Source organism: Salvelinus namaycush, chromosome 7 (genome assembly GCF_016432855.1).
Source record: "Salvelinus namaycush isolate Seneca chromosome 7, SaNama_1.0, whole genome shotgun sequence".
NCBI lineage: Eukaryota > Metazoa > Chordata > Actinopteri > Salmoniformes > Salmonidae > Salvelinus > Salvelinus namaycush.
In genome coordinates this window covers 43,683,009-43,825,254 of record NC_052313.1, presented here as the reverse complement: position 1 = coordinate 43,825,254, position 142,246 = coordinate 43,683,009, and the positions used below count along the sequence as shown (strand labels likewise).

Sequence of the window (142,246 nt, the reverse complement as noted above, 5' to 3'; positions counted from 1 at the left end):
CTTGTGACCCAAGTAGGAGGCTGAATATGCAGGCCATGTCAAGGAGAGAAGAACACACATTTTCAACACACAATAGTACACAAATAACCCTCTTTATAGAGGCGGTTTAGTGGTCTGGTGGTCTTTCTGAGTGAACAGTAGCCTACGCACTGAGATGAATAAACGGATTAAAATAAAAATATTTTTATTTCAGCCACAAGGTGTCACCATTTCACTACTCGCAATTCCACCTTCATGCGTTGACAGGTTGAGCAAATGCATTGTGGGAAGCATACATATACGACGTCTTCTCTATTTTCTGAACAGGTTTGGCTGGTGACAACCTAACACAGTATCAAAATGCATTCAATATTGGTGATTATATAGCTAAGAGATATAGATGTCTTTATTTTGAGGAGTCGGGTTGTGTGAACAATGGACGGAGACGGTAAGCATGCATTTCATAGCATGTCTAATAATGCCATAATTAATAAAGGTTGACGCATATCTGGCCAAATCTTAACTTGCATTAACGTTAACATTATCGGTCTCATTACATCCATATCTACTTGCTATAGCTAGCTATGTCTAATAGCTACATGAAGGCATATGTCACTGATCAATGATTTGTAATTCAGTATTCATGCATGGCCCGCAAGTAGCTAGCCTACTCTTGTATTCTTGACTGCTCAGTAACGTTACTGTTTTCACTGCCTCTGCATGACGTAGCTACCCCCAGAGGGAAAAAAACATCACAGAATTATAGCGACCATTTATCCAAGTAAGCTGCTAATGTAGTTATGTGCAATAAAATGCTAATAAGAACATAAAATAGGGCCCACTGTCTGCCCTGGACAAATGTCCAAACTGAAGCTAAAACTTGGACACAGTATCACAAGGTCTGTCTGGTGATCCGAATCCCAAGAATTACAATTTCATACATCTCACGGGCATTATTGGCAGCATAGTGCTTCATACAGTGTTGAGAATCAGAGACCTGACTTGGCTGGGTTCGGGATCACTTCAACCTCTGTCTGTGTGTGTCTTTTAGAGGGGTTGGGATAAAGCAGAAGTTTATCTCCATTGGACATGTGTGAAGTCCTTCATTAGACAATAAAAACGGACATGTGTGAAGTCCTTCATTAGACAACAATAACAAAATCTTATTTTGTCTCTCTGTCCAGGGGCCAGCAGTACTGGGGCCACTCCCTCAGAGGAGATGAATGGTACTGGGAACCTGATGGACTTCCTGGATGAGCCCTTCCCTGACGTCAGCACCTACGAAGACTTCCACACCATTGACTGGCTCCGGGAGAAGTCACGTGACACAGACCGTCATAGGAAGGTGAGGGGAGCACACACACACCCACCCACACCCAGCTCTACACTCTAAGCATTTTCTTCTTCATCCCCAGAGGATATAATTCTTCTTCTTCTTCATCCTCTTCTTCATAATTGTCATCACCATAGAAAAACTCTTGATGTCCACCTGATTATGTTAACCTGATGATCTGTTGAACTTGCCACTGATGGTTGATTGATGGTTGTTCTAGATCACCACCAAGAGTAAGGAGTCTTACTGGGAGCTGATTAAGAGTCTTCTGGATGCCTGGTCAGGATGGGTGGTGATGCTGCTCATAGGAATGCTCACAGGTAGGAACCGCAGAGGTACCCTGCAAAATGTCTGACCTCTTTGGTACCGCGCTAGTCTCTTGTAGTATGGCGCACATGAAATTTGCTTCTGGCTGCCGGGATTCATACTGCACACACATGACATGACACGTGGCTCTCTAACAACCAATCAAAAGTCACACAGCCAGAGTTGTGAAATACCACGTCTGGTCTGAATCCTTTTGATAGGCTTGCCTGTTCCCTTGCTTAGTGTGATCTGTGATCTCGTGCTGTGTGTCCTCCCGTGTAGGTACGCTGGCTGGAGTGATCGACCTGGCTGTGGACTGGATGACCGATCTGAAAGAAGGGGTGTGTCTGTCTGCATTCTACTACAGCCACGAGCAGTGCTGCTGGACCTCCAACGAGACCACCTTCGACGACAGAGACAAGTGTCCGCAGTGGCAGAAGTGGGCCGAGCTGATGACCGGTCACTCTGAGGTCAGCAGATCAATAACCGTTAACCAGACGTCCTCTTGATTTAAAGCCCCAGTACTGCGTTTGCGTTTTAGCCCGACGAACGGCAGCCGTCACATGGCTAGATAAAGGGGTGTGGCTTGGGGAAATGTAACCACTCTCAGTTTCTGAGGTTTATCTTGGTGTTTGTTGTGGTAGCGGGTGGTATGATTGTGTATCAGGTTGTTAAACCAATATATTCCACCTGTTCTTGTTTCTCCAGGGTGCCGGGGCGTATGTGTTGAATTACTTCCTGTATGTGTTGTGGGCACTATTATTCTCTTTCCTGGCTGTGTCTCTAGTAAGAGTCTTTGCCCCCTACGCCTGTGGGTCAGGTATCCCTGAGGTGAGTGTTTTGAAATGGTAGCGTTCACTAATAGAAAATAACCGTGCTACAGTATTTGAAATACTACGTTTTCCTTGGCTGAAAAGAGTGTGCGTTCATTTCCGATGACTGCACAGTTGCAAAGGTTATCCCAATGAGGGGTTGCTGTGTGTCGTCTTGTGTAGATCAAGACCATCCTGAGTGGGTTCATCATCCGGGGGTACCTGGGGAAGTGGACCCTGCTGATCAAGACGGTGACCCTGGTCCTGGCTGTGTCCTCCGGGCTCAGCCTGGGGAAGGAGGGGCCCCTGGTTCACGTGGCCTGCTGCTGTGGTAACCTCTTCTGCTCCCTGTTCTCCAAATACAGCAAGAACGAGGGCAAGCGCAGAGAGGTACAGTAATAGCCCATTACGCTCCCATTTTTGCGGAAATAATACAATTTGGGGAAATTAAACAATTTTTAATTAAGTATTTAGTTTTAGTCTGTATGGAACGCAGCTTGTCTTTTGTGCAGGTGTTATCGGCCGCTGCCGCTGCTGGGGTGTCAGTGGCATTTGGAGCTCCGATTGGAGGAGTTCTCTTCAGCCTGGAGGAGGTGTTGTATACTCAAGCCTATTTATAAATCACCTGCTGTTTCCATTCAATCAAATGTCATCTAATTTCCAGATATGTTACTGTTATTTTTGTTGATCCATTGCCTTTGGAATGCTAAAGTGTTTCAGTTGAACTGCCGTCGCTATGTAATCTCTGTCCTCTTCAGGTGAGTTACTACTTCCCTCTGAAGACTCTGTGGCGCTCCTTCTTCGCTGCGTTGGTGGCGGCCTTCACCCTGCGCGCCATCAACCCGTTCGGCAACAGCAGACTGGTCCTGTTCTATGTGGAGTACCACACCCCCTGGTACATGGCTGAGCTGGTCCCCTTCATCCTGCTGGGGGTGTTCGGGGGCCTCTGGGGAACCCTCTTCATCCGGGGGAACATCGCCTGGTGTAGGAGGAGGAAGACCACTCTGCTGGGGAAGTACCCCGTCCTCGAGGTAACTAACTGTGGCACCCTATTCCCTGGCCTATATAGGGCACTACTTTTGACCAGGGCCCATAGGGTAGTTCTTGCATTGAGTTACTTGTTACGAGCACTGATTTAGCAGAGAGGCCAAATCACAATCTTCTAAATAGATACTATCTTAGTTGAATGCACTTATTGTACAGTTGAAGTCGTAAGTTTACATACACTTAGGTTGGAGTCATTAAAACTAGTTTTTCACCACTCCACAGATTTCTTGTTAACAAACTATAGTTTTGGCAAGTCGGTTAGGACATCTACTTTGTGCATGACACAAGTCATTTTTCCAACAATTGATTACAGACAGATTATTTCACTTATAATTCACTGTATCACAATTCCAGTGGGTCAGAAGTTTACATACACTAAGTTGACTGTGACTTTAAACAGCTTGGAAAATTCCCGAAAAGTATGTCATGGCTTTAGAAGCTTCTGATAGGCTAATTGACATCATTTGAATCAATTGGAGGTGTACTTGAGGATATAGTTCAAAGCCTACCATCAAACTCATGGCCTCTTTGCTTGACATCATGGGAAAATCAAAAGAAATCAGCCAAGACCTCAGAAAAAAATTGTAGACCTCCAGAAGTCTGGTTCATCCTTGGGAGCAATTTCCAAACGCCTGAAGGTACAACGTTCATCTGTACAAACAATAGTACGCAAGTTTAAACACCATGGGACCACGCAGACGTCATACCGCTCAGGAAGGAGACATGTTCTGTCTCCTAGAGATGAACGTACTTTGGTGCGAAAAGTGCAAATCAATCCCAGAACAACAGCAAAGAACCTTGTGAAGATGCTGGAGGAAACAGGTACAAAAGTATCAATATCCACAGTAAAACAAGTCCTATATCGACATAACCTGAAAGGCCGCTCAGCAAGGAAGAAGCCACTGCTCCAAAACCACCATAAAAAAGCCAGACTACGGTTTGCAACTGCACATGTGGACAAAGATTGTACTTTTTGGAGAAATGTCCTTTTGGTCTGATGAAACAAAAATTTAACTGTTTGGCCATAATGACTATTGTTATGTTTGGAGGAAAAAGGGGGAGGCTTGCAAGCCGAAGAACATCACCCCAACTCAACTGTGAAGCACGGGGGTGGCAGCATCATGTTGTGGGGGTGCTTTGCTGCAGGAGGGACTGGTGCACTTCACAAAATAGATGGCATCATGACGAATGAAAATTATGTGGATATATTGAAGCAACATCTCAAGACATCAGTCAGGAAGTTAAAGCTTGGTCACAAATGGGTCTTCCAAATGGACAATGACCCCAAGCATACTTCCAAAGTTGTGGCAAAATGGCTTAAGGACAACAAAATCAAGGTATTGGAGTCGCCATCACAAAGCCCTGACCTCAATCCCATAGAAAATTTGTGGGTAGACCTGAAGAAGTGTATGCAAGCAAGGAGGCCTACAAACCTGACTCAGTTACACCAGCTCTGTCAGGAGGAATAGGCCAAAATTCATCCAACTTATTGTGGGAAGCTTGTGGAAGGCTACCCAAAACATTTGACCCAAGTTAAACAATTTAAAGGCAATGCTACCAAATACTAATTGAGTGTATGTAAACCTCTGACCCACTGGGAATGTGATGAAATAAATAAAAGCTGAAATAAATAATTCTCTCTACTATTATTCTGACATTTCACATTCTTAAAATAAAGTGGTGATCCTAACTGACCTAAGACAGGGAATTGTTACTTGGATTAAATGTCAGGAATTGTGAAACTGAGTTTAAATGTATTTGGCTAAGGTGTATGTTAACCTCCGACTTCAACTGTAGCTAAGTTGCTCTGGATAAGAGCAACTGCTAAATGACTCAAATGAAATGCCAGTTTCTGCTTCTTGCTTGCTTTTTGGGATCTTTGCCGGTTTACTGTAAAGCACTTCGTGAGAACTGCGGATGTTAAAAGGGCTTCATTAATAAATGTGATTGTGATTTGATTGATTAAGGTGATCGTGATAACGGGTATTACCGCGGTCCTGGCGTTCCCTAACCCGTACACGCGGCGCAGCACCAGCGAGCTCATCTCCGAGCTGTTCAACGACTGCGGTGCCCTGGAGTCCTCTCAGCTGTGTGACTACGTTAATAACCCCAACATGAGCCGTCCGGTGGACGACATCCCAGACCGCCCTGCTGGGCCCGGGGTCTACAGCGCTCTGTGGCAGCTGGCCCTGGCTCTAATCTTTAAGATTGTAATAACTATCTTCACCTTTGGCATTAAGGTCAGTATGCTGTACGGCATGGCTAGATGGGGGTTATGATAGCTGACGTAAGCAGCTGTGAAATGTTACTGAACTGCTAATGAATGCATTATGTATGGGTTATGAAATATGAAAGTGTTAGGTCCTTTTCAAATAAAGTGTTACCAAGTTTTGATCCCAGATATTGTGAGTAGGATAACCGTGCTTTTGGGTGATTGTTGTGTTCAGATCACCTCTCAACCATGTTGTTTTATGTCCTCTGTGTTGTGTTCAGATCACCTCTCAACCATGTTGTTTTATGTCCTCTGTGTTGTGTTCAGATCACCTCTCAACCATGTTGTTTTATGTCCTCTGTGTTGTGTTCAGATCACCTCTCAACCATGTTGTTTTATGTCCTCTGTGTTGTGTTCAGATCACCTCTCAACCATGTTGTTTTATGTCCTCTGTGTTGTGTTCAGATCACCTCTCAACCATGTTGTTTTATGTCCTCTGTGTTATGTTCAGATCCCGTCTGGGCTGTTTATTCCTAGTATGGCTGTGGGGGCCATCGCTGGGCGAATCGTGGGCATCGCTGTGGAGCAGATGGCCTACCATCACCACGACTGGATCATCTTTAAGAACTGGTGTCGTCCCGGAGCCGACTGTGTTACCCCAGGTCTCTACGCTATGGTGGGCGCTGCCGCATGTCTGGGTGAGTTATCATCAGGGTTGTGTTCATTAGGCACCAAATGGAAGAAGACAGACTGAAACGGGTAGGGATTACTCTAAAATAAACACTCAGGTCATCAACTTTTGTTTTGTTGTTTATAGGAGGTGTGACCCGGATGACCGTGTCCCTGGTGGTCATTATGTTTGAGCTGACCGGTGGTCTGGAGTACATCGTCCCCCTCATGGCCGCAGCCGTCACCAGTAAGTGGGTAGCGGACGCCTTTGGGAAGGAGGGTATCTACGAGTCCCATATCCAACTCAACGGCTACCCCTACCTGGACGTCAGGGACGAGTTCACGCACAGGTATTACGGGATACATATTAGGAACTTTGTCATTCCTCCTCCTCAGGGGAGGAACCTCACACCTCCCCTAGTCCAAGTCTTAACCCTGCAGTAGTCAAGAGTCACCCCCTAATATGTGTCTGGTTTTACCAGACACATATTAAGCATAGTCCTGAACTAAAAACATATTTCAATGGAGATTCTCCATTGAGCATGCTTTTGCTTCCAGGAGTTGGATTAATCTGTGTCTGAGAAACAGACCATAAGAATTCCCAATATGTGATCCGTACACAGGACCCTGGCCACGGATGTGATGCGTCCCAGGCGCAGTGAGCCCCCCCTGGCCGTGTTGACCCAGGACAGCACCACAGTGGAGGACGTGGAGACGCTCATCAAGGACACCGACTACAACGGCTTCCCTGTGGTCGTGTCCCGAGAGTCAGAGCGCCTCATCGGCTTCGTCCAGCGCAGGGAACTCACTGTGGCCATCAGTAAGACATTAACCCTGGCTCTCTCTCTCTCACACACACATTTTAAATACTTTATTCAAATCCACAAATCACATTACGATCAAGAAGGATTGGATGCATAGACACTTAAGGATACAAAAAGCACATTCTCCATACAGGTGGATGCCCATAACAGCTGAAAGAGAACAGTACCTTGCTAATTGCTTTGCTCAAGTCTTAGGCGGGCCTGCAATCTGAAGGCCGTGAACTGTAAGCCTACAGTATGCAACGTGGCCAAGGCTGCCAAATATCAGTGCTACCGACATGCACTCATATCCAAGGCTGTGCATGCGTGATATGAGGGGCTTGTATTTAAGAAGGTTTTCAGCAAAGGCCCACTCCATCCAACAATCAAATGAGCAACCCACTTCCAAAATGACCTCCTCTCTCTGGCCTCCCTCGACAACATCAATATCTAGCATACTAATAAAGGTTCCATTTAAAAAAATAGTGGGACTGTTACATTAGGTTGTTTTCACTGTGAAATGACAGGCTAAATATACATTTTTTGTTTGGAGAACGTGAATTATAAGTTGTGTTCAATAGCTACTGTCAGTCCCATATAAAGCCATCAGCATGTGTTGAGCAATACCGTATTTAATGTGTCGGGTTCATTATTATCTGTCGTGTCTGAGGAGCCACTGATATTTCACCCTCTCTCACCCTCTCTCTCAGAGACTGCCCGTCAGAAGCAGGACGGGGTGGTGAGCAGCTCTGTGGTCTACTTCACGGAGGACAACCCCCAGGTGGCCGAGGCCTGCGACCCCCAGCCCCTGAAGCTGCGGCGCATCCTGAACCTCAGCCCCTTCACTGTCACGGACCACACCCCCATGGAGACCGTGGTGGACATCTTCAGAAAGCTGGGCCTCCGACAGTGTCTGGTCACCAGAAGCGGGTGAGTGTCATCAGTCAATTAACCAATCGAACATAGTTTTCGTCCACCAGATGAGTTTAGAATGTATTATGTTGTAGTCCTCGGGCAGTTGCCCATGAGCGACATACAGTCCAGGGCCCGGTTTCCCGATAGCGATGGAATTTAGGCTTACGGCTGTTTTAACAACGGATCTTTCCCGCAACGGCGCGAAAAATGTAACGAATACGTTTCCCAAAACACCACCCAGATAGAACGTTCGCTAAATGCGTCGTTGATGCATTAGCGCAATAATAATGGGATCGAAAGAAAGACGGCGCTGCTTTCGGATCAGCGTTCTCCCTTTCAAATCTTACCTTAACATTAGAATTATTCCACAACACTGACAACAGATCAGCTCCTATGAGATATTATCACCTATGGCAACAAATATTAAAGTGTCTAATTCTTACCCTATAACAATGCACTAAATCAAGTGCAACTTTAGTAATGGTGGCTTTGGGAAACAGCTCAGAGATTTAAGTATGCTCCTTTTGAAGGTTCTAACAATAAACTTAGCCTTAAGATGCTTTTGGCTCATTTTAATTTGGTGTTTAGATTTATGAAAACTATAGACTCTGTTGAATCATTTCTGAGGTTTATTGGATGGTGGAATGATTTGTATTTTGTTTTGTCCCCCCCCCCCCCCCTCTCTAGGCGTCTGTTGGGCATCATCACTAAGAAGGATGTCCTCCGTCACATGGCCCAGATGATGAACCAGGACCCAGAATCCATCATGTTTAACTAGTTGCCCAAGAAGAAGAAGAAGCTTTATTATCCCCAGGACCTCTTTGCCCCTCCCCTCCCTTAGACTGTAAATAGTCTAACGCTACTGTAACCTGTAATGAAGAAAAGTCACTTCTCAAATACAGGCCCCCCAGTGTTTAGAATGTAGGGATGGAGCAAGAGGGGTGAAGAAAGAGGGGGATCAGGACTAAGATGGATAAATGCAACAAAGAAAATGGAAGGATGAATAAAGAGGGGTGTAAGGACAAAGGAGGAGGATGAATGAAGAGGGTGTGAGGACCAGGAAAGAGGGATCAAGAGGGAGGGGTGGAGGAATAGGGGTGTGAGGACCAAGATGGAGAGATGAAGGAAGAGAGGTGTCGATCATGGCAAGGAGGGAAGCATCTTATGTCTGGGATGAGTTGTTTTAGTTTGATGTGCTGCTGACCCCATATTTATGTTTTCAGTGACGCTTCAACGCCTACTGGTAACTGACTTCAGTCTACGTTGTCAATGTTAAGTTGGTGGCCCTTAGAACCCATTGTTCCCAGGGTATATTTCACATGTCGATGTTACTTTGACATTTGCGGCTTCTCAAATGTTCCTCAATACTGAACTGTAATAACATAGTTTTAACACTGGTACTGTATGTATTTGCTAGAGGACCGCGTATCATGTCAATTGATTTAGTTTATCCAGGGTATGTTTTTTGTTGGTTTTTTTGCAATGAAGAATGCACTTTGGAGGGAAAAAAAGCTGAGCCAGGAAACGCCACCAAGTACAATGTTTTTCTTGTTACTTTATAGTTCTCACTCCATGCTGTCCCTCACCAGCGTCATAGGTTTTGTTTTAATATGCCGAGGGAATGTATTGTGGAAAATAACTGTGGAAATATTGAACCTGCCTCACTTCCGTTCTGTTTGTTTTATTCTATACTTGTCAGTCCATACAAGAGCCACTGTGGTTGTGTGGATTTAGCCACACTAGGTTCTCTTTGTCATTTCATACCAGAAAGATAATTCCATTTTTATTCATATTTTTTCAAATCCATCCATCCATTGTTACTACTGTATTGAGAAACTATCGATTTGTCATTATCTCAAGCAATTGAACACTACTGTAGTTGTTTATAGTTGTCATTATAATATGAGCTGTTGTTTAACATTACTGTAACTTGGACCTGGTAGAGAAAGGGATATTTGCACTTTTGTTGCTGTTTGTAAATAATGTCCAAGTGATGCACAATATACTATTTGCAATGTACGCAGTTCTGACATGAAATTAAAGGGATGTTGTGTCAACAAGAATTAGATTGTATTTATGTAATTGTATTATATAACAGATACAAAGTTTAAGACAATTCAATTGTGGGAGGCGTATGATACTCATCACATGCTAGTAATATCTTTGTCATATGTGATGTTGAAACACAAGGAACCCCGAGGAAAATGAATAATTGAGGGTTGCTATAATAAACTCAGCAAAAAAAGAAACGTCCCTTTTTTCAGGACCCTGTCTTTCAAAGATAAATCGTAAAAATCCAAGTAACTTCACAGATCTTCATTGTAAAGGGTTTAAACGGGGTTTCCCATGCTTGTTCAATGAACCATAAACAATTAATGAACATGCACCCGTGGAACGGTCGTTAAGACACTAACAGCTTACAGACGGTAGGCAATTGAGGTCACAGGTATGAAAACTTAGGACACTAAAGAGGCCTTTCTACTGACTGTGAAAAACACCAAAAGAAAGATGCCCAGGGCCCTTGCTCATCTGCGTGAATGTGCCTTGGGCATGCTGCAAGGAGGCATGAGGACTGCAGGTGTGGCCAGGGCAATAAATTGCAATGTCCGTACTGTGAGACGCTTATGACAGCGCTACAGGGAGACAGGACGGACAGCTGATCGTCCTCGCAATGGCAGACCACGTGTAACAACACCTGCACAAGATCGGTACATCCAGACATTACACTTGCGGGACAGGTACAGGATAGCAACAACTGCCCAGTTACACCAGGAACACACAATCCCTCCATCAGTAATCAGACCGTCCGCAATAGGCTGAGAGGCTGGACTGAGGGCTTGTAGGCCTGTTGTAAGGCAGGTCCTCACCAGACATCACCGGCGATGTCACCTATGGGCACAAACCCACCGTCGCTGGACCAGACAGGACTGACAAAAAGTGCTCTTCACTGACGAGTTGCGGTTTTGTCTCACCAGGGGTAATGGTCGGATTCGCGTTTATCGTTGAAGGAATGAGCGTTACACCGAGGCCTGTACTCTGGAGTGGGATCGATTTGGAGGTGGAGGGTCCATCATGGTCGGGGGCGGTGTGTCACAGCTTAATCGGACTGAGCTTGTTGTCATTGCAGGCAATATTAATGCTGTGCGTTACAGGAAAGACATCCTCCTCCCTCATGTGGTACCCTTCCTGCAGGCTCATCCTGACATGACCCTCCAGCATGACAATGCCACCAGCCATACTACTCGTTCTGTGCGTGATTTCCTGCAAGACAGGAATGTCAGTGTTCTGCCATGGCCAGCGAAGAGCCTGGATCTCAATCCCATTGAGCACGTCTGGGACCTGTTGGATCGGAGTGCGAGGGCTAGGGCTATTCCAAATGTCCGGGAACTTGTAGGTGCCTTGGTGGAAGAGTGGGGTAACATCACAGCAAGAACTGGCAAATCTGGTGCAGTCCATGAGGAAGAGATGCACTGCAGTACTTAATGCAGCTGGTAGCCACATCAGATACTGACTGTTACTTTTGATTTTGACCCCCCTTTGTTAAGGGAGACATTATTCAATTTCTGTGGAACTTGTGGAACTTATGTCTCAGTTGTTGAATCTTGTTATCTTCATACAAATATTTACACATGTTAAGTTTGCTGAAAATAAACGCAGTTGACAGTGAGAGGATGTTTTTTTTGCTGAGTTTATTATTTAGAGGTTCTACTGACAAACAGGTCATAGTCACATTATTTTAAAAAGGAGGACCAAGTTCTAAGATCAGGTCATCCCATAATAGCCTGCGTTTGACACCTGTGCTGTTTTAAAATTCAAATAGGGTTATTTACACATAGTGTTTAATTATAAAATAAGACTGTGAAACTATTTGAGATACAACACAACACACTGTACAAACTCTTAATTGTCAGTGTTACTGTTTTGCAATAAAATATTTGAACGTGAACGTGAGAGTGAGCTTTCAGTAATAGACAGCAGAGGGCACTGTTGGCGTGCAAACAAGCTACAAATGTATGTCATTCATTTGAAATTATTACTGTAAACAATGTAACCTAATAGCTAATGTAGCTAGCAGAACATTTTTTATTAACTGTTGCTAGCTAGATGATATCATCACACATTGGATCGAGCTAGCTAGCAAGCTACATACCGTTTGCTGTGAGTACTGTACTTGGCTCCACGCATACAGTAGATGCGGGTTCATCGTCTGCTACTAGCTATAATACTAACGTTATTGCTGGAAGTCCAGTGTCCTGGCTCTTGATTTTTTCAGAACGAATCTGAACTGAGACGAGCGGCTGGATGCAGATTACTGGTAGTTGGCTAACTAGCTAGTTAATAATCCCTTGATATATTAGTGACAGGAATTGCTTAATTGTAGTCTAAATGAATTGACCGCTGATATTTGTTAGCATAATTTCAGTGTTTGCTGGTAGCTCCTAGAGACAGTTAGCCAACGGAAGCTAGCTAGCTGGATGAGCCAGAGACAGTGAGGACATGCTAGCTAGTGGCTAGCTAGTTAGCTTCATCTAGCTGGCTAACGTTGGCTACGTTTGCGCTCCTTGATTCAGCGTTGATTTATAACTTTAGCTGCATTTAATCAAATGTAAGCTAGCTAACTATTTAACACTACTGTTTTAACTAGCTAGATAGTTATGTGTCTGTATAGCAAATAATTCGTAATATTTCAAGTTAGCTAGCTAGTTATCCATTTTGTTTAGCACAAAAGCTACCTAGCTAGCTTTCTCATTTACTAAGCTAGCCAGCTAGCATGGCTAAACCAATAACACTAGCTAGCAACTTTCACAACATGTGAAGTAGCTAGCTAACTAGCTCGGTAACTAACGTTAGCTAAGTAAATTCTGTATCAATGCTTCAATAAAAATGGGGCTTTATTGCTGTGTAACGTTAGTGTGTAATTCTCAGTTCAGTAGTCCATCTAAATACTATTGTTAATAACTAGCTACTCATTGTTACACTGACTGTAATTACACTGTGTTGCTTAGTTTGTGTTACAATGAGGCCTATTGTTTGGAGTACTTGTTATAATAATTCTGTATCCCATTTGGATTTTAGGTCTACAGGAAAGCGAAGAATTACTGAAGAATGAAGTACAATCATTTCAGCAATCCTCTTCTTCATCCTCAGTCCTCTTGTCCACAACCGATCATATTTGTAGTTTGATCTGGAACACGAGTGACCTAAAACCTCTGGACAGTTCCTGACTGGACTCTGTTATCTCTGCATTCTTGACTTCCCCGTGATTTCATCTCCACAGCATATTTTTGGGATTAACATTACACACTTTCTGGGATATAGGACAGTGTGTAATATATCTGGGATATAGGCCTACACTACACTTGAGATCTTCTCTTTGAGCAGACTAGGCCTATATATTTTTCCTTGTCTCGTGATATTGTGGTGTTATACCTTTGGTGAGACACTATGGAGTGGAATATGGAATACTGTATGGAGCAGGTTATGCAGAAGGACCTGGGTAGGAGACTACAGGTGGGCCAGGACATCATAGACTCCATCCTGGACAAGGACAAGTCCCAGGACCTGGAGCAGGACCAGACCATGCTGGACAGAATGGTGGATGGTGTCGCTACCAACTGGGTCAACTCCAGCAATTTCAAGGTATGGGATACCATGGGATGGCACTGTCACAGGCAGCCAAAAACTTGCCGCTATAACCATAAGGTGAAAGTGACTGGTGTAACACAAGTGTAGGAAAGAATCTGTCATTCACTGGGACATAATTCAGCAAGGGTGTGTGATATGTCACCAGGGGGGAGAATATAACCTACAGGCCCAGTGGCTTCAAACTTCACACAAAGGCTTGTTGTGCACAATATTAGGTGAATTGCTTTATAGGCCTACTTCATGTCTAGGTCTACTTCATGTCAGTGATGAGCTGACCAGTGGGTTAGTTCCTGATGAACGTTGATGGCCGCTCAGTACTATGGGGCTTTTAATAGCTGGTTGTCATAAAGAACAGTGCAGAATGAGGTGGATGGACTCTAAACCACTTGGTGTCTGTGATCCCTGTGTATCCTAGTACTCTGCTAATTTGAAGGTCTTCTTGACCCCCAGATCCCACCAGAGTAGATCTCACCTTGTCAGTCCTAGATAAGATGTGATTGGGTTTCATCAGATGTAGCCTAAGCCTAGCTAGCCTACATGTCCAGCAAACCAAAACATTACATCACCCACCCATTCTTTCACTGTTAGGTCTTCAGCCACAGCATAGGCACAAACAAGATGAAGGCTGAGCGGTAAGGAATTAATTCTTCACCAGGGGGACGGTTTATCTGTTTGGTGACCTGGAATCCTTTGTGTTTGATCTGTATCCACTAGAGACGGTATCCCCCTAGGGACATTTGTCCCGTAAACTCTAGCTAACTACACAATCACTGCACTGCTGAAAGGCTATAGTATAATATGGGACCCTAATGTTATCAGCAGGGCAGACAGTTCGGCCCAGCTATTCAAACTCCACAAATGTCCAGCCAGACTGTCAGGGGTCAGAGTCTCGAACTGCTTCTTCCATGTAAACATTGAGGTGGCGGAGCGGGACACTATCAACAGTAACGCAACTTGTTTTTGTCAAGCTCTGATGTTGAGCAATCTATCGACTGAGCTCAAGCAAGGGGTTTGCTGCTTTGATTTGTCTGTGCTTTCAGGCTGGAGCTGACCTCTGAACTCTGTGTGTGATGAAGGGAGAAGCCATGTCAACAACTCTGCTGCCACACACTCACACGCATAGAAAACAGCTTACCTCTCTCGTAGCGAATCAGAACGCTGCACCCTGTGCTGCTCTAGAAACGGTGTCCCATCCAATCAGAGTGATTACTTCGAGAGAACAGTACAGTAATGGGGACATGGACTCCCACGGCGATAGTGGTGAGCTTATTTTACAAACTATCATTAGGCTACCCCAGATGAGACCCAGTTTGTCTGGTGTCTATCTACCTGGGCTGGCCCCCACAAGTAGAGGGGAGGAGAATGCCACATATGAATGGCTAAGAATCAATGAATGGGCTAAACCCCTACGTGAAGAATGATCAGGGTTTAGTTGATTTTTCTCTTTTTGCTTACTTCTGTCATTGCCCTACTAGTAAAGACCAGTTAGTTTTTACTATCAGCGCCGGAAGTGCTGTGTTTTTGTTTCAGCATCAGATGGGAGTAGGTTGAAAGCTGTTGATGAAGAAGGAAAGGAAGGCAGGCCTAGTCAAACACTGCAGGACTTTCAGAGGGAGGGGGCACTGCAGCAGGCTCACAGCTCTACACAGCTGTTGACGGACAACCTGTTCTGAAATGGTGTGTTTTTGTCTTCTGTCACTTCTGAATAGTTTTCAGCACCTTTTTTAAAATGTCAATTACAGCTATTTACAACAGGCAATAATGTTGTATGTGCAATGTGAACTTATCCACTAGGGGACATTAGACAGCAGGAAACTGTTGTGAAATGGTTCTCTTTCTACAAATGTAAAACCCTGAGGTTCCAAAAATTGCACCATAGCCCAAGCAAGAAGCTCAGGTGATGCGAAGGTGTTGATAATGGCGTTAGCAGGGATACTCTCACTACACGTTCATTGAGTGTCCCATACCACCCCAAGACAAGGAAGGATACCTTTCTTAGTGCCAGCCAAGACCTAATCAAATCTCAAAGTGGTTTCCGACATGGTTAATATTTTATTTTCTACTGTAGTCCTACAGCAGCATCAGTAGGTTGTTACAATATATATTATTTGTGTTTTGAGGGCTTCCTTTGCTTTTAAACATTTAATAAAGGGAACAAAAGCAAGATTTTTCACATTACCCACAATCCTTTGCAACAGATCTTGTATTTCAAAGGATTCTTTTTTTATGTTATGTTATTCTTTCTCAAAATGTCTAACATTTATGCTTTTGTTGAATAGCCTATGTTATTTAGATAAAAAATGTTAGTATTTACATTTTTTATTTTGATCTTCATTCTTAGGTGGCTTTGTTGGGAATGGACATACTCTCAGCTTTAGTAACAAGATTACAGGAACGGTTTAGGACACAGATTGGAACTGGTAAGCTATCCCTGGCAATTGTATGCATTACAACACATTTTTATGATTCATGGTTTTCTTGAGTCAAAATCAAATAAAATTTTATTGGTCACATACACATGGTTAGCAGATGTTAATGCAAGTGTAGCGAAATGCTTGTGTCCTTGTCACCTTGAGTTGTTGTCACATAATTCATGTCTTTGTCCTTGCCTTCTTCCTCCCGTTAGTTTTGCCGAGTTTGATAGATCGACTAGGCGACTCAAAGGACCAAGTCAGAGACCAGGACCAAGCTCTTCTACTAAAGATCATGGACCAAGCTGCTAACCCACAGGTCATGTCAGCACGCACTGTAGACTCACCTACGTGTTAGTATAGAAAATAAACGTTTAATTCTTTAAAAAACGGACTACAATAAATGTTTTTTTTTGTATTTATTTGCAGTATGTATGGGACCGAATGTTAGGAGGATTCAAACACAAGAACAACAGGACCAGGGAGAGTGTCTGCATTTGCCTTATCGCCACGTTAAATGTGTAAGTTCATAATAGCCAGGAATGGTTTAAACTTACTATTTCATCTGTTTTGTCTTACACATTCTTTGTGTGCTTTATAAACATTAAAAAAATTCTTCTCCTTACAGATATGGAGCTCAAGGCTTGACCCTCAGCAAAATTGTCCCCCACATATGTAATCTTTTAGGAGACCCTACAAGCCAGGTATAGTTACATTATTTTAGACTATTAAATTACACTGAACAAAAATATAAACAGAACGATTTTAACGATTTTACTGAGTTACAGTTCATATAAGGAAATCAGTCAATTGAAATAAACGAATTAGGCCCTCATCTATTGATTTCACATGACTGGGCAGGGGTTCAGCCATGGGTGAGCCTGGGAGGCAGTAGGCTCACCCACTTGGGAGCCAGGCCCAGCCAATCAGAATGAGTTTTTCCCCACAAAAGGACTTTATTACTGAGAGAAATACTCCTCAGACGATCCCGCAGGTGAAGAAGCCGGATATGGAGTTCCTGGGCTGGTGTGGTTACACGTGGTTTGCGGTTGTGAGGCCGGTTGGACGTACTGCCAAATTCTCTAAAATGATGTTTGAGGTGGCTTATGGTAGAGAAATTAACATTTTAATTCTCTGGCAACAGCTCTGGTGGACATTCCTGCAGTCAGCATGCCAATTGCACGCCTCCCTAAAAACTTGAAGCATCTGTTGCATTGTGTTGTGTGATAAAAGTGCATATTTTAGCGTGTCTTTTTATTAACAGGGATGTAAATCAATTTGTGCACACAATTTGAGAGAAATTTGCTTTTTGTGCATTTGGAAAAATTCAGCGATATTTTATTTCAGCTCATGAAACATGGGACCAACACTGTACATGTTGCGTTTATATTTTTGTTTTGTATACATTGTGGTGTTAAACTGGATTTTAGCTTTGACAACAGCATTATTGGTGTTTTAGAACTCTCTGGTGGTTGACCAACAGTGTTACAGATTCCATGTGAACTTATCAGACTTCAGTATTCTCCTGATATCTCTTGTCTGTTTATTCCTTGCAATTAGCCTGTTTTGTAGACTTTTTCAAAAGGCTTTGCTCTATCTCCGGTCATCACGCACTTCAACAGCATTTCCCACTTCCTGTCGGGAACAGGAAGCTGTGTCCATCGACCTCTCTTCCTGTACTGATATAGTGCCAGCCATCTTTTATCATTGTCCGTTTCATATGCGCAACTATATTGACTATTACAGTCAACAAGAGAGGATTTCTGTCTTTTTTACATCTCATTTTATGTTCAATACAGACAAATGATTATGTTCGCAGAGTCAAGCTGTTAGTGGGCAGACAGATGAGTGAAGCCGTGTGAAATGTCTCCTGTTTTATTTCCTGACACACAGGTGCGAGACGGGGCCATGAACTGTCTTGTTGAAATCTACAGACACGTCGGGGAGAGGGTGCGGATGGACCTGGGGAAAAAGGGACTACCACAGTCACGGTAGCATCATCCTCTGTTGTGTTTCTGATACCAAGGCTTTCTGTTGGGAGTGCAATCCCCATGACCCAGTTCTCTGGTATCACTAGGGAGCCTGACTGTCTGCTTTTAGGCTTGCGCCTCGTCATAAATGTATGATGATGCCTTTAAAACAATATACTGTCTTCTGTCTTTCCAGGTTGAATGTCATTTTCAGTAAATTTGATGAAGTTCAAAGAACGGGGAACATGATCCTGTCCCCTGTCTCAGGTAAGCACAGTACTTCCTTTGCTCCCACTGTTGTACTTTCTCTCTGTCCAACAACACATGGAAACATTCATCCCTTTCCATTGAGCTTTGTTATATTGAAACGTTCGGGTGTAGTGCAAGTAATGCACCGGGATTATGACTATGCTTATGGAGTTGATGGGGATCTCCTATCCAATCTGGGCCCGTATCAATAAAGCATCTCAGAGTATGATTGCTGATCTAGGATCAGTTTTGGCTTTTAGATCACAGTGCATCAAATTATACACAAGCTGCTATCTTCATTTGATCACTGCTGTTGCAGAGAACTGTCCTGCCCAGCATGAAATGCAACTTGTCGTGTATTTGAGGTTTAAAAAGGCTTCTAAAGTTGGTCATCAACCCCTACAAACATGTCTATTAATGATAATGCACATAGTAATTCACATTTCCTGTTGCTGCGGGATTATTTTCCTGCTGTGAGAAACTGGTCAAATTAAGATGAGATGTATGTACAGGTGGGGACCTGATCCTAGATCAGCACTCCTACTCTGAGACGCTTTGTGGATACAGAACCTGGGCTCAGATCACTCAGAGCTGGACAGAAAACCAACAACAGAGAAACCAGTTCCGTGTGCAGGCTCTTTCAGAAGAGAACAGTTAGTATGCATTGAGCCGTCTCTCTGCAGAAATGCAGTGTTGCAGGCAGGGGGTCAGATTCTCCTTTCAGCTGCTCTCTATTGGACATGTTCTTGGTATTCTGCGCACAGGGTAGGGCCTTGCCCTGAAGCAGCAGTATTGTGGCAGGACCGACTGATATCGGAGCTGTGACTCTTTGTTGCTTCGGCCGTATCATTTTCGTCTCCTCAGGCCTGTTAAGTCTGGGACATAAAGGGTCTAATTGCTGTCGTCACGAGGCTTCACTTTCATCACCAGAGTTCACCCTGTAGAGATTAGACTAGAGCTTCTGTAATCTCTGCTTTCATTTAGCAGGCTGAACGACTTCATATCAAACCTGAGCAAATTGGCCAAAGCAAGGTGTCATGCTGGTTCTTTTATGGTAATGCCTCATTGACGTCATCGACCGACATCTCATTGGCGTTTTCTAGTCACCTAGTGGTCCAAAGAAAGGGGAAAACCCTTTGCTGTCAACACAGTTTTTTCCCCCCCTGTGCGGCTCGAAGGTTAACCAGGCATAAAGGCAATGCCTTGGCCTTGCCTCTTTACCACACCAGATACTTCAAAGGGCTGCCTCTCCTGTGCAGCTGACAGCTCATGAATGTCAACTGTCCAGGCAAGTGGAAAGAACCTCTCTCTCTGCCCAGGAATCCTGTGTCCTATTCATTTGGTACCAACCCGATTGAAAACTGGGAGGTATTACATCTGAATTTGTCCAATGAGAAACACTCATTTTCATTTTTTTTATTTTTTTTATGGCGTGCACTAATTAATACTGGATTTGAATCTGGGCTGGCGAAGGGACAGGGAGAGACCGAGCCTAGGAAGAGGTAGCAACATCAGGGACTCTGCTGAAGGCTCTTATTTTGGAGAAGAGAGTGGTATCGTTTTGTCGTCCGTGCGGTCACAAGACCTAGCTAAAGGGGAGGGGAAGGAGTAGCCTGGAGTACGGTAGGTAGACACAATAGAGCAGAGACAGACGGCAGTGTTTGTCCTTGTTGCCCACTGTTACTTAGCTCTGTTTAGTGTGTGGAATCAACAGCCCTGCTATGACCACAGGAGAAGGTATGGATCTCTTTTCTCTCTACAAAGGCCTTTTATAGCTACTGCGTGGGTAGATTAGCTGTAGTCGTGTTTGCCTTGGGATTATTAGCCTATGTTATGTTATGACTATGCATATGGTGTTTACCGGTGGCCTCCGTAGGTAAATGAATGGAAGCGATGTTGGTGAGAACCGCAGGAGATTTCATACAGGATGTTTCTCTTTCTTTCATTTCTTCTAAAGGAAATGGTTTGGGCTATTTATGTTACTGTGTTTGACATTGTTGAAACATTATACTAAGATGATGTTAGATACAAGGAAAATTAGGCCTGGTTCATTTAGCTCATAATCCGTCCCCCTTGGACACGTGTCTTGGTCAGAAGAAAGAGAGGAGGACTGAATGTTACTTCTGTCTCCTTCCTCATCACTTCCTTGTTGCCAGTAGCCAGTCAATTAAGGTGCCCACTGTGCTCTGTGAATAGCCCTCTGCCCAGTGCACTTGTGACACACAAATTATGAATTGGGGGCACTGAATGACTGACAGAGGTGCCTTCTGTCTGTAGGGTAGAGTTACAGCTAGCTAGTGCTTTCATAGTATTTAGTATTTTTTTTATTTTATTAGGCTCCCCAATTAGCTACAGGCAAACCTGCAGCTACTCTTCCTTGGGACCACACAAAACGTAAAACATGACATATTACATAACATTAATAGACAATTACACTAAACTACAGAACTACATGAAACAACATATTACATAACATTAATAGACAATTACACTGAACTACAGAACTACATGAAACAACATATTACATAACATGAATAGACGGGTACAGAACTAAATCAATTCAAATACATTAAAACATTACAATACATAGCATTAATAAACATGAAGTACATACATTTATATTAAGAATACACACTTTCATATTGTTAGGCCTTAGCAATGCATGCAATAATAAGGGCTACACTACATTCATTCATTTTGTTACAGTTTCTTACTGTTACAATTGCAGGTCCTGATCCTCATCTCTCAGAACCAGTTGTTCTGCAAACACTAGCGACAATCTCACAACATTAGGAACCACCCGTGTCCTTGGTTCTCCCATTTTGAAGTCAATGCTATTCATAATAGTAACGTGATTCATAGATTCTACTGAATGCAATTGCAATGGAAACGCTACAATTCCTCCAGCTAAGGCTTCAACCACCGTTTTTACCTCAGCAACTGTGCAGTTCAGCTCTTAAATGAGCTACAGATGGAGTTTCCTCCCCGTTAAAGGCTTCAATTGAATCCTTCGCCTCAGCAACCGTGTTGGAGTGTTCTCCAGCTAAATTGTCAATTGAATCCTTGAAATTAGCTACATATGTGGACTTTTTAAGAGCTCCATCCCTTCACTCTGTTCAATAAATTGAACAGAGTTGTCATTGCCATCAGACGGGCTTCATCTACCTCATTCGCCTTGTCTAGTGCATTGAAATGAACTAAACCAAACATTTGCCCTGTTCGTCTACCGCCCGTAAAGGCTTAGCTAAGGTTTAGTGCGTGGCCTTTGGACTTATTCGTCAAATTAACAAAGTCCCCTGATTTTGGGAGTTTCCTCCGGTTCTTTTATGGAGTTTCCTCCTGTTCTCATAAACTTGTTTTGCATGTCCATTTTCATTTCGGCGCCACACTCACACCCAGTAGCATCCACCAGCCACACCCAAAATAATAATACACTTTCATAAAACTTTGCTCCACTGCCTAACATCAGTAAGCTGACCAGACTATCATGTCGTTTGGAGCAGTGCATTCTTACTCTACCGAGGCCTTGCTTCCAAATGCTTTCTCTGAGCGTGCACTCTTATCTTGACACTAAGGGCACATCCTAGCTTTAACTTTAATCCAAACACCAAAAGTGCTTGCGAGGGAGATGCTACAGCTATTTAGGTCAGAGGCGCTGTGGACTGCTGTTTTATTTGTTATAAAAAAGCGACTTTTTCTGCTTGCTTCAGTGATTTGAGATGGCATGGAGTTCCATGCTACAGTCTCATGGCTCCTATATATTAGGGTGCATTGCCTTGAATTCGTTTTGGGCTTTAGGGACTACGAAGATACTTTTAGTCGCTTGCCTTGTGGAGTATGAATGTCTGTCAGAGCTGTGTGTTAGTTGATTGATTAGACAGTTTGGAGTTGCAAAAACGTTAAGTGATGCAGAAAATTTTCTTCTCTACTTTGAGCCAGGAACGGTCAACATGCTGTTGACATTAGCGCTCGTGGAACATTGCGGGACAAGACGTGTTGCTTTGTTCTGGGGCCAGCTGTAGCTTTATCATGTCTTTCTTTGCAGCACCTGCCCATATTACCGGGCAGAAGTCAAGATACCATCGAATCGAGCCTGTAGGACTTGTTTGATCATTTGTTGTAACCTAGTCCTGACAGTTTACAGTCTAAGGTGACACCAAGAAGTTAGATTTCCTCAACTTGTTCTATAGCCACATTTTTCATAACCAGATCCAGCTTAGGTCTACAGCAGGGGTCTGACAGGATGATCTCCAGGCCACCGATGAGTAGCTTGCCAAGCAATTCTGAAAGTACATGTAATTTTCATGTGTTCCACTGCAACCTGTCATTTAACAAATCTCGCAAGTATCAGACAGCGCAAGCTCCTAGCTACTATCTAATCAACGCAACATTGACATTTATCCCACCCCTGGTTAGCCGCTATTGGCTTAAAAATGGAAACTTAACACAATATCGGCCAATTAAGGTCCAGCAATATTGCCCATCTGTCTGTGTGGTGCATTTGTCTATCACTCCGTGTGTAGCCAGTTGGTGTGATGACCGTCTTGTGGGTTGACAGAAATGGTTTTCCCCAAAACCATCTCAATTAAATGTTATATGCAAAGTAGGCTTACCTGCCAGAAGTATATCACGAGGAAGTATATCATTTGTATCTATTATTTGTTATTTTCAAACTTTTACATGAAATGAAAAGCAGCAGTGCAGAACCGTCACATGTCACTCGCTAGATGTGCAATTAAAGGGGAAATATTTGTTTGTTTTCCTCCCGACCTAAATTTTTTTGCCTTCTGATGTGATTAAACCAATGACATTGACTCAGAACATCCAATTCCATTGTTTCTCTATGAACACTTGTATTTTTGAGAGTGAAAAAAAGAATAATTCTAAAACCAGGAAGAACACAAATAAAAATCCCATTTTATAGAGCCCCCCCATTTAGAGTGGTTTATTAACCATTATTTTACCAGGTATATTGTCAGAAAACAGTCCGCTACTTTCCCTTGTAGAGTAAGGAACGGGGAAGAGTTGCAGGGGAGAGGAAAATGTTTTTGTAGCTCGTGACGTTTCATATTTTTCAAGTGGCTCTCATGTTAGAAAAGGTGTGGAGACCCCTGATCTAGAGCTTAAGGAATGATTTGTACTGAAATACTATGCTCTTAGATATATTCAGAACTAGTTTATTGTTGGCCACCCATTCTGAAACTAACTTCAACTCTTTGTTTAGAGTTGCAGTGATTTCACTAGCTTGTTTAAGGCTAGTGGTAAATCATTAGTAAACATAGAAAACAGTAACAGGCCAAGACAGCTCCCTTGCGGAATTCCACAGTTTACATGTATTAGATTAGAGAGGCTTCCATTCAAAAAAACCTCTGTGTTCTATTAGATTGCCATATCCTTGATCAAAAGCAGAGAGTGTAAAGCCATAACACATACGTTTTAACCGCTAACAGATTATGGTCAATAATGAAATTGGTTTGCTGTTAGAACCAGGAAAGAGTGGTTTACCATTCTTGGGAAGAAGAATGACTTTAGCTTCCCTCCGGGTCTGAGGGAAAAAATGTTTCTCCAAGCTCAGATTGAAGATATGAGAAATAGGAGCTGCAACATATTCCCGCTACCATCCTCAGTAGTTTTCCATCTTGGTATTGTCTCTGTCAATACCAAGTGGTTTCTCATTATTAATGGCCAGCAACAATTTGTTCACCTCTTCCACTATAACTTTATAATTTAAAAAAAAATTAACATTTGAATTTACATTGCTTTTCTTTCATAATAATGGAGATCTAACCAGAGTGAAGAGAGTGCCCGTATGTATGGGATTGGTTATGTGCACATGTAGGCCTATTCAACATTCATTCATTCAGGCCACACCGGATGGATTGTCTTGATGCTGGCTTCGTTTCACTCCTATTTGTCTCGATGATTGTGAGAACTGACTACTGAAATGTATGGATTTTCTTGCATAAATTGCGTTCATGTTTGAAACGAATGGGGCTGTTGAATTGTGCTGCTCTTGTGTTGTCCGGTACTTGAGTAGCTCTTTCCCCGGTGAGAAAGTTTCTCTGTGAGAGAATGGCTGGTTTGTGTTCAAGGTATCGGATGGTGAAGAGGAAGAGCTAGCTGTGTGTTGTTAGTCGGTGTCCTCAGGTACTGTGGAGAATAATGGAGCCTTTTCCTCAGAGGTACTGTAGGTTGAATTCCACAGTATCACTTTCAGGTTGAAGCTTTTGTTGCTCTCTTCTCAGACAACAACTGGTGCGTTTATCAGGGGGCACTGCCATCTAGTGGAGGAATTAGGGAACGTCTGGTTTGCGTGACATTCCTGCATTATACAGCAGGTCTCATGTGCTTATGATTCATTGCTGATTTTGTTGTATTCTTTTAGGATGCACTCATGCATATTGACCTGGAATCATAGGTTATGTGTCTAAAATTGTTGTCTATGTTCTTCGTAGCTTTAACGAGACAGGGTGTTTTGCATTCAGACCAGTTGTACTGCCCTTGCTCACACAGAGTCCAGGGTTTATCTGCATAGAAAAGTATTGGGCGGATTTTTTCGGATTTAAAAACGTTTTCAGTGTAAACTTAAAGGAATAAAAACTAACAATCACCAAAATGAAAGCTAGACAGTCAAGGAAAATATAAAATTCTCAAAAAGATGCATTCAGGAGTATTTTTTTGTCATGGCATGTGCCCCCATTGATTTTGTTATAACGTTTGAGTCACTCAGATAGCATAAGCCATGGCAAAAAAATGTCAATTTGCTTTAAAACAGCTTCTGAAGCTGTTGGACTGTGACCGAACCATTGGCCACTCCCATGGCCACTCCCATGGCCACACCCACCAACTAAGGCCCTTTTTTTTATTATCCAGAAAAAAACGCAGTCTTTATTTACAATGCAAATCCTGAACCTAAACTATACTCTAGCATTTGCATTCAGCCCATCCTTCAGCCATGAATTTCCCTCCATTTTGCTCAGCTGTCTGCTGACAAATTGCACATCTGTTAAGGAAAAGGATCTTGAAGGACAGAGAATAGCCACCTGTAGATGGAGTGTGATATTCCCTCATGTCTCTCTCATCACTCTCCAGTGATGGCGCTAGGCTCACTGACCTGTTAAGATTGAATTCATGGCTCATCAGTTTCTGTCTGGCTCCTCCCACTCCCAGGCTGGGTGTCATATCATGGTGATAGAGAGGGTGTGTCCTTGCCTCCTCTCCCCCTCCCCGTGGGAGGTGGAGCTGCCCATCTGCTTTCTCTGTCATCACTGCTCTACGGGCTGGCTCACTGCTCAGTAGGGGGGGACACCTAGAATCACAGCACAGCAAGCGCTTGTGTGTTAGTGGGAGAGAGTGTGAACTGTGCAGCAGGAGGGCAGCCAAAACCTGAGCCACGGGTGCTCACGCACCAGAGAGGTGAGAGTGTAGCTGTCACTGCTAGCTGCCTGCAGCGAGGGAGCTAGCTGGGAAACCTGTGGAGACGGGAGACTATGAGGAGGGGGTCTGGACTGGACTGTCTGTCGACATGCTGAGGAAACTCGTCTGCAGGAAGATCTGTGCCTGTAAGCTCTGCTTCTCTTTCTTCTTGACACGTGATGGGGGGTGGAGGTAGAGGAGAGACCCATTGTATTAATATTAATGAGCGCCGTGGAGGAATGTGGGTCAGGTCAAGAGTGTGGGAGGGAGTCACCTGTCACTAAGATGAAGATTGAGAGATTGGGGACAGACAGTTGAAGAGTAACAGACAGGAGAGGACAGCTGGGTACAAAGTACGCACAATGAAGTCTGATGGCTCAGACATTCTGAAGGCTATCAGTAACAATGTCTGGATTGTATGAGCTACCCTTATCACAACTGGTATTGATGACAGCGGTATGCTCAGAGCGGGGTTTTATACGAGGCTGGTTTATTAGACGTTCTCCTCGTTGTGATATGGACAGTGTACCTCATTTTAATATTGCAATGGGGAGAGGAACAATGTGAGGTAGACGACACATAACTGACGGGATGTGTTGGTGTGCGTTGTGTGGACCTCTGAATAATGCACGGGGTTGTGTTTCATCGATCGCTGCTCTGGCAGATTACACTGCTCCCTCCGGGCCGACTGACCGGGACTGACATGTTCAGTTCACCACCGTTGGGGGGGGGGGGGTAGTAGTCACTTCACTTCCACAGCAAGAGGGCGCAACCACCGGTTACCGGAATCAGACCTAGACAATTGTCTACAGAATGTACTCTGATGACCCCTCCCCCCAATGTGTGTGTTTGTGTAAAGGTCATGCCAAAAGGTCATGCAGGCTGCCGCTGAAATGCGTTATTGTTGTAGGAGGGGGTGGGATGGAGCACATGGCGCTGATATAAAACATTCTTTGTTTGTTTCGTACGGTCAGCATTCAAATTGTGCCAGAGTGGAAATAACTTGAATTCTCTATTTTGCCTTCCCTCCCAGATAAGAACTTTGAAGATGATGATTCGGTGGACGGGGGGCGGTCCTCCTCTTCTAAGGGCCCGTCGTCAGGGAAGAAGACAGTGAGCATGGGGTCGTTCCGTAGGCCCAGCTCTGCTTCCAGCACCAAATCAACAGGTGAGACGCCCCTTCCTGTTCGCACCAGCAGAGAGTGTGTTAGTGATGGAACGACGAGCCATGTGTATTTTTAACACTGTCAAATTGTCATTTGTTCTTTCTCCGACCACAGTATTCCGTTCATTTGCTTCCTCAAGAATCCTTGTATGTTTCTGTGTGCGTCTGTCTGTGTGCGTGCATTTCTTATGCCTTTTAGACATCATGATGACCGGATTATCTAGAAAAGCCTTTATTTGGCAATGGTTAATAACAGGGCTCAGCAGTTTACTCACATATTCACATGGAATTTTAATTTAGGAGCACCGGTGCACCTAGAAAAATGAACGAATCTAGCTTTAATATCTCAAGTACTTTTCATTGTGCTCCTACATTTCTTTGTGTGCGCCTACATTTTTCATCTTAGGCGCGCACGTGCTCCTTGTAAAAAAGGTCAGCGCAGAGCCCTGAACAATGACCTCTGTCCAGGATTTGTATGGAAGATAAGTCACTGTGGAGCTGTCTAGTGTCTATAACAGAGATAGTGTCTCTATAACCCAGTCACTGTGGAGCTGTCTAGTGTCTATAACAGAGATAGTGTCTCTATAACCCAGTCACTGTGGAGCTGTCTAGTGTCTATAACAGAGATAGTGTCTCTATAACCCAGTCACTGTGGAGCTGTCTAGTGCCTATAACAGAGATAGTGTCTATAACCCAGTCACTGTGGAGCTGTCTAGTGTCTATAACAGAGATAGTGTCTCTGTAACCCAGTCACTGTGGAACTGTCTAGTGTCTATAACAGAGATAGTGTCTCTATAACCCAGTCACTGTGGAGCTGTCTCGTGTCTATCTGTACCCTTGGGGCAGTGCAGATGGTGAGGATTATGTGATGATGTAATGGAACCAGAACACAGAGAGAAATGGAATACAGATTGATAGAAACATGGGATAATGAGAATTGAGCGAGATATGCCCCACGTGAACCCCATCAGGCTGCAGCCAATCCAAGATTCATATTTGTGTGAATAATAGCCCACTAGAATAGCTGGTAAAGTTAACAATTCGACCTTGTGCTCCTCTGCTTATATCAGGGAGAGATGGTCCTAGTGCGGCTGCTGCAGGGGCTGTGGATGAGGAGGACTTTATCCGTGCCTTCGAGGAAGTTCCCGCTATGCAAGTACGTGTTCGCTCTCATAACAAAATCAAAACTCATTCCGCGCTATCCTCGCTTGGGCACGTGAAACAGGCCCTATGTTACAAGTCGTATATTAAACCCTTTAGGAATGTGCTTCCTCTTAAGTGGTTCTTCTTCTCTCCTCCTCCTCTCAGCTTTTCTCTAACAGGGAAATGGAGGACGCCATGACCAAGATCAGAGAGGTGCTGGCCGACGACAAACGAGACTGGGAGCACAGAGTCACTGCGGTAACCTCCTGATGACTTCATCACACTGGCTACCTTCCAGTATCCACACTAGCGTACCACTTGACGCAATGTATTGGCCATGCATTCTGAGTGTGGATTTTGGATTGTAGCCACTGACCATTAAGTGGCTGTTTCTATTAAGCGGCCACGTCTATCATTTGATTGGAAGTGTGACGTTGATTGATGGTCTTCTTCTTCTCTAGTTGAAGAAGATGCGTTCTCTGCTCCTGGCGGGAGCGGTGGACTTTGACGGTTTCTCCCAGCAGCTGCGTCTCACGGAGGCAGCCTTCAAGATGTCCTCTAAAGACCTGCGCTCTCAGGTGGTCAGAGAGGCCTGTATCACTCTGGGGTAAGGAGACCTCTGGTCCTATTCTCTTACTCACGGTTTCAATTCAAATCGAACACGCTTTATTTAACGTTACCGAAGCCATACTGTTATTACGTTATACAAACTGAAATGACAAAGAATGTTTCCCCCCCCCACACTTTATTGTACAGCCCCATCAGTACAAAATAAGATAGTATTCATAATAACTTGTCTCCGTGTCCATATGGTCCCTCTATCCCGCAGCCACCTGTCCTACATCCTGGGGAACAAGTTTGATCATTGTGCTGAGTCCATCATGCCCACTCTCCTAACCCTGGTCTCTAACTCGGCCAAGGTCATGGCCACATCCGGAATCACCGTCATACGACTCATCATCAGAGTGAGTGAAGTTATTTACATTTGAAATAAGTAGATTATAATTATATATATCTTTTTTAGGTGGTAGATCAGCTGTTATATTGCAGATAGATTGTAGCTTCCATCAATGTAATTGTCTGCATCATTTCCAATCCCCATATATTTGTTGGATAAGTATATATATTTTTATATTATACATACATACCCATATATATATATATATATATATATATATATATATATATATATATATATATATATACACATACATATACACAGACATATACATACAAATACACCTACATTTATATATACATATCTTTTAAAAATATATTGTCCTTTATTATTTCCCACAAACCCTATTACCCCTCCCCTAATTGGAGTAAACTAATAAACAATAACACATATGCTTCTACTTCCAGCTTATACATACTATATACATTTTACAGACACAATCTATTTTACAATAGTTATATTTTGTTTGTTTTTAGTCCTGGCCTTCCCTCTAACCTACACCTCTCCCGTCTATTTCTGATGTCCATCCAGTTTGATTTCTATTTGCCATATATTTTGAACTCTGCTATTTCACCAAAGTTCTGAACCTATATACATTTTACATACACAGTTTATTTTACATTTGTTATCTTGTTGTTATTAGTCCCACTTTCGAATTGAATTTAGTTGAATTGAGCTGGGTAGTTGAGTTGAGCGTCAGTCAGACAAAATGGTCGAGTGGCTAGCCTTTCTTTGTTTGGAACACGAACTCACATTTTTCCTACCCGAGGGCTGCAAATGACATTCCACTGCATTCCGATGTGGGCGTTCATTGTTGGTCGTTGCTTGCGATTGTTCTCCAAAGATGCCTTGTGTGTTCCTCACTCAATCTCTACTAGAACAGCTAGTAACTGAACGAGTGTAAACTGGACCAGTGACACGAGGATGACTATGTTTCTGTCCTCTCTCTGTCATCCAGCATACACACTACCCTCGTCTCATTCCTATCGTGACCAGCAGCTGCCAGTCGAAATCTGTGGCCGTGAGAAGGTAAACAAACAAATTGCCTCAAAGGCTTATCCCTAATCGCACTCTAGCTGAGCGTCTGTTTGTTTTCCCTAACAGTCTTCTTGTTCTATTTCCAGGCGCTGTTTTGAGTTCTTGGACCTCTTGCTGCAGGAGTGGCAGACCAGCTCTCTAGAGAGGTGCGCTTTAATGGCGGCTACTAGACAGGCCTATGAACTCATACTTAGAGTTGTCCCCCCTCCTCAACAACTCAATATTATATTGCCGTGTTGTACATAGCTACTGTACTGTAAACCTTTTTTCTAGCCGCTGTCCAGTGAGTTTGTGATGAGCCCGTCCAGGTAACATGAAACTACGTTGTTGTCAGTGAGTGGCTCCTCATCTCAGCAGTTTCCATGGCAATGCCAGGGAGGGATATCTATCCCATAAAAGCACACTGTGCTTCACCATTGTGGTGATACCAAATCTCTGACTGGGATGTCAGGGGAGCTCTCTTGTCGCCTTCTCATTGATTTACCCTGCGTCCCAAATGGCACCCTATTCCCTGTATAGTGCACTGCTTTCGACTAGGCCCCATGGGCACTACTTTTGACCAGAGCCCTATGGGCCCTGGTCGAAGGCAGTGCACTATATAGGGAATAGGGTGCCATAGGGCTCTGGTCAAAAGCAGTGCGCTATATAGGGAAAAGCGTTGGCATTTGGGACGTAACCGTAGCTTTTTATGCTGTGGTGGTTTTGGTGGAGAGGAGGGTATTGGGATGCTGCATGCAGAGAGAGTGAAGCTTTGTGTTCCTACTCTTCTTGATCCCTCACAGGAGTGTAGCTGTTCTGACAGAGACCATCAAGAAAGGAGTCCATGATGCAGACTCCGAGGCCAGATCAGTGGCCAGGAAGTAAGTCACTCTCACACTATGTCGGACGTGCATGAACCATGTTTCTATTTGAAAATATGAGTTCGCCAACATCGCATGTCGTCACGGTAACAACTTTTCCTCCACGTTTGATATTTTATCTGCCAACCTGAAACATTGCCCCGTTGACGACAGGCTGTCTCACTGTTTATGGGCCTTTGCCCTCTCTGTGTTGTGCAGGTGCTACTGGACGTTCCACGGCCACTTCAGCCGGGAGGCGGAGCAGCTGTTCCAGGCTCTAGAGTCGTCCTATCAGAAGGCTCTCCAGTCCCACATGAAGAGTTCTGACAGCATCCTGTCCCTCCCTGCCTCAGACCGCTCCTCCTCCTCCTCACAGGAGAGCCTCAAGTGAGACACTCCATCCTTTCTATCCTTCTCCTCCTCTGTCTCCCTGTCTCCTTCTTTCTCTCCTTGTCTCTCTTACTTGGCACTCTCTCTGTCTTCCTCTATCATTTTCTGTCTCTTGCGCTCTCTGTCTCTCGAGTAGTGCTCTGTCTCTCGAGTAGTGCTTTGTCTCTCGAGTAGTGCTCTGTCTCAGTTTCTCTCTCCCTCTCTGTCTGTGATATGAGAAGTAGTAGTATTGAAGGAGTATTGATCTTAGTCAGTCAGGTTAATCACTATCTATCTCTCTGTCTGTCTCCACAGCCGCCCTCAGTCCGCCAAGAGCTCCATGGGAAACAACGTGACCAGGAGTAAGGACTGACATTACATCACAGACATTACTACCACTGACATTACTACCGCATACGTTACTACCACTGACGTTACTACCACTGACATTACAACCACTGACATTACTATCACTGACATTACTATCACTGACATTACAACCACTGACATTACTATCACTGACTGGAGAAAATATCTCAGATCTCTTCTATCGGTTAAATGATCCACAGCTCTGGATATAATCAGAGACCAGAAGATATATTTTTCCTAAAGATGTCGATCATGATTTTTCAAGCACAGCAACAATGTCCGTGACATCTACTGTATGAAATCTGTCCAGTGTCCCAGCACATTGTAAATATAGTATTGGAACTGACCCTGTGTGTAGCGTCTTACTTTCTGGGGTTCTTCTTATAGTTCTTCTATTTCCTGTGTGTTTTGGTTCTACCTTGTGTTATTTGTAGTACTACATTGAAGTTGATCACGGCATTGTTGGGTTTAGAGTTTGCAAGAAAGGCATTTCACTGTACTTGTGCACGTGACATTACGACTTGAAACGTGAGTTTGGTTCATAGCTGTTAACTTTCCCTCTTTTCTCGCCCTCTCTTTCCTCTCTCTGGCTTATAACCATTGTTCCTCTCTCCTCCCTCTCCGTTTCCTCTCCTCCCTCCCTCTCTTCCCTTCACTCCTCTCCCCGAAGCGAAAGCGGCTTCCTCCAGAGGTCCCTCCACCCCGGGCTCTCTCCAGCGTTCCCGTAGCGACGTGGACGTGAACGCTGCCGCCACCGCTAGTGCCAAGACCAGGATGACTCCCGTGCCCGCCTCGCCCGCCCCCTTCAGCGCTGCCTCCGCTCTGCCACCCGGCTCCTACGCCTCTCTAGGTGAGCCAAAAACATATGTTCTGTCTCTCTGTTTGTGTGTGTGTGTGTTCTAATTAAGCAGTAAGGTCCGAGGGGGTGTGGTATATGGCCAGTATACCACGGCTAAGGGCTGTTCTTAGGCACGAGTGCCCGGAAACAGCCGTTAGCCGCGGTATAGTGATCATATACCACAAAATCCTTGGGGCGCCTTATTGCTCTTATAAACTGGTTACCGGCGTAATTAGAGCAGTGGAGAAAAAAAAAAAGTTTTGTCATTCCCATCGTATACGGTCTGATGTACCACGGCGGTCAGCCAATCAGCATTCAGTGCTTCAACCACCCCGTTTTATAATTCTATTTCTGTGAGCCTCATACCTTCACAGACGCTTTGGCTGACTACGAGGGATATAGGACCATAGCATGGAGATTTAACAACAATTTCAATTTTATTTTTCAAAATATGATGATTAAAATACATCTTAAGGCCTTTCCAAAATCTTGTAACCCCCCCAGTCTTCCATATGGGGATTATCCTGCTAATTCTGCTAACCTCTCTCCTGGACTTTCCTGCTCTTGTTTTTGCCCTTAGACAACACACCTGGTAACATTAGGCCAGAGGGTAAGATGAGATGGCTAACTGTGTGTTTGGTCTTGATGTGTGGGAGCTGGAAGACTTGACCCAGATTTCTCTGTCCCCTTTTGGTCTGTGTAATACACTGCGCCATGTTTACAGTGGTCGTCTTTGTAGTGTGCTACGTCATTGACTATATACGGTGCTCCTCTGTGGAACTCTGCATGGACTGTCTGCATGGTGGAACTACGTTGAACTGGGTCATCATAGCCAGAGAGAGGAGACCGAGACATTGACTGTGTCCACAAATAGACCTGTCCAACTCACGTGACTGTAAAGGCAGGCAGCCTCAGTGTCTGTCGGGTTATTGACCTTTATCGTTGCCTGTTTAACGGTAATGTCATGAACTCATGCTGTGCTGTACTCTCCTTTTCCCCTGAATGAACCATTGTCCTACCTAGAACAGAATACTTGAATATACTTGTTGTGAATCATGTTTCTGTATTTGTGTCTATTGTTGTGAATGAATATGTTGAGATGGATTTTTTGTTTTTTATAGAGGATGAGACATTTGTGACTTGAGATGTCTTGCTTGGACCAGCTTAATAGAGATTTGAGTGCATGTGTCTGTTGAAATGGCTGGCAGCAACCTGCAAGTATAGACTAGCGAGTCTCTGTTTATGTATGAGATCTCTGGCTGTAGGTGATGATGGCTGGTGTCGCCAAGCCGCGTGTGTCTGCATTTGAATGGATCTGTGTTCCACGTGAAGTTAAGTCTGTTTTCTCCCTCCCCGACCTCTCTCTCTCTCTCTCTCTCTCTCTCCGTCTGTCTCTCTCTCTCTATCACTGTCTCTCTCCGTCTGTCTCTCTCTCTCTCTCTCTCTCTCTCTCTCTCTCTCTCTCTCTCTCTCCGTCTGTCTCTCTCTCTCTCTCTCTCTCTCTATCACTGTCTCTCTCCGTCTGTCTCTCTCTCTCTCTCTCTCTCTCTCCGTCTCTCTCTCTCTCTCTCCCTTCCAGGCCGTGTGCGTACCAGGAGAACGAGTTCGGGGAGCGGCGTGGGGGCGAGTCCCTCTGTCACAGACAGTAGGGGGAGAAGTCGAGCCAAAATGGTGTCAGTGTCTCAACGTGAGTGTCTTCCCCCGCTATATGGGCAACACTCCGTAATGAAAAAAGACACGTTGTTTCTCTAGATCAGTGTTTCTTGATTCTGGTCCTGGGGACCCAAAAGGGTGCACATATTTGTTTTTTGCCCTGCACTACACACCTGATTCCACTAATCAAGTCATCAAACTTTTAATCAGGTGTGTAGTGCCAAAGCAAAAACAAATATGTGCACCTTTGGGACCCCAGGATCAAGAATCACTGATCTAGAGCAATTGTTTGACATTTTTTACCACCTTTTCGACATTTGTGTGGGTATGTATTTTTCTCCCTTTATAAATACACCATACTATGTCGTGTTGCAGCTGGCAGTCGTTCTGGCTCCCCTGGTCGTCTCCTGAGCCATACATACGGCAGGATCCCCAGGGCAACTGGAGCGGCAACGCCAGCAGACAGGAGGCCTAAAGTCCCCCGCAGCCATGGCTGCAGCCGAGACACCAGTCCAGACAGATCAGGCCTGGGTAAGGACCAGGAAGGACAACACACAGATACACTGAAGACAGAAAACAGCCCCTCTACAGCTGTACTCCTCCTCTCCAACCTCTCTGCTCTCTGAACCACCTCATTTCCTGTCTGTCACTGAATGCAACCTCTTTTCCTCTGTCCTGACTAATTCAACTCCTCCTCTACTCCGCTGGGCTCTCTCTCTCTCTGAGTGTGTTGGGCTGTCTGTCTGGCTGTGTGTTATAAAGCTCTTTCATCCTCCTCCTGCTGCTGCTCTCTCTCTCTGTGTCCCCCCCCCCCCCCCCCCCCCACCACCACTATGCTAGCGAGGAGTCGTATCCCCCGGCCCAGCATGAGTCAGGGCTGCAGCAGGGACACCTCTAGGGAGAGCAGCCGGGACACCAGCCCCGCTCGGGGATTCTCTCCTCTGGGTGAGTACGGTATAGTAACATGCCCAGCCCAGAGACCATAGCCACCATGCCCCTCAAATGCTTGGTTGCCGGGGGCCTGAACCCTGACTAGCCCTCTCTAGAGTAGAACACAAAGGCCATCATCAGGCCACAAGAAAACCAACCGAAACGAACCTCTTCTGCTTCCGTCTTCTGCATGCCTTTTACTTGTGTCTTTCAAATTTTTCCTTTTCACTCCTGAGTGACAACAACCATTTTCCTCAACAACCATTTTTTACTAATCATGCCAGAGTCATTGATGACATGGCACGGGATGAGTTGATGCTGAACTTGTGTCCGCGGTCAGCTTATAGACTTGCGATCAGAGCCTTTGTGTCCAACGCCGGGACGCCTCTCAGCGTTTTTCCCGCTAATGTTTGCATGAAGCCAGTTAGCGTTGCCACATGGTAGAATTCCTCCTGCTCGGGTTGACAGGTCATGTACTGTGTGAGTTGAAGAAGATGCTATTTTTAAAGCCGTGTCTAACTTCACGTGTGGGATATCCTCTCCCGGTTTTCCATCTGTAGCTCTACATATGGTCATACTATCAACAAACTATCGGATGATATGCCACTGGTTTCTAAGGTTACGGTTAGTTTTAGAATAAGCGTTAGGCTAAGGGTGACGTTTTGGGTTAGGATAAGTGTAAGGTTAGGATAAGGGTTAGTAGATGGGACTATCCAAGTAAAGTATCACCCCACTCCCTCCCGTGTTCCTCCTCTAGCGTCCAGACGTGTCTCCCGCTCCACCAGTGCTCTCCACTCGGCTGAGTCTGTGGGCCGCTCAGGTGACCTGTCCTGCATGTCTCTATTAGACCAGACAATGGCATGTCAGTGTTCCATCGTGCAGTTCGCCTCAATCGCCCACAGAGGGCGATGGAGAGCTGAGCATTCTCCTTATTTCAGTTTGGATGCGTCTTATTTTTCAAGTCAATCTGTGTTATTTTGTGTCATTCTGTTTTGTTAGTACACTTTTTTTATTGGCTCTTATACTGTGCTGTAAAATAAAACTTCAATTCATCATATTATTATTTTGTGTTATCTTCTCTTGAGTTTCTCATGACCTGCTGATGAAATTTGCTTCGTTTGTTTTTTCCCCCTTGACTTTTACACCCCATTTTAATAGGTTGACTGCTTTTCCTTTGTAATACTGTGTTACTGTGCTCCTATAATACTACAATACTATTCGAAAAGTATTATAATATCCCTGTGTTTCCTCCAGAGCGTCTAGGTCTGGCCCACCAGGCCCGTATCTCAGCCTCTGTCAACGCCATGAGGATCCTCAACACTGGGACCGAGGTGGAGGCAGCTGTAGCCGATGCCCTGTTACTAGGAGACGCCAGGAACAACAAGGTGTGACTTAGATTCTCCATCCTCTTTACCATCTGAGTCATAGCATGCTGATCATAATAGCTTTGATGGCTTTTTCTCATTCTCATTTTCTTGGATTAGCATCTATTTGGACTCTTATTTGCCTCTCGAATGTAGTCTTATGGCAGCTTGTTGAACAGTAAGTGTCGTTGGTTTCTCCTCACTCGGGGGCATGACTTAGTGAGCATGCTGTAAATGTACCTGTAGGACCATTTGACCTCTTAACCCTTGACCCCTCAGCGGCGGCCAGTCAGACGGCGGTACGAGTCCCCGGGCATCTACTCAGACGACGACGCTAACAGCGACGCCAGCAGTGCCTGCTCTGAGCGCTCGTATGGCTCGCGGAACGGCGGCCCGCCCCACTACATGAGACAGACGGAGGACGTGGCCGAGGTGCTGAACCACTGTGCCAGTTCCAACTGGTCTGAGAGGAAGGAGGGGCTGCTGGGACTACAGAGCCTGCTCGTTAGCCAGAGAATTCTCAGGTGGGATAGAGACGATCTATTTTTGTTTTGAACTTTTGTAATGTCGCGTATTTGAGGCCGTCACTGAGACAACTGTGCTCTAGATACAAATCTGTTCTCTCTGCTACTGCACGGCAAGTGGTACCGGAGTGCCAAGTCTAAGTCCAAGAGGCTTCTAAACAGCTTCTACCCCCAAGCCATTAGACTGCTGAACAATTCATAAAAATCGCCAACGGACAATTTACATTGACCCCCCCCCCCCCCCCCCCCCCTTGTACACTGCTGCTACTCGCTGTTTGTTTGTTACCTATGCATAGTCACTTCTCCCCCACCTACATGTCCAGATTACCTCAACTAGCCTATACCCCTGCACACTGACTCGGTACCGGTGCCCCCTGTATATAGCCTCGTTATTGTTACTTGTTATTTTAGCCTACTTGGTAAATATTTTCTTCTTCTTTTACTGCACTGTTGGTTAAGGGCTTGTAAGTAAGCATTTCACGGTAAAGTCTACACTTGTTGTATTCGGCGCATGTGGCAAATAAAGTTTGATTTGATTTGAAATCTGGCCGAAACCAAAAGGTGCTGTGCGATTGATTGCCTTACTTTTCTTCCGCTCGTGTGCCGCAGTCGCGTGGAGCTGAAGAGATTGTGTGAGATCTTCACAAGGATGTTTGCCGACCCACACAGCAAGGTGAGCCCCCCCCGTGTCTGATATAACCTGTGTTCTGACGTGAAGCTAATGTAGTTACTGTACTAACTAACTGTCTGTTTTTGTGTCGCATGGTGGTCTTTGCGGTGGATTTATAACATCAGCGAGTAAGTGTTTTTGTTTTTGTCTGTCACTTTTTAATAGTAATGCAATCGAATCCAACTATTCAGATAGTTGATTGGTTAATTATTGATGTTCTGTACGTTGGCCTACTGTAATACTCCTTAACGGTAAAGTAAATATGTATAGCCTGTTATTGACTGGCTGGGTGGTCACTGTGTCTGGTGTCAGGTGTTCAGTATGTTTCTGGAGACCCTGGTAGACTTCATCACCCTGCACAGAGAGGACCTGCAGGACTGGCTGTTTGTCCTGCTCACCCAGCTGCTGAAGAAGATGGGAGCTGACCTCCTGGGTTCCGTACAGGCCAAGGTCCAGAAGGCTCTGGACGTCACCAGGTCAGAACTAAAGCCCCATCTCTATTACTGTTTTCACACAGGTATTTATTTCTCCACTTTTTGCTTTTCAGCACAATTCCACCCACTATGGTGGATGTGTAACCAGGCCAGCTCAGTACAGCTTGTTTTGGCTCTGCTTGGTAGTGTGAAAAGCCCTTAGATGTTGCTTTTGTCTGTTTGTAGAGTTTCTAGTGCAGGGTTCCCCAACTGGCGACCCGCGGGATCGAATTTGTCCCACGAGTGGTTTTATTTGTCCCCCCATGTTGTCTGAGAATTTTTATTTTTTTGCATTTTCATTGTTGGACATACGTTTTTTTTATCAGGTCCAGGTGATTTTATTTTGGGAAATCTGTTCCCAAGTATTTCCACACATAAAAGAAAGACATGTGATAATATACAAATGAGGTTTGAAATTATTATGTTTTAGTCAAATATTATATCGCTTTGGGCTTCTTGCAGTCAATTTGCCATCTACAAATTATTTGTAATTAGGTACCGGCCCCACGACAATCCACGCAAGAAAAAAAATGTCCCTTGCCTGAATCTAGTTGATGATCCCTGTTCTAGTGGATCAATCCCTCTCATCTCATGCCCTTTTTCTATTTCTTTTCCTCTCTCTTTCCCAGGGACTCGTTCCCGTTGGACCAGCAGTTTAACATCCTGATGCGTTTCATCGTGGACCAGACCCAGACCCCCAACCTGAAGGTCAAGGTGGCCATCCTGAGGTACATTGAGTGCCTGGCCCGTCAAATGGACCCCGCAGACTTTGTCAACTCCAGCGAGACACGCCTGGCCGTCTCCCGCATCATCACCTGGACCACGGAACCAAAGAGCTCCGACGTCCGGAAGGTGGGTCGAGTTGGGTTTGTTTGTTTCCATAGCAACAGCGTCAGACACTTTAAAAAAAATGTGACTTTGTGTTTCACAGGGACAATGCACATGAATCAGTATTTCTGTAAATGTCCCAGATTTAACCAGCCGGCCAATTTTCAACTGATCAGCCGAAGCTCTAAAATAACTATTGTTTGCTGGCTTTATCCCTTTTTTGGTTGTTTTTATTTTTGTATTTTAAACGGATCATTTCCCCACCCTACCCGTCGGTCGACCCCAACCCCAGAGCTTCCACCATAGCTGGGCAGGTGAGGAGTTGTCAGGCAGGCCCAGCACCACCGTAGCCTCTCTACCTGGAGAGGGGAACGTGGAGGAGAGGTGCAAGCAGGTAGTAGAGCCCCCCGGCCCATCAGTCAGCTGCACGGTCTGCAGTCTGCCTAACATAACTTCCTCAAGCCTGGGCTCTCTGTCTCTAATCCAACTTCGCCTTGCTGGCAGACACAGAGTTGTTTCTGCTTTATAACTATGAATGTAAAGGACAATGCAGGGGTGGGAATGGGGACTGAAATGGCTCTGAATGAGCCAGAACAGTTGTTTCTGCTTTCAAAGTGTTCTTCATAATGAGTGAATGTTAAAGCGGCAATCAGCAGTTGAAAAGATAACAAGGTGTTGACCCAACCACTGTTTTGCTAAAAAGCTGGGAGATTGGGCTGGAGAAATGCAACCACTCTCAAATTCATAGACCGAGCTAGGGATGCAAGGACTAACCATCCATGATATCAAAATGATAGTTTTAACTATGTTTTGAGGCTGTACCGTGTTTGTTTTACATTTACTTTGTTTACAAACAATGGAGTTAAACAAGCTAATATTTGGGTACATATAATTCATTTATAAGTCAAACCGTTTATGTCGCAACTGCAGATTTCCCCTTTAAGCGACGGGGTGGGAATGGGCAACACAATGGCTCTGAATGTGCGGTAATATTTCGTTTTTCTAATAGCCTGTGCTGCTGTTACTTGTTACTCATAGTTCTTGTTTATCTGCAGTGACCAGGTTTGGTTGACCAACATGCATGGAATTTCACCCGAGAGCATTGCGATGCTGGTTTTTGAACTGGTTTACGAGAACTGACATTGGTTCTAACGCGCCTGACTAACTGAATGCTAGCTGAACCTCAACGAATGTGTGCTTCTGTATTTCCGTGCGGTGCACAAGGATCATGTATTTTATACATTGATTGATTACTCATTGTTCCGTAAGAGCAGAATGGGCTTGTCGAATGTTCCCTCTCTTCTCTAAGAGCCAAACATTACCTTGAAATGCACTTCACTGTTGCGTGATATCGCATATCAATGTTAGTGGGGGGAAAAGTGAACGCCCTCTTTGTCGACCTCTAACCATTGACCTCGCTGTGACCCTTTAATCCCCAGGCGGCCCAGGTGGTTCTGATCGCCTTGTTCGAGCTGAACACCCCAGAGTTCACCATGCTGCTGGGGGCCCTGCCCAAGACCTTCCAGGACGGAGCCACTAAACTGCTGCATAGCCACCTGCGGAACTCCAGCAACACCGGCGTGGTAAGACCTGACTCTGACGTTCACGTCTAGTCAACGTCTTCGAGAGGATGAGACTGAGCAGGGCTAAAATGGCTGGATCCCAAATATCTACTCACCATGAGAAGAAGAGTAGGGAATTTGCTCAGGAAGGTCCTCTTCTCACTGGCACCATTAGCCATCAACCTAAACCTTGCTTGCTGTAATATGGACAATTGTAATCTAAACATACTGGGATAGCATCATATGATTAAGCAATAAAGACGAGGAGGTGTGTTATATGGCCAATATCACAAACCCTGAGTTGCCTTATTGCTATTTATAAACTGGTTACCAACGTAATTAGAGCAGTAAAAATAACTGTTTTGTCATACCCGTGGTATACGGTCTGATATACTACGGCTGTCAGCCAATCAGCATTCAGGGCTCGAACCACCCAGTTTATAATGTACTGTACCTGCTCCGATTCTGTGTGATCCGCAGGCTTCTCCCAGTAGCACCATGGGACGGACGCCTCCCCTACCTCGCCACCCCAGCAGTCGCAGCAGCCCCCTCACCTCTCCCACCAACTGCTCCCATGGGGGCGGGCTCTCTCCCAGGTAGGTCTGACGTAACATTTTAATACCTGGTCCCCAACACACCGTAGAAGTTAGTTACATCACTAGTAACTTAACTAACAACGACAACAAGTAGTTCCCCCCTGCTCGGCTCTGTTCCCTCCTCACGTCTCTCTTTTTCTCCCTCGCGCCTCTATTCCCCCCTTTTCTTTCCCTCCCTCCCACCCTCCCACCCTCCTTCCCTCCCTCCCTTGCCGTGCTCTGGGCACATTACAGTCGGCTATGGGGTTGGAGTGCTGATGGCCTGTCAAAGTACCCCCCTCCCTTCCCTTCTCTCTCCTCCACCCCTGCTGCCCCCTCCCTGAAGACCCTACGAAGTGCTTACTCTCCCAGGTACATTGTCACATAGCTGTGTCACCCTTGATTTGTCCCTACCCCACGGTCTATTTTGTTTTTCCTTTCCTTTCCTTTCACTTCATTTTTATTTTCCATTCCGCAGCAGCAATCTGTGCTCTCATGTGGCCACATTTCGGGGGATTCACCACATTAACCTTTAACGAGTCACCAACCCGGATCCGGGATCACCCCCCACTCCCCCCCCACTGAGTAGCATAGCTAGCATAGCGTCACAAGTAAATTGTAGCATCTAAATATCATTAAATCACAAGTCCAAGACACCAGATGAAAGATACAGATCTTGTGAATAAAGCCACCATTTCAGATTTTTAAAATGTTTTACAGGGAAGACACAATATGTAAATCTATTAGCTAACCACGTTAGCATAAGACACAATTTTTTTACTCCAACAGTTTTTTCCTGCGTCAGTAGCTATCACTAATTCGACTAAATAAAAATATATATAGCCACTAACCAAGAAACAACTTCATAAGATGACAGTCTGATAACATATTTATGGTATAGCATAGTTTTTTTTTGAAAAATGTGCATTTTTCAGGTATAAATCACAGTTCTACATTGTAGCTGCAATCTGAAATAGTGCTGACGCAGCCAGAACAATTACAGAGACCAACGTCATATAACTAATTACTTATCTTAAAACATTTCAGAAAAATACACAGCGTACAGATATTGAAAGCCCAACATCTGGTGAATCCAAACAATATTTCAGATTTATTAAATGTTTTATAGCGAAAACAAAATGTAGCGCTAAATTAGCATAGCCACGCCAGCCAGAACCAGCTGGGCGCCCCCGACCAGTTCACATGCACGACAGATATATGAAATAACATCGTAAATTGGGTCTTACTATTGCTGATCTTTCATCAGAATGTTGATCAATGTGTCCTTAGTCCTGATGAGTCGTTCAATCCATTCATAATGGCAACTTTCCCTCTTCATTTAGCATATGTACTGGTCGACTGGCCAAAGTAAAAAAAAGTCACAGAACGGAACACGGCAAAACTCCCGAAAAAATTCAAATAATCTGATTAAACTATATTGAAAAAACATACATTAAGATGATATGGTCACATGTATCAAACAAACTTCGAGACGGAGATAGTTTTCATCCGTAACGGCAGCAAAACAGTAGACAATCGCACCTCCAAATAGCGCGAATCAGAGAACCGGAAGTTGTCGGTCACGCCAAAGAAATAGGTCTTATTTCACGTCAGTACAAGGTAAACAAAAAATTTCTCCTCTGACGTCCTCTTGACACCCAGAGGAAGACGAATGAAGTGTGTTTCGGGTCATAGGTGGCGTGACCATATATAGGCAGAGCGTTGAAGCGAGCATACACATCTTGCATTCTTCTTCTTGGTCAGGGAAAGTGCTGTCAAATGACTTCTGTTTAACTCAGAGACAAAATTGAAACGGTTTTAGAAACTATAGATTGTTTTCTATCCAATGGTATTAATTATATGCATATAGTAAGAGCAATAATTGAATAAGAGGCAGTTTAATCTGTAGAGGAAATTATGCTAATGCGAAAACAGCACCCCCTATAGTGGCAAGATTAACAACTTGACTCCCCAGTCTGTTCCACTCTGTCTCTGTCAACACCTACTGTTATGCACGGTTGATCTTTTACATGAGAAACTGCTTGAAATGACATCTTTACGTACTAGGTAAATAAAATGGCGTCGTTTCAACCAGTTTTTCCCCCCCGCTTTTGCCCACTGGGCAGATGTCTTCTTCCTGTGGTGGTGATGTATGTTAGTGTCGTACTTGAATAATAACCCTCCCCTCGCGGTGTGACCTGAAGCATGTTGGAGTACGACACAGAGAACCTGAACACCGATCAGATCTATAGCTCCCTGCGAGGCGTCACTGAGGCCATCCAGAACTTCAGCTTCCGCAGTCAGGAGGACCTCATGGAGCCGGGCAGAGGCAAGAGAGAGGACACGGTGAGGGGCTTTGGCAATTGCCCTACTATTCTCCACTCACTCACTCACTCACTCACTCACTCACTCACTCACTCACTCACTCACTCATTCACTCACTCACTCACTCACTCACTCCCCCTCATTGATTTAAAATATTTGGATTGGTGTTAGAATAGACTAGAGGGAGTGTCTTCCCACAGCCCATTCCTTTTAAATCCAGAGGGGGGAGTGAACAAGTGCACTTGTTTGGCAAATGTTCTCTTTGGTGAATATTTTTTATCTTCTCTAGAATGGACATGCATACGTTTAGTTATTTTTTATAAAACTGTACATTTGTTATGTTACGTTTTTATCAATAGTCTTGTTTCTCCTCAGCCGGGTGTTGGAACAGCATCACACCCTGGTGTTGACGTGGTGGAGGGGCCCGGGGGTCGCACGGCCCTGGACAACAAGACCTCCCTACTCAACACCCCCTCCCCGCGTTCCTTCTCCGGGCCCCGGGGCCGCGACTACAACCCCTACAACTACACAGACACCATCAGCGCCTACGACAAGGCTGCCCTGAGAGAGACGGTGTACGAGGACGACGTGGAGCAGCTTCGAGATGGTGAGGCTGTCTCAAGAGTCTGAAATGGCACCCTGTTCCCTATGTAGTGCACTACTTTTGACCACCCTATTCCTTACATAGCTCTGGTCAAAAGTAGTGAGCTATATAGGGATAGGGTGCCATTTTGGATGGTCATAAAACATTTTAAGCAATAAGGCCTAGGTGTCGTATATAACATAAACCACTGAGGTGCCTTATTGCTGTTATAAACTGGTCACCAACGTAATTAGAGCAGTAAAAATACATGTTTTGTCATACCCGTGCTATACGGTTGTCAGCCAATCAGCATTTAGGGCTTGGACCACCCTGTTTATAATAGGCTATGTATTAGCTGTAAGGTAAGACTCCCCCACCCCCCTCTCAACCCTCTTCCTCGCAGGCCGCCAAGAGTGTGGTGGAGAAAACAAGATGCTGCACACCAAGAACAGTTCCCCTGCGGAGCAGCTGGAACTGGTGATTGGTTGAATTCATTTAACAACCATTTTTTTCAGTGTTTTACTATAGCTACATAATAACACTATAAAGTCACGGACATGGAGATCCTATCAAATTCCATTTAGTGATCTATATGTAATTCAGCGGTCACTGACTAATACCTATTGTGGTCGTCGAAAGGCGGGCGAGCTGCTGAAGGAGCTGTCTAACCCCAGTGAGAGGCCAGAGGAGAGGAGGGGAGCCCTGGTGGAGCTGCTGAAGATAGCCCGGGAGGACAGCTTGGCCGTGTGGGAGGAACACTTCAAAACCATGCTGCTCCTGCTGCTGGAGACCCTGTCGGATCAAGATGTAAGGACTCTGGAAGAAAAGATAAATGGATGTATGGATGGATGGAGAGATAAAGTAAACTCCTGTCCTGGGAGCAATGCCACAATCTGATGTTTTAATCCATTGTTTTTCCTTCCACTGTCTCTGAATGGTTGGTTCTGAGCATGTCGTGTCCTTTCCCCCCAACCTGCAGCACACCATCCGGGCCCTGGCACTACGAGTGCTGAAGGAGATCTTACGTAACCAGCCGGCACGCTTCAAGAACTATGCAGAACTCACCATCATGAAGACTCTGGAGGCACACAAAGACTCCCACAAAGAGGTAGCTCTCACTGGCTGTCTCTGTTTATGAGGCTCTGCTTTAGAGGACATGCTAAGTCTACACATCTTGAGTTAATAGCTTTCATCTCTGTGATGATGTGTTTGTTTTTTAATGGAGTTGATAGCTCATGAAATAAAATTATGAAAAGACTGTCGGGATGAAGTATAGTCTCGCCTGTACCAGTCAAAAGTCTTAGAACACCTACTCATTCAAGGGTTTTTCTTTATTTCTGCTATTTTCTACATTGTGGAATAATAGTGAAGACATCAAAACTATGAAATAACACATATGGAATCATGTATTAACCAAAAAAGTGTTAAACAAATCAAAATATATTTTATATTTGAGATTCTTCAAAGTAGCCACCCTTTGCCTTGATGACAGCTTTGCACACTCTTGGCATTCTCTCAACCAGCTTAATGAGGAATGCTTTTCCAACAGTCTTGAGGGAGTTCCCACATATGCTGAGCTGCTTTTCCTTCACTCTGCGGTCCAATTTATTCCAAACCATCTCAATTGGGTTGAGGTCGGGTGATTGTGGAGGCCAGGTCATCTGATGCAGCACTCCATCCCTCTCCTTACACAGTCTGGAGGTGTGTTTTGGGTCATTGTCCTGTTGAAAAACAAATGAATAAGTCCGAATAAGCGCAGACCAGATGGGATGGGGTATCGCTGCAGAATGCTGTTTTAGCCATGCTGGTTAAGTGTGCCTTGAATTCTAAATAAATCACCAGCAAAGCATCCCCACACCATCACACCTCCTCCTCCATGCTTCACGGTGGGAACTACACATGTGGAGATCATCCGTTCACCTACTCTGCGTCTCACGAAGAGACGGTGGTTGGAACCAAAAATCTCACATTTGGACTCATCAGACCAATGGACAGATTTCCACTTGTCTAATGTCCATTGCTTGTGTTTCTTGGCCCAAGCAAGTCTTTTCTTCTTATTGGTGTCCTTTAGTAGTGGTTTCTTTGCAGAAGTTCGACCATGAAGGCCTGATTCACACAGTCTCCTCTAAACAGTTGATGTTGAGATGTGTTTGTTACTCTGTGTTACTCTGTGAAGTATTTATTTGGGCTGCAATTTCTGAGGCTGGTAACTCTAATGAACTTATCCTCTGCAGCAGAGGTAACTCTGGGTCTTCCTTTCCTGTGGCGGTCCTCATGAGAGCCAGTTTCATCGTAGCGCTTGATAGTTTTTGCAACTGCACTTGAAGAAACTTTCAAAGTTCTTGAAATTGTACGTATTAACTGACCTTTATGTCTTAAAGTAATGATGGACTGTCATTTCTCCTTGCTTATTTGAGCTGTTCTTGCCATAATATGGACTTGGTATTTTACCAAATAGGGCTATCTTCTGTATACCACCCCTACCTTGACACAACACAACTGATTGGCTCAAGAAATTCCACAAATTAGCTTTTAACAAGGCACACCTGTTAATTGAAATGCATTCCAAGTGACTACCTCATGAAGCTTGTTGAGAGAAGGCCAAGAGTGTGCAAAGCTGTCATCAAGGCAAAGGATGGCTACTTTGAAGAATCTCAAATATAAAATATAGTTTGATTTGTTTAACACTTTTTTGGTTACTACATGTGTTATTTCATAGTTTTGCTGTCTTCACTAATATTCTACAATGTTGAAAATAGTCAAAAATAAAGAAAAACCCTTGAATGAGTAGGTGTCCAAACTTTTGACTGGTACTGTACATGTACCCTTCTCTGCCAATAAACCAAAATGAACCCATTCCATGATCAACCATTTCACCCTCCTCACTCTACCCTTCCCTCTCTACCCAGGTTGTGCGGGCAGCAGAGGAGTCAGCCTCCACCCTGGCTGGCTCCATCCACCCAGAACAGTGTATCAAGGTGCTGTGTCCCATCGTCCAGACAGCTGACTACCCCATCAACCTGGCTTCCATCAAGATGCAGACCAAGGTGATAGAACGCATCACCAAGGAGTCCCTCCACCAGCTGCTGCCTGACATCATACCAGGACTACTGCAGGTAAAAATGGCTTTATAGGTCAAGTTGAGTGATTGGTTAGTCCATTGGTTGATTTATTGATGTACTTACTGATTAGTTGACGCGGAAGCACTTGAAATGTATCTACTTTAAATAGAAGCACTTGGTATGTATCTACTTCAAATAGAAGCACTTGAAATGTATCTACTTTAAATAGAAGCACTTGAAATGTATCTAGTTTAAATAGAAGCACTTGATATGTATCTAGTTTAAATAGAAGCACTTGAAATGGATCTACTTTAAATAGAAGCACTTGAAATGGATCTACTTTAAATAGAAGCACTTGAAATGGATCTACTTTAAATAGAAGCACTTGAAATGGATCTACTTTAAATAGAAGCACTTGAAATGGATCTACTTTAAATAGAAGCGCTTGAAATGGATCTACTTTAAATAGAAGCGCTTGAAATGGATCTACTTTAAATAGAAGCACTTGATATGTATCTACTTTAAATAGAAGCACTTGGTATGTATCTACTTCCAATAAAGTGTTGATGCTTGGGGTTTAGTTACATAAGATAAGGACTTTCTGTCCTTGGGATTATGCCACACTGTCTAGACACTGAGTATATACAAAACAAACAAGGACACCTGCTCTTTCCATGATATAGACTGACCAGGTGAATGCTATGATCCCTTATTGATGTCACCTGTTGAATCCACTTCAATCAGTGTAGAAGAAGGGGAGGAGACAGGTTATAGAAGGAATGTTAAGCCTTGAGACATGGATTGTGTATGTGTGCCATTCAGAGGGTGAATGGGCAAGTCAAAATATTGAAGTGCCTTTGAACAGGGTACGGTGCACCGGTTTGTGTCAAGAATTGCAACGCTGCTGGGTTTTTCACACTCGACAGTTTGGTGTTCCTAATGTTTGCTGTACTCGGTGTATGTCTAATATTGTTCTGATGTCTCTCTGTGTACAGGGGTATGACAACACAGAGAGCAGTGTGAGGAAGGCCAGTGTGTTCTGTCTGGTGGCTGTCTACTCTGTCATCGGTGAAGAGTTGAAGCCCTACCTGGCCCAGCTCACAGGAAGCAAGGTACACTACCGTCTCATCTCAGCACCCTGTCTGGGTCGGTCTCAAATGGCACCCTATTCCCTACGTAGTGCACTAGGAAATAGGGTGCCATTTCCTACGTAGTGCACTAGGAAATAGGGTGCCATTTGGGACGCAGACAATGTCTTTAATTCCCTTCTTTTTTTTTTCAAGATCTATTGGTTGCAGAATGTTTTTCAATGTCTTGAAACGATGTGTTGGTTTCATTCAGCGTCTTTACTATCCCACCAGATGAAGCTGCTGAACTTGTACATAAAGAGAGCCCAGACGTCCACCAGCAACAGCAGCAGCTCTTCAGACATCTCCTCATACTAATGAACATGGCCCTCCGGCTTCATCCATGTGTGTGCAGGTACATACAGTACAGGGTTATGTTCATAAGGCACCAAACGGTGCAAAACGTAATGAAACAGGAAGGGACTACCTGGACTACTGGTCCAATAAGAAACACTAATTTTCTTTTCTTTTCACCGTTTTTAAATATTTTCCATAGCGTGCCCTAATGAACGTGACCCAGATAGGGAAACAGTTGTGCCTCAATCTTTCTTTCCAGACCTCCTTGTGGTTTTAATGTATTCTAATAAAGGCTGTAGGCTGTTCCTTGTTGGGAAACCCTATGCCTGTTGCAATCAGTATTTTATTTCCTTCCGTTTTGTCGTCTTGTAAATACTTTTATTCCACGTTTTAAGATACGAATACGACACTACTTCAGACCCAGTCGAATGAATGTATAGAGCTTTGAATGAAACCTGAGTCCTTTACAAACCGTCTGAAAGGTTTTAATGTTGATGGAAGCAGAGTGTCGCTCTGCACACGATTGCCTCTGTTCCTTCTCGCAATGGACAGATAGGCTTATTTGGAACCGTGCTGTTTGTAAAGGGGCAGTTTAAAAATGGCGATTTCGATAGTAATTGTTCTGTAGTATTTGCCATCTGAAGAATTTGTTCTTAGTGACGATGCTATGTTTTTAAGCCTGTATTTAAAGAATAATCCTTGTGAAGCGGTGGAATTTCTTATTTAGTGAGAATCTAAAAAAAAAAAAAAAAAAAAACGTTCATTTCCATTAGTGGGAGAAGATCATTTGGCTGGCCAATGATTAGTACATGTAGTGAAAAGCTGTGTTGAATAAGCCTCTGTAAACTGCCTATGTGTGTAACACCTGTGTTTCGACTGTGTGGTTTGGACCCAACAACTGATGAAGGAATGTTTTCCCTTTTCACAAGGCTTACAATCTCACCTTTCATACATTATTATGGAAGGGGAGTTATTGGTTGAGTTGGTGGAGTTTGAGTCTGCTGTTTTTTGTGCTTTAACATTCGGGCACGTTGTAATGAGTCAAAAATACTGGGATCTGAAGTATTCTTGCAAATGTAAGAGTCCTAGAATTTTCAAATGTGAAATATTTTGTCTAATATCTAAATATGGGCAGTACCTGTTCGTCACATAGTAGAAAGACCTTGACAATCTGACGTATTAGTCGATAATCTAAGGACATTTTAAGTGCCAGTGCAATTATTATAATTTTTTTACAATTTAAAGACAGGAAAAAAAGATGTCTTTTGAATTGAATCCAGCAATAATTAATTAGTTACAAAAAATCCAACTACTTGGATAAACTTTTTTGTCAAAGCACTGTAAATGACCATTGTAAGTTAACCATCCTTGTTTGAAATGTATAGATGTCATTTTTATGCGCACCTATGAAATGTTACTGCTGCTTTAGAAATACTAATCATGGCGTTAAACCTAATGTATTTTACTCTCCTTTTTATGAATGTTAAAGGTACACTTGTTTCGGTTAGAACAAGAATTCAGAGTTTGGGTCAATTCCATTTCAATTCAGAAATTCCAATTCACAAATTTCCTCAATGCTTGTCTATGGGGATAAAAATGAAATTGGAATTTCAGTTTACTTCCTGATTTGATTGAAAGGAATTGAGCCCAACCCTGTTAAAAGTTCCAGATAAAGGTGGCGTGTTACTGAGAACACTATCGGGCCTTACTGTTTCTGTAGTACAGTTTCACTACATTGACTGTTAAATGTACTGTAACAGTGCACAATGTTTCTGTTTCCTCAAATGTGAGAACTCATAGCAATTTAATCAGCTATAGCTATGACCAAGTCCAAAATGTTGTCAAATACAAACACAGTATTTCTTTTGTTAGACCTGCCTGTTGCAATTGAATCAAAAATGAAACTCAAAATGAGTGTTTTATACAGTACTTTTAATCATTGATTCACAGACTTGTTATAAAAAGAGAGTCAGAGAGAGACCTCATTTGCATGTGAGGGAACATGCAATATTATACCCAGCAACCTCAATGATTAACTAACATTCCCAACTCTGACTTTATGTTGAAGAAACATTGCTTCTAATCTATGAATGTCTGGTCAGCTTGTATTATATAACACACACACACACACTATTGATATCCATCACAGCTACCAAGCTAGGGCTGATTTAACAGACCAAACATTGTATACTATACTGTAATTGTATGCTGTGTGCACACGTTGGCCTGTATCAAAAACCAAACCCTATTATCCTCAAGCCATGTATCTTGAGCGTGTATTTGCTTGTGCCTTGTTTATTTATTTTTTACAGTATACCTGCAATATTAATCCATACTAATAGCTTTTGAATTGTTATTTTTGCCCCTATTTCGAAATACTGTATTATATGTCATGAATTAGACAGGAAATGTGTTGCGTCGAAGACCAAGGTTATGTCCAAAGTGGCACCCTATTCCCTACCCAGTGCACTACTTTTGACCAGAGCCTTGTGGGACCAGGTCAAAGTAGTGCCCTATATAGGGCATAAGGTTCCATTTGGGATGCATCCCAAGGCTGCTGTAAATAAAGCCAATAGTTTAATGGCAGTATTTTCCACAGATGTAATATTGGCTTGGCTGTTCTATTCCTTGTGAACCATTTACAATGCACGCTTCTTTTGTTTAGCTTCAGTCATTGTTTTATCCCTCCCGTACCTATATTTATATACCGTCTGTTATATTTTCTGTGTATTATGACTGTACATATTTCATGTTTTGTTCACTTCTTTCACCCTTGATAGAATTTGTTGAAATTTAAACTTGAAATAAACCAACTTCAGTCCCTGTCCGAAGCATGTAATCACATATGTTGTATATTTGAAGTATAAATTGAGAGCAGATATACAGTATCTTCCCGAGAATGTGGGAGAAAAAAATCTCCTGCAGGACATGGGAATAGCAGCAGATGGCTCTCTTTGCATTTTCTTGAGAGTAAAAGCATCCTCTGTGTATTTTTTTTATTTTTTTATATATATATATAATTTTGGCTGCGAAAGTAGGCTACCACCGTCCTCCGCCCTCTCTGCTTCTAACCGCTTTCCTTCCATTGAAAATTAATGGGAAGCGGTGTTTCACTGCGCGGCACCGCGTGCTAGTGTACACGACATTAGAGGAGGCAAACTGAAAGTTGAATTGAACAGTTATTCGTTGTCCTGCTGCTCTTATGGGCTCACAGGTGCACCGTAGCCTTCCCCAATCAGGGGTAGGATAGAGGGCACAGGCCATTACACTTAAGATGTGGTGAATCAGCAATGAGACCGCAGACTCTCATTTGTCACTGCAGCATCCTTGGGTTGTGTGCGTTCTCCAGTCATCTGAAGACTCCAATAAAGAGTGGAAAAACACTATCGCCACCTGCATCATTAGTGATAAAAAAAAGAAAGTGTTAGTAGTCTGGCCAGCTTTGAAGTGGATTCCCTGTATTGTTTGTTACAATCAGCAGCATATGATTAAATTAACATTGGGGCAAATGTGTGACCACTGAGACATCCAGGTTTTACAAGCTTTAACTAGGCATTAATCTTTGAACTCTTCTGGATCACCCAAGACTCCAAAAGGTCCTTTTCAATTCGAGATCAAAAGCTGAAGGAGAAATGGTGCAGTAGCTACAGTGCGTGGCCTGTCAGGCAGCTACCTAGTCTCCACCGTCCTTAATACCCTAAAACAGTCTCATTAAGGCCGGTATCTCTCTGCGGTGGCCGCGTCTCATCTCCGACACGCCACCACCAAGGTCTGCTCTACTCGGCTCTATTAGTATTCACACGCTGTTGAAAATTAATTTTATTAAAGCCCCCTCCATTTCCACTGCCCTGGCCAACCCCCCTTCTGTTTAAAGATCTTTATGGTGTATGATTAGCACACATTTCCCCAAGCATGCAGGGGAGTGGCGGCTGGGTCGGGAGGTCGCCATAATGAAAGAAAACAACTTCATTGTGAGATGACTAGGCCATAAATCATCGGCCATTTTCTATAAATCACGGCAGATGGCAGGGAGCGGTGTGGGGACTCATGGGAGCTCGTATGCCCCTGTGCATGATGGGAATGGTGGTAGCATTACCGTGGCAGCAGACGCTGGCAGACTAAGAGGTCAGTGAGGAGAGGAAGACAGTGAGGCAGTGGGGGAGAGAGGAGAGATTTCCTTCCTGTTGTGTGTGTGTGTGTGTGTGTGTGACTGCACTACCGTACCTGCCTGATGAGCAGCAGGACCCCGGAGGTCTCGGTAACAGCACCTCTCCAGGCTGCCCTCCGTTTAAGGTGTCTAATCTGCCTGTTTAATATGGAAGGGCCCTCATCAGGCCCCTGGCTTAGTTCCCCAGCTGTAGAGAGCAGATCACCACCAGTGTCAAACTGACACTAGATGTCTGCTGATCTGGGAATCCAGGAGGTGAATTTCTCTGTTTTATTATTCAGGATGATAAGAAACTGGAACAAAGTAGGATTCAGGGATTGATGTGATATTCAGTGTTTTAAGCAGTCTGAACACACCACATTTCATGTCATTTCAAGCCAGCAGAGAGCCACTTCTAGTTGAAAGGATATTCCGCAGAAAATAATTCAATCTGATGATTTAAAAAAAACTAGAACACCTTACAAACACTTTAATTCAACGCCTGTTATGATTGTATCCCTTCTGAAGATGTCTGATGTGAAATATACAGTACCAGTCAAAAGTTTGGACACCTACTCATTCAAGGGTTTTTCTTTATTTGGACTATTTTCTACATTGTAGAATAACAGTGAAGACGTCAAAACTATGAAATAACACATACGGAATCATGTAGTAACCAAAAAAATGTAAAACAAATCAAAATATATTTTATAGTTGAGATTCTTCAAAGTAGCCACCCTTAGCCTTGATGACAGCTTTGCACACTCTTGTTAAAAAACATTTTTTTAACTCTTCAATGAGTAGGTGTGTCCAAACTTTTGACTGGTACTGTATATGTTTTAAAGTACTGATTTAATTACACTGTAATTACACTATAATCAATCTACTCACTGTATGTACAGTACGGTAAATGTCTTAAAAGGCCTTCTGTCAAATTTGTTCGTGACTTAAAGCTGTTCCACGTGTGTCCACTAGAGAGAGCTTAAGGGCTGCTAAATTGAACTAGACTGCTCCAAGTTGACAACACTTCCACCTGTTGAACATGCATTCTACTATGGATCAACACCATTTCATACATAGGCTATAGAATATGTTTTTGTTATTCTGTCTGTATAATGTTCTCTCAACTTAGTGAGCACTTCGAAGTAGATATAAAGTCAGCAAAAAAAGAAACGTCCTCTCACTGTCAACTGCGTTTATTTTCAGCAAATTTAACAGGTGTAAATATTTGTATGAACATAACAAGATTCAACAACTGAGACATAAACTGAACAAGTTCCACAGACATGTGACTAACAGAAATTGAATAATGTGTCCCTGGACAAAGGGGGGTCAAAATCAAAAGTAACAGTCAGTATCTGGTGTGGCCACCAGCTGCATTAAGTACTGCAGTGCATCTCTTCCTCATGGACTGCACCAGATTTGCCAGTTCTTGCTGTGAGATGTTACCCCACTCTTCCACCAAGGCACCTGCAAGTTCCCAGACATTTCTGGGGGAATGGCCCTAGCCCTCACCCTCCGATCCAACAGGTCCCAGACGTGCTCAATGGGATTGAGATCTGGGCTCTTCGCTGGCCATGGCAGAACACTGACATTCCTGTCTTGCAGGAAATCACGCACAGAACGAGCAGTATGGCTGGTGGCATTGTCATGCTGGAGGGTCATGTCAGGATGAGTCTGCAGGAAGGGTACCACATGAGGGAGGAGGATGTCTTTCCTGTAACGCACAGCGTGGAGATTGCCTGCAATGACAACAAGCTCAGTCCGATGATGCTGTGACACACCGCCCCAGACCATGACGGATCCTCCACCTCCAAATCAATCCCACTCCAAAGTACAGGCCTCGGTGTAACGCTCATTCCTTCAACGATAAACGCGAACCCGACCATCACCCCTGGTGAGACTAAACCGCGACTCGTCAGTGAAGAGCACTTTTTGCCAGTCCTGTCTGTTCCAGCTACGGTGCGTTTGTGCCCATAGGTGACGTTATTGCCAGTGATGTCTGGTGAGGACCTGCTTTACAACAGGCCTACAGGCCCTCAGTCCGGCCTCTCTCAGCCTATTGCGGACAGTCTGAGCACTGATGGAGGGATTGTGCGTTCCTGGTGTAACTCGGGCAGTTGTTGTTGCCATCCTGTAACTGTCCCGCAGGTGCGATGTTCAGATGTACCGATCCTGTGCAGGTGTTGTTACACATGGTCTGCCATTGCGAGGACGATCAGTTGTCCGTCCTGTCTCCCTGTAGCGCTGTCTTAGGTGTCTCACAGTACGGACATTGCAATTTATTGTCCTGGCCACATCTGCAGTCCTCATGCCTCCTTGCAGCATGCCTAAGGCATGTTCACGCAGATGAGAAGGGACCCTGGGCATCTTTCTTTTGGTGTTTTTCAGAGTAAGTAGAAAGGCTTCTTTAGTGTCCTAAGTTTTCATAACTGTGACCTTAATTGCCTACCGTCTGTAAGCTGTTAGTGTCTTCACGACCGTTCCAATGGTGCATGTTCATTAATTGTTTATGGTTCATTGAACAAGCATGGGAAACAGTGTTTAAACCCTTTACAATGAAGATCTGTGAAGTTATTTGGATTTTTACTAATTATCTTTGAAAGACAGGGTCCTGAAAAAGGGACATTTCTTTTTTTGCTGAGTTTGTTATCATTTAGGATCTATATATTCATATAAAAATTTGTTTAGTATTTTTCATGCAGAAAACAAGTGATTTTATTTATTCATTATTTATTAAAAAAAGATTGGTAAAGCTGCCAAAATGTATTTTTGCGAAGCAACAGAACAATCTCTCTCTCTCTCTCTCTCTCTCTCTCTCTCTCTCTCTCTCTCTCTCTCTCTCTCTCTCTCTCTCTGTGTATATCTCTCTCTCTCTGTCTCTCAGAGCAGCACATTATTTTCCTCCTCAGCTCACAGGCTAATTGATCTCTCTCCGTATTGTAGCTTCCTCTCTGCGCCATGGGTCGGGGCCAGCAGCACAATGCAAGGCTGTGATTATAGTTTGATTTAACAGCATAATACAAGATGGCTTCCTCTGAGAGAGGGGATTTATGGGCCTGTCTTGGCAATGGGCCCGCCGTTTCTCAGATCTGCTTTTTACTCTGGTGACCCCTCTGACCTAGGGGTCATTAGAACCCCCAGAGCTTCTCCGATTGGCTGGACGGAGGATTCTGGAACGCTTGTTCACCATCAAACACTGTAGTTACCGTAGCCGCAGCCCGGCAAATCCTACAGACATCTGGTTGAAATTGCCACTTGTGATAATTGTGTTTGTTTTCTGTATGTTTTCCCCCTCAGTGCTCAGAGGCTACTGAATATTCATGAAGGTGATATGAGTGGAAGGAGGATCACATGTTGTTTCAACAGTCCTCTAAATGAATGCAAACACATAAATCCTCCCTATGACATCGACATCTGTGGTAAAAATAGAAAGGACAAAAAGGACCATTTTGTTTCATTTAATTTGTAGAATTTCTTATCTCTCCAAGGAAATGTGTACGAATTGATGCTAGTTAAAGTATAAATCCACCTCATGTATTATGCATAGAGTACAACACATGCTATTCTTATCTTCAAGAGAAAATCTAAAAAGAAGCACATCGATACACCACAAAACAATTTTTATTTTTTATTTTGTCTCAATACAGTATCTCTGTTAGTTGATGGATGTCAACACTGTATTCATTTCAGGATATTGTTTCAACTTCAGCCTCAGTCCTATTTAAATACAGGTTTGAAAGTTCCTTAGCCAAAAGACTGAAAAGGGGTAAAAAACACAGTGTTCCTCCTCAATGTCAATTGGTGCATGTGGGGAATTCTCCACATTCATCTATTCCTCTGGTACTTCACACTTAAAAGGAGTGGAGCCCCATTAGCCTCTTCCCTACTTTTTCTAGAACTTTTTTTGGAGGCTTCTTCTTTTTAGTCCAGCTGGCCCTCCACCAGAGGCTCCGTTTCCCTTGGAGACCCCTCGGTTCAAACACTTAGTAAAAAACAGGACAACTGAACTGACTGAGGCAAATGTTTCCAAGTCCTTGGCTGCTTGGTCGTCTAATGAACATTGCTCTGCTCAAGGGGTTCAAGGACTTGTTCCAGTGGAACGTCTGTGGTTCAGGTCACTCTAGTCTGTGGCATTGGACAGATGGAGGGTCAGGTGAATGGTCAGTGTCTAGCTTTGGTATGATGATACTACTGTATATATTTATCGAAAGAAACGACCGTAGAAAAGGAAGTGCTTACTGACAATTTTGCATATTGGAAATACCTACTAAATCGGTGTAAAACGAGAACAGCAGTGGAGGCTGCTGAGGGGAGGACGGCTTATAATAATGCCTGGAATGGAGTCAATGGACTCATCAACTAACCAATGGAGTACGGATATGAGCAATTCAGTAATTCCAGATATCAAGACACTTTATGCCGTTGAGAATACTATGTTGAATACGTCCCACTGTGCACATGGTTGAATCAACGTTGTTTCCACGTCATTTGAATGAAAAAAACGTTGAACCAACATGGAATATACGCTGAATTGACATCTGTGCCCAGTGAGATTGACGCAAAGTCCAGGCTATCTTTCGCAAGGTTAGTAATGAGTCCTAATGATAGTGACCGTCATCATATGGGATGTAAGACAATCGCTCTCTGGAGGCCAAGGGCAACGGGTGCGCTTGAAGGTGGACTCGTCCTAACAAGCCAGAGCAGCGCGGGGGCCCTAGCTACCTGTCAAGGCCCCCAACACCCCAACCAGACATTAATGCAAATTATTGCCTGATTATTTAACTTTAGAGGGTTGATCTGTCCTTTTTATTACAATTATCATCAGTCGGGGGGCTGCGTTCCATCATCACAAAATAAACATCATCTATCATCGTTGTGGTGATTAGCCGGTGACAGGCATCGGGCTCTGGCTGCTTTGCATAACTGGGTTCTAATGCCGGGCAGTCCGGACGAGGAACGAGGGGCGAGGGGTGAAGGGTGGAGAGAGCGAATGTTGTCTGTCTGCAGAGGCTTTATGTGAGGTTATTACTGTGCTGGTAATCAGACAGAAGAAAAAGGGAGTGGGTTTTCTTTGGCGAGAGAGGCGGTGTGATGAGAGGATAGGAGAGCAGAGAAGAGGAAAGGGTAAGGGGTTTTAAGAGAAGAACGGAGAGGAGAGGGGGAGAGGAGACCAGCTCGCTCTCTGTAGCAGCATTGCATCACCATGTCCTCTTGCCCAACTCCAGTCCTGCTTTCCCAGCCAACGCATGCGCTGCTCAGCCGCTGTAGCCCTGTTAAGTCCTTCCAGCAAGGCTAGAAGGAGCCATACAACATGCCTGGTGCCTCAGCCAAGTTACTTTACATCAGGCTGGCTAATTGCTGTGGAAAATGATGTTGCATTTTCCTGCTTATTGAAAAGGCGTGTTAATAGCCACAGTGACTTATAAACTGAGAATGACTGCAGGTTTTCTTCTTCAAAGAAAGAGGAAAATAATAATGATTTGGAGCCTTTTTACTTGATAGATTTTGGCAGGCGTGAATAATTTTCTCACTAGGAAAACCATTAGCATGTGTTACTGTGGAGTTATTGCATCAGTCTGTAAATCTATGATATCAGTAGCTTAGTCACTGTTAAATCCTTTTCAGAAACAAGATCATTTTCATGGAGACAAACTGTATCTATTTCCAATGGCTACAATAGTTTTAACTCTACTTTAAACAGTATAGTCTTTGCCACTGGAAGAACACAATCCCATCACAGACAGAGACGTACTTTCACCCTATGTAGCCAACACAGGGCTCCTTTGTTATTTTGGGCCTTAGCTACAGTACATTTTTGGTTTGAAATTCTGGGTTGAGATGAACTTCCCTTCAAACCAGCTTTTCTTTGTGAAGATGTAGAAATATATTATTTATGTTTGAACCAAGCCACCGTTACATTGTTGACCTTGTGTGCCATGCAGATCAAAGAGAGATGGTTCTTGTGTGGGTCTTTGCTCTCTGAGTGAACGCTTCAGTGTTTTGGGGAGGTTTGCTCCGTTGCTCCGTTATGGGGTAAGTGGGTATGTTCTGGGAGAGTTTGTCTTGACAGCTTCATGGTTAAGATATTCTGTGTCTCAACTATATTCCCAGTCAAACCTTCTCAAGCCAGCACTAGATGTAGAAACCAATGTACTGCTACAGACTTATACTGTATGGCAGATGTAGGTTATATGGAAGTTATTCTATTGAGGCCTTTTGAAACATCCCTTTTTCAGTATAGATTTGTTCATGAAAAAGTAAGAAACATTCAAACAAGTACATGCAAAAGGTGCCCAAGTACACAGAAGTTAAATCCTCTGTCTTGATTGCAAGTATCTCAAATTAAATTAAAGTTCAACTGATTTTGTATCAGTTCTTCTCATTGAATTAGTTCCATCGCCGGGCCTTGTTACTACTGTGTCCTTGCTCATCACAGCCCAGGGACAATCACACCATCAAGGGCATTAGCCCTGGTCTCACCTGCTAGTGATACAGCACTACCACCATCCTGGCCCTATAAACATCACCATCCACCGTTAGTCTGTCGATGAGAGAGTGGCAAAAACACTGGATACCCTTTTAGTTGAATGGTGAACCTGACAGTAACAGCAAAACCTCTGCTTTTGGCACTTTTTTATTTGACCTTTATTTAACTAGGCAAGTCAGTTAAGAACAAATTCTTATTTTCAATGACGGCCTAGGAACAGTGGGTTAACTGCCTTGTTCAAGGGCAGAATGACAGATCTTGTACCTTGTCGGCTCGGGGATTTGATCTTGCAACCTTTTCGGTTACTAGTCCAACGCTCTAACCACTAGGCTACGCTGCCACCCCGAACTTGAAAGGTGTTCATAATTTTAGGTGGGAAAACATCTCCGGCATGAGGCATGACTTGACATCCTGGGTAGTGCAGGGCGAGAGAGGGAGGGAGAGTAGGACCACTGTCAAAGCACCTCTAGCATCTCTATCCCAGTCCCACTGCAGTGATGCTCAGTAGTGATCAGCTGTTGGACTCTAATATCCAGGCCCTTAGTAGCATTTCAGGAAAGTTCAAGGCAGACAGCGAGGGAGAGATGGAAGGGAGGGATGGATGGAGTGTGTTAAAACTCTGCAGATAGCGGGGTCTGAGAGAGTCAGGAAGCCAGGGTAGTGGCAGCAGCAGAGGGAGGTCAGGAATGCCACCTTGCTGTTCACAGGACCTCCAGGTCTCCCCTCTCTGGGGCTTCAGGAAGCACTCATTAAAAAAAAACGTAGCCTGGTTTCAGGTTCACCACACTGCCCCCTCATCCTCTCCTCGCCTCTCCTTTTTGAACGAATACTAAAGGGGACATTCCGTCATCCACATCAACAAATTACTACGCATCAAAATACAACTAATACCTATTTTTGTGTATAAACTTTCAAGGTAATAAGCATCACAATTGTTTTCCAAACGCCTTATTGTGTGGTATTTCTTTAATAAACAGTTAATATTACAAAGTCCCTTAAACAGATGGTAGGCTATTGAAAGACAGATGCTATTTAGCATAGCAACACATCATGAATATGTATGTTATATTAGTTAATGACACTGATGGCCTCGCAACCGATTGGATAAGCCTTCTCAAGTGTTTTTGAAATACTAGGATACATATCCGGGATTATAGTGATATACACTATTTTCAATTGTGCTGTAATGTTTGTAAAAATGTGCTCTAATGTTTTTTCTTCATCAAAATTAAACCCAACACTGCTTTTGTTGGAAAAGTGTATTATCATTTTCTATCACATTTGATTTATAAGAAAAACATGTTCAGAACTGAAGAACGTATTTCCTTTCCATTATGTGTTCTCATTTCCATCAAGTGGACGAACAACAACTTCACTTGACGCCCCCTGCAGCCTTTAACACTTTCTACCCACCCCTATTGTCTAGGATTTATGATGAATAAGTTCCCCAAAACCGCTGCATTTAAGCTGCAGAGCAGAGAGACTCCTTCTTGACAGACTGGTGTGTAAATAGGTCGGTCCCAGGTGAACGAGCCTTTTTTTGGGCAGTTGATTGTGGGACCATAATGGGCACTGATGGGCCTCTGCTTAGCGCAAAAGCCAATCTTGCCCTCTGATAACCTGTCCTTTCTTGCATTCGTGAACAACTCACCACAATTTTAAAAGCCTATTTCTTCCACCAGTCATTTTCTCTCAAATCCATGAAGTGAGGTTAACAAGTACACGCTGCAGGATAAATTAACTTTTATTGGGGCGCAGGGCTGGTGTTTTCTGTTGAGGAGGAGGTGGGCTTTCTGTATGAGGGTGCCTACTGCTTAGCCTCTGCTTGGATAGGGGCTGTCTGCCACCAGAGTTCTGCTGAGCTGCTCAGAGCATCACAACTGGGACTTGGTGTTTTTGAGCCTGCATCTGGAATCCATTTTCAGTAAATCTTTAAACTTTAAACCACACCATCTGATTTGACATTCCCCACAAAGCTTTACCGCATGACTGCGTGACAGAGGTGCTCGCAGTACACGTAAGTTCAAACTCACACACACGAACACACACACACGGCCGTACAGTATTGGTAGGCACACACATTCAAACACATATAACATAAACTTTGCAAAAAAATGAAATGTCCCTTTTTCAGGACCCTGTCTTTCAAAGATGATTCGTAAAAATCCAAATAACTTCACAGATCTTCATTGTAAAGGGCTTAAACACTGTTTCCCATGCTTGTTCAATTAACCATAAACAATTAATGAACATGCACCTGTGGAACGGTCGTTAAGACACTAACAGCTTACAGACGGTAGGCAATTAAGTTCACAGTTAGGAAAACTTAGGACACTAAAGAGGCCTTTCTACTGACTCTGTAAAACACCAAAAGAAAGATGCCCAGGGTCCTTGCTCATCTGCGTGAACGTGCCTTAGGCATGCTGCAAGGAGGCATGAGGACTGCAGATGTGGCCAGGGCAATAAATTGCAATGTCCGCACTGTGAGACATTGAAGACAGCACTACAGGGAGACAGGACGGACAGCTGATCGTCCTCGCAATGGCAGACCACGTGTAACAACACCTGCACAGGATCGGTACATCTGAACATCACACCTGTGGGACAGGTACAAGATGGTAACAACAACTGCCCGAGTTACACCAGGAACGCACAATCACTCCATCAGTGCTCAGACTGTAGGCCTGTTGTAAGGCAGGTCCTCACCAGACTTCACCGGCAACAACGTCGCCTATGGGCACAAACCCACCATCGCTGGACCAGACAGGACTGGCAAAAAGTGCCCTTCACTGACGAGTCGCGAAGGAATGAGCGTTACACCGAGGCTGAGCTTGTTGTCATTGCAGGCAATCTCAACGCTGTGCGTTACAGGGACAACATCCTCCTCCTTCATGTGGTACCCTTCCTGCAGGCTCATCTTGACATCACCCTCCAGCATGACAATGCCACCAGCCATACTGCTTGTTCTGTGTGTGATTTCCTGCAAGACAGGAATGTCAGTGTTCTGCCATGGCCAGCGAAGAGTCCGGATCTCAATCCCATTAAGCACGTCTGGGACCTGTTGGATCGGAGGGTGAGGGCCATTCCCCCCCAGAAATGTCCGGGAACTTGCAGGTGCCTTGGTGGAAGAGTGGGGTAACATCTCACAGCAAGAACTGGCAAATCTGGTGCAGTCCATGAGGAGGAGATGCACTGCAGTGCTTAATGCAGCTGGTGGCCACACCAGATACTGACTGTTACTTTTGATTTTGACCCCCCCTTTGTTCAGGGACACATTATTACATTTCTGTTAGTCACATGTCTGTGGAACTTGTTCAGTTTATGGCTCAGTTGTTGAATCTTGTTATGTTCATACAATTATTTATACATGTTAAGTTTGCTGAAAATAAACGCAGTTGACAGTGAGAGGACGTTTCTTTTTTTGCTGAGTTTACAAGTTTGCAGCTATTTAAATCCGTTAACTTTGGCCATTTTATAACACTTTATAATGAGTAAGACACCAGCTTTTGAAGTGAGTGACTCCCTCTCCCTCACTAACTCAGCCAGTGGGTGACTTTCTTTCCCACTCCACTCTGTAACCTTTCAGCAGAGGTAGATTATGCAGGAAGCATTGTTAATATTCACCAGGTATAGAGACATGGCCCTTGACATCCTGCTCTTCCTAGCCCTTCTCCTCCTATTGGCTGTGGTGGTCCTATTGTAATGAGCGGATCAGAAGTCAGGAAGTCAGTAGGACATCACCATGAGTTATTAATATATTATTAATACTCCTTATAAACCACCTCAGAAGGGTTTCTGACTCCCAGGTTGCTGCACCGCTCACCTCAGTGCTGCAGGAGAATACTATTCAATGAGATCTTTCTCTCTCTTTGGACTGTCTAAAACATGGATCATCAACTAGATTCAGCCATGGGACAATTATTTTCTTGAGGGGAGGGTCAGGGGGCCAGAACTCAATTTTGAATAATTTGTGGACTGCAAATTGACCATAAGAAGCCCAAACATTTTAGTCCTATTTGACTAAAACATAATAATTTAAAACCTTGCTTACATTTGTTTACGAGCACATACATATATATCTCTATTATGCTTGGGGATACTTTGGAACATATTTCCAAAATTGAAATCACTTGGAGTGGATTTGCTGGTGTTTTTACAGTCTTATGTCCAACAATAAAAAATATAAACTTTTTTTTTATTGCTCAGAGAACATGGGGGCCGGTTGGTGAACCCTGCTCTAAAACACTTGCATCTTGTGTTTGACTCCAAGACAGTGCTCACTTTACATTGATACACCATAGCTTTCTATTTAATTTCTTATTTCTCATGTTATATTTATTATATATATATTTTTTATTAGTTATACATTTGTTATATTGATTACTGCGCTGTTCGGTAGAACATGCAAGTTAAGTGTTTCACGTTAACTGTGCAGTTGACAATAACAATTATCACTAAATATACAGTTGAAGTCGGAAGTTTACATACACTTAGGTTGGAGTCATTAAAACTCGTTTTTCAACCACTCCACAAATTTCTTGTTACTTGTTAACAAATTATGGTTTTGGCAAGTCGGTTAGGACATCTACTTTGTGCATGACACAAGTCATTTTTCCAACAATTGTTTACAGACAGATAATTTCACTTATAATTCACTGTATCACAATTCCAGTGGGTCAAAAGTTTACATACACTAAGTTGACTGTGTCTTTAAACAGCTTGGAAAACTCCTGAAAATGATGTCATGGCTTTAGAAGCTTCTGATAGGCTAATTGACATAATTTGATTCAATTGGAGGTGTACCTGTGGATGTATTTCAAGGCCTACCTTCAAACTCAGTGCCTCTTTGCTTGACATCATGGGAAAATCAAAAGAAATCAGCCAAGACCTCAGAAAAAAATTGTAGACCTCCACAAGTCTGGTTCATCCTTGGGAGCAATTTCCAAACGCCTGTACACAAGTATAAACACCATGGGACCACGCAGCCGTCATACCGCTCAGGAAGGAGACGTGTTCTGTCTCCTAGAGATGAACGTACTTTAGTGCGAAAAGTGCAAATCAATCCCAGAACAACAGCAAAGGACCTTGTGAAGATGCTGGAGGAAACAGGTACAAAAGTATCTTTATCCACAGTAAAATGAGTCTTTTATCGACATAACCTGAAAGGCCGCTCAGCAAGGAAGAAGCCACTGCTCCAAAACCGCCATAAAAAAAGACAAACTACGGTTTGCAACTGCACATGGGGACAAAGATCGTACTTTTTGGAGGACTGTCCTCTGGTCTGATGAAACAAAAATAGAACTGTTTGGCCATAATGACCATCGTTACGTTTGGAGGCAAAAGGGGGAGGCTTGCAAGCCGAAGAACACCATCCCAACCGTGAAGCACGGGGGTGGCAGCATCATGTTGTGGGGGTGCTATGCTACAGGAGGGACTGGTGCACTTCACAAATTAGATGGCTTCATGAGGTAGGACAATTATGTAGATATATTGAAGCAACATCTCAAGACATCAGTCAGGAAGTTAAAGCTTGGTCGCAAATGGGTCTTCCAAATGGATAATGACCCCAAGCATACTTCCAAAGTTGTAGCAAAATGGCTTAAGGACAAAGTCAAAGTATTGGAGTGGCCATCACAAAGCCCTGAACTCAATCATATAGAACATTTGTGGGCAGAACTGAAAAAGCAAGGAGGCCTACAAACCTGACTCAGTTACACCAGCTCTGTCAGGAGGAATGGGCCAAAATTCACCCAACTTATTGTGGGAAGCTTGTGGAAGGCTACCCAAAACGTTTGACCCAAGTTAAACAATTTAAAGCAATGCTACCAAATACTAATTGAGTGTATGTAAACTTCTGACTCACTGGGAATGTGATGAAAGAAATAAAACCTGAAATAAATAATTCTCTCTACTATTATTCTGACATTTCACATTCTTAAAAGTGGTGATCCTAAATGACATAAGACAGGGAATTTTTACTAGGATTAAATGTCAGGAATTGTGAAAAACAGAGTTTAAATGTATTTGGCTAAGGTGTATGTGAACTTCCGACTTCAACTGTATATTCATGTGCTGTTTTGACTATTCCTGTAATGTGGTTGTTTAACCATCATTGAGATCATATAATGACCAGGGATATCAAGGAGACGTGGTGTCACTTAAAGCCAATGCTAGTTGTTGGGTTGAATGGTGTCTCTGACCGATGGAAAATTCTGATTAAGTGAATGATTGAAATGTTGCTGGTCCAATGAGCATCGGATCCACCCTGTCAGTCAAAGATAATCTACTTTGTCACAAAGGAGATGGTGAAGGAGACTGCATGTCCTCTAACCCCCCCCCCCCCCCCCCCCTTACACTCCCTTGTGCTGCTTATCAAGCACTACATTACACCATTAAAGCCCCAGCCGTGCATTATCACACATATTATTACATATTACATGCTAACAAGGCCGAATCTTCCCCACAAATAGCCCCGCAGCCCTAGTTCCTGCTTGTGATGCCATCCTTGATGGATCATGCACAAAAATCCCTGATAGGTCATTCATTTTTATTAAAATAATATCATGCACATTTCTCTGAATTCTAGCCGGGCCTCTTTGCCACTGAAAGACAACGTTCATTTATTAATCAATTTGAGTCCCCATGCGGCCAGTCAAACAGTGAGCAACACTGTCGTCGGGTAGACTGGCTGCCCATGTCTAAAATGTGCTGTTCCAACTGAGCAGGCATGGGACAATCCCATTTCAAACAATAATCATTTCCCCAATAAGGACCAGCCCAGGCACTGCTACATCCTATATGCAGGGTAAACCATCATCTCCTCCCTTCCCCCTCTCCTCCTCATTGGGAATGCGTGGGCTGACAACTTTGTGGCTGCTCGCGTGCTAGCGCTCTCTCTCTCTCTCTCTCTCTCTCTCTCTCTCTCTCTCTCTCTCTCTCTCTCTCTCTCTCTCTCTCTCTCTCTCTCTCTCTCTCTCTCTGTCTCTCTGTCTCTCTGTCTCTCTGTCTCTCTGTCTCTCTCTGTCTCTCTGTCTCTGTCTGTGTGTGACAGAAGCCCCTGACACTACTTTGGGAGAGGAGAGCTTTGGTATTGTGCTATATCTAATTAACAACATCCAGGAGATGTAGGGGAGGCACTTCAAGTGTGTCTCATGCAGCAAATGCTATTCACTCTGGAAGTTAAATGAGAGCCAGCACAAGTGGAGGGGGGGGGGGGCTGCCCCTCTTGGAAGCTCTCACGGGGGCCTGGTGAGAACGGAGAGACCCTCAGATCTCCGGCAGATCACTAACAGACATGTGTAGGCCCCTCCGCAGGGGGAAGAGTGTGTGTGCGCGTGTGTGTTGAGGCTGATCTGATGCACCACCGTGGATGGTGATGTTCTGACTAGGGGACACAGGATGAAAGCCTTCTTTGATGAAGGTCTGGGGTGCTGCAGAAGACAAACTAGGTGTTCAGAATTTCTATCAGGCAGGGATGGTTTAGGAAACTGTCACAACACAATTTTACTGAGGTTAAATTGACAAATCATTACATACATAATCTTTTGCAATATTTCATTTGTTGAATAATCAAATGCAATTGTTGTTCTATTCAATGACCCAAAGGTGGTTGTTTTAGACCCCATGCTGAGCGATGTAAGGACTTAACCCTGTGTGGTAATTAGGGGAGCCTGCCTGCCTGCTCCCTGTAAACCAGCCAGCCTGGATCTGCCTGCTTGGCCAATTGATTGATTTTACAGCATGGCACTTGCAGCTCTTTGCCCTGCTCTCATTGCTCATCCAATCAGTGAAGGGCCTGTTCCAGAGGACAGCAGCGTTATATTAGAACATCATTAGTACTGTGGTCCTCTTATGGGCCTGTGGCTCAGTCCGCTGCTCTAGCACTAGTCCCATGTCCCACAGGTTTGACTGGATGGAGATGGTGTATCTCGGGTTAGTCTTTCATCAGCCTGTGGATGTTGCCAATGTATCATTTGAGTTGTTCCTGGTCCAGTGGTTAGCAGCGGTGGAGACCAGTCCAGACCAGTGCCAGTGTTAGTCGGCATGCCCCTCCGCTGTGCCGTGTGCCAGACTGTCTGTGACTGATCTGTGGGCAGCTGTGTGGAGAGTCGTGTGTGTGTGTCCTGAATACCTTGTCACTCATAAAGAGACCCTGTAAATCACATTCCTCTCCCCTTGGGGATTGAAGAATGCAGGACATGCTGTAAAATGCATACCTCGAAAGCCCTTTTAATTCACAACAGACATGTCTGCTTTACTGCAGGGTTTAGAGGGGCATGCTTTCCTTTGAGGGCCCTGTGATGAGAAAGGGTTGAAAATGACCTCCGCTAAAAATATCACATGTAAGCTGTGGACTTACTGCACACTGTTACTGGTTACTGTTTCTGTGACTGAGAACAGAACTGGTACTTGTGGACATGGAGCTAGTGTTAGGGTTAGGGTTGTGATGGTTATTGAGGCAAGGGTAAGGGTTGAACCAGGACGTGGACATGAAGCTAGGGTTAAGGTAAGGGTTAGGGTTGTGATGGTTATTGAGGCAAGGGTAAGGGTTGAACCAGGACGTGGACATGAAGCTAGGGTTAAGGTAAGGGTTAGGGTTGTGATTGTTATTGAGGCAAGGGTAAGGGTTGAACCAGGATGTGGACATGAAGCTAGGGTTAAGGTAAGGGTTAGGGTTGTGATGGTTATTGAGGCAAGGGTAAGGGTTGAACCAGGACGTGGACATGAAGCTAGGGTTAAGGTAAGGGTTAGGGTTGTGATTGTTATTGAGGCAAGGGTAAGGGTTGAACCAGGATGTGGACATGAATTGAATTGAACTTATTTGGGTAAGAGACATATACAACAATATGTACAATGTGGTCCCAGAGTATAGCACTTCAAAGTATTAATTAAAACCCTTGTTTCCAAAGTGGTCCTCATGAAGCTAGGGTTAGGGTTGTGATTGAGGCAAGGCTTAGGGTTGAACCAGGATGTGGACATGAAGCTAGGGTTAGGGTTGTGGTTGAGGCTAGGGTTAGGTTTGAACCGGGATGTGGACATGAAGCTAGGGTTAGGGTTGTGATTGAGGCAAGGCTTAGGGTTGAACCGGGATGTGGACATGAAGCTAGGGTTAGGGTTGTGATTGAGGCAAGGCTTAGGGTTGAACCAGGATGTGGACATGAAGCTAGGGTTAGGGTTGTGGTTGAGGCTAGGGTTAGGTTTGAACCGGGATGTGGACATGAAGCTAGGGTTAGGGTTGTGGTTGAGGCTAGGGTTAGGTTTGAACCGGGATGCGGACATGAAGCTAGGGTTAGGGTTGTGGTTGAGGCTAGGGTTAGGTTTGAACCGGGATGTGGACATGAAGCTAGGGTTAGGGTTGTGGTTGAGGCTAGGGTTAGGTTTGAACCGGGATGTGGACATGAAGCTAGGGTTAGGGTTGTGGTTGAGGCTAGGGTTAGGTTTGAACCGGGATGTGGACATGAAGCTAGGGTTAGGGTTGTGGTTGAGGCTAGGGTTAGGTTTGAACCGGGATGTGGACATGAAGCTAGGGTTAGGGTTGTGGTTGAGGCTAGGGTTAGGTTTGAACCGGGATGTGGACATGAAGCTAGGGTTAGGGTTGATAAGGTTGAGGTTAAGGCTGGTGCCTCCTGTAATAAACCTGGGTTCTTTTAAAACATCTCCAGATTTTTAAGAACCAGCGTTTCTTCCCCCTCAATGTCTGCCTAATGTGTTTGTAGTCTATACATGCTGCACAAGTCAGTACATCTGCCTATTATCATCCTATTGGATCTACAGTACCAATACATTGAGGTGTTGCTAATTTATGACTTGAGTCTCACTAACCCCTTTACTGATACGATTTCATATCCTCAGGCTATTTTCTCTCTTTTTATTCTCTGAGAGAATAAGGAATTCCAGTGGCAAAAGCTCTCAAAAACCTCAGATCAAACGTATTCTCGGCTGAATTCCCTGTCAGAATAAAATCATTTGTTCCTCAGCGCTAACACTCTGCTTGACGCTTTGTCCCTCCCTGGACCTCTCTCTCTCTCGCGCTCTCTCTCTCTCGCTCTCTCTCTCTCTCTCTCTCTATAACTGGTGTGTGTGTGTTTTATGTGGTTTCAACAGCCATTTCCTTTGGGCCAATCTGTCACTGGTAATGTTGGACTACACACAGGTCAACTTTAGCAACTGCTCTGTATGCACTTTGCGGTTTTACAAGTGTGCCCTTTCTCATCTGTTTCTGGAGTGAAACTAGCATTGTGTCCAGGCCAACATTACAAGCAGGGGCAAGACGGGGTCAGAAGAACCTATTTCAAAGCCTCCATAATTACCTTGAAAGATAGCCAGTGTCTTATAAATGTCTGATATGATAGGGTTCAATGTGGGAGGAAAAATGCTTTGTTGGCAGCAAGGAGAGCGAGAACTTGTGTGGCTTCTAAGAAGAAAGTTTTTCTCCTGAATTATTTAAGCAATCAACACTCATATACTTCTAAGATTAAAGGAGAGGTTTTCAAAGAACAGTTCAACTCTCTGATGTACTGGCTACTGTCTATTGTGTCTACTGTCTCTATGTTCAGTTTTGAACCAAGGAGTGGGAAATATAACAACGTACCATTTATATTGTGGGGGGATTTCTGTACATGGGACTTTTCTTTTCTAGTAAAGTGTAATATGAATTTATAGGCCAATTGAATTCAATCGGCCTGGTATTGTATAGTGGAGACCTAAAACAACGCAACCTAATTTCAAACATATTATATTCCGTGAGAAAAAACACCCATGGTTTGAAATAACTCACCAGACAGCAATTAAGTAAAAAAACAACAATATTGTATTTCATAAAAATGTACAAAAGATATATACATATCCGACACAACAGAGTTGCATGGTAGTGTACAAAAAAACCAAACATTGATTCCTAATACACTATGATATCTTAGATTCCTCGTCATCATCAAGGGCTGCATTGGAGAAAAAGTCATTTGACACCGAAAAGGAGGATTCTCTTTCCCTTTTAGATTTTTCCTAATTCATCACCAAGAGTTAATAGCAACGTTATCACCCCCAGAATATGTATCATATCAAGTATTTGCATATTCTTTAGAAATTGTCGCTTAATTCCAGTCACAACTTGTCCCCGACACTGAGACGTCACTGTTCATCTCAATAGTCCAACTCAACGCGACAGACAAATAAGACAATGGCTCATATCGAAGACACTGTATGGAAATAGACCTGACATGACTAAATAGATTAGAAAAAGATTTCTTCTGACTCTAATGAATGATTTAATCATTTTTCTCCCAGATTTTTTTGTTGCTGCAACTTCACTGACAGAAAAAAAATCTAATCTGCACAGATGAATGAGTTTCAGATAAGATCTGAGAGAAAGAATCAAATTGTTTTAGATCAAGTCATTTACACAATTTACATATATGTGTGTCTTTAAATAACTAAATGATAGAAAAATCCAAAATCGGTATCATACAGAAGGACCTGGTTGCACTTCAACGTGATCTGTGTCATATGCTTGTCTTGCATATTCTGCGGCATAGCCAGGCACTTGGTAAACTTGTTTTACTGCAGAACTGTACACTATCTCATGTACAACATTAACAGAATTGTGCTGTGGATTACATTATACTTACTTACTCATCTAAGGCAAAATATGGCTTCTCAATAGATATGAAATCGCCATATTAGCTCCATAATGATACTGTACAGGATAATACAATAAGTAGCACAAACATAGTGGTGATTTAGCATGAAGTCTTCAGAATCTCATAGGTTCCTTAGTCTCTGGTGGCCGTCAAAGTTCTCCAATGAGGTGCTTAGTGTTCAATCACATGGTCAGGAGGACCTCTGCAACAATGTTAACTAGTAGGTTCCCCTCTTGTCATTCACACAGTCAGTTTAAACTCTTGGTGGTAGATAAACTATCATTCTTAGAGCTTGTGTTACAATAGGTCATTTCTTTTAACACACGTCCTGGGCCAAATACACCAAGGTAGGTAACGTGTGTTTTACCTGTGTCTGCCTTCAGTGTATTTGGGATCATCCTTATGACATCATGCTGAGGAACTTGTTCTCTTCTGCAAGCGCGGTGAGCAGGGAGCTCATATCGCCGATGGCCATGTTGCTGCCCCCTACAGGGAGGGGCAGGGAGGGCAGGGTGACAGAGTTCCGGGGGGTGGTGAGTCTGGAGGAGGTCTGGGACAGACTCTGGAGGATGCTGGGGCTGATGGTGCCTGACATCAGGCTGGAGTGGTCCCCGTCATCCAGCATGGTGTCAAAGTCAATCTGGGGCTCCTCTGCCCCTGTCCCATTGGACGAGTCCACCGTACTGGAGACCTGGTTGTTTACTCCCGGTGAGGTCATGGAGGTCTCAGTGCTGTCTGAGGGACATTGAAGAACGTCTACTACTGATGATGTCATCATCTGCATGTTGATGTTCCCGTTTGGCTCAAACACGTGTATCTGTCCTGTGTAGAACATAACATTGTTGTCTGTGTTGTTGCCATTGCTGCAGTGATTGCCAATTGAGTTTTGTCGCTGGATTGTCATTGACCCTGAATGCTGTCTGCTTAGAGACTTATGTTCTGTGGGCGGTCTTGGCTGGATGAGTATTTGACCTCCATTTTGTATAGGATGCTGAACCTGGGACGCTATGTTATAGTTCTGTTGATGTGAGATCATCCGCGAAGAGTTCACACCGCTATCCTTAAATGTGACTTGAGACGATTGACTCCCCGCTGGCTGCGTCCTCAGTCGGCTGTTCTGCGTGTCTACAGTGTGCACTGTGCCACCAACTGCCATACTACTACAGGAGGACCGCTGGTTAGCGTTAGCATCACTAGGACCGAGACCCTGGTTAAACCCATACTCGAGGCTCACTGGTTCATTGAGGTTAGCATTAGCGGGCTGCTGTTGCTGTAGGCTCTGTTGCTGGACACAGCTCAGCCTGGTGTCAGCCTTCTGCTGCTGTATGTATCTCCCCTGCTGGGCTGCGTGAGCCAGGTTGTGGTTAATCTGTGCAATGTGTTGGTTGGAGTTAAGATTCTGCTTCTGGAACGAGACAAAGTTCTGTTTCTGTTGGACCATGGCGAGGTTTGAGTTGCTTCGACCGAACGGCAGATGTTGGGTTGGGTTGTGAAGAGCTTCCACAGTCCCTGAGCTGACCTCGTTCCACTGCACCGGCATGGTGCTCGTCTTACTGGGTGAGGAGGGGAAAGACTGCTGCGGACGGCCTGGGCTTAGGGCACAGGAGAGGCGCATGGTTTGTGGTGCAGACGAAGGGTTCATACTCATATTGGTGTCCACCACAGCCATCCTTCGCTGGTGGTAAAACTGCTGTTGTTGCTGGGGGTTAAGGTTTATTGCATTTCCATGGAAACCACATTGTGCTTGTCGGTTGTACCCGTTGGCACAGTCTGACTTTCCAGCTCCGCCCTGAGCAGTGATGTAGTGAACGACGTCATCAGGAAGTACCATCATCTCCTCCTCACTGCTGTTGCGCCTACCGCTCATATCGCCGGCCATGGTCTCCATGGCCACGTTCTCAGAGATGCTGGGCGGCCGGGGGCAGTAGGGGTATCGCTGCAGGCTGTCGTCGGAGCGCGGCTGGTGGCTCTGGAGCGCCGGGTGGCGCCGCTCAGGTGCAGACAGGGCCTGGTTCGGCTGGGAGGCGTGTGGGTGGAGGTTCTGCATGTTGCCCGTGCTGTTGTAGCGCTGCACCTGAGGATGATGGGACAGTGGGTTCAGGGATGGCCGCCGGGGGACGGGGTCGCTAGCCCGACGGGGAATGTTGGACGGAGCTTCGTGGGGCATCATGCTGCGGCCGTTATAACTTCCCATATCGCCGCTGCAGTGCCTGGGAACCCCACTGGGGACAATGGTGTTGAAGGAGGAGTAACCAGACGACGAGTCTCCCTGGGAAGCGTCCCTGTAGAGGGCCAAGCAGGTCTTGAGACTCATCCTCTCCATGTTGGGTAAAGGTGTGGGTGGGGCTCCGCCTGTAGCCGCCGCATATTTCGCCTTGAGGTGGTAGTGCTGGGCGGGGGTGAGGCTGAGGTTACTGGGCAGCCGCCCCCCTCCTCCACCACCTCCACACTGGCTGGCGTCGCTGGACCTCCGGGACAGGTCTGCAGAGATGGGGTCGTAGGAGCCGGTGGAGCTGATGTTGTGGTGGCGGTGACCACTGAACGTGGAGGCGTCGCTGGAGCGGCGGCTGGAGTAGCAGGGGGAGATGCCAGAGGAGCGGCGGCTGATGTAGGCAGAGGAGACGGTGCTGGTGGCGCTGTCCCTGCGCTCCATCAGATGGTCCAGCTGGTTCAGGACAGTCACCTTACTGGAACACAGCTCACTGAGGCTGAACGATCCAGGCCCACCACACATATTTCCACTCTCCAGAAGGGACCCTGAAGCGAAGAAGAATTGATTTCACACAGGAGGAATGTAGCCTGAATAGATTTCTGAATGTACTGAATACTCAAAAAGGATAATTATGAAAACACTGGTTACTTCTTTCTTTTTATGTTTACTCACCGCTTGCTGGTATGGGCGGTAGCTTGGTGTTCTGGACTGGAGGAGCTGAATGATGATTGGCCCACTGGCAGGAGTCCCTCGCCGTCTTCAGTTTCTCCTTCTTCAGGTGTTCTAGTCTGTGGATGTGGCTGAGGCCTAGGTGTTGACGTAGGTGGAGGCCCACCCCGACCCCTGCTGTCCCAGACGAGAGGCCAGAGAAGAGGGAGTCCATGAGGGGCCCCGAGGGGTCGTCCAGCCCAGTCAGGTCCCCCATGCTGCCCCCGCCGCTATGGAGAGCCATCTCTACTCCACTGTCATGGTTGGTGGAACCGCCAAGTGGCGACGGCTCACTGCTACATGACGACTGACCACCAGGGCTGGACTGATACATCTAGAGAGAGAGAGAGCGAGAGAGAGAGAGAGAGGCGGAGAGAAACAACATGTTTATATCTAAAAAGGAAAGGGATCAGCATCTAACGAAGAGAAAGTAGAACAGTGATAACATAACAACATAAGGAGATGTACAGTGAATCATGAAAGTTCTTTTCTCCACAACTTTAATTGTAAATAACGAGTTTTAGTTGGTGTGGCTACAGATTATAGTTCTCTTTAGACTGTCTGTGAATTAGAAATGGGAGAGATGAAAGGATGCTTGAGTACATGCTAGGCCGGCACACGGGGCTATGAATCTGTGGCTCTCTGGGTTGTTGGGCTCCCCAGTCCCTCTTTATGGTGTACAGTATGAGGACTTAAAATTCCGTAATAACTATTATACACATGTTTGGACTGTGTTCCTTACTGGCTGTGGCTTATCATACAGCAGTAGTACATGATTATGACATGACGGGAGATATTATGAAAGATATTCTGTATTAAACTGAAGCTCAAACTGAAGCTGTGCTCACCTTAGTAATGTCTGTCCTTAAGGAAAGTTTCAAAGAGAAGAGAAATGGAAAGGAAACGTGCAGAGAATGTTAGATAGGAAGGATAAAAGTTTGTTAGGTAAGATTTGCATGCCATTGTTAGTAGGGGCTCAGACTGAGAAAATAGAAGGACATTATCTGTATTTAACCAGGCAAGTCAGTTAAGAACAAATTCTTATTTACAATGACAGCGCAGGAACAGTGAGTTAACTGCCTTGTTCAGGGACAGAACGACAGATTTTTACCTTGTCAGCTCAGGGAGTCAATCTAGCAACCTTTGGGTTACTGGCCCAACGCTCTAACCACTAGGCCACCTGCCGCCCCTTATCTGATTGCACAAATCTATAAAGTGGCTAAACCATAGATTGGGAGGGCACACATAACTGTACGGTAAACTAAAAACTGTCTGTGTTTGCTGAATTATATTTCCACTTCTACTCCAAATGATCTCTCTTTGGATGACAGGCTGCAACACCAGATCGTCTCTTACCACAGACTTCTCCGTCTTGATAGACTTGACCTGCAGGTAGTCCTCCATGCCTCTCGAGGTGCTGTCCATCTTCTCCATGCCCCGGCCTGTCTCGTTCTCTCCATTCTCTTTGGGTGGCACGGGTCTGCTGAGCGGCAGGTCACTGCGCTGTTTCTTGGTGACGTGGGCCTCTGGTCCGTGGACTGTCTTCACGTGCTTTCTGAGAGAGCTGGGGTCCGTGTAGCGCTTCGTACACCCGGGGACTTTACACACGTAGGGTTTCTGTGGATACAAGTGTATTTATTTCATCATTATATAGAAAGGTTATACTCCGAGAGATAAAATACATTTTACATTAGAGACATGTCATGTGTGTATATGTATATATATATATATATATACACACACACACTACCGTTCAAAAATTTGGGGTCACTTAGAAATGTCCTTGTTTTTGAAAGAAAAGCACTTTTTTTTTGTCCATTTAAAACAACATCAAATTGATCAGAAATACAGTATAGACATTGTTAATGTTGTAAATGACTATTGTTGCTGGAAATGGCAGATTTTTTTATGGAATATCTGCATAGGCGTACAGAGGCCCATTATCAGCAACCATCACTCCTGTGTTCCAGTGGCACGTTGTGTTAGCTAATCCAAGTTTATAATTTTAAAAGGCTAATTGATCACCCTTTTGCAATTATGTTAGCACAGCTGAAAACTGTTGTCCTGATTAAAGAAACAATAAAACCGGCCTTCTTTAGACTAGTTGAGTATCTGGAGCATCAGCATTTGTGGGTTCAATTACAGGCCAGAAACAAAAAACGTTCTTCTGAAACTCGTCAGTCTATTCTTGTTCTGAGAAATGAAGGCTATTCCATGCGAAATTGCCAAGAAACTGAAGATCTGATACAACGCTGTGTACTACTCCCTTCACAGAACAGCGCAAACTGTCTCTAACCAGAATAGAAAGAGGAGTGGGAGGCCCCGGTGCACAACTGAGAAAGAGGACAAGTACATTAGAGTGTCTAGTTTGAGAAACAGACGCCTCACAAGTCCTCAACTGGCAGCTTCATTAAATAGTACCTGCAAAACACCAGTCTCTACGTCAACAGTGAAGAGGCGACTCCGGGATGCTGGCCTATGCAGAGTTGCAAAGAAAAAGCCATATCTCAGACTGGCCAATAAAAAGAAAAGATTAAAATGGGAAAAAGAACAGACAATGGATAGAGGAATTCTGCCTAGAAGGCCAGCCTCATGCTGATGCTCCAGATACTCAACTAGTCTAAAGAAGGCCGGTTTCACTGCTTGTTTAATCAGAACAACAGTTTTCAGCTGTGCTAACATAATTGCAAAAGGGTTTTCTAATGATCAATTAGCCTTTTGAAATAATAAACTTGGATTAGCTAACACAACGTGCCATTGGAACACAGGAGTGATGGTTGCTGATAATGGCCATCTGTATGCCTATGTAGATATTCCATAAAATATCTGCCGTTTCCAGCTACAATAGTCATTTACAACATTAACAATGTCTACACTGTATTTATGATCAATTTGGTGTTATTTTAATGGCCAAAAAATGTGCTTTTCTTTCAAAAACAAGGACATTTCTAAATGAACCCAAACTTTTGAACTGTAGTGTATATTTAATCCGAAGCGATTTACAGTACAGTGAGTGTATACATTTAAATGTGGCCCCAGCGGGAAGCAAACCGACAACCCTGGTGTTGTTACCACCACACTCTTACCAAGTGAGCCACACAGGATCCAGAGTGAGATTAATATCATCCAGTTCATATTCTGTTTAATAACATTCAAATACATGCCTGGGAATTAGAATATCCATCCCCTCCTACTTACTCAGATTAGCTGTGACTAGCTGTTGTTGTAAACAGGCAATTAGAGTGTATAAATTATGTATGTAAGACCAGTGACTTGTTGGTTCTGCTTACAGCCACAGAATATCACTAAGATTTATGCGGCTTCCAGTAATAAAGTTACAGTTATACTGGTGGGATGGATCCAGTCTTGTGTTTCATCCCGAGGGGTTGTGTGTGTGTGTGTGTGTGTGTGTGTGTGTGTGTGTGTGTGTGTGTGTGTGTGTGTGTGTGTGTGTGTGTGTGTGTGTGTGTGTGTGTGTGTGTGTGTGTGTGTGTGTGGATCCATGGGATGCTTTTCCCCTACACTTCTCTCCTCTATCTCCTGATGGATAGGCGAGTAGGAGGCTTGGAACGGTTCCAGGGTTCATTTTGTATTGGTGATCTGCAGGTGGTCTGGATCTCCATAAGGGATGCCTACGCTTGATTCACACTAATGCACTGTGGGGCTGCCATGCTCATTAGTTCCGTACATCATTATTTACTCACACACACGCCTGCATACACACACACACACACACTTAGGAACACATGCACACACACACAAACGAACACAACACACACACACACGGCCGTGGTTTAATGCGGCAAGTATAGACGTCCAAGAACAATCCCCGTGCGTGATGAGAAAAAGTCCACACATCTCATTTCAGCCTGAATATGTAAAAGGCTAGCAGACAACAGATTGAAGATACATATGTCAGTTTGTATTTTCTTGATGCCACAATCTTTTGACCCAGGACCTTACAGTAAGTCACAAAAGGTAGAAGAGTATTGATCCTACGGATGTCTGTCTAAGAGAATATCTAATGGACTTCATAAGTGAGTCTGTCTGAAGTCTTGGCAGGGCAGAATGGAGCTGCAGTGCTGTGCAGTGTGGGAGCTTGACAGCATCCAAAATGGTGCCCGATTGCCTGCATAGTACGCTATTTTTTGACCAGGGCCCTGAAAGTACTGCGCTATGAAGGGGATAGGGTGGTGTTTGGGAGGCAGCCCCAGTAGGACCTCATTGAAGTGTGTGTGCGCGTGGGCGCACCTCGTTGGAGTGTGTGCGATTCTGGTGCTTGGCTCTGTCCGAGGCGTTGGAGAAGGCTTTGTTGCATCCCTCGTGGTCACACACATATGGTTTTTCCCCGGTGTGAGATCGCAGGTGGGTCTTCAGATTCTCCAGGCGAGAATAGGCCTTACAGCAGCCCTCAAACTGCAAGAGAGAGAAAGGAAAACACCAAAGCAGTCAAACACAGGATCTTTGTACAGTGTATTTCACGTCTATCCTTGTTTTCCATTCCTGTTTAATTTCTATAAAGATGTCCTTTGCAATTATTGTGTAATGAATGATACTCTTGTGTGGAGGCAAATACAGTGCATTCCGAAAGTATTCAGACCCCTTCACCTTTTCCACATTTTGTTACGTTACAGCCTTATTCTAAAATTGATTACATTTTTAAAAAATCTCAATCTACACACAATACCCCATAATGACAAAACAAAAACTGGTTTTGGGATTTTTTTTGCAAATGTTTCAAAAATAAAAAACAGAAATACCTTATTATTAAGTATTCAGAACCTTTGCTATGAGACTCGAAATTGAGCTCAGGTGCATCCTGTTTCCATTGATCATCCTTGAGATGTTTCTACAACTTGATTGGAGTCCACCTGTGGTAAATTCAATTGATTGGACATGATTTGGAAATGCACACACCTGTCTATATAAGTTCCCAATCTTGACAGTGCATGTCAGAGCAAAAACCAAGCCACGAGGTCGAAGGAATTGTCTGTAGAGCTTCGAGGCACAGATCTGGGGAAGGTTACCAAAAAAATGTCTGCCGCATTGAAGGTCCCCAAGAACACAGTGGCCTCCATCATTCTTAAATGGAAGAAGTTTGGAACCACCAAGACTCTTCCTAGAGCTGGCTGCCCGGCCAAACTGAGAAATCGGGGAAGAAAGGCCTTGGTCAGGGAGGTGACCAAGAACCCGATAGTCACTCTGACAGCGCTCCAGAGTTCCTCTGTGGAGATGGGAGAACCTTCCAGAAGATCAACCATCTCTGCAGCACTCCACCAATCAGGCCTTTATGGTAGAGTGGCCAGACAGAAGCCACTCCTCAGTAAAAGGAACATGACAGCCCGCTTGGAGTTTGGCTGCAATCGCTGCCAAAGGTGCTTCAACAACATTTCTGAGACTCACTTAGATAATTCATTTGATAATACAGCAGCAGCAATACAAGGATATACCATCTGTAGAAGAGAGACAATGCTTATGGAGGAGGTGTTGCTGTATATATTCAGAGCCATATCCCTGTAATGCTTAGAGATCTTTTGTCAAGTGTTATTGAAGTGTTGTGGTTGCAGGTTCTCTTGGCACATCTAAAGCATTTTCTTATGGGGTGTTGCTATAGGCAACCAAGTGCTAACAGTCAGTATCTAAATAATATGTGTGAAATGCTTGATAGTGTATGTGATGTCAACAGAGAGGTCTACTTTCTTGGGGACCTGAATATTGACTGGTTTCATCAAGCCGTCCGCTCAAGAGGAAGCTTCTTACTGTAACCAGTGCCTGTAATCTGGTTCAGGTTATTAATCAACCTACCAGGGTGTTTACAAACACTACAGGAACAAGATCATCCACATGTATTGGTCACATTTTTACTAATACTGTAGAACTTTGTTCTAAAGTTGTTTCCGTACCCATTGGATGCAGTGATCACAATATAGTGGCTATATCCAGGAAAGCCAAAATTCCAACAGCTGGACCTAAAATAGTGTATAAGAGATCATACAAAAATGTTGCTGTGACTCTTATTCGGACGATATTTGTTGGTCTGATGTGATTAATGAGGAGCATCCAGACGCTGCACTTGATGCATTTATGAAATTGCTTCTTCCAACTATTGATAAACATGCACCTGTTAAGAAACTCACTGTTAGAACTGTGAAGGATCCATGGATTGATGAGGAAATGATAAACTGTATGGTTGAAAGAGATGGAGCAAAAGGAGCGGCTAATAAGTCTGGCTGCACATCTGACTTACTTACTGCAAATTGAGAAATGATGTGACTAAACTCAACAAAAAAGAAGAAGAAACCGTATTATGAAGCCAATATCAATGATATAAAGAATGATGGGAAAAAAACTTTGGAGTACTTTAAATGAAATTATGGACAGAAAGACAAATTCAACTCCATCTTTCATCGAATCAGATGGCTTATTCATCACGAAACCATTTGATGTTGCCAATTATTTTTATGATTATTTCATTGGCAAAGTGGGCAAACGTAGGCAGGAAATGCCAACAACGAACAATAAGCAATTGTATTCATGCATAAAAAAAACAAATAATGAAAGAAACGCATTGCAAGTTTGAATTTTGTAAAGTTATGTGGGAAAGGTGGAAAAATGATTGTTATCGATCAATAATGACAAACCTCCAGGCATTGACAACTTAGATGGAAAGCTACTGAGGATGGTAGCTGACTCTATAGCCACTCCTATCTGCCATATTTTTAATCTGAGCCTAGAGGAAAGTCTTTGTCAGGGCTGGAAGGAAGCCAAAGTAATTCTGCTATCCAAGAGTGGTAAAGCGGCCTTTACTGGTTCTAACAGCAGACCTATAAGCTTGCTGCCAGCTCTTAGCAAACTGTTGTAAAATATTGTGTTTGACCAAATACAATGCTATTTCTCTGTAAACAGATTAACAACAGACTTTCAGCATGCTTATAGAGAAGGGCACTCAACATGTACTGCACTGACATAAATGACTGATGATTGGTTGAAAGAAATTGTAATAAGAAGATTGTGGGAGCTGTACTGTTAGATTTCAGTGCAGCCTTTGATATTATTGACCATAACCTGTTGTTGAAAAAACGTTTGTGTTATGGCTTTTCAACCTCTGCCATGTCGTGGATTCAGAGCTATCTATCTAATAGAACTCAAAGATGGAAGCTTCTCTAATGTCAAACATGTAAAGTGTGGTGTACCGCAGGGCAGCTCTCTAGGCCCTCTACTCTTTTCTATTTTTTACCAATGACCTGCCACTGACATTAAACAAAGCATGTGTGTCCATGTATGCTTATGATTCAACCATATACGCATCAGCAACCACAGCTAACGAAGTCACTGAAACCCTTAACAAAGAGTTGCAGTCTGTTTTGGAATGGGTGACCAGTAATAAACTGGTCCTGAACATCTCTAAAACTAAGAGCATTGTATTTGGTACAAATCCTTCCTTAAGTTTTAGACCTCAGCTGAATCTGGTAATGAATGGTGTGGCTGTTGAACAAGTTGAGGAGACTAAATTACTTGCCATTACTTTAGATTGTAAACTGTCTTGGTCAAAACATTTAGATTCAATGGTTGTAAAGATGGGGAGAGTTCTGGCCATAATAAAGAGATGCTCTGCTTTTTTGACACCATACTCCAAAAAGCAAGTTCTGCAGGCTCTAGTTTTGTCTAATCTTGATTATTGTCCAGTCGTGTGGTCCGGTGCTGCAAGGAAAGACCTAGTTAAGCTGCAGCTGGCCCAGAACAGAGCGGCACGTTTTGATCTTAATTGTAATCAGAGGGCTGATATAAATACTATGCATGCCGGTCTCTCTTGGCTGAGAGTTGAGGAGAGACTGACTGCATCACTTCTTTTTTATAAGAAACATGAATGTGTTGAAAATCCCAAATTGTTTGCATAGTCAATTTACACACAGCTCTGACACACACACATATCCCACCAGACATGCCACCAGGTGTCTTTTCACAGTCCCCAAATCCAGAACAAATTCAAAAAAGCGTACAGTATTATATAGAGCCCTAATTGCATGGAACTTCCTTCCATCTCATTTTGCTCAAATAAACAGCAAACCTGGTTTCAAAAAACAGATAAAGCAACACCTCACGGCACAATGCCTCTCCCCTATTTGACCTAGATAGTTTGTGTGTATGCATTGATATGTAGGCTACATGTGCCATTTTAATGTATGTATGTAGTTCTGTCCTTGAGCTGTTCTTGTCTATTGATGCTGTATTATGTCATTCTGTATTATGTTTCATGTTTTGTGTGGACCACAGGAAGAGTAGCTGCTGCAAATACCAAAAGTACTGAGTAAAGGGTCTGAATAATTATGTAAATGTGTTATTTGAGTTTTACATTTTTTATACATTTGCAAAAATGTCAAAATCAGTTGTTGCTTTGTCATTATGGGGTATTGTATGTCGATTGGTGAGGGGGGAAAAACGATGTAATCCATTTTAGAATAAGGCTGTAACGTAACAAAATGTGGAAATTGTGAAAGGGTCTGAATACTTTCCAAATGCACTGTTTAGAGTCACCAATCCTAACTTCAGAAACAAATCTCCCCTTGACATCAGTGCATGATTTATGTGAAAAGTTAAGGATTTGGCCTGAAGAGAGAAAAGTCTTAGATGTTGTACATGAGGGACTTACAATACAGTACCGTAGAGGATATATCTAGGTCTTACTGTAAGAAGGATCCATTGCCCTTACTGACACTACTAACATACACCCTACTAACCAGCTTAGGGACATCCTCTATGTGAATGTGTAATGTAATCACACTGTAAGCATATTTGTATTCCTTTTCAAGAATTATCACGTGAAATATGGAGAAAAGCCCAAACGGCATTTCTAGATTTGTATGTGTGCACTTGTAGAGTGTACTGTCACACACACTCACACTCACACTCACAGAGAATCACACACACATCTGTGTATGAGTATGAGTATGAGTATGAGTATGAGTATGAGTATGAGTGTGAGTGTGAGTGTGAGTGTGAGTGTGAGTGTGTGTGGGTACACTCTACAAATGTTTAGAGAGGCAAATGCTCAGCGAAGGCCGAGCCTGACGACGACCAGTTACTCACGGTACACTTGTGTGGCTTCTCCCCCGTGTGTCTCCTCATGTGAACCACCAGCATGTACTGAGCCTTAAAGGGCTTCTGCTCCCTGGAACACTCATCCCAGCGGCACACAAACTCCTTCTTCTCCCCGTGGATGTGGTCGTTATTGATGTGCTGTAGGGAGACACGCCCGGATGAGACGTGTTAATACCTTTCTGGATCTCTACAGCCTCTGAGACTTACGGACACGTCCAGTAACAACCCCCGGCCCCTACTCCCTAAACACTTGTGTCGATCTAAGGGATTGGATAGGTGTAAAGCAACAGTCATTCAATTGTAGTAATTCTTTTAAATCTACATAAGTGCCTAAGGCACAGGTGTCAAACTCATTCCACGGGGGGCCGAGTGTCTGCGGGTTTTCGCTCCTCCCTTGTACTTGATTGATGAATTAACATCACTAATTAGTTAGGAACTCCCCACACCTGGTTGTCTAGGGCTTTATTGAAAGGAAAAACCAAAAACCTGCAGACACTAGGCCCTCCGTGGAATGAGTTTGACACCCCTGGCCTAAGGGGAAGGGGCTAGGTTTTCTTTCTGTGCATGGCCTGTAACTTCTCCTGATGTTAATAATGTTTACATATTTTGCATTACTCATCTCAAATGTATATACTGTATTCTATTCTACTGTATTTTAGTCTATGCCGCTCCGACATTGCTCGTCCAATTATGATATATTCTTAATTCCATTCCTTTACTTTAGATTTGTGTGTATTGTTTGTATTGTTGTGAAATTTGTCAGATATTACTTGTGAGATATTACTGCACTGTTTGAGCTAGAAACACAAGCATTTCGCTACACCCGCAATAACATCTGCTAAACACGTGTATGTGACCAATACAATTTGATTTGATGTTTCTCTCCCCACAGAAGTCCCTCTGAGGTTGTCTTTTTTATTCGGTCTCTAGCTGTGTTCTGTTCTGTCTGTCGTTGAGTGTATTTGTACTACTTAGAGAACACACTATCAACAGGAGACAGAGGTTTTCTCTGTGATAGAGGTCTATTAGAACAAGTCCATTTCAGGTTGTGACAGAGGCAGAGCAGCCATTTGCCTATCAAAGAGATTAGGAGTAACGCCATCAATCAAAGTTTGCCGTTAACTTTCCGTTTGTCAGACAGTGAAGAAAAAAGACGCGATTGTGTTGTCGGGACGCACAATTTGCAGTGTGGTTCTGTTAGATGAGTTCCACTAGTCTACTTTTTCCACAAGAGGGATTCTACGGTTAGGGAAATTAAAATCAATCGTCAAACAGGCAAATGCTCCTTTGCTCCGCTCTGTTTGTATGTGTCTGAAGGGGCAGCCTCTCAACACTTTAATTCAATGGAATTGCCCCGTGACGGATTTCCAACTCTCTTATCCAAGATTGATGTGGCATCCCGCTGGCTGGCGTGCATAGCCTAGGACGAATGGGTCTGGACAGGTATTGTGCACCTCCCTCATTAGGGCTGTAGTGTTTGAGTGCAGGGGCCCAGTGAGTGTGGAGGGATTACAACTCAAACACAGCTGTTTCCTGGGATCCCTTGATGAACACATCTGCAGAAAAGGACTTAATACCCTGAGTACATCAGGAATGACTAACAACAAGGTAACCAATAGGATGCTTGGGTTTCAACCATGCAGCAACTAAAGTAACTTTTTTCCTTGCAAGAGTATAGCGCTAACAAGCATATATGCATTCACACGCTCACACGCTCACACGCACACACGCACACACACACACACACACACACACACACACACACACACACACACACACACACACACACACACACACACACACACACACACACACACACACACACTTCGGTGACAAGGACCATCATTGTAGTAGCTAAATGCCAACATATTCCTTAGGCTACTCTCTCTACATGTTGGTTTAATGTCTGGCCCATGATAATTAAGCCAAAGACACATGGCGGTTGAGCGTGCGTTGACTGCTCTCTCAGACAAGCAGCTCTTTGTCCGTAACTGCCTAACCTAAACCATCCTGGCCTATCATTAGGAAGTATCTCGGAGGTTTCACGTTCAGCTGGAGTGTAACTGTCGGTGACTGAGTGAAACAATGAGGACAGATAATGGAGGCCATAGTCGAAGCTCCTCTGTTACAGTGCCCCCCCCCTTCTCTCTCTCTCCCTCTTCCTCTCGCTCACTCTTCCTCTCTCTCTCGCTTCCGCTCTCTCTCTTCCGCTCTCTCTATCTCTCTAACCTGCTCTCTCTCTCTTCCTCTCTCTCTCTCTTCCTCTCTCTCTCTCTTCCACTCTCTCTCACTCACTCTCTCTCTCTCTTCTATCTCTCTCTCTCGCTCTCTTTCTCTCCCCCTCGCTCTCTCACTCTACCCCCCCCCCCTTCTCGCTCTCTCTTTCTTTCTCTCTCTGTCTGTCTGTCCCCCTCTCTTTCTGCTTCAGTGACGGCCTGGAATGCCCCTGCTCGACCAAGACTCTACATGCCGAAAAGTCCAATAGAGTAAAACAATCCCAGTCTCATGGAAGCTAAACGCTAAGCTTACTTATGTGAACAACCAATGAATCATCTGACTCTCGGTATCTATCTTGGAGGAAAGCATAATAAAACAGGACCCCAGTTGAAGTCCATTGACAAGCCTCAGTCTTAGGCAGCACTAAAATATGGACTCTTAGTTTGTTAGAGGTTACTGTGGAGACTAAATCAGGGAGGGGTTAAGGGTTTAGTGTTCCTGGCAGGATGGCTTTATGTTGGGCTTCAGAGGTCAGAGGTCAGAGGTTAGGGAGCTCATATAGACCTAGAGGTCCGTGGGATTTATGTGGGATTTATTCTGGACTTATTTCAGCTGCACTGACAGGCAGACCTCCTCTCTCTCACCACACACTCATTAGATAGCGATCTTCCTCTGCTCTTGGCCCAGGGCCCGGTTTCTTTGTTCGAACCACAGGTAACATACTTAGCCTTAAGATGCTTTAAGGAAACCGTCTCCGGGTTGGTTGTTTTAAAACACACAGGAACATTTTCTGAGCTAGTTAAAGAAAAAGGAAATGCTTCTCTGATCCCTGTCTCCTGTCCCCTCCTGTTCCCGTCCCCTCCTTACATGGACCAGTTGTTCCTGCGTGTCATACTCCTTGGAGCATCCTTCCCAGTGGCAGTTGGTCTCATACACCATCTCTGGCTCATGCTTGCATTCATCTTTATCCAAGTCCTCCTTCAGGTCCAGCATCCCACCTAGATGCTCCTGTTAAGAGTTAGAACACGAGAAAAGAGAAGAAGACTTTATAATCCATTCTCTCTTACAGTCTAAGGAATGTGTCTTGTTTCTTTTAACCCAACACAAGCCATTAACACTCATTCCGAAATTCTACTCAACAACACTTCAACCAACGATCACTACTGGCTGTAAGCGACCGAGTGATGCGCGTTTGGAGCAATACTGTCTGTATCCAAGGCTCAGCCTATCGTTCACATAACAACAGAATGCAGCGCAGCAGGCGACTGAAGAGAGACGTGCTTGTTACAGCATCAGCGGAGAGTGGAAAGGCAGCTTGCCAGTTACAGCAGCGCGTCCCCTGAATGATAATGAAGAGGTAACGTTAGAGAAGCCTGACCACGGAGATGGGGGTGAGAAGATGATAAAGCATACTTCATGCGTACTTCATGAGCTGTAACCGAAAAACAACTGGCATTTGGAAAGTTTGAGGTGAGGGAGAAAGTGTGGTGGAACAAGTATTGTTAGCATTGTTAAGTATCTTGCTAGCTGGATCGAATTATTCGTTAGCTAGCCAGATAAATGTTGAGCAACATTAGCCAACTTATCTGATCAAATAATTTTGTTTATGGTGTGAAAATGAGCTTGCTAATAAAGTCAGACAGCTAACGTTAGATAGCTAACGTTTCAACATCAGATGAGCTAACGTTAGTAACCTAACCAATTCGCTTTAGTATTAACTGGTATACGACTCCTTGCCGTTCCTCAAGTTATAACGCGTTAGTTGCTTACTGGACCCTGGCAATCTGTGCGAAATGTTAACTAGTTAACTAGCTAACGAACTAACTACTATCTGTGAACGAATGTTTCACCCTCTACAGTTTGTGGTTCATTTTCAGAATGAGAGAATTAGGTGAAAATGAGGCGTTGCTTTTAAACAAGTGGATTCAGGGATCATGTGTAGCTGGAGCTGGGCCTGGCTTAAGTTGGATGCCGCTATAGAGGTGAAAGGAACACTACACACTTTCCCTCTATCTCGCTTCTTCAATACAGTGGCTAAAAATGGGTATGCCAGGTGTACTCTGCCTGAAAGAGATCAATTATGCCAACAAAGGTTATCATGCTCTGATGGCACATTGTAGAACAGATGTCCACAGGCAGAACGTGTACAATGTTATAATGTGCAGTGTAGCCCAAAGATATTACTTTTGTTGTGTTGAATTTGACAGTAACACTTGTGTGTGTGAGTGAGGGGGGATTATTAAATGTTTTACTCAGTGAACGTTATTTTTGCACACTTAGCCTTGTGCACTTGATGATGTCTACTATAGTGGCCACTATAATAGAACAAAAATAGAATACCTGTTTGTTTCATTCTATTTCTACTTTAAGAAGTTTTTTCCCCAAGTGCAATATTTAGATGTGTGTGTGTTCACAAGCGTTCTATTGTAAAGGCTGTCATGGCTAACTGAAATATTAGTGTATTGTTTATTCTCAAGACTTAAGTGTCATTTGCAGTAAAGTCTAGGCAACAAATACATTGGATTTCTTTCTTTACATTTTTTAGCTGTGAGTTAGGATCACATTAACCACTTTTTATTTTACACACAGGGACTGATCATGTAGCTCATATGCTTTGTTTAATTAGTTCAAACCTGCATTTCCCCCTAGCAGGGATTTTTTTTGCATGTTTCAGTACAACAAAAAAAGTGTCACCTTTTTGGGCCCTCACCAGTTTGCATCCCTGTTCAACTATTAACTGTTACTGATGTGGGGAGGGGACACCCTGACATTATCCGAGATAGCCCAGATTGACTTAACTGGAGGAACAGTGACTAATGTACATGTACCTATCTGTCCAGGTAGGGATTCGTTGACACGTCTAAGACAGTTCCCAGGCCTGCAGGCTGTGTGTGTGTGTGTGTGTGTGTGTGTATGTCCGTGTGACGTGCAGCCCATCCCCTGGTCTCCTCTTTCTCTCTACACAGCTCCAGCCTCCCACCCTTCCCTGCTCCAATGTGCTGACTGCAGCATGTTTATCTCTGCCCCGCGCCACTATCTTCATCAATTCTACTGGCCCCAAGACGACTGTGTACACCGCCATCCCCATGCATCAGGCACAAACCCAAACTTGCCTCTGAGTCGGAGAGGAGGGCTCCGCAAATTTGTCAAAAGAGAGAGAGAGAGAGAGAGAGAGAGAGAGAGAGAGAGAGAAATGCACCTCAGATGACAATAACGTCTGGCCAATATTTCATTGAAATGAAGTGCTGTGGCACAGTTTACAGCAGCCAGGGAGAAAAGAAGAGCGGGAGGAACAAACGAATGGGTGCAAAGCTCTTATCACACAGAGTTTTTCTTCTTTCAGCCGTAGCAGAGAAAGAAAGGGGGTCAGGGGACTGGCTGGTTCCCAGGGGTCTGTGTCAGTTCAGGACAGAGGAGTATTTGGGGGGAAATGGCAGAGGAAAGGAAGCAATGGAAACTGTTTTTTCTTTTCTTTCCATCATCAGTTGCAGAGGTTTGATCATTTTTTAACTGCCCTCAACACATCATTCTCTTTAGATCCTATCAACCCGTACGTCTCACTTACTGTACAGGGCAACAAGGTTCATCATGACAACTGATTTATAAAGTAGTATATCCTACGCCAATTCTTACCGGAGAGCATGGGGACAGCGGCCTCGGACACTCCACCTCTGTCTTCACCTTTGACCTCTTGGTGATCATGGGATTGACTGTACTGCTCACTGCCGAGTCCCCACATGTGTTCTGGAGTGGAGGAGCGGAGAGAATAGGAGAGGAGGGGAGAGAATCAAAGAGAAGAAAAGATAGGGGTTAATACAGGGCTCGAGTCAAATAGACATTCATACATCAGAGGTGAGCCACCACAGAGACTAAACAATTTCGAGTGTTTTGTGATGAGAGGGTGCAGCACGAAAACATCCCATCCATCTACAGAGCGAGCCCACTGCCTGGGGCTTCAGTGTAAACCTCAGGTGACTCCTGGAGAAACTTTGGAGACGAGAGTAGGCACACCCCACCACCTACACAGTTAATGCTTCACAATAAGCTGACACAGGCCGTATCTGCCAGTTGGCTTTACGAGTCATGCTAGACTGTGATTCTGGAAACCACAGCAAAGTGTTCCTAATCAGAGGAAGACTTTGTTTCTCCTCAGTATCCCTCTGTGTTTACTGTGGTCTGTAACAGAACAGTGGGGTTGGAGTTTACCTTACGAAGGGGCGTTTCAGTGAATGGTATGATGAGAACCACAGAGAGAACCACAAACCACAGTGGACGTATACAATGGATTAGAAAGGAGACAGCAGTACTTATGTTTTAAATCATCTTAAAACAAGTTTACTGACTATGCAAACAAACAGAAGAAAATTGTACGGCTATAGACGTCATGCTGGTTTGATTTGAGCATCCCACACAATACCAGAACTTCCAGAAGGCCACAGGGCAAGGCTCACATTTGGCGGTTATGGACAATGAGAAGATCTACCTCGTACCAGACAATTTAGGCACAGTTCAGGAAGAAGATGAACAAACTCAAGCAAAAAGTCTTCGCACATCAAGCTGGTTTGCATACCGCCGTTAGCAAAGAAGAAGAGCAGTCTCACCTTTGACTGTGAGCCATTGTGGTGGTTGTGTGAGGAGTGGGGCAGAGAGGAGAGACCCAGGGCAGACTGGCGACTGGAGAAGATGGGTGGGGGCTGGATGAGAGGAGGGGTGTGGCCAAACACACTCAGGCCTCTCTGCTGGGACAGGAGCTGCTGGTAGGCCATGGGGTTGATGTGGTGTGGGAAGGTAAAGGACGGACTGGAACACAAGACATTAACGCACATGAGAGATATGTCTCTTATCTCCAACTGTGACACAAAATTCCACTTTCAACCCAGGTAGCCTAGAGGTTAAGTGTGTTGGGCCAGTAACTGAAAGGTCACTGGTTCAAATCCCTGAGCTGACTAGGTGAAAAATATATCGATGTGCCCTTGAGTAAGGCACATAAGCCTAATTGCTCCTGTGAGTCAAGAGTCTGCTAAATGACTCAAATGTAAGTCACAACTTTTCAGCTGAACTCAATGTTAGTCATGTATAAGGCTGTGGGGGTCATGAAGTTCTGTCAGCCAGTGATTTTCAAGCAAATAACTGTCGGTCTCACGGTAACTGAACATGAATTAACTTAAACACATTTAGCATCTCCTGGCTTCCACGCAGCCTACAAGCCACTGATGCAGACCTTTGGAACATCTACATTTGAAAAAGTCCGTTAAATCCATGAAATGTAGCTTACACTATCACAATAAATCCATTATTTATTTTAGACAGGTCTAAAGAAACTTGATATGAAGAAAAAGTAGAATAGAATAGTATAATCTGAGTTGTCTTTATGTTTGGCCCTGATCTGGCTAGGCCATATGGCTGTGGGCTACACTAGTTCATTTAGCAGACAAGATTTGCTTGGCATTATTTTATATTATTTTATAGTATGAAGAATACAATTGAACAAAGCTGAATAAAACAGAAAGGATATTTTCTCCAAATGATTTGAGGGAGTGCGCACATGTGTCTATTCTGTGTTGAGTGGTTAACATTTACATTTACATTTAAGTCATTTAGCAGACGCTCTTATCCAGAGCGACTTACAAGTACATACATTCATACTTTTTTTTTTTGTACTGGCCCCCCGTGGGAATCGAACCCACAACCCTGGCGTTGCAAGCGCCATGCTCTACCAACTGAGCCAAAACATGTACTCCTATATGCTTAATTTAGAGTTATTAATGTAACTTTAGTTGTGATACAAATGTGTTTGTTTCGATTTTTAATACATTCTAAGGCTACATGATGCAACTCTTTTATTTATTTATTTAACCTTTATTTAACCAGGTAGGCTAGTTGAGAACAAGTTCTCATTTGCAACTGCGACCTGGGCAAGATAAAGCAAAGCAGTTCGACACATACAACAACACAGAGTTACACATGGAATAAACAAACATACACTCAATAATACAATAGAAAAATCTATATACAGCATGTGCAAATGAGGTAGGATAAGAGCGGTAAGGCAATAAATGGTGGCAAAGTAATTACAATATAGCAATTAAACAACTCTATTGATGATTTGAAAAAAGTTGCATGAAAGGCATGAGCTCTGCTTTGTTTTGTTTTTTTACACAGGATATACACACTTCATCAGTCTCTCATTCACAATTTGACAAGAACTTGATAATTCCTTACATTTCCCGGCTGCATACCCTTTGTGTGGCCATAATGCCCCCTAACAAATCCATTCCTTTTGCGCCCAAATTGGCCGTTGTGCCGTTGGGCTGAATATAATAATTATAATTCCCTTCTTCCGGCTGCGTGCTGAAGCACCTCTCACTCACATGGCTCTCTGTCAAGTGATCAGGTCTTTCTCACAGGCTACAAGTGAAGACAGACACATCGGGGACACAACTGCGCACGTCCTTATCCAATTCCGAGGCGCATATTGAAGATATTGGAAGAACTGTCCACATTTACTTTTCGTCAGCCTAACGAGTAATAAGTAGGCAGCAAAAGCACTAGCCTATGTCAATCTACTATCCCCCATAGTACAAAAGTTGACATATTCTATTCTGTGCAAGAAATAAATATTCCATAGTCTTGGACACTAGCATAAAAAAAACTGAAAACGTTTAGCTTAAAAAAGGCAATTTCTTCACATTATAAGTGCAGCAATGTGCAGACTGCAGTAGGCTATAAGCATGAATGTTCCATTAGCAGGAAAACACTATTCTCAAAAGTGACCACAAATGCGATTATGCATGTAATGCTTTTATCAGAAAAGTGCATTTTTATGGTGTAAATGATCTTCCCCAAACTTGAAACTATGCCAGTTAGGCTCCACGCCCCTTGTAAAGCGGATTCATGTGCTTCATTTTATGAAGTTATTTGACCACTTTAGTTGTGATACAAACTTGATAAAAATATATAGGCCTATGGACTAGGCCTTATGGGTCTCCCGGTCGCGACACAGCCTGAGATCGAACCCAGGTCTGTAGTGACGCCTCTAGCACTGCAATGCAGTGCCTTAGACCACTGCGCCAATCCGGAGGCATGTATTACTTTATTTGACTTAAATGGAGTTTATATTCATGTGACCAGTATATCAGTTAACCCTATCCAAGCATCTTAAATCAATAGTTTTTAACAATCATTTATTACTAAATATTGACTAGTTACTGGCTAGGGTACCTGATGCCTCCAACAGAGAGGTGTCCATAGGAGCTGCTAGCTGCAGAGCTGGAGCGTGAGTTGTTGATGTAGGCCACCAGAGAGTTGGGCGAGGTACGGATCATGGTCTGCAGGTCGATGCTGGCGTCTGAGAGAGGCGAGATGGACAGGGCTCGCTTTCTGTTCAGCCTGGGGGTCAGTCTGGGACTGGGGAACCGTGACACTGTGGGAAAGAAAAACACACAGACACATACAGACTGTTAGTCTGACAACCTCTGAACTTCTCTCAGCTTCTCCTCCTGGCATAGTTGCATCTGATTCAAGTATTTTTTTTTATTTCACCTTTATTTAACCAGGTAGGCTAGTTGAGAACAAGTTCAGAGAACAAGTATGCAGAGACTTATTGTCATAGTTTGCATATACTGTATACATACAGCACATGTGTGACGCACACATGATCACATTTGTGTTTATGTATTGTTTCTTTGTATTGGGGAAGAATGCTTTTACTGAATTGTCAGTCCTCCAAGGTTTCGCCATTGCGATGCATTGATACTACTGTTGGCCACCAGTAGGGGGCAGTGAGACGTGTTTACTTCGCAATGGTTTATATGCGATCCTGCACCTGTGTGTTCTCATAATTGAGAGAACCTATGAAAGAGAAGCTACGTTCTCCTGTTTCATCATTTATCCTGTGTTACAGGTCAGTAAAGTCCCAAAAAACACTGAATACCACAATATAGTTTTGTAACTTGCTTGTTGAAGTGAATGTAATGGTTTTGAACAACATAGTAATTGTATAACTGTGTACTAGATAGAAAATGCATGTCAAGTGTAAAGTGAAATGATGGCGGTGAATTCCTTTGATCTAGAAAAAACGAATTGTTAACTCCTGAACATTTTTTGTTGTTGAAAAAAACACTCATGACAATATCCTAAGGATTTAGAGAATTTAATGTTGTAACTGTGACGTTTAATAACTTTGTTGTATTGTAAATGTTAGAAAAGCCGCTAGCTTAGAGCTAGCTCCGGTTAGCTGTTTGCTAGCTCCGGTCAGTTGGTTGCTAGCTTCGGTTAGCGCAATGCTAGCTTGTTCAGTAATTTTTCAGAAATTAGCATTAATGTCAGTTGCAATAGTCTTGTCTTTCTATTAGTCCTTCTTACACTGAGTGAATGTGTTTTGAGCATGGGTATAAAGTAACTTCTAATGAGTTACACCTGTCACACCCTGATCTGTTTCACCTGTCTTTGTGATTGTCTCCACCCACCTCCAGGTGTCGCCCATTATCCCCTGTGTATTTATACCTGTGTTCTCTGTTTGTCCGTTGCCAGTTCGTCTTGTTTATCAAGTCAACCAGCGTTTTTGTTCTCAGCTCCTGCTTTTCCCAGTCTCTCGTTTTCTCGCCCTCCTGGTTTTGACCCTTGCCTGTCCCGTCTCTGAGCCCACCTGCCTGACCACTCTGCCTGACCCTGAGCCTGCCTGCCGACCTGCACCTTTGCCCCACTTCTGGATTGTTGACCTCTGCTTACCCTGAGCCTGCCTGCCGCCCGGTACCGTTGCCCCACCTCTGGTTTACTGACCCCCGCCTGCCTTGACCTGTCTATTGCCTGCCCCTGTTGGAATATTAAACCATTGTCAATTCTACATGTCTGCATCTGGGTCTTACCTTGATTCCTGATAATACCAGTCTCTAAAGGCTTTCGTGTTTTAGCATCTCCTATGGGGCTATAGTGGGCAACAGTCAACTACATAATTATAACCTAAACAGGTGAATTACAGTTAAGAGTAAATGTGTTTGGGGTATAAACGTAAGGAATTTTACGATTTGGATTGGAATTGAATATTTTTGATGTGTGAATTGATGTATTTTTGACATGTTTATGAAATATGTCAGGGATTTATGAGACCAATGATTAAATACACTTTAAAGAAAACAAAACAAAAAATGTAAATACAATGAAAAGACAGAAAAATACGATTTGCACTTGAGAGAATGTTGAATAAGATAATTGAGAGAACCTTTGAAAGAGAAGCCACGTTCTCCTGTTTCATCATTTATCCGGTGTTACAGGAACTATTATCTGCTGCACCAGTCCCAAAACTGGGACCTATAACACATGCATTAGATACAGTATTATTCTTTTTTATTTAACCTTTATTTAACTAGGCAAGTCAGTTAAGAACAAATTCTTATTTATGACAGCCTAGGAACAGTGGGTTAACTGCCTTGTTCAGCAGCAGAACAACAGATTTTTACCTTGTCAGCTCAGGGATTTGATCTAGCAACCTTTCGGTTACTGGTCCAATGCTCTAACCACTAACCACATGCCGTACCAGTCAAAAGTTTGGACACATCAACTCATTCAAGGGTTTTTCTTTATTTGTACTATTTTCTACATTGTAGAATAATAGTGAAGACATCAAAACTATGAAATAACACATGGAATCATGTAGTAACCAAAATACAAATCAAATGACATTTTATTGAAACTATGCCAGTTAGGCTCTACACCTGTTGTAAAGCAGATTCACGTGCTTCATTTAATGAAGTTATTTGGCCACTTTAGTTGTGATACAAACTTGATCAAAATATATAGGCTTATGGGTCTCCCGGTCGCGACACAGCCTGAGATCGAACCCAGGTGTAACGGCAGCCTTCCAAGGTGTAACGGCAGCCTTGGCTCAAGTCTCCTACTTGACCCAGCTACACTCCCCTTTATCCCCCCCTAAGAAATTTTTGGGGTTTCTTCTCGGGCTTCCTACCGCGCTTCCGTACTGCCTCCTCATACCACCGCTCCTCGGCTTTAGCTGCCTCCAGCTCTTCACGAGAGCGGCGATATTCTCCAACCTTAGCCCAGGGTCCTTTACCGTTCAGAATTTCCTCCCATGTCCAGGAGTCCTGTGTAATAGGCCGCTGCTGCTGCTGTCGCTGCTGCCTGTTACGACGCTGCTTGGTCCGAGTTTGGTGGGTGGTTCTGTAACGGCAGCCTTCCTCCTCTTCGTCTGAAGAGGAGGTGTAGCAGGGATCGGACCAAGACGCAGCGTAGTTGGTGCTCAACATATTTAATAATACGAACTGTGAACACTACAACAATAGAAAAATAAAAAAATGTGGCAAACCGATACAGTCCTAGCTGGTGCAGAGAAAACACAGAGACAGGAAACAACCACCCACAAACCCCAACACAAAACAAGCCACCTATATATGATTCCCAATCAGAGACAACACAAAACACCTGCCTCTGATTGAGAACCATATTAGGCCAAACATAGAAACAGACAAACTAGACACACAACATAGAATGCCCACCCAGCTCACTTCCTGACCAACACTAAAACAAGCAAAACACACAAGAACTATGGTCAGAACGTGACAGTACCCCCCTCCTGAGGTGCGGACTCCGAACGCACCCCCTAAAACTCTAGGGGAGGGTCTGGGTGGGTATCTGTCCGCGGTGGCGGCTCCGGCGCTGGACGAGGACACCACTCCACCCTTGTCTTTGTCCCCCTCCTTAGCGTCCTTTGAGTGGCGACCCTCGCCGCCGACCTTGGCCTAGGAACCCTCACAAAGGGCCCCATCAGACTGAGGAGACAGCTCCGAACCGAGAGGTAGCTTAGGACAGAGAGGTAGCTTAGGACAGAGAGGTAGCTCAGGACAGAGAGGTAGCTCAGGACAGAGAGGTAGCTCAGGACAGAGAGGTAGCTCCGGACTGAGTGGCAGCTCCGGACTGAGTGGCAGCTCCGGACTGAGTGGCAGCTCCGGACTGAGTGGCAGCTCCGGACTGAATGGCAGCCCATGACTGGAGGGCAGCTCATGACTGGAGGGCAGCTCATGACTGGAGGGCAGCTCATGACTGGAGGGCAGCTCATGACTGGCGGGTGGCTCTGGCTGCTCCTGACTGACTGGCGGGTGGCTCTGGCAGCTCCTGACTGGCTGGCGGCTCTGGCAGCTCCTGACTGGCTGGCGGCTCTGGCAGCTCCTGACTGGCTGGCGGCTCTGGCAGCTCCTGACTGGCTGGCGGCTCTGGCAGCTCCTGACTGACGGACGGCTCTAATGGCTCGGGACAGATGGGCGGCTCTGACGGCTCGGGACAGACGGGCGGCTCAGATGGCGCTGGGCAGACGGATGGCTCAGATGGCGCTGGCCAGACGGATGGCTCAGATGGCGCTGGGCAGACGGATGGCTCAGATGGCGCTGGGCAGGCAGGCAGCTCAGATGGCGCTGGGCAGGCAGGCAGCTCAGACGGCGCTGGGTAGGCAGGCAGCTCAGACGGCGCTGGGCAGGCAGGCAGCTCAGACCTGCTGAGGCGCACAGTAGGCCTGGTGCGTGTTGCCGGAACTGGTGGTACCGGTTTGTAGACACGCACCTCAAGGCTAGTGCGGGAAGCAGGAACAGGGCACACTGGACTCTCGAGGCGCACTATACACCTGGTGCGTGGTACCGGCACTGGTGGTACCGGGCTGAGGGCACGCACCTCAGGGTGAGTGCGGGGAGAAGGAACAGTGCGTACAGGGCTCTGGATACGCACAGTAAGCTTGGTGCGTGGTGCCGGAACTGGTGGTACCGGGCTGGAGACACGCACCACAGGGAGAGTGCGTGGAGGAGGAACAGAGTTCTAGAGTTCTGGAGACGCACAGGAAGCCTGGTGCGTGGTGTAGGCACTGGTGGTACTGGGCTGAGGGCACGCACCTCAAGGCGAGTGCGGGGTGCTGGAACTGGAGGCCTGGTATGTGGCGCCGGCACCGGAGAGCTGGTGCATGGGGCTGCCACAGGAGAGCTGGTGCGCTGAGCTGGCACAGGACGTGCAGGGCTAGGGAGGCGCACAGGAGGCCTGGTGCGTGAGGCTGGCACAGTCTTCACCAGACGGCTAGCCCGCACCTCAGGACGAGTATGGAGAGCTGACTCAGGTGACATCAAATCCCCGACACGCTCCGTCGGGCGGATGTCGTGCCTCATGCACCAAACCAGCAAATCCCTCATTTCTCTCTCCTCCAATTTCCCCATTAGATCCTTCACAGTCTCTACTACGCTCACCTCCAATACCGCCCTCACCGGCTCTGGTTCCATCCTTGGCTCCTTACGGTAAGCAGGAGGAGTTGGCTCAAGTCTCCTACTTGACCCAGCTACACTCCCCTTTATCCCCCCCTAAGAAATTTTTGGGGTTTCTTCTCGGGCTTCCTACCGCGCTTCCGTACTGCCTCCTCATACCACCGCTCCTCGGCTTTAGCTGCCTCCAGCTCTTCACGAGAGCGGCGATATTCTCCAACCTTAGCCCAGGGTCCTTTACCGTTCAGAATTTCCTCCCATGTCCAGGAGTCCTGTGTAATAGGCCGCTGCTGCTGCTGTCGCTGCTGCCTGTTACGACGCTGCTTGGTCCGAGTTTGGTGGGTGGTTCTGTAACGGCAGCCTTCCTCCTCTTCGTCTGAAGAGGAGGTGTAGCAGGGATCGGACCAAGACGCAGCGTAGTTGGTGCTCAACATATTTAATAATACGAACTGTGAACACTACAACAATAGAAAAATAAAAAAATGTGGCAAACCGATACAGTCCTAGCTGGTGCAGAGAAAACACAGAGACAGGAAACAACCACCCACAAACCCCAACACAAAACAAGCCACCTATATATGATTCCCAATCAGAGACAACACAAAACACCTGCCTCTGATTGAGAACCATATTAGGCCAAACATAGAAACAGACAAACTAGACACACAACATAGAATGCCCACCCAGCTCACGTCCTGACCAACACTAAAACAAGCAAAACACACAAGAACTATGGTCAGAACGTGACACCAGGTTTGTACTGATGCCTCTAGCACTGCAATCTTCAGAGTAGTCACCCTTTGCCTTGATGACAGCTTTGCACACTCTTGGCATTATCTCAACCAGCTTCACCTGGAATGCTTTTCCAACAGTCTTGAAGGAGTTTCCACATATGCTGAGCACCCGTTGGCTGCTTTTCCTTCACTTTACGGTCCAACTCACCCCAAACCATCTCAATTGGGTAAGGTCGGATGATTGTGGAGGCCAGGTCATCTGATGCAGCACTCCATCACTCTCCTTCTTGGTCAAATATCCCTTACACAGCCTGGAGGTGTGTTGGGTCATTGTCCTGTTGAAAAACAAATGATAATCCCACTAAGCGCAAACCAGATGGGATGGCATATCGCTGCAGAATGCTGTGGTAACCATGCTGCTTAAGTGTGCCTTGAATTCTAAATAAATCACAACAGTGTCACCAGCAAAGCACCCCCACACCATCACACCACCTCCTCCATGCTTCACGGTGGGAACCACACATGCGGAGATCATCTGTTCACCTACTCTGCATCTCACAAAGACACAGCGGTTATAACCAAAAATCTCACATTTGGAATCATCAGACCAAAGGACAGATTTTCACCGGTCTAATGTCCATTGTTCGTGTTTCTTGGCTCAAGCAAGTCTCTTCTTATTGGTGTCCTTTAGAAGTGGTTTCTTTGCAGCAATTCGACCATGAAGGCCTGATTCACACAGTTTCCACTGAACAGTTGATGTTGAGATGTGTTTGTTACTTGAACTCTGTGAAGCATTTATTTGGGCTGCAATTTCTGAGGCTGGTAACTCTAATGAACTTATCGTCTGCAGCAGAGGTAACTCTGGTTCTTCCTTTCCTGTGGCGGTCCTCATGAGAGCCAGTTTCATCATAGCGCTTTATGGTTTTTGCGACTGCACTTGAAGAAACTTTCAAAGTTCTTGAAATGTCTTAAAGTTATGATGGCCTGTCATTTCTCTTTGCTTATTTGAGCTGTTCTTGCCATAATATGGACTTGGTCTTTTACCAAATAGGGCTATCTTCTGTATACCACCCCTACCTTGTCACAACACAACTGATTGGCTTAAACACATTAAGAAGGAAAGAAATTCCACAAATTAACTTTTAACAAGGCACATCTGTTAATTGAAATGCATTCCAGGTGACTACCTCATGAAGCTGGTTGAGAGAATGCCAAGAGTGTGCAAACTGTCATCAAGGCAAAGGGTGGCTACTTTGAAGAATCTCAAATATAAAATATATTTCAATTTATTTAACACTTTTTTGGTTACTACATGATTTCTTATGTGTTATTTCATAGTTTTGATGTCTTCACTATAAATCCACAATGTAGAAAATAGTAAAAATAAAGAAAAACCCTTGAATGAGTAGGTGTGTCCAAACTTTTGACTGGTACTGCACATATATACATATATACACACACATTTATATATTATATATATATATATATATATATATATATATATATATATATATATATATATCCCACACCATGCATGATCTATAATGGCTATCAGTTTAACTTTTTATGCCATGTATGTAACCCGCTTTCTGCCCCTACTCCTAGCCCCACTATCACTTACTCCAAGCCAAAACCCAGTGTCTCTCTCTCTCTCCTTAAGCGAGGGCACCCACTTTACCACTGTGAGATATTAAGAATGTTTTCAAATATTTGTATTTATTTCATACAGGCAAAAATAATTATATCGAGTCAATCTTTCTTTCTCACTATCATTGTGTCATTTCCCCATCCCATCATACCCTGCCCAACTCTGTGCTATTTCTGGAGCTGCAGAGCGAGAGACAGACCTAGAGGAACGCTCCAGCGCAGCCTAGCCTCTAGCCCAGCCTGGGACTGGGTGATGGATGCTAACGCAGCCTCCCTCCGACACCCAAACCCCCTGGAAATAGAGCAGCACTATCAATAAGTGCTCAAGATTGATTCCCAGCTAATACAGTAAACAATTTGTCTGAGGTGATGGAAACCGAGCCTGGCAGAAGATATTGTTGCAGTAAAATAAACTCATCTCTTATCCGGTGCTAGAATTATAACAGGGGAAGGAAGTAAAGCAGAGGATGGATACGGGATGGAGATGAAAGATGAAAATAAAAAAAAATAAAACAATCCTCAAACAACTTTCTTTAATGTGCCCTAGTGACACACATTTTCAATGTACACGGTCTAAAATTAAAATAAAACAAAATGCGCAAAACAAACGGCTTCTATTCCGTTTGAAAAGATCTTGGCTCTGTTGTCTTTCAAAATTGATGCATCCTAAATGGCAACCTATTTCCTACATAGTGCACCACTTTTGACCAGAGACTTATGTAGGGAATAGGGTGCTATTTGGGATGCACCCATAGGCCTTGGTGACCTCATTAAGATTCAGTGTAAAGGATAATAAATCTAAGCCTAAATAATGTACTTTAATTAAACAGATAAAAATCTCACTGCGATCGAAAACATTCTGTACTTCACTTTGGTAAATGAGGCCAATTTAGAGAATTGATTTCAACTGAAATGTATGCAAAGTGTTTTTGATCGCTCTTATGTCCATGGTTTATAATGTACATTTTGTCACTGTTTTTTTTTTTGAAAGTCCCTAAGCTACCTGGTTTTACTTTGAAAAAATGTAGGATGATAATTACGTAATAACTATCCAATAATTACTTCATGAAAAAGTGCCACTATGTATAATCTACTACCAGCCATGTACAGCATTTACTGTAACCAGCTGTTTAAACATATTTTAAGAATAGAAGCCTTAAACTGTATGGGTAATGGCATTTTGTAAAAAAATTTAAAACACCAAATCACAGATGAAATTCATAAAGCTGGTTATCCTCTAATTTCCTATGATATTGAACCGGTGTGTTTCTGGAGTCTGTTGCTCTAGGGGGCCAGTGATGTCAGCAGGAGAGCCAGTCAGCCAGTTGTTCAGGGCTCAACAGGTGCTAGACATTAGCAGTGGTGTTAGTGGAGCCAGTCCAGAGCAACAGTGCCATTAGGACCTGTGGGGTAATAACCAAAGGCACTGCAACCGGACGTCCATAATGGCTCAATAACATGTGGTGCCAACACCAGGCACTGCACCAGCAGCTCTACACAAACAGTGCCTCGGCTGATTAAACCTAGGCTACCACCACAGAGAATAACATTCTTGCTTCCTGAGCCATTATTCTTAGCAGAAGCTAATGGCTCACTGTCATTTCAAAATGTTCTCTCCAATACAGTCCCATAAGTAACACACATGTGCTCAGTTTTAGTGCTTTGGGACTTTCCCGAAATATCCCGGGACATATTGACCAAGGCTGGGGTCAATTCGAATTGAAGGCATTCAATTCAGGACGTAAACTTAAATAACAACAATCATTGAAATAAGCATCTATTTTCAATGACTTCTCAATAAACTGATGAGTAGAAGCTATTTATTTAAAAAGTATTCCATTTCGATAAAAAAAAAAAAAAACTTTTAAATTCAAATTGACCCCAGCCCTGAAAGGGACTCCACCACTGTCTCTCAGGGGATATTTCTGCTGTGAGACTTAATATAAATATGTTTCTCACATGAGCTGTTAAAGACATTGAGCACATGATCGGGGGAGGGGATTCGCGTTGGAGAATACGTGCTGTAACTTAGCGGTAGTTAACTAGTTACTAACTCGGGTTCATCCTAAAAGAAAAGCTAAGGTGAATTTAGCCCTTAGTATTTACATTGCATTAATGGCTCTGTGGTTTCAGTGACTGGGACAAGCCATTCAGAAATGGCAGCCTTATTTATCTGTGTTAGCGGCTCACCTCAGGGGAGATGTGTTTATTAATGTGCCACTTCCCCTGATAAATGAGGGAATGGAAAGCCGGGGCTGGCGCTCACCTCACCTCTCCTCGTCCCCCCTCCTCTCGCAGCGCCTCGCCTCCTTTTCCCCCGGTGATTTATGTCAGCAAGCCATGCACCAGGCAGCAACCGACCGACTGCTAGGCTGTGTGTGTGGACGACCAACTGCTAGGTTGTGTGTGTGGAAGGGACCCCTCCTCCTCCTCCTCCGGAGGCTGGGCTGGCCTTGAGTCCTGAGTGGCCATGTCACTAGGTAAGGCTGGCTATCACATTCATAGCCTGCTCTGGCCAGGCTTCCTGGGCTGAGTTCACTATGAGAGACAGAGGGATGTGTCTATCTGCTTTAACTTCACTATGAGAGACAGAGAGATGTACTGTATCTATCTGTGCTGGGTTTAACTTCACTATGAGAGACAGAGGGATGTATCTATCTGGTTTAACTTCACTATGAGAGACAGAGGGATGTGTCTATCTGCTTTAACTTCACTATGAGAGACAGAGGGATGTATCTATCTGGTTTAACTTCACTATGAGAGACAGAGGGATGTATCTATCTGGTTTAACTTCACTATGAGAGACAGAGGGATGTGTCTATCTGGTTTAACGTCACTATGAGAGACAGAGGGATGTATCTATCTGGTTTAACTTCACTATGAGAAACAGGGGGATGTATCTATCTGGTTTAACTTCACTATGAGAGACAGGGGGATGTATCTATCTGGTTTAACTTCACTATGAGAGACAGAGGGATGTATCTATCTGGTTTAACTTCACTATGAGAAACAGGGGGATGTATCTATCTGGTTTAACTTCACTATGAGAGACAGAGGGATGTATCTATCGGGTTTAACTTCACTATGAGAAACAGGGGGATGTATCTATCTGGTTTAACTTCACTATGAGAGACAGAGGGATGTATCTATCTGGTTTAACTTCACTATGAGAAACAGGGGGATGTATCTATCTGGTTTAACTTCACTATGAGAGACAGAGGGATGTATCTATCGGGTTTAACTTCACTATGAGAGACAGAGGGATGTATCTATCTGGTTTAACTTCACTATGAGAGACAGAGGGATGTATCTATCTGGTTTAACTTCACTATGAGAGACAGAGGGATGTATCTATCTGGTTTAACTTCACTATGAGAGACAGATGGATGTATCTATCTGGTTTAACTTCACTATGAGAGACAGAGGGATGTATCTATCTGGTTTAACTTCACTATGAGAGACAGAGGGATATGTCTATCTGTGCTGGGTTTAACTTCACTATGAGAGACAGAGGGATATGTCTATCTGTGCTGGGTTTAACTTCACTATGAGAGACAGAGGGATATGTCTATCTGTGCTGGGTTTAACGTCACTATGAGAGACAGGGATATGTCTATCTGTGCTGGGTTTAACTTCACTATGAGGAGGACTATGATTTCAGTGGTGGAGAAGCTGTATGAGCCAAAGTGGCTGTGGTCTTGCTTCAACTTTTTTCTCCTGGTAGTTAAGGTCCATTGTTTCTCTGTGTAGCATAAATATTACACTACTAACAAGCCAACTGCATCATACAGTACAGTACCTTTGTCTTGGGAGCTGAGATACAGAGAGGCCTGCACAGTGTATTTCACTGTTTGGGAGTTGTTATGACAGTTTATATACGCACAGCAGGCTGAGGCCTTTGGCTGCCTGCCCCTGGCTAGCCTGAGCAAGCAGAAGCTTGGCCCAGACACAATGCAACACAACAGCTCATTCAGAATCCCGGCCTGCTGGATGCTGTATGTAACGGTTGTTCTCCTCCTTTTCATCCGAAAAGGAGGAGTAGTGATGGAACCAAGGCGCAGCGGGTTGTGAACACATAATTTATTTAAAGACAAGACGAAAAAACACGAACTTCACTATAACTAACAAAACAACAAACGGAGTAGACAGACCTGGACGACGAACTTACATAAACACGAAGAACGCACGAACAGGGAAAATAGACTACACAAAATGACGATGTACAAAAACAAACCGAACAGTCCCGTATGGTGCGACAAACACTGACACAGGAGACAACCACCCACAACGAACACTGTGAAACAACCTACCTAAATATGACTCTCAATTAGAGGAACGCCAAACACCTGCCTCTAATTAAGAGCCATACCAGGCAACCCTTAAACCAACATAGAAACAGAAAACATAGAATGCCCACCCAAACTCACGTCCTGACCAACTAACACATACAACAAACTAACAGAAATAGGTCAGGAACGTGACATAACCCCCCCCTTAAGGTGCGAACTCCGGGCGCACCAGCACAAAGTCTAGGGGAGGGTCTGGGTGGGCATCTGACCACGGTGGTGGCTCAGGCTCAGGGCGAGGTCCCCACCCCACCATAGTCAATCCCAGCTTACATCTCCCCCTACAAATGACCACCCTCATATTACACCCACTTAACATCGAGACAAGGGGCAGCACCGGGATAGAGGGATAGCTCAGGACAGAGGGATAGCTCAGGATAGAGAGGTAGCTCAGGATAGAGAGGTAGCTCAGGATAGAGGGGCAACTCCGGACTGAAAGGCAGCTCCGGCCAGAGAGACAGCTCTGGACTGAGGGGCAGTTCTGGACAAATAGCCGCTCTGGGCTGAGGGACAGCTCATGACTGGCTGACGGCTCTGGACGCTCATGGCTGGCTGACGGCTCTGGACGCTCATGGCTGGCTGACGGCTCTGGACGCTCATGGCTGGCTGACGGCTCTGGACGCTCATGGCTGGCTGACGGCTCTGGACGCTCATGGCTGGCTGACGGTTCTGGACGCTCATGGCTGACTGACGGCTCTGGACGCTCATGGCTCACTGACGGCTCTGGCAGATCCTGTCTGGTTGGCGGCTCTGGCAGATCCTGTCTGGTTGGCGGCTCTGGCAGATCCTGTCTGGTTGGCGGCCCTGGCAGATCCTGTCTGGTTGGCGGCTCTGGCAGATCCTGTCTGGTTGGCGGCTCTGGCAGATCCTGACTGACGAATGGCTCTAGCGGCTCCTGACTGACTAACGGCTCTGACGGCTCGGGACAGACGGGCGGCTCTAATGGCTCGGGACAGACGGATGGCTCAGACGGCGCTGGGGAGACGGATGGCTCAGATGGCGCTGGGGAGACGGATGGCTCAGATGGCGCTGCGGAGACGGATGGCTCAGATGGCGCTGCGGAGACGGATGGCTCAGATGGCGCTGCGGAGACGGATGGCTCAGACTGATCCTGTCTGGCGGAAGGCTCTGTAGGCTCATGGCAGACGGGCAGTTCATGCGGCGCTTGGCAGACGGACAGTTCAGGCGCCGTTGGGCAGACGGCAGACTCTGGCCGGCTGAGACGCACTGTAGGCCTGGTGCGTGGTGCCGGAACTGGAGGCACCGGACTGGAGACACGCACTTCAAGCCTAGTGCGGGGAGCAGGGACAGGGCACACTGGACTCTCAAAACGTACTATATGCCTGGTGCGTGGTACCGGCACTGGTGGCACCGGGCTGAGTGCACGCACCTCAGGACGAGTACGGGGAGAAGGAACAGTGTGTACAGGGCTCTGGAGACGCACAGGTGGCTTAGTGCGTGGTGCCGGAACTGGAGGCACCGGGCTGGAGACACGCACCATAGATAGAGTGCGTGGAGGAGGAACAGGGCTCTGGAAACGCACTGGAAGCCTGGTGCGTGGTGTAGGCACTGGTGGTACTGGGCTGGGGCGGGGAGGTAGCGCCGGAAATACCGGACCGTGCAGGCGTATTGGCTCCCTTGAGCACTGAGCCTGCCCAACCTTACCTGGCTGAATGCTCCCCGTCGCCCGACCAGTGCGGGGAGGTGGAATAACCCGCACCGGGCTATGTAGGCGAACCGGGGACACCATGCGTAAGGCTGGTGCCATGTAAGCCGGCCCAAGGAGACGTACTGGTGGCCAGATATGTAGAGCCGGCTTCATGGTGCTTGGCTCAATGCTCCATCTAGCCCTACCAGTGCGGGGAGGTGGAATAACCCGCACTGGGCTATGCACACGTACAGGAGACACCGTGCGCTCTACTGCGTAACACGGTGTCTGCCCGTACTCCCGCTCTCCACGGTTAGCCTGGGAAGTGGGCGCAGGTCTCCTACCTGCCCTTGGCCCACTACCTCTTAGCCTCCCCCCAAGAAATTTTTGGGTAGTACTCACGGGCTTTTCGGGCTTCCGTGCAAGACGCGTCCCCTCATAACGCCGGTTCCCTTCTCCGATTGCCTCTGCTCTCCTCAGTGCCTCCAGCTGTCCCCATGGGAGGCGATCCCTTCCAGCCAGGATCTCCTCCCATGTGTAGCAACCTTTACCGTCTAATACATCCTCCCAAGTCCATTCCTCCTTCTTGCGCTGTCCCTTCCTCTGATTACACCGCTGCTTGATTCTGGATTGGTGGGTGGTTCTGTAACGGTTGTTCTCCTCCTTTTCATCCGAAAAGGAGGAGTAGTGATGGAACCAAGGCGCAGCGGGTTGTGAACACATAATTTATTTAAAGACAAGACGAAAAAACACGAACTTCACTATAACTAACAAAACAACAAACGGAGTAGACAGACCTGGACGACAAACTTACATAAACACGAAGAACGCACGAACAGGGAAAATAGACTACACAAAATGACGATGTACAAAAACAAACCGAACAGTCCCGTATGGTGCGACAAACACTGACACAGGAGACAACCACCCACAACGAACACTGTGAAACAACCTACCTAAATATGACTCTCAATTAGAGGAACGCCAAACACCTGCCTCTAATTAAGAGCCATACCAGGCAACCCTTAAACCAACATAGAAACAGAAAACATAGAATGCCCACCCAAACTCACGTCCTGACCAACTAACACATACAACAAACTAACAGAAATAGGTCAGGAACGTGACACTGTACAACTAAGAAACTGGAGGACAACGTTTACACTCTCACTGTACACTCAGGTAGACCGACTAGCGTCAGCGCAATAACTGAACTTGTACAGGACGGGTAGCAAAACTCACTGTCTGTGTGTCAAATCAAACCCTACCCATCACCTGGGGCAGAGGGGCCCGATCTCTCTTTCTCGCAGTGTTTGGAGCGTAGTGTGAGCTGCTTGAGGCGACATCGGTGGGGTGAGGTGTGTGTTTTTTTCGGCAGAGGAAGCAGTAGTGGTAGCAGCCACTGTAGGAACACTGGTAGCCGTGAGCCTCATACGGTGACGGATAAGGGTCGACTGTATCTCCCATTGCCTTAACGTCTGTCGGGATTCCTGTAAATGTCACGCAGCAATACAGTGAAAGGCCAGTGAATATCGGTGGCTGTCCTAATCTGAATCCATCTGTTATGATGAACACAGTCAACTCGTTTGATACCCAAGCTTCTGTGTAGGGTGGTTTTGATGTCGTGTTCCCTCACACCACACTATAGCCTAATGGGTAACGCTACTGCACGGTAACACTATCCCCGTGTATGATAATCCGTCTCCCCCTAGACACCACTACCCTTTTAAGGTGACAGAGGTAGTTGAGGATGAAAGTAGGCGTTCATTACATTAAACAGACTTCTGGCCCAGGCGCCCTCTGTCTCACCCGTCCTCCCCCTGTCCCCCTCCTCCCCTCTGAATGAGCAACCTCCTCCAGTAAATGTCATCTCGGTACAATCAGGTCTGTTGTTTATGGAATGTCCTGGCACAGACTTGAGAGAGGGAAAATACTTACTGAACCTATACTGTGGTTACAGTACCTGAGGGCTTCTGGCCCGCCCTTTGAAGTTGTTTGAAATGAAAAATGTATAAAAAGTCTTTTTTTTAATGTTCTGCTGTCTACAGGTCCATTGATCTGGGTTTCATCATTCTCCTACGGTGAGGTTGTTGCAATCTCAGTGTTGCTTTTAAAAGCGACATAGTTTCTAATAAAAATGGCACCATATTATAGTCTTAGAGTACACACTGATACCAACAGAGGAAGGGGCAGGGGACACAAATAAAATCGTTCCCCTAAAATGAATGTTACAATTCATACCCACACACTTCCAAGGGTGGAAGTCTGGGAACTGGTGAAGTCTGAGAACTCACCACTGTAAATCACCAGGAATTTAGCTCAAAAATACTCATAATTTTTTTTCCACTTTTGGGACTGTGTTCCCATGCATTCCACCCCTTCCCACACAGACAGTATCAACCTGTTGTGTAGATACAACAGATTTACGTTAAAGAGGGGTGGGCCTCTGTGGTCCAAGTCTAACTCACCTTCCATGGGGGTGATGTAGTCTGGCAGGTGTGCAGCTGCCGCCCCACCCCCCTGCATCAGCAGCTCTCCGTAGGGGTTACGATGGCTGGTCATCAGGTGGTAGAACTCAGCAGGGCTGGCTCCAGGAGGGGGAGGGGGCAACCCAAACAGACCCCGCTCTTTCAAGTGTTCATGTGCCACTGCATGGGGGAGAGGAAGGAGGAGAATGAGTGAGGGAAGACAAGAACATTGCAGGGAGAGGAAGGAAGGTTTAGGGGGAATGAGGGATGAATGAGATGGAGAGAGAGAGAGAATGAGTGAGGGGGAAAAAGACATTCCAGATTCCAGCCCCGGTTGGTCTACTTGGTCTCACCACATGCTGCCGGAGCCGTTTGAAAAGGGTTAGGACTGCCGACGCGATGGCACTGTCCTAGGGAGACATTATCTGCATCCCAAATGGCACTCTATTCCCTACATAGTGCACTACTTTTGACCAGGGCTCTATATAGAGAATATAGTGCCATTTGGGATGCAGTCATTGATGCAGGACAAGAGGAATGGGAGGGAATGAGAGGGCCAGGCTGGCTGGGCAGTGAGGTTAGTGATGTGCAGTGAGGCGTGTCAGTAGTCCTGCAGATTAAGGAGACAGACAGACAGATTGAGAGAGAGAGACAGAGAGAGAGAGAGAGAGAAACAAAGTAGTGTTTGGATTTCTCTCTTTGATAACATGCACACACGCACGCATGCACGCACACACACACACACCCTGAAGGAGCACCCTGAATCCTACGGTGTTAGTCTGTTAACAACTACACCCCAGTAAATCCCTTTTAAAAGTGTCAGGGGCAATAAGAGTGGGATATGGCCTTTAGCTGCTGTTGAATAGCAGCACTCTGTCCCAGAGGCTTCCAAAGTCCATCTGTTTCTCCAGGAATTTAGGAGGAAATATCTGCTCTGTTTATGGTTTGGGTCAGGGTCCAGAGGAGGAAGAGACCAGGACTCCCCTCTTTCTCCCCTCTCTCGTTCTCTCTCTCTCTCTCTCCCCCTTATGTGTCACCTCTCCCACTGGAAGTGATCTTTCAGACACAATTAGGCCCCGCTGCGCTTGAAGAGAACAGACGTGTGCTTGTACTGACTTCATATAGCAGAACCAGACCTTTATTTTCTCCTCTCTCTCTCCTGGATCACATAACCACTTAAATGGAGGGAGTCACTTTGGATCAGCACAATGAGGAACATGTCTTTTGAAGCAGTCCGATGAAGGCCAAAGCAGAACTGAGCCGTCCCGGCCGTACAACTCTTCTTTTTTTTTCTCAATCAAATGAACAGAAAGTCCATAGAAAGAGAATGTGAATGACGAATAGAACACAGCGGACTGGGCCCAAAGGAATCCTGAGGCCTGTCAATGCTAATGTCATGCTAATGTGATGTAGCGCAGAAATGACAATAAGAAAAGAACAGCAGAACCTCTGCCTGTTTATACCTCTGTTATATGTGTTGGCCAGCGACAAAGAAGAGAATTTCCTGAAACCATTTAATTTCCATTAGTAGAATTCCATATTAAATCAGTTTTAATAGAAAACTTGGAATTCAGAACAAAATCCATCCCGAAACAAGGTAGTCCTATTAAAAGTCCTAGAAGATATAACAGTTGTTTTTCAAAAGGGTCACGTGGGAACATCAAACGTCAAACTAAACGTCTGCCGTCTCTCAATGAAATCCAAGGCCGTCTCTCCTCTCTCTCCGAGCCACCTATTTGAAATTCCCTCAACCGAAAATAGCCACCTTCATTTTCTCCCTCTTTCCCATAGCTTTATCACTGCGAGATCTCCAACCCTGCACTGCTTATTTAACTTTAAAAGCAGGACCACATTACTGTTGACAGACTGTAAAAGGTGATTTATTTCCTATTCTGGCTCCTCGCCTCCACCCGTTATTGTAATTCAGCTCTGAAAAAGAGTTGTCATCACGTCGCTCTGAGGTAAAGGGGGAAAGTTCGGGGAGTTCCATGGGGACTGTTTAGTTTGATCAATTTCCATGGCTTTCCAATAACCCCCTTGGTATATTGAACACGTGGTGAGAAGAGGGAGGTCAGAGCTTCACAAAAAGCAATATGTAGCATGTAAGACTAATTCATGCAGCGATGTAGCACCGGCTCTACGTGTCTAACCTAATCTGTATGTCCACTCAAACATGCTGTTTACTGACGATCACAACCGCAAATCCCGTCTCCACACTGAAAACAATTGCATAATCCTCAGAAGTTAGAATCTTTCAATTCTCCACCAAGCTTTCAGTAATCAATCAATGACACGATTCCTTCTGTTGGGATCCACTTTGTAAGGTGATGCTCATTGCAGTGAATGACCTTGGATGTGCACAATCTAGACATGCAGTTGAACTCACAGTCTGCAGGGCTGAGTCCGCGGGCTGCAGAGATCATGGACAGGGTTGGGCTGCTGTGAATGGAGCGGAGGTAGTGCTCCATGTGAGGGTGGAAGTAGGGGTGAGCGGGGCTGAAGGGGGACTCCCCTGTCCCGGCTGCGTGGGGGGACAGACGGATCAGAGAGATGTCTGACATGACCGGGCTGCCACCTAGTCCAGGACTGGAGGAGGGAGAGAGAGAGAGAGAGGGAAAGAGAGAGAGAGGGAGAGAGCGAGAAAGAGAAAGAGAGAGAGAGAGTGTGTTATCATCTTAGTTCATGTACACTGTGGTTCATGGCGTATTTTGTCTCTTGTGACAGACGGAAACCTTTGAACGGTTTCTTGTATCCATAAATCTCAAGTTCCTGTGATTTTCTTTAAGTTACAAGGGAAAGAAAAACAGTTACAAATGAAAGTAAAACAATGGGACCCTTTGCTGTATCTCACCTGACCTAAGTCCTTACATGACATTGCCTAACCATTTCCCATCTGATACTACAGAGCGGTGCCGACCGTGCTGCACGATGCAGTCAGAGCACTCGTTCACACACACACACACCTGAGACATTTGTATAAACTCTGCAGGCAGGCCAAGTGTGTCAGCCAGCCAGCCAGGTCTAAGCCTGAATAATGAATCTAAGGTGAATCTGATACGCTCTGTCTCCTTGCTCTGTGTATATAGACTGGAATGAGAATGAGATCACGTCTAATATCATGGTCTGCGTCCCAGAGGGCACCCTATCCCCTAGTGAACTATAGGCCCTGGTCAAAACCAGTGCACTACATAGTGAATAGGGTGCCATTTGGGACGCAGATCATTCCTCGTCCTATCAGGGCTTTGATCTGGAAATACGTTAGCGACAGAGGTTTCCTTTGAGATGGGGTCATGGAGCAGACTGTGTGTGTGTGTGTATGTGTGTGGGTGTATGGAACGCAACCATGCAATGTAATGATATTACATCCCTATGGCATTACCTGATGTCACACTAATTTACCCTAAGTTACCTCATCCACAGACAAATACACTGTAACATAAGGTAGGCAGATAGATAGATAGATAGATAGATAGATAGATAGATAGATAGATAGATAGATAGATAGATAGATAGATAGATAGATAGATAGATAGATAGATAGATAGATAGATAGATAGATAGATAGATAGATAGATAGACAAAAGGTTCAACCCTCAACATAAAAAGACGTTAGTCTGACCCTGGCACTGTAGCTGGTTTCAGCATTTCATCTGTCATTGTTCCTTTAACCCCAGAAAGGGATGATACTGAAGATAGTCACACTGTGCCTGATATGAGTTCTAACCTGACCTGGAGAGGAGGAAGTGAGGAACTCATGTCAATGAGCGGTGTGTCTCCTGCCTGGTTGCTGCTAGCTGTACAGACAGATCCTCTGATAGGCTGAAGATCAGAGGATACAACAGCACACACCAGGTAGTCTCTCCCTACAGCCACTGTTTGTCTGAACCTCTGGGGGTGGAGCCATGAGTCTGGAAAGCTAGACTACGCACTATGCAGGAGACACCAGACTCATTGTCCTTCAGCACACCAGAAACTAGTACATATGATCTCCATTCAAATATAGATATACCCAGACTGAAGACTTAAAGAAGGTTGAAAACACCCTCATTTCACCAAACCTTATGCTTAAGAGATTCTCTAGTTACCCAATGAGAAACGATTGTACAGTTATGTGTCTGAAGCTGGACTCTTTGTCTATTTGTGCTCCTTCTCTGAGATGCTTTTTGAATACAGACCCAGGTTGACCTCAATCTCTCAGTTATCCCCAGTACTGTCTGTCTCCAGGGGCCGGTTGGTCTGTGCTTGACCCAAAGTGAGTCCACTCCGTTTCCAGTTAAATGCCCCCCAGACGACCAAGGCTTGTCTCAATGCCAACTTTCTGCCATGGGCCAACTTTCTGCCATGGGCCTTAGCTAACGGATGACCATAAAAGGCTCTCTGTCTGAGGCCTGAGAAGAAACAGATATTCCATTCACAGAAAGCCTTTAGATTACTGGGCAACTTAAAACTTCAACCTGATATTATGGACTGGAACCTGGCTGCAAAATGCTCTTGTCTGCCTATAGCTCAGTCCGTCACTCTGGGCCTTTAGCCACAGACCTTTTCATCTCCCTGAGTCTACCTACCTGTACCATGGGAAGGAGTCTACTAGGTCCAGAGAGCCAAACAGATAGCCAAAAGTATGTGGACACCCCTTCAAATGAGTGGATTCGGCTATTACAGCCACACCTGTTGCTGACAGGTGTATAAAAGCAAGCACACGGCCATGCAATCTCCATAGACAAACATTGGCAATAGAATGGCCTCACTGAAGAGCTCAGTGACTTTCAACGTGGCACCGTCATAGGATGCCACCTTTCCAAAAAGTCAGTTTGTCAAATTTCTGCCCTGCTAGAGCTGCCCCGGTCAACTGTAAGTGCTGTTATTGTGAGGTGGAAACGTCTAGGAGCATCAACTGCTCAGTCGCAAAGTGTTAGGCCACACAAGCTCACAGAACGGGACTGCCGAGTGGTGAAGAGCGTAGCACGTAACAACCGTCTGTGCTCGGTTGTAACACTCACTAGCGAGTCCTAAACTGCCTCTTGAAGCCTTTTCATTGCCGAGCAGCCGCGCACAAGCCTAAGCTCACCATGCACAATGCCAAGTGTTGGCTGGAGTTGTGTAAAGCTCGACCGCCATTGGACTCTGGAGCAGTGGAGACGCGTTCTCTGGAGGGATGAATCACGCTTCACCATCTGGCTGTCCGATGGACGAATCTGGGTTTGGTGGATGCCAGGAGAACCTGCACCAATGCATAGTGCCAACTGTAAAGTTTGGTGGAAGAGAAATAATGGTCGGGGGTTGTTTTTCATGGTTCAGGCTAAGCCCCTTAGTTCCAGTGAAGGGAAATCTTAACGCTACAGTATACAATGACATTCTAGATGATTCTGTGCTTCTAACTTTGTGGCAACAGTTTGTAGAAGGACCTTTCCTGTTTCAGCATAACAATGCCTCTGTGCACAAAGCGAGGTCCATACAGAAATGGTTTGTCGAGATCAGTGTGGAAGAACTTGGCTGGCCTGCACAGAGCCCTGACCTCAACTCCATCGAACACCTTTGGGACGAATTGGAAGGCTGACTGCAAGCCAGGCCTAATCGCCCAACATCAGTACTTTACCTCACTAATGCTCATGGCTGAATGGAAGCAAGTCCCCGCAGCAATGTTCCAACATCTAGAGGAAAGCCTTCCCAGAAGAGTGGATGCAGTGATAGCAGCAAGGAGGGGACCAACTCCATATTAATGCCCATGATTTTGTAACGAGATGTTCAACGAGCAGGTGTCCACATACTTTTGGTCATGTAGTCCATGTAACATTGCGACGCGAAAGAGAAACCGACGGTCGTATTCTATTGCAGCAATACATTGTGATTGCGTCACGAGTGAAGCAAGACCAATTGTTTGCTTTGATGGAGATAACGATCTGATTGATATTTAAAATGCCTCAAAGTTATTAACCCTCGCACCACTATTAACTGTTAACACGTCATCTGCATGAACTGACGAGACCTTGTCATAGAATACCCCGGGGTTGCCGGGGTTACAGTAAGCAATTTGCATAGGACCTGAGATGTTTGTATATCATAACAATAGCAAGCACCTACATCAGACATCAGTCCCTTCACAAGATCAGAGACCTGAATAGATGTAACTAACGACTTTTAAATATGAGTCACATAAATATTGATCTCTTTAGCCAGCAGTCATGCAAAAAGCGAGAAATGCTTAACTTAAATAAAACCCTCGTCCATAAAGAAGAGTATGTCTTTACTTAGGATGTAGAGAGAGCAGCACCCTAAATAAGTAATACAATATTCAAATGTTAAAGGCCCGCCTGTGGAATTGTTTCATCATTACTATGCGGAGGCCTGGGCTTCAGATGCGACCGGAGCTCCAGATATACAATGCCAGGCTGTGGAGCGTATCTGGGCCTGGCGCCCGGCGGGTGTGAGATCAAGGAGGCTGTGGAGTTCTCAGTTGCCCTGCTGAGCACGAGGCACCTCCAGTCCTACCTTGGCTGTTAGCTCGCACAATGCAGGACTAGACCGGCGAGTTGCTAGCCTTTACAGTCCCAACAGAGAGCGCTAAAAGCTGGAGCAGATGTATACTTGTTCTAATTAGTCCACTTAGTGTTCTGTCTGAAACACTTTGGGTAATTGAACATGATTTAATTTACACCTCTCCTCCGCAGACATGACCTAATTCTACTGTACTGTAAGTGTTCAGTTGACGGTGGTTTTATATAGGCTGTCTGGATTTAAAGTGTGCTCAATATGAGATATAATTTGTATAATGAGGTGTGGATAACTATATGTGTGTGTATGCTTTGTGTGTGTGTGGTGCATGTATGGCTGGTGTGTGTGTGTGTGTGTGTGTGTGTGTGTGTGTGTGTGTGTGTGTGTGTGTGTGTGTGTGTGTGTGTGTGAGTGAGTGTATGTGTGTTTGTGTGTGCCTGTCTCTGTGTGTCATGTACCTGCGCTGGGCCGCTGCGGTGAGCGACACTAGAGATTAATTACAATGTGACGGTGTCTCCTCTGTAGCTGCCTCGGGGCTGGAGCTGTGATTTAGATAAATCACATCGTCCACTTCAGGGCTGGAATGAACTGCTGTAGATTTATATGGGCCTGGACTGCAACATGATATGGATGGTTTGGGCTTAAACTTAACATGCAATACTTTCAGCAGTTCCACATATGCAGAAAGAGGGGGAAATTACTTACAACAAACAGTTCATTGGATTAGAGGGTTTGAAACAACGGAATGTTAACACATCACTATTTCCGTGGACACAACCATCCTTTGTTGACTCTGGTCAGCTCAGTATTGCTACCAGTGGCAGTCAGTGCCGTTTATGATGAGGGAGGACGTTTTTAGTTTTTTACACAAAGGTAGGTGCACACAGGTCGAGAGAGTTTAACTACGGTGTAATCATTAGTCCAACAGTTGCAAACAAGAGTTTCTATTGGACAAATTCAGGTATTTATTTTGCTTCCGTTTAAAAAAAAACGTTTTTCAACATAATCACCGTAATGAGTACACCCCTGATCACGCGTAAACACAGTTCACTTTCATAGCATCCACGTTGTATTCCTTCTCACCTCTATGCACTCTCCTCCTCTCACCTTTTCCCTTATTTTGTGAACTTCAATGAACAACACATCAGCTGTATGTGATCAGGAGTAAAAACCTTTCCAAGCCAAACCATGTCATAACCGCTACACACAGCCTACAACGTAGTCCCCATATGAACTAAAGTAACGTTCCTAATCAATATAGCTAATAGAACTAATGCGTTAGTAAACCCGCTACAAATATGCAGTAAAGTTACAGTGTATAGTCACTGTAAGCAGTTTAGCAGTTACACCGGCAGGCCCCGGTGGAAATAAATTCATCAAACCAAAAGCTTACCTTGACTTGGAAGAGTTCCAGTGTTGTGTTGGATAGTCATAGCCAGCTAGCTACCATAGCATCCCTCTATTTGAGCCGGGTGTTTGAGTAGGCTAAATTAACCAACTGCATTTGCTAAGTAAGTAAATTAATTCTCCTTCATTTTTGAAAAATGTATTTGTTCAAAATTGTTCAACTATTCTCTCTCTCTCTGAGTCAACTAGCCACCACATTTTATGCACTGCGGTGCTAGCTAGCTGTAGCTTATGCTTTCAGTACTAGATTCATTCTCTGATCCTTTGATTGGGTGGACAACATGTCAGTTCATTATGCAAGAGCTCTGATAGGCTTCCTCTGGAAGTTGTCATAATTACTGTGTCTATGGAAGGGGGTTTATTGAAGTCAGTGTACTAAGAGGAGGACGGAAGCTAGCTGTCCTCTGGCTAAACCATGGTGCTACCCTACAGAGTGCTGGTGAGGCTACTGTAGACCTTCATTGCAAAACAGAGTGTTTTAATCAATTATTTGTTGACATGTGAATATATTTAGTATAGTTTTATCTAAAAAGTAACTTTTTAAATGTTTTAAACATTTTATTTTATTAAATTCACTGAGGAGGATGGTCCTCCCTTTCCTCCTCTGAGGAGCCTCCACTGATTGCTACCTACTAGGAAAGCTGGCCAACCTGTAGCATTATTTGCCGATTGTTAAAACGTCTATTCATTGTTGTGTTTAAAACTACAGCTGACAGGTACAACTGTTGAAACAGTACTGTCATAATGACATTATAAATAGTCTTGCTTGCCTGACTCATAGCGATCCACAACAGGAAGAAACTACACGATTAGCCTCTTAAATATGTACCTTCCGGGCTGACAACGACTTTACCAATCAACCAAACAAGTCATCTCTGCAGAGTTGTTCCTGACAGCTCTAAACAAACAGATGGGAAATGGGAATGAGACAGCGATTATAGAGTCGTTAGAACTGAAGTCACAGAGCAACAGAGCCAGAAGCTACAGTGTTAGGATATTAATGGGAATGTTGCACTCACAGGCAGCCTCTGTCAGTGACTTGATCTGTTCTTATAGCCCTGGGCTGTTTGGTAGACTTAACGCAATCCTCCTCCTCATAGATAATAATGGGCAGACTGAGGCACGGTGTTGTTCCCCCCCCCCCCCCCACCCCCCCTAGTCTGGGATACACAGGATGGGAGCAAAAATATCTGTTCGGGCCACAACTTGTGCACTTTGTTTTTGAATGATCATAGTGATAAAGGTAAAAAAATGATTCTCTCTGGAAATAATGCGTGTTAAAAAAAATATCATATTCTCTCTGAATTGTAATTCGTTGGAAAGTACCTAACTATGCTGTAGCTGTGGTTGTCTCTTCCAACAGGTCTTCGAGTGAAAAACTAAACCCGTAAAAAGTTTTGGGAAGTTTCTAGAACAGCCATGATTTGTCATAGTGTCATGAAAGCCGGGACAGCTTGTGTCGACGCACACACTCCATGCGGGTGGTTTATATCATAGCTTCAGTCCAAGCTCCTGCATAGCTAACCGGCACAGAAAAGGAGGTTAGTATCCCCATCCCTACTGTTCTCTGCCTCTAGCGGAACCACTGCTTTGAGCCCAGGACTGCTTCTGTCCTCTCATTTGACAGTGATTAAAAATCTCTCCTCTATACAGTAGAAAAAACTCAGAAGAAGAGACTCTAAGCTTCTCTTCCTCTTCCCACTTCCTCCCACTGCCGCCGCTTCCTCCCCACTTTATGACAGCTGTGACAAAATAACCAGCCCTCTCATTATGTTATATGCAAACAATGATAAAGGGGACTGTATGGAGATGTCATGTTAGACAATCAAGCAGGGGACCTCTGACACGCAGCCACCAGCGTATAATAAAGTGGGCCTGACTGGCGCGTCTCCTAGACAAATGACACCACACTTAATTTGCTGTGCAATGTTCCTGTAATTAGAGTGAATTTGGCACAGGCACGGGGAAAGACAGCTAGATCAAGGTCTTGATGAATTAGGGGTCCACTGTCAAGATCAAATCACATTAATCAAGGTGGCCGTGTGTAGAGACAGGTTTTTCTACCCCCTCTACTTCCCTAGTGCTGTGATAAATAGCCCTGCTGAAGCCAGGCAAACAGTATGTATCACCATCAAATCTACTGAATTGAAATGGAAATGAAGCCAAACACTATTTCCAGAATTCGATTGACGTTTTACTACTATCGTTTTTAAGATAAAGATAAAGTCTTTACTATAGCAAAGGTCAAAAACGTTCTGGTTAAATTTCACTTGTTAAACAACTGAGATGTTGCTACCAAAACAATCATGGCCACTACTAACCAAGCTAATCATCCAACGGACTGCACAGTAACCTGAAAGTTGAATGAATGTAACCATCACAGAACCAATTACTATACTGTATTGGAGACCTCTGTACTGTGTGAGAGTGTAATGATGTTGTTTTCTTGGGACCAAACAGATTAGGACCACTATAACACAGTAATGAATGTAGAGGACTGTTGTAGGTAGAGGGGGAAAGGTTGTGTGTGTGTGTGTGTGTGTGTGTGTGTGTGTGTGTGTGTGTGTGTGTGTGTGTGTGTGTGTGTGTGTGTGTGTGTGTGTGTGTGTGTGTGTGTGTGTGTGTGTCATGTCATTTGTGATGGATCCAGCACTGTATAGCTAACTAATGGAAAGAGGGATGTGTATTGGCTGGCCACAGGCTAGTAGGTTGATACTTGGCAAAAAGCAAAACTGTCCCCCATAATCATCAACTGTTTTAGGAAATGAGGTATGTGAGGAAAAATGGTAACATTCTGTATTAACTGACATTGGATAGTAATTTGAACTTTTTAAAGATAATAATATTTCATCTGTGATATTAAATCTGAGCAACACTTTTGCTCTCATCCTTCAAAGGGAAGGTTGCCCTTTAAATGCTATGCAGCGTTGGCTAAAACAAGGCTATCTAATAGCTAATTGCTATGTGTTAGTGTAAACAGCTTGTGTATACAGTAGAAACCAGCCTGAAGAAGACTTACCCATGCATGGCATGTAGGGTGTGTGGTTCATAGAGGTATCTTCCCTCGTGGTGACGCATGTCAATCGGGATGGGCGTGTGGAACGTCGGGAATACGTGGTGAGGGGCTGCAGAACAGAGAAGAAGAGGGCGAGACGGAGAGAAAAATAAGAGCTGGGCTTAAAAATAAGAGCTGGGCTTTTCAAAAGCTACGTTTCAAAGGCAAAACGGGTCTACAATAAAGCAACGTGAATTTCAGTGCAAGCTGTGCAGTTTCGCCTAAAATATTGGCACTGTCACACAAGGGGAGTGGAATAAATAAATAATCAAAGTCATCCTAAGAAATCCTACATCTTGAACATAAAAGATCTCCAACTGGGCTTTTGACAAAGACCTGCAGCTAGTCAGTCTTTGAACTAAGGGGGATGATGGACTGCATCAAGGAGAACTGGAGTCCCGACGCAAACTGGGCCTGACAGCATTGGGAATCGGCTTCTTCTTCTAGCCCCCTGCAACAACACTACCCATCCAAACAGTAACAGCACAGCCCTCGTCAGACGTCTGAGCAGGTGGTAGACAGTAGACACTGTAGACAGCACTGACAGGGTAGTATACTGTACCCAGCTACTCACTCAGTCCCACTCTAGTCTAGTCGAATCAAATTCCCGAAATGCCACAGTATTATTTAGCTGTGAGAGAAATCATTATTCAGGGTTATACAGGATTACAGGCTCAGAGTCAGAGCCCAATGAAACACACATTAAATCATTTCTAGTTTAATTTACTTAAGATATATTAGTACGGGCCTCCCGGGTGGCGCAGTGGTCTAGGGCACTGCATCGCAGTGCTAGCTGCGCCACCAGAGTCTCTGGGTTCGCGCCCAGGCTCTGTCGCAGCCGGCCGCGACCGGGAGGTCCGTGGGGCGACGCACAATTGGCCTAGCGTCGTCCGGGTTAGGGAGGGTTTGGCCGGTAGGGATATCCTTGTCTCATCGCGCTCCAGCGACTCCTGTGGCGGGCCGGGCGCAGTGCGCGCTAACCAAGAGGGCCAGGTGCACGGTGTTTCCTCCGACACATTGGTGCGGCTGGCTTCCGGGTTGGAGCCGCGCAGTGCGGCTTGGTTGGGTTGTGCTTCGGAGGACGCGTGGCTTTCGACCTTCGTCTCTCCCGAGCCCGTATGGGAGTTGTAGCGATGAGACAAGATAGTAATTACTAGCGATTGGATACTACGAAAATTGGGGAGAAAAGGGGATAATTAAAAAAAAAAAAAAAAAGATATATTAGTACATTTACAAAATATAGTAAATGCTTTGTAATTGAAGCCCGTTTCTCAGCAAGGCTGTTGGTAGAGACCTGATGCGCTAACTTTTGTGTAAGACACGCATATCATTTTAAGGTACTTTTCAATGGCATGTTACTGTATTAGGGTTAGCATGAAACGGGAATGCTTTAAAAACAGCTTTACAGTCTCTTAACCAAAACCAGACCCAGGGACACAGGAATTGTATTATTTATGCCCGGAAACACAAGAGAGCACAGCTGGCCACGCATGGAAAATTGAAAAAAAAACAAGAAATTAAATGTAGCTTTTATGAGGCTTAATTCATTTTTTATAAAACATTTTGATGTAAGGCATTTCAAGACATATTTGAGGGCCCCAAAGCAGACGGTCAAGGAGAAGGCCGGTCTCCAACCGGGAACTCCCCCCCCCCCCATACTGAGGCACCGGTCGGTCCAGGATCCAAACCAACAGGAGGCATCCCTCTGTAGGCCGCACCCCGCAGCAGCTGGTCCTAATTTATGTTTTACAAGAAACTCCCTGGCTGAGATTCTCCATCCAGAACCTGTTGAAGTGAATGCTACGCTGCGTCAACTGCAACAGCATTGCTGTGTTTCACAGCAGCGATTTCGAAAGCAACCCTCGATGACTCTGGCCTGAGGGTGATCAAATGGAATTCAGTGAGGAGTTTAGAAGCTAAAGTCCCCCTCTGTCTCTCTCCTGACCACACCTCTTTAATGGAGAGGGTGCTGGGCAGGCAGGTCACTCCTGAGGAGCTGAACAAGTTCTTTGTATAGAGAGGGCAGTGTTTGTATAAGCTAAGGACCAAGAGGTCAGAGGGCAATGTGGGCGGAGAGGAGCCAGGCCAAACGTCTTATACTAGCATTCACAGAGAAGACCTCTGGTAATCTGGGCTGAAATAGGAGCTTTTCTGTCCACCCACCACCACAGAGTGGTTTCTGTAGCGACCACAACTGTTGGCCTGTTTGAAAATGCTTCGTTGTAGTGGAGCTTCCCATTTTAGGGAAGACTTGGAGCTCTTTCTAAACATCCCTGTATGAAAGCCGGCGAGAGGGGACCTGCTTTACATCACAACCAGCAGTAAAGTACCTCGTACAAACAAACAGTGAGAAGTCAAACCGCTAGGCAGCAGTAGTAAAGGTCACGGGATATGTGTCACGAAGACCGTTTCCTTGTTTGCAAATACAGAAGTTACAGAGTTGCACATTTCACTTGACAGGTCATAGATACTGGGCAGCGTCCCATCGAGTCAGAAGGGACTGTTTATAAAGTGCTGAAAGGACAGGGCTGTTGGAAGACTGTTTCTATTTTAGCGTTGCTAGAGAGATCAGACTAGGAAGCAGGAGAGGAGCTTAGAGAAGCGTGAGGAGGCAGGAAGCGCTGGCTATTTCTGGCTCACAGCCATCCACCACCGACAGGGCTGTATACAATGAGGAGAAGAAGAGGAGAAGAATGGTGCATCATTCATAAACAGTCCCAGCTTCGTTATTTAGTTCCCCCTCCTTTTAGTAACATCCCACACCACGGAAAGAGAATACTCCGATTGCCAGACTGAGATCCAACCTTATCAAGGCTCCACTTCATACAACACCCTTAATCAGCTGATATACAGTCTTTTCCGTAAAACAGTCACTCGTTTTCGGGTGTTATTTTCAGAGCTCAAAAAATGTTTCCCCCCCTTTTGTTTGAGATGAACAAGGACCTTGTTTTAATTCGCAGATCTAATGGGCCTCCATTCAGCCGGTACCTACACCCTTCACTGAGGTGTAATCCCACCCGCCCCCTGTAAAGTGTTCCAGTGGGGTAAAATGAATGTTAGCAGGGCAGCACTCTGACAGCCGCGGCAGCGCCATATTTAATTCATTGTATTTGAATTATGTCCCTCATTCACCAGGTACACAATCTTCCTTGGCTTTTCTCGACAGCCTCCTTTTTATCACCGGGCTCAGTCGTAGAGATAATAAACTTCTGGTTTAAGGTAATTACTTAATCAGGACAAACCTGTGTGTTAAGCAGCGCTATTAGGCGGTGCGGTGATAAATCAGAGCTGTAGCGACGGTGTGATGCTGCTGGGTGATTACATCCACGGTCTAATCAGTCTCTGGGAGACCCTTGCGGTCGTTAAGTACCTAAATTACACAAACAGCATGCTAACAACACGGTGCTTGTCGCGGGGCCGTGGTGGAGGACAGAGGCGGCCCGTCGGGATGTTTGTTAATGCCAGCCAGGCAGCCACCAGCACGACGCAGCATGCTCACCTTCTGCACAGTGATGCATGGAGGTTATTGGTAGGTGGCTCAGGACCTAGCTGACGAATTCTGATACCTTCCCCCTCCACTCCCTGTCCTGCAGCTCATGGTGGGGTACCGTAAATATTACACTGAAGTTAACAATTAAAGTTGACCAGTGGGCCTCCCGGGTGGCACAGTGGTCTAGGGCACTGCATCGCAGTGCTAACTGCGCCACCAGAGTCTCTGGGTTCGCGCCCAGGCTCTGTCGCAGCCGGCCGCGACCGGGAGGTCCGTGGGGTGACGCACAATTGGCATAGCGTCGTCCGGGTTAGGGAGGGTTTGGCCGGTAGGGATATCCTTGTCTCATCGCGCTCCAGCGACTCCTGTGGCGGGCCGGGCGCAGTGCGCGCTAACCAAGGGGGCCAGGTACACGGTGTTTCCTCCGACACATTGGTGCGGCTGGCTTCCGGGTTGGAGGCGCGCTGTGTTAAGAAGCAGTGCGGCTTGGTTGGGTTGTGCTTCGGAGGACGCATGGCTTTCGACCTTCGTCTCTCCCGAGCCCGTACGGGAGTTGTAGCGATGAGACAAGATAGTAATTACTAGCGATTGGATACCACGAAAATTGGGGAGAAAATGGGATTAAAATAAATAAATAAATAAATAAAAAGTTGACCAGTAACAGGAAGGACGGTGGAGCTTTTGGTGTGGAGCTTTTGGTGTGGAGCTTTTGGTGTGGAGCTTTTGGTGTGGAGCTTTTGGTGTAATTCCTTATAATCACATTTGTATTTTCAAAGCTTTTAAATTGAGAGGCTACTGAGAGCTATTCCGAAAGCCAATCTGAAAATCTAAAGCCGCTTGTTCCCCTGCCATCTCCCAGAGTGCCGTGCAGCACGAGGCCCTGTGTGTAGCAGCAGTTGGCATGGGGTTTTGTAGTTAGGACCCCAGGCAGATTGTACTGGAGGTATTTCCTGTCTGAGTGAGGCTAATTTCCCCTGTCATTCTGCTAGTAAGACAGAAAAGCTTTTCATTTCACTGCTGAGGTCTCTCCTCCCAGGATATCCATTAATCTCAGTGAGCCCATTACGCCATCCAGATCTGGGATCAGTTTGGACCTGAAACAAGAGGGATGTTATTTTTGCCTGTATAACAGAAAAGCAATAGGACTGTCAACACCTGATGAAAGTATATTCTGACTTAAAGACAGACACAGAAAGGATTCCACTCCGTATAATTGTGGGAATGTCCCTGAGTGGATCTCTGTGTGAAATAGCATGAAGAGTTGGAATGTTTTTTTAAAATATAGTTTTTTCACCATCAAATGTGTTTAGTCCTCCAGGCCAGTCCAGGCAATGCAATGTACAGTATGGTCCCATTAGAACCCAGTGTTTCTGCATGTGTGTGTGTGTGTGTGTGTGTGTATGTGGAAGGGTGTGTGTGTGACTATGAGAAAGTGAGAGGGCCTGCTGCGGTGCTCCACCAGATGTAAAAACAAATGTTATCACCCAAAGACTAATAGATGTGAGGGCCTAAGCACCGGGACATTCCAACACTGCTTCCCCCATGGGGGGATTGGACCCAGTCAGTGAATCAGGTGAACACATGCAGCCTCCTGAACTCTCCAGAGCGCTCGCCTTTTGTTCTCCCCCGCTGCGTGTGAACAATAGACCTGTCTGGGTGATAGAATAAACCCTGCTCAGGGTTGGTCAATCCCCCAACTGGTCCACTGAGTTGACTGGCTCAGGACGCCCATGCTGCCTCTTCTGCCTGCCTCAGGGCTCTCTCAGGGCTACGCTACATACAACGTCCCCCCGAGTGGTGAAGTCTTTTGTTGACATGTGAGAAATGTAATAGCAGGCATCCGTAAGGGATGGAATTAGTGGCTAATATGTACGCTTGTGGAATTAAAATAGCAGCTTGCAGTCATTTTCATGTGTGATTGATTCTAGCGGGCTTATATAAAGTAATCCGAGTCTTATGTTTAAAAACAGGCGCCCAGGTCAGATAAAAAACATTACTGATGTGTTTTGTCATACTTATGAACAACTGTCAATGTGAGTTTCCATTGTGAAAGATCAATATCCTCCGTTCTCACAGTAAAGTCACTTTTCCGGAATAGGTCAGTGAGTGTTGAGTGTGGCCACATCATGGTGTGGGTGTTGGGAGCCGCTTCGCTCCGTCATGTTTAGGTGACCCGGTCCTGGCTACTCTTTGTTTCCTGTCCCTCCTCGACCCCTCAACACCTCTCTCCCCTATTATCCCCTCCCGTAATTCACCCCCAACCATTATTAATGGTGCATTAACTTGGCCTACACTTTTAATGAGCCTGTTTTGGTTTGCACCCACTCAACCACCCTACGCAGTCACACAAAGAGGGCTATTATTCTGGTGACAAAACATCACCATGGTGGAGAACTCCTGTCCCACACACAGGGCAGAAAGACACACAGAGGCCGGTCAGATAGATCCACTGCTACAGACTATGGAGAAGACAGGGTGATCTGCTGAGGGGATGGGAGTCAGTTAGTTACAGCAGCAACGCTCCTCTGTTTTACCATGTTGTGTTTAAAACAGCTGTGGAGCATTATTGTTGTGCCGCCTGCCTGCCTGTCTGCTGGAGTTTTGAATGTCAGGTGTGCTTTGCTTTATGGTGTTTTCGGTCAATTAAAACAGAACCCCGGGCATGTTTCCGTGACGAACACTTCAGAGGGGGAATATGACTCAAGCATGAGTCACTCACACAACAGCTTTAAAGGCCCACTCTGTGGTAGAACACCACTAGAAGACTGCATTACTGAACACTACAGTAACTCTATGCACTGTGGCTGTAGGACTAAATCGTCTTTTCAATTGAAAAGCAATGACTTAATACGATCAATCAGTCAAGTTACCATCCTTATTCTAGAACACAATTACATTTCTTAAGCCATATGTTTTTCACCAGAGCTTGCATTTTTTTTTTGCTAGTCTCTAAAACTAAATAAAGCTCAGACACCAGAGAGAGGAAAGGTAAAAAAACAAGCGTTAGCCATCTTGAGACAAAGCATATACCCTCAAATAACCACTCCTCTTAAATCACAATACTCTGTGGCATTGTGCAGACTTGCTGGAGTTGGGCCATTTCCTGTGTCGTGGGGACGGGCCTGTCCGTCATGTTGTCAGACTACAAAGTGAGAGGAATGTTCTTGGAATGCTGACTCACACAAGTTCTGTCCCTGCACTGTGCTCTGTGGGGCGCCGGCCGGGTCCCAGAGGCCCCTAGTGTGCATGGAAGGTACAGATAACGATCTGTGGCCCTGACCCCTCTGACTCTCTGCGTTCCCAGATCACCCTATAACGCAACTCCCGCTGGTACCCCCGGGACGGGGCGCGTGATGCCCAAATAATTTGATTACGGTCCAGAGATCAGCTGGCTGCCCCTCCTAGATCTCCGCCCGGTGCTGTCCTCTGCTCTCCTCTCAGCAGAAGAACATCACACAAGTTTACAATTAGAAGGTATGAACGTAACTGAACATAGAATGGAAACTTCCCAAGTTCATAACAACGACCTTGATAAGGAACAGGAGAATAAAGAGAGTTAATGCCCTCACGGAACGTTTTCAAACAAACAGGACAGAGTAAAGACAATAAACACACAATGTTAATGAGAAACAAAACTCTGTTAAAAACATGAAGACCCTAAACGTACTATTTTATTGGCACTAAAAAGAGGTTCGCCTGCACCACACGTCAGCTGTTGTTATCACAACAGTTAATGAGGAACGTCTGTTGTTTTATTTAAAGATGACCAATGCCAAAACATTTTCTACTCAAGTATTTTATCCCTAACGTGAAAATCACCACAAAAGAGTTTGCATGAACATGAAAAAAAACACAATACAGCCAGGCTTTTTATGGAGAGATGACGGCAGGAGTCTGTGAAGCCTGTAGCCTCACAAGCCTGTGAATCCCAGACCAGTGTTTCTGACTAGGACCAAATATCACTCCCCTGACCCTGCTCCTCCACTGCCTTTCTTTCATCCCCCTTTCTTTCGACGTTGCGACGGGAGCCTGCTCCATTTTTGCTCCAGCTCTGCCTGTGTCGCGCTCACTGCTGTCGCTCCCCACTTCCGCACTAAGCAGCAGGCCAGGCCACACATTGCAACAGCCAACAGGGCTCAGCCAGGAGGATATCTCCACTCTAGTCTCAGACCCCTGGCCAAGAACTTCAGTCACATCCCTTGACATGTTCTGTAGTCTGGCTGCAGTAGCAGCTGCTTGTCTCTGTGCATCAGTAAGCTACATCCCACCTAGCTTTCCTTTGGTCACACACACTAGACTATTCAAAACCCCTTTAACGCTCTGGCAAATATTGTTGAACAAGCCCTGTGCACACTTGCAACAATACGCCCGTCGTCGGCTGAGGGGCCTGGATGAGGCTGGGGCCAGTCTTTTATTAAGACTGCTGCAGTGACTTGACTCCACCACCCTCTCCAGCCAACCCTCTCTCTCTCTCCCTCTCTTACACATCCCCAATAGGACACCCCTGACCCCCGTAATTCAGGGGCTGAATACCAATGGCAGGGGCACAAAAACCCAGGCAAATAGAGCAGTGTGTAATGATAAAGTGCTTAGTCTGTGAAAGTCGCTGCCCACACAAAGAGAGAAGAGTACACAGTCAAACACGAAACTCAAACCTCTAACATCTAACTGAGTATAAGATTAACAGAGATCTCAACAACTCACAATCAGATAAGGGATATTTTAACAAGGAATACAATCAGTGGAAAAATCACAGTTTTGAATTGTTGTTTTATTAAGCAGTCGACTAAAGCAGCGGTAGGCAACCCTGTTCCTGGAGTGTTGTGGGTACTGCAGGCTTTTGTTTCAACTACGCATCACACCTGACCAACTGAGCTAATTGATCAGTTCAGTGATTGCCTAAATTCAACACACCTGGTCTTCCCGGTCGGTTAAATCAAAAACATGAAGTGCTGCAGGGTTGCCCAGCCCTGAACTAAAGGGTAATGCTTTGAGATCACGAGGCAAACAACACAATGGCCATCCATTGCCCACGAGACAAGCTATACAGTATGATAGACTGTGTCATTGTGTGGTCATTAAAGTGAGACATTGTTGAAAACCTCTTCCTTCAGTAATTATAATTAGACCATGTATCCATGACTTGTGAAATTCCTTCATTAGAAAAGGATAAATGAACAACGTGATTTGTGACCTTATTCTAGTCTGGGCCTGCTTAGCTAGTTAATTAGTGTGTAGACGCTCAAGCATCGGGTGGAAGACGAAGCATGTTACACCAACAATTCGTTTACAGAAGGACCATTGGCCTACTGAGAGCATCAGAGACAGTAACAACAAACACTACACTCATTTCATCCATTTGTCGTATACCTCAATTAACATACATACTTACAGAAAGAACATTAACGACATGTATAATCCAATAGTCAAATAAAAGACACTTAGAATTTTGCTGCTCGGGCTTTAACCTTTCACTGCAGTGGGCTGAATCAGGATCAGAGTGTTTCTTGGTAGTCTTAAACAAATCTACTTTGAAACAGACGTATACACCTCACACACATGGTTATGGGCTTAAACAAAGAAGACACTTGTACCATGTCAGATATAGAGTTGAGTTTGCATCCCAATAGTATACTTTATATACATCACAGAAGGCTGAAATATAACAAAACGGTTTGACATAGGAACACTGGATTTTCGTTCTTTAAAAAAAAAAATCTTTATAATTATGAAATTATGAAAAATATGAATAACATTCCACCCATGAGGCCAAAGAGGGCGCTTTTGGTCATTGACTGCAGGAAAGGGCCACAACGGAGTAACCTCATCCAAGTTTTCCAAATAACACTGCTGCACTCTCAAAAGAAAGAACAGAACAGTGAAGGTTTTTACCAACTGAGACCCTGATTGTGAATTGTCCTTAGACTCAGCTACTATCAATCTTACCAATCTTACCAATCTTACCAATCTTACCAAGCCTGGGTACTAGGCTCTCATAATTACATGGCGTAGAGCTCAGTGATTCCAGTATAATTTGAGAGAGGAATGGGCATGGGTCCTGCTGGGGTGGAGAGCGAGGCTCCCTAAACCCTGCTTGCTGCATCCCACCTGTGTGTGTGTGTGTGTGTGTGTGTGTGTGTGTGTGTGTGTGTGTGTGTGTGTGTGCGTGCGTGCGTGCGTGCGTGCGTGCGTGCGTGCGTGCGTGCGTGTGCATGACTATGGGGCCAAAGCAGAGAGAGTGCTGCTGTGCGGGACCATCAGTTCTGCTCTGGTTACACTCCAGACGCTGGGTCGGCTCTGTACAACTACAACCTCCAACCACTACAAGGTAATAGAGCTGACAGGTTGTCAGCTATGATTGAGTTTTGCCTTCAATGAGAAATGTGTCATGACACCCACAGCTCAGAGACGAGTTTTTCCAAAATGTGTTCCCGCTGTGTTTTTAGTTGAGTTCCAACCACATGGGGTAGAGATAATATTTAAATGAAAAAGCTAGCCTATGAAGTAAGTTAAATCAGACAGATTTTGTTGGTCAAATTATTTTGTTAAATATGCGTATCGGTAAATGATCTTGAACTCAAGCCAATGTAGAAAAGGTCCATCCATCCCTCCCCTGTTTTTAGCACGTTGTTCAGTGAAATCTGCAGGACTGCTAGCCAAGTCATTAGCTAGTGAAAACAGATCAATCTCTCACTATTTAGTCTCCTTTCACCTTCTGACTTTCTACATCCCCCACTTCACCGCCGTCAATGGAAACCCTTTGTGCGACTCAGATGGCACCCTACTACCCTATGGTCCCTGGTCAAAAGTAGTGCACTAAATAGGGAAAATGCTGCCTTTTGGGATGCCCCTCTACCTTGGTTTGCCCTCCCTGCCTCTTCACTCAAGGGCCACTGGGTATTTAGATTTTCTCCATGTCTGTTCTGTTCTCATTGGAATCTCCTTCCCCTTCCCTTCTCGTCCCAGGCCTTTTTTTAGGCAGGCAGACTGACTGATGATGGGGGATCAGGAGAAGTGGCAGTGATGGGAGGAGGAGAGGAGAGGGAGAGAGAGAAACCCCCATTTGGGGGAAGTACAAAGGGTCTCATTGAGAGGCAGGTCTTTCGTCAACCCTGAGGGGAAGAGACGTTCATTACTGGAGGGGAATACGGTCACCTTCGTTGGGCCTAATTTTGTCAGTTCCACTGGAGGTTGGTGGGAATTCCCAGCTCTACTGGGGTCTAGCTGTAATTTTGGAGACTGACTGACTTGAAGTTCTAATACTTGCAAGGGTGTTCCTGTTCTGTGTTTTATGGACTATAGCTCGATTGATTAACTAAACTATTTGATGATTGCTTTCGCATTATCAGTGTACATTATACACGCATGTGAGAGCGTTGAATTGTATTGAATTGTATGCTCAAGAAATGTATAGTAAATATGCATTTGGATTTGGTCTGGATTCCTACTCCAACTAAGAGCCTTTTAGAGTCTTTTTAAATCTCTCTGGTTCTCTCAGAGAGAGAATACGGCTTGCTAATAGGGGCCCATTGACTTCACTGTGCTTATGAGGGAAAATACGGCTCAATCAGGGAATTTAACCACCTGCACTTGTTTATAGTCATTAGCAGTTGGCCATGGGCCACTGGTGATGTGTGGACTGGACGTGTTATAGGTTTTACAGTAAAACAATAAAAAAAATACGAGACCGTTTGGTGGAACACCTAAGGTTTCACAGTTTAATATTTTATTTCAAATCCATAAATGTACCGTAACCTGGTATTTTTTTGTAATGATTCATAATTAGCGGACAAATACACTGCTGTGGTGTTTTATCCTCGTTTGAGCTTTGATTTGCGTATTAAACTCTTGACAGTCTTAACGAGATGATATTGCTTCATCTCCAGCTGTTTGTCTCTGTAGTTACAAGGCAATTAGTCCGCCTTCTCTTATTTCAAATCCCTTTAAGCAGTGTGATAACAATTCAACTTTATTGCACTACTACTAAAGCAGTTAAATATTGCAACTGAAACACAAAAGGGGACAAATTATTATTATTTTGTATAAAAAAGGTCCCCCACATTTCTTTGCTACAATATTTATTTTCCTATGAATGGTAATGCCTCAAAAAAGGAGTTTGAGGGAACTGAAGTGGCTAGGAGTTGATGATAAATGTCAGAAAAAAATCAGAAAAAATATGAAATATCCAATATCCCACCTCATAGCTCATATTTTCCTTTTTGATAACATTACAAAGACAAATTGCCTCATAGAAGCTACATTTTCCTCACTGTATGGGGCTGAATACGCATGGGAAACGCTGGTGTTACCACTAACCAGTCTTAAATCCAAACAAAATCACATGTCATTATGATGGACAACTGAAGCAGGAGGCCTGAATAGATGTGAGGGGGTCTCATTGTTGATCCAAACGGAACCCCCTCCGACTTGCCACCCTGCTCCACACCCACCCATCCAGTCTCCCGTGTCTCTCTCTCTGCCTCTCTGCTTCAGCCCACAGATTTCTCATGTCCTGCCGCCTCCTTCCTTCTATTTCCCTCCTCCTTCTCTCTCTCTTTTGTCAGATGGAGTTAGGAACGGGCCCATGCTGGAATGGGCAATATTTCCACATCAACTCTTTGGGCCTTTATTATCATTGCTTAAATGAATAAGCATTTCTTATTTGTTCATTTTCATTTTAGAAAAATAATTGGGGGATTTAATCAACGACTTGTGTCAAGCCACAAGCTATTCAAAGTACCTAGTTATCAAGTGAATTGAAACTATTTCAGGTCCAATTAACAAAATGGAGGGAGCCCTAATTCATTACTTGCATTAATGTGATACATGTCTCTATTTATGTTTACTCATGAAGGACTTCCTCCCCTCCCTGTACTGTATAAACCTCAATGTTTGTAGGGTGCATGAAGGTGTAAACGGATCTACTCCACACTTAGCATTGTCAGACTGATCCTACCAGCACCACCAGGCAGAATGATGTGGGAGGACGGGAGCTTGTTTTGGGGGTTTGGCACAGCCGTGACGGCCCTCACAGAGCCAAGACGCCTGGGAGTCTCCTCTCCTCGTCTCCCCCAGCAGGGTGAGGCTTGCCTGACTGACTAATGGAGGGAGGGAGGGTTCACCTGGAGCCCAGCGACAACTGGCTGCCAGCCAGACTACTCTTGGCAGGGTAATGTCTACACAACACAACACGATCGAGTGAAGAAAAACAGAGGGAGAGAGAAACACAAAAGCAATATTACACCACAACACAAATACTCTGATGGTGTCTCGCACGGCCCAGTCAGGACTCACCCAAGGCTGTCCTCTCGTCTCCTCCTCTCCTCCCTCCCTCTCACTCGCTTCTTCTTCTCCTCCCCTTTACCCGTTTATCATCCCCTCATCATGCAAATGAGCACTGTGTGCAGCAGGGCGAGCGCGCGCACACGACGAAAGCGCCTGAGACACAGACTCCTGCTGCAGCCACAGTGATTTGCAATGCTCAATAACTCTTGGTGTGTTCTTTTCTGGATGGGTGAGTATCACAGATCAGTACCACATGAGTACATCTGCTGTCCTGTTGCCTGGTGCTCCAGTCCTGACCCTAACAGTTAACTACTGAACATGCGGAGCGTGTTGAGAGAGGCTGAGAGAGGTAACTGACCCAGCCCACTGCAGTGAAGATTCCATGTTCCAGATAAACACACAGCGCCATGGTAAAGTGAACCTCAGTTTACCGTATGAGGTTACGAGCTAATCGGACACACACGTGTTGTGTTTTAATTCTGCAGAGGGCAGATGTGTCTAAGCTGAGGTCCGTTATGAGAACTTTAGTCAGTCTGGTTTGAGCCCAGATGACCCGTGTGCCCCTCACTAGGGTCCCACGCCCTGATCTGTTTACACAAGGAGTGCACCACGCTAGCCGGCCCGGTCCAGTGTATGTGTGTGAGTGTGTGTGTGTCTGTGTGTGTGTACCGTCTCCCTTCCCCTGTATCTGTTTATTATGGTTTGGGTAATCCACAAGCCCTGTGGCTACACTGTCAGACAGTAAGCTAACAGTGGCAGCCTGGGGCTGGGCTGGGCTGAGGAGTAATTTGAACATATAAGAACACAACACAACACACGGCAGGGAAAGCAGCGCTGAATCAGAACCTGCTGGGAATGGTATGCCGCTTCTTGAAGAAGAAGGGAAAAAAGAAGTGGGGGATTTAGACTCTTAATTCCCTGAAGCATCCATATATCGCTCTCTAAACCTCTCTCAACCTCTCTTAACCTCTCTAAACCTCTCGCAACCTCTCCAAACCTCTCTCAACCCCTCTCAACCTCTCTAAACCCCTCTCAAACTCTCTAAACCTCTCTCAACCTCTCTAAACCTCTCTCAACCTCTCTCACCTCTCTAAACCTCTCTCAACCTCTCTCAACCTCTCCCAAACTCTCTTCCAACACTTGTAAATCTCCAGGAATGTAGCATGTTGTTTTTGGTGCTCAGTGCATGCTAACTCAGTCTAATGGATTTGAGAGATTCATGTCTCTCGACGTTGTTGCCCAAAGCTCACTATTACATTAGACTTTGAACTTGGAATAGAAGTACACCAATGGGACAAGTATTGTTTGATACCCTTTATTACAGGGACTGTTTAGAAGGTCTATAAATCTCCTCTTGATTAAGAGTGATAAACCGGAAAACCAAGCCTTCAGCTAACAATACCTAGATTGATAGTTTACTATAGTCACCCAGGTATAGTGATATTTTAATGACAGAGGTCCCACCTTTTGAAAGAATTCACAGTCGTAGATATTCAGTACAGCTGCAGTGGCTATGGTTTTATTTCCATTAGCTGTTTCGCTTGAGGGAGACAAAAATCACGCAACATAACATATATCTGATATCTTGAGTATCTAGGCCATTCATCTTTAAACTTTTAACTCGCTCTAATCACAAGCATATCCCAGCACAACAAGAAACAACTTCTTGAAAGAGAGAGAGAGAGAGAGAGAGAGAGGGAGGGGGAGAGAGAGAGAGAGAGAGAGAGAGAGAAAAAAGAAAAGAAAATTCCCTTCTCAGGAAGATTAGTGGCCGTCCTTTTGGACTAGTAGGAAGAGGTGTACTGGGGGACGCAGAGGCTTTTTCTGCCGCATTTTTCTCTGCCAGTGGCCTGACCCCCGAGTGCTCCCTGCCTGTCCCCCAGTAGCTCATGTGCTGCTGCTGCAGAGGGGGCCAGTGGTGGGGGCCGGGGGCTGGGGCACGTACATCCTCGATCCAGCCTCAGCCCCCATCAATTATTCCCTGCTGTAGCCAGGCAGCCCTCAGCCCTAGGCCCAGACATCAAGGAGGTGATAAAGAAAGCGTCCTTATCGCTAACACACCTCTCTTTAAAACACTATTTACACAGCCCAGACCCATCCTCCATCTCCATCCATCTAGCAGAGGACCCATTGACCAGGGTCTGGGATTCCATTTCTCCTATCCAATCTAAATAATGTTACTGTTAGCTCTAGCCACCTTCATACCGACTAAGGCATGATAGGACCTAAGCATTTTAACAGCCAGCAATGTTTATCCCAGTAAAGATAGCTACAACAGTGCCGTCCGTCATTGATCATTACCTCTGTTCATTACCTCAAGAATAACATAGGTATAAGTCATCGTCTGTAAGAGGAAACAGGCTCAGAGGAAAATATATCTCATTGTTTTTTCCCTGGTCTCTCCTCTCCCTCTCCGCTCCTCTCCCTCTCCGCTTCTCTCCTCTGGCGCAGTGGGACTCTCTGAGCCTGTTTAGGCCTGGCCTGTGGGGGCTGTGGGACTCTGTTTAGGCCTGGCCCCGGGTCCAGGGGGCCAGACTGGGAGGTGCTAAGTACTTGGCATCCTCCCTACGGGCGGCCCGACTCAGCAGAAAGAGCCGGAGCGTTGCAGGGGAGAACCCGGGGGCCGAGAGGCGCTCGCCGCGCCACATCAATCACCCTCTCCAATGACAAACTCACTCTCAGCAAGATGTATGTCACCAGCCACCAAAGCCAGTGAATCAAACATTACCAGCAGAATAGCACCAGCTCTGGCTCCTATGGCCTAGTTTAGTAAGCATGGATAGAGAGGTGAGAAAGGTATTCAAATAGCTTAATCCTTTGAAAACAAACGTTGCCCTTTTCCGGTTTCTCAGCCCCTGTTACAGACCTTCCTATATTTCACCAGCATACAACTTTTTTTTATATATTCAAAGAACAAAATTATATTTATCAACACATATCAATAAGAGTTGAATAACATTATAAGGCAAATATTCACCTCTTCCCGAAAATCTCAGTACAATTTCGACAATGTATGACGTCTGTAAATGCCTTCCAAATTATGAAACGGATTTGAAATCATAAAAGTCATGCATGAAACCCCATAAACCTATACACCCGGTCTACCCGGGCCGGCAGCCTTTATAACCGCTAACCAGACAGATGCGGGCTGTCACAGGAAATACAGGAGCTCATTTCAATTCATTAAAGGGAACCAAAACCCTGTGCACGGCCCAGTGGTGAGGGTTAGCTGTGCTGTGTCCAGGCCCAGCAGTTACCAATGAACACACACACACAGAAAGTGAGGCCAGCCATGCTTCAATAAGCAACGTGGGCTGCAGTCCAGAAGTTGAACTCAAGACTTTTTATAGGTCCAGTTAACATCACCTTCCAATATAAAATACAGACTGTGGACAGGAGCAGCAACTAGAGCTCCGTCCACCCACACACACACACACACACACACCCACACACACACACACACACACACACACACACACACACACACACACACACACACACACACACACACACACACACACACACGCACACACACACCCCCACCCCCCCCCACACACACACACACACACACACACACGCACACGCACACGCACACGCACACGCGCACACGCACACGCACACACACACCCCCACACACACACACACACACACACACACACACACACACACACACACACACACACACACACACACACACACACACACACACACAGGAATATCATCAACAGGACCAGACAGAGACCAGGCTGGTCGGTCGGTGCACCTGGGCCCCCATTTTAAACAAAGTGACTCCTACTTGAGTCCAATGTATGCACGCGTCGACGCCACCCCCCATTTCCATAGACCTCTGGGATAGGAGACCAGACCTGGGCTGCCTGCATGTTCACATCAAATAAATGACCGCTCCATGATAAATGGTTCTATTAACAATCCAGATTGTTAAACTCTGATATAAAAGATGGGAGTGTGGAGTGGCCCATTCATTGCACCCCCACCCTTCCGGTCTACACGCATAGAGTGCTTGTTTTTTTTTATGCGTAAATAACATATTAAAACTCTGCATTAGCCCTGTCCTCTGATAGAGAAGATATTGTTGTGAATAAATAACACAGACAGGAGAATAAAACGGGGGGGGGGGGGGGGGGGTTGTTCTATAATGGAGCTGGCCGGCCATGTCTGGTCCTCTGAGGTGGGCACGACTTAGCTGACAAGAATCCACCAGCCCGTAGTAAACTACACACTGACAATAAAGCTACAGCGCCGGAGCAGAGGCAGTATATTAGAATTGTCTCCTTTTCATTCCAAAGCAGGAGGCGGTTCTGCTTGGGAATGTCCTTTTAAGTTCAAGGACCTTGTCTCTTTTGGCTGCGCTCATACTGCATATTCACTTATCTGTGTCTGGCAAACAGGAATAATAATGCATATTATTGACATAAGTAATTGCCCTGTCTTGGTGTGCTGGCAGATTTTAGACCTAGAAAGCTATAACTCTATAAGCTGGTTCTACCCAGACCCGATTATATTGGACTGAGGGTGTGAGTGTGTGGTGTTATTACGATCAAAATACGGACGGTGACACTATTCTAATAGTGGTAGGGTAAAGGAGTTATGGGAAGAGAGAGGCCGATGGATGCAGGTTTAAAACAGCAGCTCCACTTTAGATCCGCAGCCAGGGGGGGGGGGGGGGGGGGGGGACAGAGCAACACAAGCCTGGAACACAGCACCAGGCAAAGACCCAGCAGAACCTGAGCCATTACAGACCAGGGGAAAGCATAGTTATAGCAGGGCAGGGAGGAGACAGAGGGTGGGGTGGTACAGAGGGCCTGCCTTGTTACAGAGGGCCTGCCTCTCTCCAGGCCCCTTTGAAAGGGAAATCAACCTACTTTAAAGAGCCTCTCTACGGGGCTGAGGGGGCTTATCCACAGAAGACGATTGGCCCAGCAGAAGGGCCTCTCTATCGCTCGCTGCGGCCGAGAGTATTTCAACATATGACCTCAGCGTGTGTGAATTGGCTCCATTGAGGAAGGCATACTGAGATTAAATTAGAGAGGGCGATCACATTAACAGATTAGGATTTTCGGTTCGTAGGCGATCAAACGTTTTCTTAATTGCCAGAAGGCTCAGGTCTGGAACCATATTCCTTCACAACAAAAGAACCATTGTTCAGACATTCCAAGCTCCATATTAGAAATGCTTATTCATGGCAATTTATATGATTTAAGTAATTGTAGAGTAATAAAAAATGAGTGAGTTAGTTGGAAATAAATCAATAGTCAATATAATTGAGTTAACGATATTGATGTCGACATGAAACAAGTTGTTGAAAACAAAGTCCCACTTGATTCATGTCCCATTTATAGTGTATGTAAAATACGTCCTAGATTGATTTAGCCTAATAAACAATTCATCTTTCATTTCTTAATAATGGCAGGCCACCAAGCCCTTCATTAAATAATACAAATGTCACTAAATCACAAGTAGTATTATCATTTCAAAGGTAGCCGTCAACCTGCATCTCCGTCAACCTGCATCTCCGTCAACCTGCATCTCCGTCAACCTGCATCTCCGTCAACCTGCATCTCCGTCAACCTGCATCTCCGTCAACCTGCATCTCTGTCAATCTCTAAAGGAAGGGCCATGTTGTCAACGGAGCTTTGCTCTACCAGCCATTTTTTTGTAATTCATCACCGTGATACTCTGGAGGTTAAGCACAAGGTCTTCCAACCTCATTATACTGGCCTTTCATAACACATTCACTGACATCTTTAAAACATGCATTCTCTGTCTGTCTGTCTCTACTCATCGCGGTGGACACTAGTCTCGAACGTCATTTCAAAGACAAAACTATCCGTGTTATTAGTGTCCTCATACATGTGTGTTAATTGAAGTTATCAGTGACATCTTGAAATTGGTCTAATTAACGAATTAGCTTTGGCCCTTCTGATAGGTTAAAGAATTAGGATTCACTCTGAATTAAATTAGGAGAAAAACTACTAGATTCTGTAGCAAGAATTCCTAGTAGATGTTTAAGACATCACAGAATCGCCCTTATAGACAGACGCCTACTATTTGAACTCTTTGTCAACTCAAATTGTCTTTCCATATTCTCACACAAAATCATTCAATTATTGTTGGACTAACGGGCCGTGCTCTACAAACTCCACAAGGCTATGAAAACAAACTTGAGGTCTATAGAAGTTGTAAAAAAAAAATGGGCCTGATGTCAATCGTTAGGGACAAAAAATGAATGGCCTATTTTTAGCTTTGTTCTTCCTTAAACAATTAATGGATATTTCTTTATCATGGCAGGCCACCAAGCCCTTCATTAAAGAGTAAAAATGTCACTAAATCACAAGAAGTCGTATTACCATTTCAAAGGTAGCCGTCAATCTGCATCTCTGTCAATCTTTGAAGGAAGGGCCATGTCGCCCACTGCAACTCTGCTCTACCAGACATTTTTAGTAATTTATCAGTGGGATACTCTGGAGGTAAGAACAAGGTCTTTCAACCTCATTATACAGGCCTTTCATCACACATTCACTGACATCTTTAAAACATGCATTCTCTCTCTGTCTCTCCCGACCGCCCGATGAAAGAGGTACACTGCTACTTTTCATTAATTTCAACAAACACAGCCATTTGACCTTTCCCAGGCCAGCCCCATGTAGTTATACGAACCATTAATCAGAGATTATGCCCCCAAATCGAGCCACGTCACTGTCTTTAGTCTTTATGAACTTCTCCTCGTGACAGACACACATGCACACACTCACCCCCCCCCCCCCCCCCCCCCCCCCCCCCCCCCCCCCCCCCCCCCCCCCCCCCCCCCCCACACACACACACACACACACACACACACACACACACACACACACACACACACACACACACACACACACACACACACACACACACACACAACCACCCCCACCACACGCACACACACACACACACAACCACCCCCACCACACGCACACACACACACACACACACACACACACACACACACACACACACACACACACACACACACACACACACACACACACCAAACACACACACACTGCTATGCTACAGTACCTGTTCAGTATTAATGATGCTCTTTAACAGGCCCCTGCGTTACATTACTGATTCCTATCAGCTCCACTGTAAGTCACCTCTGACTGCTCCAGGTGCTACAGGAAGAGCCTTATCAGGGACGATTAGAGCCCAGAGCAACTTCTCCCAAGACAGCATTTTATCTTTGATATGTATATTTCATGTGCATGTTCTCTCTCAAACCTCCTCCTTACCCCCGGCCCTATCGGTCTCTGTAAGACCTTGGCTTGTGTGACAGTCTTACAGTATGAACGGGAGTCAGGGACGCAGGGACCCTTTTCCTTACAGTAAAACCTGTGTCAGCAGGAGAAGTGCTCAAACAAACCTGGAGTCGAGGTGCACAAAAGAATAGAGACGGACCATTATCCTTACAGTAAAACTAAAACCGTTTCCCCCCTCCCTTCTTTAAAGTCATTGAAGAAAAGTGTACAGTACCTCTGGTGACAGCTGAAGGTGAGAGTTTCTTTGGGAGGTCAATGAAGCCGTTTCCATCCAGACCAGAGCCTTTCTTCTCTGTGGTCGTGGGGGCAGAGGTCTCCATTCTGGACATCAGAAGCTCTGAAGGAAACGACACGAGGTGGCATTGTCATCGTCATATCATTATATGACATGCATACAGTAGGTCAATGATATGTATACAGTAGGCCAATGATATGTATACAGTAGGCCAATGATATGTATACAGTAGGCCAATGATATGTATACAGTAGGCCAATGATATGTATACAGTAGGCCAATGATATGTATACAGTAGGCCACATTATACAGTAGGCCGCATCCTCTGAAGAGATCCAATGTGTTTTTTCGCAACACGTTTGAAGATAAGGGTGTATTATTCTTAGCAAGCGAGGCTGAACAATCAGTTGAAATAGCGCTGATAAAAAGATCCACAGTTAAATAAACTTTGATGCCAGCCAGGCTAGGTTACGCCAAACCCCCTTTGGAGACAGCAAACCGTAGCATGAATCACTGGGGTCCTGGAAGAGAGCAGCAACTTAAATGAGATTTCTTTCAGGACAAAACCACTACATGTTTGCACTGCAACCAAAGATAAGCGGCTAGGTTCAACAAAGATAAACAAGCGGCGCGCTGCCCGCCAAGTCATTCTTCGTTTAGATGGCTGTTGGAGCACGTTGATGGCTGTTTGAGAGACAGTCAGATCTGCACACTGCAGGCTGGGCTCAGTTCAGTTGATGTTATAGTTTGCTAACACCTGTTTTACACAATATAGGCAAGATTCTTCCTTGAACGTGTTGTAAAGTCTGGGCTTAGTGTATCTAGATCGTAATGGCTGTCTTATTAATAAGACTCCTGCCAAGACTACGTGTAAGTGGGGTATGTGGGAGGTATGTGGAGATGGGGGAGGAGGAGCGGTAAGCTGTCCCTCCTCCTCTGAAGTGCTGCGACACATGGTCGTATCTTCCCCCAGCGTAGACTGGCCGGACAGACGGAAGACAGAGGAGACAGAAGAGCCAGGGCTATGGGACGCTACAGGTGTCAGACACCACACTGACAGATGGAAACCAAGGTAAACAAATGACCAGGGGCACGCTTGATCTCTCCTGTTGGTCACCAGGGCCCTCTCCTCAACTCCTCTTGTTCTCTCCTCTCCACTCCTCTACTCTCTCCTCCCCTCTCCTCGACTCCTCTTGTTCTCTCCTCTCCACTCCTCTACTCTCTCCTCCCCTCTCCTCGCCTCCTCTTGTTCTCTCCTCTCCTGTCCTGTCCTCTCCTCTCTCTTGTTCCATGACACTGATGAGGAGGGCATGTCAATAAGATCCACTGATAGTTAAAAGGCTTTCAACACTCCATGACACTAATCCCAACCTCACCTAAATGTGTGAATGGCACATATTATTACTAGGGTGTAATGAATGACCAGAAGGGGGATTGAGCAGCTAAAAACTCTAGCCTGACTGATGTTAACTAATGAAAACCAAAATACACCAAAGGACTGGCTGACGGGGACATGAATGAATGACACTACACTAGTGCTCTCATGTGCCACATTTACCACCCTCCCCACAAAGCAGCGTCGGTGGAGAAAAAGGGCCCCTGGCCCCCCGCACTTGCATGACTGTCTCAAAAAGACACCACAGCAGTAAAGACAGTAGACAAAGCTGTCCATCAGGCCTTTACCTCCTGCCAACCCTCCCAGCTTGTTCAAGGGGTAGTAAACTGTGTTTTAACAATGTAGACCTACAAACTCACTGTCTGTCCGGCCTGTTTAACTGTTTCACCATGTCAACTGTTTGTGACTCAGTCTGTGAAGACTAAATGGGTTTCCAAGAATGGCACAAAAAGTTCAGTTCATGTCAAGTGTGTGTGTTTGTGCATGTGTGCGTGTGCATGTGTGCATTCGTGTTCCTGAGTGTGTTTTTGTGTGTGCCTTTGTGTCAAGATAGGAATGTCTTATCTCTGAGAGTCATGGCTAAATCTGTTGATGGTAGAAACAATAAACCATACCTTTATTAAAGTTGAAAAGCTAAATTAATAAATGTGAGGGAATAGACTAGTATTATTTTAGTAGCTAGGAGATGGTTAATTACCATGATAATAAACCCAGCAGTAGATTTAGATAATATAATAGATCAAATAATATACTAAAATAATGAACTTCTACCTCCTATTGTTTAACCGTCATTACCTTTAAACACGACACACAATGATCCATTTAACCGTGGAAATCGAACAATGCAAAGCCTTACAAAAAAGGTTATTTATGACAGAAGAACAACAACTCCTCAAACTACTTCCCCATTCAGCCTCTGTCTTTGTGTTGCCTGTTTGTTTTAGCACCTCGGTCTTTAACTGAAGTTCCCTCCAATACGGTTCGGCTCTCTTTTCCTTTCAGGAGCTCTGAGAGGAGAAGAAGCTCCAGCAATTTTGTACAGGGTATATCCCATGTGTCTCTAAACCCCACCCTACTAGATCTACAAAGGTAAAGATTTAATGCGTTGTATTCCGTTCCTACTCTTCAACTATTGTACAGTTGAAGTCGGAAGTTTTCATACACCTAAGCCAAATACATTTAAACTCAGTTTTTCACAATTCCTGACATTTAATCCTGGTAAAAATTCCCTGTCTTAGGTCAGTTAGGATTACCACTTTATTTGAAGAATGTAAAATGTCAGAATAATAGTAGAGAGAATGATTTATTTCAGCTTTTATTTCTTTCATCACATTCCCAGTGGGCCTGACGTTTACATACACTCAATTAGTATTTGGTAGCATTGCCTTTAAATGGTTTAACTTGGGTCAAACGTTTCGGGTAGCCTTCCACAAACTTCCCATAATAAGTTGGGTGAATTTTGGCCCATTCCTCCTGACAGAGCTGGTGTAACTGAGTCAGGTCT

At 44.8% G+C, this 142,246-nt stretch overlaps 3 protein-coding genes and 1 non-coding gene across 5 annotated transcripts; 2 read left to right on the top strand and 2 right to left on the bottom strand.

Annotated features, from left to right (window-relative positions):
- The first annotated feature begins 278 nt into the window (after positions 1-278).
- Positions 279-10,275, top strand: LOC120051273 (H(+)/Cl(-) exchange transporter 4). The gene is made up of 14 exons (XM_038998045.1): positions 279-427; positions 1,164-1,324; positions 1,533-1,632; positions 1,901-2,088; positions 2,327-2,449; positions 2,614-2,820; positions 2,943-3,023; positions 3,189-3,461; positions 5,445-5,717; positions 6,201-6,387; positions 6,507-6,708; positions 6,982-7,178; positions 7,872-8,091; positions 8,764-10,275. The coding sequence occupies exons 1-14, from the start codon at positions 415-417 to the stop codon at positions 8,852-8,854; spliced, it is 2,316 nt and encodes a 771-aa protein (XP_038853973.1). The 5' UTR covers positions 279-414; the 3' UTR covers positions 8,855-10,275.
- A 2,026-nt stretch (positions 10,276-12,301) lies between these two features.
- LOC120051272 (CLIP-associating protein 1-B-like) lies at positions 12,302-51,287 on the top strand. 2 transcript variants are annotated; one of them, XM_038998043.1, is made up of 39 exons: positions 12,302-12,391; positions 13,153-13,716; positions 16,064-16,142; positions 16,349-16,452; positions 16,563-16,654; positions 16,762-16,837; positions 18,027-18,124; positions 18,300-18,370; positions 26,802-26,936; positions 28,004-28,089; positions 28,242-28,334; positions 28,538-28,683; positions 28,906-29,041; positions 29,993-30,063; positions 30,159-30,218; positions 30,855-30,932; positions 31,131-31,298; positions 31,596-31,642; positions 32,320-32,499; positions 34,067-34,174; positions 34,516-34,671; positions 34,981-35,085; positions 36,325-36,455; positions 36,714-36,958; positions 37,568-37,631; positions 37,754-37,756; positions 37,941-38,104; positions 38,731-38,953; positions 40,369-40,512; positions 40,972-41,087; positions 41,322-41,438; positions 43,271-43,412; positions 43,767-43,998; positions 44,378-44,451; positions 44,614-44,781; positions 44,954-45,082; positions 46,884-47,090; positions 48,032-48,148; positions 48,398-51,287. In XM_038998043.1, exons 2-39 carry the CDS (start codon positions 13,522-13,524, stop codon positions 48,479-48,481), a joined length of 4,644 nt encoding a protein of 1,547 aa, XP_038853971.1. In that variant the 5' UTR covers positions 12,302-12,391; positions 13,153-13,521; the 3' UTR covers positions 48,482-51,287. The 2 variants fall into 2 exon arrangements, with proteins under 2 accessions (XP_038853971.1, XP_038853970.1); XM_038998042.1 differs by lacking the exons at positions 34,981-35,085; positions 41,322-41,438.
- On the bottom strand, positions 15,580-15,709 carry LOC120051599. Its single transcript, XR_005477310.1, has one exon. It is a non-coding gene; the product is annotated as a U4atac minor spliceosomal RNA (small nuclear RNA).
- A 19,470-nt stretch (positions 51,288-70,757) lies between the features above and the next one.
- On the bottom strand, positions 70,758-139,431 carry LOC120050733 (zinc finger protein GLI2-like). Its single transcript, XM_038997295.1, has 13 exons — positions 139,326-139,431; positions 118,982-119,087; positions 110,450-110,649; positions 108,064-108,243; positions 92,194-92,395; positions 89,574-89,772; positions 88,606-88,716; positions 85,840-85,977; positions 82,744-82,893; positions 77,908-78,072; positions 75,013-75,273; positions 73,621-73,990; positions 70,758-73,493 (listed from the first exon to the last, which is right to left on the bottom strand). The coding sequence occupies exons 1-13, from the start codon at positions 139,429-139,431 to the stop codon at positions 71,137-71,139; spliced, it is 4,545 nt and encodes a 1,514-aa protein (XP_038853223.1). The 3' UTR covers positions 70,758-71,136.
- Positions 139,432-142,246: the final 2,815 nt, after the last annotated feature.

Bases quoted from the DNA above. Each gene is read 5' to 3' on its own strand.
- LOC120050733 (XM_038997295.1), bottom strand. From the start codon at position 139,431: ATGGAGACCTCTGCCCCCACGACCACAGAGAAGAAAGGCTCTGGTCTG. The intron at 92,396-108,063 runs GTGAGTTAGACT...TCTTTCCCACAG, and splicing joins CTACATCACCCCCATGGAAG to TGTCACGGTTCCCCAGTCCC. The intron at 88,717-89,573 runs GTGAGACTGCTC...CCTCCACTCCAG, and splicing joins ACAATGGCTCACAGTCAAAG to AACACATGTGGGGACTCGGC.
- LOC120051273 (XM_038998045.1), top strand. The intron at 2,089-2,326 runs GTCAGCAGATCA...TTGTTTCTCCAG, and splicing joins TGATGACCGGTCACTCTGAG to GGTGCCGGGGCGTATGTGTT. The intron at 6,709-6,981 runs GTATTACGGGAT...ATCCGTACACAG, and splicing joins AGGGACGAGTTCACGCACAG to GACCCTGGCCACGGATGTGA.
- LOC120051272 (XM_038998043.1), top strand. From the start codon at position 13,522: ATGGAGTGGAATATGGAATACTGTATGGAGCAGGTTATGCAGAAGGAC. The intron at 30,933-31,130 runs GTAAGTCACTCT...TGTGTTGTGCAG, and splicing joins GCCAGATCAGTGGCCAGGAA to GTGCTACTGGACGTTCCACG. The intron at 38,105-38,730 runs GTCAGAACTAAA...TCTCTTTCCCAG, and splicing joins AAGGCTCTGGACGTCACCAG to GGACTCGTTCCCGTTGGACC.